The following is a 116,445-nucleotide window of genomic DNA, read 5'->3' as shown; positions in this document are numbered from 1 at the left end:
AAGAAACGCTTCCGAAGGCCATGTTTGTAATTATAATTATAATTAATGTGGAGGAGTATATGATGTTTCTAGTTGTTTACTAGAAGAAAGAAACAGATGCGGGGTGGAGCATGATTGAAAATACAAAGTTTGCGTGGATGGATTAGTGAAATACGTGTACGATTCTTGTCATCCTCAATCAGTGTGACCACGACTCCTCCTAAATATTTCAGGCTAGATTTTTTTTTATTTATTACCTTATCATGATATTATCCCTAAAATCATTATTCGTGTCTTTTTAGTTCACACTTTCTTTTATTATCTCAACATATTCTTCACACGTCACACAATTATCATTTATCATCTTCTTTATGACAATTTCTAACATCGTACAATTACCATATTCTCTATGACAGTTTCCAACCACCGCAGTCGTACCACATTCATGTCTCTCCAATAGTCAATGTTTCTCCTACAATCAAGCTTGACAGTTTCCATTACCACCGCATTCCTACCACATTCATGTCTCTCTAATAGTCAATTTTTCTCCTACAATCAAGCCTAACTGGCACCTCGTTTAGGCCTCTCTCTCTTTTACGTTATGATGTCTGCTTTCTTATCTTTTCTCTTCTTATTCTAGGAAGCAAGAATATCAACATTATTTTTTATGAATTGATTTTATAAATTGAGGGTTTTATTATATTTTCTTGAAGATCGTATTGGAATTGTTTATGATTCACATTATTTTACAATTAAATCAATTTTAAATCTATTCTCTTATTTAATTTTTATTCTTGATTGGGTCTAGAAAAAAATGTGTAAAAGAATTTTCTTGATTGTTATTATTATTTTTTTCTATTTTAAGATGCATGATTGGATAATATAATGAATAATAAAAAGATAAAGATAAGAAATTAAAAAGATAATTATGATAAAAAGTTAGTTATGTCATTATATATTTTGAACCATTATCTCTTTTTTCCCAAACTAGCTTTAAAATTGGAATCAAGAATGATACGATACAAATCACCACCGCTTATTAAAATTTAATAATTTTAATTAAATTTTAAACATTTAATTCGTCTATCCCATGTAAATCATTACTATTTATTAATAATTTTAATTAATAAATTTTCATTTAAAGGATTTATTTAAAGCAATGAGGAACAAAAATCCACAAGTTAATATTAAAAATAAGATGAGTCCACGAAACAAAAACTAATAATCTTATATTATTATTATAATATATTTTCCTATAATATATAATTATATTAATAATTAATATATTTCATTTATTTATTTATGAACAGTATTTATAGATAAGCATGTCACTCTATATATTATTTGAATTAATTTTAAATAATTGAAAATAAATAATTTATTATCGAACTACTCCTTTTAATGATAAGTTTATATATATATATATATATATATATATTAAAAAAGTCTCAAATAATTAATTTACAAAATATGTATTTAAAATAATAAAATTAAAAATTTATAAGCACTAATTACCTTTGAAAGAATTATCACTTCCAACTCAAAATGGCATATTAATTTAATTTCTCCAAGAATAATTATTAATAATAAATAAGGTGATAGTTTAAAATTCATATTAACACAAATAATTCCATTGAAAATACACTATTATGGAGCAATATCATATAAATCAATGTCAAATATTATAACTTAATAGTTAAAATTAATTTTGAAACATTAATCATTAATATTCAACTAATATTATTAATTTTGAAACATTATTGATCTCTAGAGTTATTATAATAAATTTTATTTTCAAGAATTTATTTGAAGTGGTTAAAAACTAATTTACAAACATTAATTATTAATATTTTATAAACAATGATTCCAAGTGTCATAATAATAAATACCGATTTAAAAGAATTTAATTTAAAGTAGAAAAGTTAAAGTCTAATTATAAAAGATAAATGAAGGTAATATTTATTTTTTTTACTTAATTCTAAATAGAACCTTAATACTTAATAATGTTAAATATTAAGTTATTTGTTTTTGTAATATTTTATTTCTATTAAGTATTAAAAAGTAAAAAAAAAATATTTTATTTTTTTCATTTAGAAAATACTACATATTTTGGTTTTTTTTTATTTAATAAAAAAATTATAATAAGTCATAAAAAATTAAAAAAAAACAAATAATCTAAATTTTGAAAACAAATTGTTTTCAACAAAAAACAAAAAAAATAAACATCATTTCAACTTTTATATCATGACAACATATTTATTATTTAGAAGTGAAAAAAATTATTTTTAAATATTCAATTAATGAGATCTTTAAAATTACTATAATAAATTTTGATATTATTTTTTTTAAATAATGATTAAGAAAACTAAAAGTTTATATGATTAATAATAAATTTTGATTTAAAAAAATTATTTCAAATAATGATATGCAAAAAACTAAAAGTATAGATGACTATAAAAAATAAATGCATGAGTTGTTTGAGCTTTATCCGATATGATAATAAATTTAAATAAACTTGTTTTTAAACATTAAAATATTGACATTCTCAAATATTTTAAGTTATGACAATAAATTTTATTTTATAAATTATTAAAAAATATAGAAGTCCATGATAATAAATTTCAATTTAAATGATTCATTTAAATTAATGATTAATAAAAAATTAAAATCCATGATTATAAAAAACAATTTCCTAATAATAAGATATTAAATTATGAAAGCAACATCACCCAAATACAACTCATCTCATGTACCCTCTTACTATTATTATTAGATAATGCTTTGTCATTATTTTAAAAAGAATAAATAAATAAATAAATAAAAAGAAAAATCTTTTCTTAATTCTCAAGTTTCAATAAAAACTTAACACTTGTCATTTTCCCGGTCAACTTCCATTGTTAGACATTTTATTTTTGTATAAACTCAATAGTTACATTCAACAACATAACTAGAATCTAAAATTAAAATAATAATAGAGAAATATAAAAATAAATAAAATAAGATAACAGGAATAAAATAAAAAATATGAATATAAATTAAAACAAAACTATTGGTTCCCACTCAAAAAATCCATCATTATTTTTGGGAACGTGGGTTTGAGGGGAAAAAATGAGAAAAAAGAAAAAGAAAAAGAATATAAATGACTAATATATTCTAAGCAAGTTAACATTTCTTCTTTTTTTTAAAAAAAAAATTAGTTTTTATTTTTGGTTTAAATATAATTTTATTTTAATTTAGTATTACTGTTGTTGTTATTATTAGTATTATTATTATTAATATTATGACTTATTATATATTATCAATATTATATTGCTCAAGATACTACTAGCCAAAAAAAAAAAAATTCAACAAATTTTACTTAAGTACTCTTATTATATTATTATTATTACAACTAATATTATTCTTATTAATGTTATGCCTATTACTAGGATTATTGGTTACATTGTCAATGGCATCTGTCACAAAGTAACCTTGATTCTTGAAAGACAACTTTTTTTCTTTTTTAAATTCATAAGATTTGTGGGATACATTATAAAGATTATTCATGATAGAAATTTCCCCAATGTTTAAAGTATATAAAGATGTGTTCCTTCTAAGCAAAGTTTTTTCAGATGTCAACATTGAAAAAGGATGATGCTTATAAAGTTTCAAGATTCCTCACTATAAGATTATCATATATCTTGATAGTAGTGAGATATACCCTAAGCATTAGCATTTTTTCCAGTAGTATTGAGTTTGAAAGGTTCCCTATTTGACAATATCATCGGATATATGCCTTTTTTTTCTTTAACTCTTCAAAGCATTTCATCTTATAGCACACTTTTCTCATCAACCATTTAGAGAGATATCGGAAACTCCTACACTCAGATTTAATTAAAAAAATGGCCCATCCAGTGAGTGGTAGGTCAATGCGGAAGAATGCCTCTTAAGGTTGTAAATGTTCATGGGAAAAGCTAAAACACTTGGAAGCACTCAACATTCAGATGCTAGCACATTTGGATAAAAAAATGACAGGATTCAGTGAGCTTGAGATTCCTGAAGCATGAAAAGTATACCTATGAAAGTAATGCCAGCACATTGATTCTCTGTATCCACTGGTAATCCCTATCATTTTCTCTAACTATAATGCATTCCAGCTCTCCGAGAAGTTAGGGAGAAAACCAGAGGGCAGTAATGGAAGACCATTCATAGACCATTTGGAGATCACCCTTGATGTGAATGATCCATTGGCAGAGGAGGAAATGGATGGATCAATGACCCCATCATGAGGCTAAGATGGAGCAGGGAGAAACCCCGATAGTTACCTTATCAAGTCAAACTATAAAGAGGATTAGGACCCCTTACCGGGGATCATTTTTAAAATCCATTGGTATAGAATCTTCTGGTTAAGGCTAAAGAAAGTATGGGAACAAAAGCTGGATTATGCTGTCCTTGTTCTTGGAAGTATTATATGTTTGGTCCACATGGTAAATGAATCACTATCTTACTCTTAGAAGGAGGAATCCGGATTTTTAAATCCTCCTCTGCACAATGTGGCCTATACAGTTACTACCAAGATTCCAATGAGTAGAGTAAGGGCCTTCCTCAATAGGCTTTATAATTTCCTACCAGCTCTACTCCCTTCCATGTAGATATTGGCATGTGTAAATATTGTCCTTTTTGAGCCTAATGAACTTTCATGGCTTTAAAAATCATCTACATAGTTAAAAGGAATCCATGTGTTCCCTCATACAAACATAACATCATGCCAAATAGACAAAATGCCTTGCGGTCCCAATGGATATAGACCCACATCGAGCTCAGGGATTGGCTCAATTATAATACCATTTGTAATGGCATACTCCCAACATATAGATATTATCCGTTTGAGGCTAACGGTCCTTCATGACTTTAAAAGATGTCTGCATATACATTGCCAGTACCTTATTATATTAGATATCACGTACATGCAACTTGGATATCACAAATGAGTCATAATCCTCAAGCTAGACCTTGGCATGGCTCATCGCACATTGAATTGGGCTTTCTTGAAAGCTAATTTATTGTTGTATCCTCCCCAATACTCGAATTCACCTTGTTATAAACTGTATAGCCCAGTTCTATCTCACCTATTTTGTGAAATGGTCTAATCCTCAAGGTCTTCAAAACCAGTAGGGCCTTAAACAAAGGACCATTCACTCTTAGTATATCTGCTACGGATACCCAGAAGTACATTAAAATTCAGAAAGATTGACATTGATATAATTACTAGAATGGATTGAGTGTGAACATGAGTTGCCCATAAAGAAACCTAGAACTCTCCATTTATAGCAAAGATAAATGAGAGTATACCAATGAGAGTCACAAACATATTGACAAACAAAGCTATATTTGAACCACTGCTTGTGTATGATTTTATTCCTCATTAGAAGTATAACAAACATAAGAGAATAAATTTTGTGGGTTCACATTCTATCTCCTACACTGACAGTAGGAGAGCTTTCACTTGCTCTCCCTACTAAATAGTTTGAATACACTAGCCAGACTGAATTCATAATTCAATAAGAAAGACAGAGGCCCAAAGAATCATACCTTGTCAAACCATAATTAGTGTCAGCAAGACAGCCAATTCTTATGAGCACTTATAAGTGCAGATAAAAGCCCAGCAGATGACATCAGAAGCGGCCCTGAAAGCCGCCCCTTTCCGTCCCGAATATCCGCCAACGCCATTAACCCGTCGGCCAAATCTTGAACAATTGACAACCTCTTCATCAACCTTTTCTCCTTCAATTTTTGAATCTTTTTCGCTTCCTCGTCGTACTTAAGTCCTCGGGAAATCGAAATCTCGATGGTCGACAGCAAGCGCGACTCGTCTTCATTGATCCGCTTCAAATCCCTAATTTTCAACGAGATACTCCCTATGTACCCAATGAACTCAGCCCAAGCACTGATCTTCTGCAAATTACGCGAGTGCTTGGCGTCGATCAAACCCGATTTAACTAACCACACGAACTGTTCGACAAACATGTACAAACCCTCGCCTCCGTAGGCAATGATGGAGAGGATCACATCTTCTTTCGAATCGAAACACGAGTTTCTTAATGCGTTCAAATCTTGAACGAATTTGCCTAGTCTGAAGGCTTTGCGACTCACACCGACGCTGGACTCAAAGCTCTTGAGTCGGCGATTTAGGGGCAAGGTTTCGGGGAGGAGCGAGGAAGCGAGGATGATCTTGGTGGCGTACCTGGAGATCTTTAGAAGCTTGTCGACTCCATCTCTCTTTGCGAGGTAAGCTTCCAGGTGGTTCAAGAAGTCTCTGTCATTGCTTACTGATTTTGTAATTGAGGATTTAGGGTTTTGCGAAGAAGCGAGATTGGACGGAGCTTTGGTTTCCATTGAGGTTGAGGTAAAGAAATTGGCAGGTGTGTACAGCGCCAAAATTTGCAAATGAAAAAACCCAACTTGTCAAGCAATCCATCGTACCAAACGACGTCGTGGCGGTAGGCATTCTATCCTTATTGGTCAAATCCACGTTTCCCAATATACGAAGTTTTAGGTTTTTAGTTTTTACACCAGTGCCCATGCATTAAGTTATGCAGATTGCAGACATGAAGGCGGTTGATATGCGTTCTGGAATACAAAATTTAAGGGTTAAGTTCATTTTCACCATTTCTAAAGATCAAAACATATAACAAAAAGATTGGAATGAACTCGGGAAGGGGGCCCGTGAGTGGGAGGCAAGAAAATCGACCTGTGATACGTTGGATGTGCTCGTAATGCGTGCGTGCCCCTGCCTTACCCATGACGCGGCCCACCAGCTGAATCTGAATTCTTTGTTTTGCTTCCTCCGTATCCTTTCACCATCTCACCCTCCAAAATTCTAAATCCCACCTCATCCTCTGGCTTTTTGCATGGATATTGTAATTTCTAAAAAGTAAAATTCATAAAAAATAATTTTACAAAGCGATTTTTTACTCGCTAATTTAAAAAAAGTATAGAAAGAACAACCTCAATTTTTATAAATCAATTATATCTTCATTCGTTTAAAAATATTTTAAAACATATATATATATATATATATTATAAATTAGATGTTTATTTCTTAAAATATCATTTTATTTTATAATATTAAATAAAACTATCAAAAAATTAATTTATTATTTTAATTTAATAAAATTATCTCACTAATAAATATATTATAATTTTTTTTTATTATGAAACATGAGATATAGATTATTTTACAAAAAAATTATCCAACATCCTCAATGATAAATAAATTTTTTTCATTCTCTAATTAATAATGATTTTATATCCTATATTATATAAATCTACTTTATCATTTAAAAAAAAATTAATAAAAATTTTGGTAGTTGAAATCAACAATAAAATAAAAAATTTTAAAAATTAAAAATACAATTGAAACAAATATATTTAAAAATTAAATACAATTAAAACGAAAAATTAAATACAATTAAAACCAAAATACTTTAAAATCAAAAAAGATAAAATATTGACTCCTATTGTATTTCCTATTTTTTCTCGAATTTACATTTTCTACTAATATGATTTAGTGAAGCGAAAGTTAATATTTTATTTTTATATTTTTAGTTATAAAGTTTTTTTTAGCTTTAATTATATTTTTAATTTTTAAAATTTCTTATTTTATTAATCTGAAATTTCTCATGATAAAAAATAATAATTTGTCAATTATGTTATTAACTTGACAGGTAAAATGTCGTTTGAGTAGATAATTGAAAAAAATCTATGTATTTAAAAATATTTTTAAATTGATAGAGATAAATTTTATTTATAAAAGTTGAAGTTATTTTATATATATTTTTTTAATTATTGGAAACCGCCCTTCCCTTTTAAAATTTACATGGAGTCTTCCATAAAAGTAAAGTCAAAAGAAAAGTTCAATTAAGATTAAAAAAAAAATGTGATAAAGTTTTAGTAGTGCCGTGTATTTCCTTGAGTTTCTTAAAGGAATATGATTTTGTAGGGTTTGTTGGGTTGTTATTCCATATATTTTAAGGTTATAGTTGCAAAGCACTTGGATTGGGAGAACTGATTTCTATTTTGTTTTCAAGAGTTCTATGTGTTTTGTGTCGGCTCCCAAATACTGCACAATAAGTTAAATTTAGGATTTTGAGTTTTGGTAAATATACAGAATCATACCAATTTTTCCTAATCCATGTGTGTTCCACGGTGTTTTGGGACTTCCAATTTGCATGGAGTTTTCAAGGTCTTGGAAAGGCCTTACGAGCCAAGCCCTAGGCCAAAATTGTGGTCTTACCAATCGGAATTTTAGTCATAAGCTTCTCTTTTTTAAAATTTTAGGTTCAGTTTGGTAACTGTTTTGGAAAACAGTTTTCTATTTTTTAAAATTAAAAATTAAAAAATGCATTGTACAGCTAGGAAACTATTTTCTATTTTATGTTCTCAATAATAAAAAAGCATGATGTTTTCAGATAACATTTTTAGTTATCTTCACGTATTTTTTTATAACTATTTTTAAAAATAATTATAATATGGTGATTAAAAATAAAACCCTAGATATAAAAATTATTTTTAAAAATATTAAAAACATGTTAAAAATGTTTCGGATTTCAAACAAACTTTTGTTTTACAAAACATCATACAATATTTTTCAAAAACTATTTTTTTGAACCGTTTTTAAAAACAGTTACCAAATAGGACCTTAGTATTTGTGAAAATCTTGATTATATGAAACTATCATAAATGATGATTTTAACCATGGTTAATAGATTCGCTTTAATTATTTGTTCTAATCCATATATATATATATATAGTTATTCTAAATTTTGCATGCATGAGAAGTTTGGTATTTCCCATTTGTAATACCTTATCTACTTATAAGTAGAATACTCTTAACTCAACAACCAACGATCATGAAGATAAGGATGAAGAATAAATACATAATTTCCTTTTATAATTGAAATTCAATTATGTGTGACCCTTCATTAAAGAGGAGAGCTTATTTAATACAAGGATTATCTTTCATTTGACAACCGAAAAAATTTTCTATAAATTTTGACAATTTCAGGCTTTACCACATCACATTTACTAGCATATATAGCGGGCATCTATGTATTTATGTTATGCTTTAAAGATCTTTTTAAGCTCATTATTCCCAAGGAAGAAGAAAAATAGAAAAGGAACTAATATATTAATCAAAGTTTTCATTCACCATTCTATTCAAAGTTATTATCCAATGTGTAAAGAATCCTTTCCAAGATTTATAATAAGAATATTGCTTAAGTTTTGAACTTTTATGTGTGATTTTGACATTAAGTTTATAGCATTATTTTAGTTGTATCTCATTGTGTGTTGTTGATTATTATTTATTCTACGATTCATTTTTCTCTATATGGTTTGTTATTATGTGTTTAATAGTAACTAATTCACTTATTTGTATATTATTATTACATGTTTTCTGTATTATTATGAAATTATGTCTTTTCTTTTTTAGTGGGCTATGTGATCTAAGTATGTAATCGTACAGATTGACTATTTGAAGTGATAATATGTTAAGATGTGTGAAACTTAATTATTCTCTTAACAATGTTCGCCTTGATGCGGATTAATCCTATGCAGAGACAAGATGTGAGTTGTATGTAAATTGATGAAATTTTTTAAAGGCATTTTAAGTTGGGGTACTTTTAAGGATTTTAAATATGTAATTTGGCTAGCATAATTTTGTTATGTTTAGGATAGCCGACTTTGAGTGATTGAGTGCAATTGAAATAAATGGAAAAAATGTAGAGAGAAAAACCTAGAGGGTGAGGCGTTTTTTTATTTTCTTGTAATTTTCATTTCATCATAGTGAAATCTACATCGATTGCAAGTGGACATAGTTCTCACATTGAAAGTAAACCACTATAAATCTTATGTGTTCTTGTATTTTAATTTTTCGTATTCATTTATTGTCCCTTTGAAAATAGGATTATGGTGTTTTAATCCTAACAACTAGTATCATAGTTTTTTTGTTGTAATTGAAAGCGATGGTTAGCAAAGATGGTTCAACACATGGAATGGAGAAGTTTGATAGTACAAATTTTACTTTTTAGAGGATGCAAATCAAAGATTATTTATACAGTAAGAAGCTTCATCTACCTTTTTTGGGGACCAAATCAGAAAAGATGTTAAACAGCTGATTAGAGCTAACATATGTGCTCCAATGGCACATATTCAATATGATTTGTGCACCAAATGACACAAAAATCACTCAACTTAACTTAAATCAATACTAAGGCCCTAACTATAAGTTTAACTTTTATTTCAAACATTTATCTCAAGTTTGAGGGAATAAAAGGGTACAAGTTGAAACCATTTTAGATTTTGAAATATCAAGAGGTTAAATGAGAAATTGAGTGAGTCAAGACTCATGGAATTTAAGGAAATGCAATGCGAGGATGTCATGAGTTTGGGAAATGAGGGTTGATCATTATGAAGTAAGAAAGAAGGCACACAAACATGGACAATGAGGCATGAAGCAAAATCATCAAGTTTGCATGGAAATTTAGAACTCAAAATCTGGTGGCAACATATACTCTGATCTAGAGGCAAAATTTGGAACAATTCCCAAAGTTTATTTGGGCAAGATATGTATATTGTTTCGAAGATCTAGAAGTCAAGAATCCAACACTTCAAATAGTGTGCAAATCAAAGTCGAAACGAGGAAGTTATGCGCAATTGAAGCAAATTGGATAGAAAAGAATGTTGAGTTTGAAATTCATTGTGCATTTTGAACTCAACCCCTCGATTTCGATTTTGACCTTCTTCTTCCACTTATGAGTTTGAAATTGACTTAGAACTCACCCAAATTTCGAACTTAGCCACTAGTGATCGAATTTGAGCCCTCAGACACATCGAAATGAGTTCCAAATACCTTTATCCAATTCAAAATGCTTTGTACTCATTTAGAACTCGTAGTTTTTGAAACTTTTTAGGTTGTTTATGACTTTTTCTTGTAATAAGTGATTGACTATAAATCTCTATTTTACCAAAATACATAAGCCTAATACGTAGTAATTCTAGCTAAGAAAAATAAAAGAAAAAACTACTACAACTTTTGTAGTATCCCATGTATCATTCTCAGGGACTAGCTTATGAGATTTGTCAATACTAGAGTAAATGAATTGCTTTTATTTGAATCTTGAAGTGGAAAACGATATGTGAATAAATTGAAACTAAGTAAAATAAATTAAATTAATAACAAAATAAATATTGATTTTAAATTTGATTTATTCAAGTTTGGGTTTTTCTACAATCCAACTTAGGGTATAGAAACTACAGAAAACAAGAGTATTTTAAGTAATATGATCTTAAGGTTTCGAGATCCTTGGCTGCTAGCGATCAACTTGAATTTTATAACTTAAAATTGCATTCGAAGCCTAATTTTTCATTTTTTAAAACAAATTCCTAATACCATCAAATGAATGAGATTGATTACTAGTTTAAAATTTAGCTTTTTAACTCTTCATACTCCTTATAACTTTGTTTTGGGGCAAATAATGATAGAGAAGATCACGATAAATAATGATCAATAGTTACCAAGAATCATTAGTATCGGGTAATAACCTAGTGTATCATTCCCTAAACTAACTCACAAAGATAAGATAAAAATTGATAAATTGTAATCCAACCAATAATCAATTTCATTGTTACAATAATTTACCTATTATTCTTATGAGTTTCTAGCCGTTAGGTTTTCATGTTTCAAGCCCCAAGTTGGCTTTTTAGCCTCTCATGAGGGTGATGTCACATTCTCAATCTATAATAGGGTAAAAATTCATAATTTGATCAAAGAAACTAAAACAATATATTTAATAAAGAAGAAAAAAAAAACAAATCAAAGTTCTCGTGTTCTTCCACCTTTAATGTCAAACTTCTTAAAAGATGATCTAAAATATTTAAATCCTAGAACTAAGAGAATTTATATAATATCATTAATTACCTGACATGTGGCACACTCTCATTGGCCGCTCATTACAAAATAATTACCTGAAAATGACTAAAAAAAATAGTAATAAAATGGTGATTTCTAGTCGTGTGAGACCCACTAAAGGCAGATGAAGTGCCCTATATGAAATTCTCAAGGTAGAGGAGGCGAAACATCAAAATGCTAGTGGGTGAATTCGAAATTGGAGTCATTTCGAATTGGATTTCAAATTCATAAGTTGAATTTCAAAATCATTTCGAAATGGTCCTTCATCTTTGCGTAGTTGTCTTCAAATGACCATAACTTTTTCATTTTTAGCTTTGATTTGTACATTGTTTAAATTGTTGGACTCCTGACTTCTTGAGCTTTAAAACGATATATGTTACCACCGGATTTTGAGTTCTAAATTTCCCTGCAAGTGAATCTTGTTTCATGTCTCATTTCCCATGTTTTCTTGCCTTTTTTCTTATTCCATAATGGTCATTTCTCATCTCTCAAACTTATGATATCCTCATTTTGCATTTCTTCATGGTCTATGAGTCTTGACTTGCTTATTTCCTTTTTTAACATTTTCTTGATCTTTCAAAATCTAAAGTGATTCAACTTACATTATTTGCTTCCCTTGAACTCGAGATAAATCTCTAAAATATAAGTTAAACTCATAGCTAAGACCTTAGCATCAATTTAGGTCAAGTTGGATGATTTGAGTGTCATAACAGCATTCACAAAAGATTAAAACAAGATAAATCTTATTATCAAAATTTTTTTTTCTAAGTAAAATTACACTTTTATTTTTATTTTCTATTTTATTTAAATATAAAAACATGTGTAAATATTATATAGAAAATATTTTTAATAAAAACATATCGAGAAGTTATGCATATAATTACTAATTTTTTTTCAATTATATTATATAACAGAAAGTTATATAAATCAAAGTTGTATAACAAAAAACTATATAATAAATATTTTATAGTCTAAAGTTGTATACAAACTTATATATTTTTGTTACAATAAAATATATAAAATAGAATGTATAGTTAGAAATTATATAAAAAAAAATTTCATAGTTAGAAGTTATGTAAGCCGTATTTTCTATGCTTGAGTTAGAAACTTGAAAATGTTGATATCCTAATTTTGTTTTACTAGAAGCTTTATAGAAAATTTTTCATTGGTAGAAACCATGAAAATTTTCTATTGATAATTATTTCATAGTAGGATCTCTGTAAACAATTTCTTAAATTTTATTGTTTAACTAAAAGTTATATAAAGTAACCTTGTTAATCAACAAGTCTATAACTAGAACTTATATAGAGAATTTCTAATTATGATATAACTAGAAGTTATACAAAACTAAATTATTAATCAACAATTACAAAATTTTATATTTAGAAGTTATATAGAAAATATTTCATAACTTAATGTTATGCAAAATTTTCATTTTACCGTGATAAAATTATTCATAGTCAAAACATATAAAAAATTTATTCTTTCATTCTTATTATTTATTTAATATTGTTTAATTATTATGTTACTTTCTTGAGTTTATAATAATTATTTTACTTTATGATAATTGATTGATTTTCTCTATTGTTCAAAATATTAAGCCTTTTTACATAGCAACTTTAATAATAATAACTAAAATGAACTTCAAAAAGTACTCTAAATTTGTCATCAAATTCAGAGTATATGTTACCATCAAATTTTGAGTTCTAAATTTCCCTACAAGTGAATCTTGTTTCATGTCTCATTTTCCATGTTTTCTTGCCTTCTTTCTTATTCCATAATGGTCATTTCTCATCTCCCAAACTTATGATATCCTCATCTTGCATTTTCTCATGGTTTATGAGTCTTGACTTGCTTATTTCCTCTTTTAACATTTTCTCAATCTTTCAAAATCTAAAGTGATTTAACTTACATTACTTTATTCCCTTGAACCCGAGATAAATCTCTAAAATACAAGTTAAACTCATAGTTAAGACCTTAGCATCAATTTAGGTCAAGTTGGGTGATTTGAGTGTCATTTGGTGCACAAATCATATCGAATATGTGTCATTATAGCACATATTTTGGCTCAAATCAGTGACCAATGAGAGTGTGCCACATATTAGGTCATTGATAAAATTATATAAACTTTCTTAATTATAGGGTTTAGGGATTTTCCCAGGAGTTTGGCATTTTTGTGGGGAAGAAGACAAAAACTTTGGTTTCTTTATTTTCTTCTTTATTGAATATATTGTTTTTAATTTCTTTTGATTTGAATTATGGATTTTTCCTCTATAAGAAGCTAAAAAGCCAACTTGGAGCTTGAAGCATGAAAACCTAAGGTTATAGAAATGATGGGTAAATTATTGGAATAATGAGATTAATTACTGGTTGGGTTACAATTTATCATCCTATCCTTATGAGTTAATTTATGGAACGAGATGGTAGGTTATTATCTAATATTAATGATTCTTGGTAACTATTGATTATTAGTTATCTTGGTTTTCCTTATCGTTATTTGTCTTAAAATAAAACAATATGGAGTAGAAAATGGTTAGAAAGTCAAACCTTAAACCGATAATCAATCTTATTCATTTGATAATTTTATTAATCCATTTTAGAAAAGAAAATTTTGGTTTCAGATACAATTCCGAGTTATAGAGTTCAAGTTGATCACAAGCGGTCAAGAATCTCAAAACCCAAAGATCACTTGACTTAAAAAACTTTTGTTCTCTCTGTTTTTATATCTTGAGTTGGATTGTGGAAAGCTCCATACTTGAATCAATTGAATTAAAAATAAATATTCATTTTGTTATTAATTTAGTTTCTTCTACTTAGTTTCACCTTATAAAAGTTAATTCACATGTTGTTTTTACTTTATAATTTAAATAAAATTGGTTCATTTATTCTAGTATCGACAAATTCCATAAATCAATCTCTTAGAATGATACCCGAAATATTATAAAAGTTGTAGTGACTCTTTCTCTGATTTTTATTATTATTATTATTATTAAAGTTGCCATGTTAAAAGGCTTAATATTTTGATCAATAGAGAAAATCGATCAATTATCATAAAGTAAAATAATTATTATAAACTCAAGAAAGTAACATAATAATTAAACAATATTAAATAAATAATAAGAATGAAAGAATAAATTTGTTATATGTTTTGACTATGAATAATTTTATCACTATGAAATGAAAATTTTGCATAACATTAAGTTATGAAATATTTTCTATATAACTTCTAAATATAAAATTTTGTAATTGTTGATTAATAATTTAATTTTGTATAACTTCTAGTTATATCATAATTAGAAATTCTCTATATAACTTCTAGATATAAAATTGTTGATTAACAAGGTTACTTTATATAACTTTTAGTTAAACAATAAAATTTTAAGAATTGTCTAAAGAGGCCCTACTATGAAATAATTATCAATAGAAAATTTTCATGGTTTCTACTAATGAAAAATTTTCTATAAAGCTTCTAGTAAAACAAAATTAGGATATCAACATTTTCAAGTTTCTAACTTAAGCGTAGAAAATACGGCTTACATAACTTCTAACTATGAAATTCTTTTTTATATACTTTCTAACTATACATTCTATTTTATATATTTTATTGTAACAAAAATATATAAGTTTGTATATAGCTTTAGACTATAAAATATTTATTGTATAGTTTTTTGTTATACAACTTTGATTTATATAACTTTCCGTTACATAATATAATTGAAAAAAATTAGTAATTATATGCCTAACTTCTCGATATGTTTTTATTAAAAATATTTTCTATATAATATTAACACATGTTTTTATATTTAAATAAAATAGAAAATAAAAATAAAAGTGTAATTTTACTTAGAAAAAAAAGATTTTTTGATAATAAGATTTATCTTGTTTTAATCTTTTGCGAATGCTGGTGTTTCAATCTTCCAAAAATATTTTTCTACGAGACTTATATTAGAATATAAAAGAAATAACAAAAAGAAGGAATAGAGGTACGAGAGGACTCTGAGCGTGATTTCTCTGCTATTTATAAAAGTCGGAAATATGACGTAACTTAGGAAAGGGCTAAATTAATGACAAGGGGTGTGGTGTTGGCAACGTGGTCAACAGAGAATACGTACCATCTGCAGTCTCAACTTTCAAGACTTCAACCCGCCCCCACCTGCTACTCGGAGCCAAGACCATGTGGTATTATTGGTGTGAGACGTGTGACGATTAATAAATAAAAAGAGACAGCGAACTAATGAGTGGTTGTCGGACTTGTCTCCATAGTACGATAATTTTAAAAAATTATTGTTATAGAAAAAATTATTATAAATTAATGATAATTTTTACCCGTGAACGAATAAATTTTTTTTTTAATCAAAATCGTCTTTTCAAAAGATGATTTTATTTTCATTTAAAAAAAAATTCAAAAAGAGACGATTTTCCATTAAAAAAAAAATTAATATTTTTTTTAATATTTATTACAAATTATATATATATAAAAAAAAAACCCCAAGGGAGACGAGTTCCCATGAAAAAAATAATAATATTTTATAAAAAAAATCTCAAATTAAAAAAAAATCCTCAAGGGAATTCCCATGAAAAAAATAATAATATTTTTTTTAAAAAAATCCCAAATTATATATAAAAAAAAAATTTCTCAAGGGAAGGGACGAGTTCCCATGAAATATATATATATATTTTAAAAAAATCCCAAATTAAAAAAAAAAAAAATTTCAAGGGAACTCGTCTCTTGAAGAGAGACGAGTTTCTATGAAAAAAATTAATATTTTTTTTTAAAAAATCCCAAATTATAAAATAATAATAATAATAATAATTTTTTTAAACGATTTATAATAAAATTATTATTAAATAATGTGAGTTATATTTTAAATTTAATTACAGATTATATGGGAGTCATATACTGATGATGTCATCTCTGTACTTCTAGATTACTGTACTATTGCCTCTGACTTGTGGTTGACTATTTCACCCTTTATCTGTTTCCACGTAGTGGAGTGACATAGTTTTTTTTATATTTGAGATTTTTTTTAAAAAAAATATTAATTTTTTTTCATGGTTCCCTTGAGGGTTTTTATTTTCTCTATATTTGGGATTTTTTTTTTAAAAAAAATTATTTTTTTTTTAAATATTATTTTTTATAAAAATATTATTTTTTTTTCATGGGAACGTTTCTTCAAGAGACAAATTCCCTTAAGGATATATATTTTTTTTAATTTAGGATTTTTTTTAAATATTAATTTTTTTTCATGGGAACTCGTCTCTTGAAGAAACGAGTTACCTTGAGGATTTTTTTTTTTTTTTAATTTGGGATTTTTTTTCATGGGAACTCGTCTCTTGAAGAGACCAGTTCCTCTTGAGGATTTTTTTTTTTTTTTTTAATTTGGATTTTTTTTATAAAAAAAATATTAAATTTTTTAATGGGAAATCGCCTCTTCTTGGGGATTTTTTTTTTAATTTGGGATTTTTTAAAAAGAATATTAAATTTTTTTAATGGAAATAAAATCATCTTTTCAAAAGACGATTTTGGTTTAAAAAAAAATTTATCCGTTCACCCTCTCTTCTAAGTAGCAAAAACTACCATATATTTTTAATAACTTCTTTTATTACAATAATTTAAGAATAATTTTTTTAAATTACCGTACTATTGAGAAAAGTGCGGTGGTTGTCCAGGTCTCAGCCACTTCAGAAAGGGACTCAAAAGATAGTCCACCTGGTTTCAGTGTGGCCAGGGCACTGCTTTGCAGCTCTCGTACCCTACGCCTCATCTCTTTCCCCTCTTCACCTTCCATCACCAACCTCACCACCCTCTCTATCTCCTCTCGTTCCAATACGTTTTTCCCTTCTCCCACCACTGGACGTGCTGCCACCCCCACCTCTTCCGTCAACATCGTGGCATTCATCCTTGGTTCCGCGTACAACGGCCACGCAATCATGGGAACACCGTGGCTTATGCTTTCCAAGGTCGAGTTCCACCCGCAATGTGAGAGGAATCCGTCGGTGAAGGGGTGGCGGAGCACCGCCACTTGTGGAGCCCAAGACAGGATCACCAGTCCAACTTCTTGAGTCCTTTCCATGAACCCTTGGGGCAGATATGCCTCCGCTTTCATTACATTATTCCCCACGTTGAAAAATGCACCAGATGCACTTCCATGTAGATATTGGCATGTTTTGAGCCTAATTGCCAATACTCCCATGGCTTTAAAAGTCGTCTACATAGGTAAAAGGAATCAATGTGTTCCCTGCAAACATAACATCATGTCAAATAGGCAAAATGCCTCGTGGTCCCAATAAACATAGACCCACATCGGATTGGCTCAATTATAATACCATTTGTAATGGCATACTCCCAACATCTAGATATTATCCATTTTAGACTAATAGTCCTTCATGCCTTTAAAAGATGTCATTGTCAGTTCCTTATTAAATTAGATATCATATACATCCAACTTGGATATCACAAATGAGTCATAAACCTCAAGCTTGACCTTGGCATGGCTCATCGCACATTGAATTGGACTTTCTTGAAAGCTAATTTATTGTTGTATCCTCCCCAATACTCGAATTCATCTTGTTATAAACTATATAGCCCAGTTCTATCTCACCTATTTTGTGAAATGGTCTAATCCTCAAGGTCTTCAAAACCAGTAGGGCCTTAAACAAAGGACCATTCACTCTTAGTATATCTGCTACGGACACCCAGAAGTACATTAAAATTCAGAAAGATTGACATTGATATAATTACTATAATGGATTGAGTGTGAACATGAGTTGCCCATAAAGAAACCTAGAACTCTCCATTTATAGCAAAGATAAATGAGAGTATACCAATGAGAGTCACAAACATATTGACAAACAAAGTTATATTTGAACCACTGCTTGTGTATGATTTTATTCCTCTTTAGAAGTATAACAAACGGAAGAGAATAAAATTTTGTGGGTTCACATTCTATCTCCTACACTGACAGTAGGAGAGCTCTCGCTTGCTCTCTCTACTAAATAGTTTGAATACACTAGCCAGACTGAATTTATAATTCAATAAGAAAGACACAGGGCGAAAGAATCATACCTTGTCAAACCATAATTAGTGTCAGCAAGACAGCCAATTCTTATGAGCACTAATAAGTGCAGATAAAAGCCCAGCAGATGACATCAGAAGCGGCCCTGAAAGCCGCCCCTTTCCGTCCCGAATATCCGCCAACGCCATTAACCCGTCGGCCAAATCTTGAACAATTGACAGCCTCTTCATCAACCTTTTCTCTTTCAATTTTTGAATATTTTTCGCTTCCTCGTCGTACTTAAGTCCTCGGGAAATCGAAATCTCGATGGTCGACAGCAAGCGCGACTCGTCTTCATTGATCCGCTTCAAATCCCTAATTTTCAACGAGATACTCCCTATGTGCCCAACGAACCCAGCCCAAGCACTGATCTTCTGCAAATTACGCGAGTGCTTGGCGTCGATCAAACCCGATTTAACAAACCACACGAACTGTTCGACAAACATGTACAAACCCTCGCCTCCGTAGGCAATGATGGAGAGGATCACATCTTCTTTCGAATCGAAACACGAGTTTCTTAATGCGTTCAAATCTTGAACGAATTTGCCTAGTCTGAAGGCTTTGCGACTCACACCGACGCTGGACTCAAAGCTCTTGAGTCGGCGATTTAGGGTCAAGGTTTCGGGGAGGAGCGAGGAAGCGAGGATGATCTTGGTGGCGTACCTGGAGATCTTTAGAAGCTTGTCGACTCCATCTCTCTTTGCGAGGTAAGCTTCCAGGTGGTTCAAGTAGTCTCTGTCATTGCTTACTGATTTTGTAGTTGAGGATTTAGGGTTTTGCGAAGAAGCGAGATTAGACGGAGCTTTGGTTTCCATTGAGGTTGAGGTACAGAAATTGGCAGGTGTGTAGAGCGCCGAAATTTGCAAATGGAAAAACCCAACTTGTCAAGCAATCCATCGTACCAAACGACGTCGTGGTGGTAGGCATTCTATCCTTATTGGTCAAACCCATGCATTAGGTTATGCAGATTGCAGACACGAAGGCGGCTGCTATGGGTTCTGGAAAACAAAATTTAAGGGATGAAGATTGGAATGGACTCGGGAAGGCGGCCCGTGAGTGGGAGACAAGAAAATCGACCTGTGATACGTTGGATGTGACCGTAATGCGTGCACTTGCCTTACCCATGACGCGGCCCGCCAACTGAATCTGAATTCTTTGTCTTGCTACCTCCGTATGCCCGCATCTCTCACCTCCAAAATTCTAAATCCCACCTCATCCTTGGCTTTTTGCATGGATATTGTAATTTAAAAAAAAATTAAATTCATAAAAAATAATTTTACAAAGCGATTTTTTACTGGCTAATTTTAAAAAAACAACCTCAATTTTTACAAATCAATTTTATTTTCAATCATTTAAAAATATTTTAAAATATATATATGTTTTTATAAATCATATGTTTATTTCTTAAAATGTCATTTTATTTGATAATATTAAATAAAATTATCAAAAAATTAATTTATTATTTTAATTTAATAAAATTATCTTACTAATAAATATATTATAATTTTTTTTATTATGACACATGAGATATAAATTATTTTACAAAAATTATCCAACATCCTTAAGTGATAAATAATTTTTTTTTCATTCTCTAATTAATAATGATTTTATATGTTATATTATATAAATCTATTCTATCGTTTTTTAAAAATAAAATTGAATAAAAATTTTGATAGTTGACATCAACAATAAAATAAGAAATTTTAAAAATTAAAAATACAATTGAAACTAATATATTTAAAAATTAAAAATTAAATACAATTAAAACCAAAAAACTTTAAAATTAAAAAAGATAAAATATTGACTTCTATTATATTTCCTACTTTTTCTCGAATCTACATTTTCTACTAATGTGATTTAGTGAAGCGAAAGTTAATATTTTATTTTTATATTTTTAGTTATAAAGTTTTTTTAGCTTTAATTATATTTTTAAAATTTCTTATTTTATTAATCTGAAATTTATCATGATAAAAAATAAATAAATTGTCAATTATGTTATTAACTTGACAAGTAAAATGTCGTTTTAGTAGATAATTAAAAAAATATATGTATTTTAAAATATTTTTAAATTGGTATAGATAAATCTTATTTATAAAAGTTGAAGTTATTTTATATATATATATTTTTAAATTATTGGAAACCGCCCTTCCCTTTTAAAATTTACATGGAGTCTTCCATAAAAGTAAACTCAAAAGAAAAGTTCAATTAAGATTTAAAAAAAATGTGATAAAGTTTTATTAGTGCCGTGTATTTCCTTGAGTTTCTTAAAGGAATATGATTTTGTAGGGTTTCTTGGGTTGTTATTCCATATATTTTAAGGTTATAGTTGCAAAGCACTTGGATTGGGAGAACTGATTTCTATTTTGTTTACAAGAGTTCTATGTGTCTTGTGTCGTCTCCCAAATATTGCACAATAAGTTAAATTTAGGATTTTGAGTTTTGGTAAATATACACAATCATACCAATATTTCCTAATCCATGTGTGTTCCACGGTGTTTTGGGACTTCCAATTTGGATGGAGTTTTCAAGGTCTTGGAAAGGCCTTACAAGGCAAGCCCTAGGCCAAAATTGTGGTCTTACCAATCGGAATTTTTGTCATAAGCTTCTCTTTTTAAAAATTTTAGGTTCAGTTTGGTAACTGTTTTGGAAAACGGTTTTCTATTTTTTAAAATTATTAAAATTAAAAATTAAAAAACACATTGGACAGCTAGGAAACTATTTTCTATTTTATGTTCTCAATAATAAAAAGCATGATGTTTTCAGATAATATTTTTAATTATTTTCACTTATTTTTTTATAACTATTTTAAAAAATAATTATAATATGGTGATTAAAAATAAAACCCTAGATATAAAAATTATTTTCAAAAATATTAAAAACATGTTAAAAACGTTTCAGATTTCAAACAAACTTTTGTTTTACAAAACATCGTACAATATTTTTCAAAAACTATTTTTTTGAACCGTTTTTAAAAACACTTACCAAATAGGACCTTAGTATTTGTGAAAATCTTGATTATATGAAACTATCATAAATGATGATTTTAACCATGGTTAATAGATTCACTTTAATTATTTGTTCTAATCCATATATATATATATAGTTCTTCTAAATTTTGCATGCATGAGAAGTTTGGTATTTTCCCATTTGTAATACCTTATCTACTTATAAGTAGAATACTCTTGACTCAACAACCAATGATCATGAAGATAAGGATGAAGAATAAATACATAATTTTCTTTTTTCAATTGAAATTCAATTATGTGTGACTCTTCATTAAAGAGGAGAGCTTGTTTAATACAAGGATTATCTTTTATTTGACAATCGAAAAAATTTTCTATAAATTTTGAAAATTTCAGGCTTTACCACATCACATTTACTTGCATATATAGCGGGCATCTATGTATTTATGTTATGCTTTAAAGATCTTTTTAAGCTCATTATTCCCTCTTGAAGGAAGAAAAAAAATAGAAAAGGAACTAATATATTAATCAAAGTTTTCATTCACCATCCTATTCAAAGTTATTATCCAATGTATAAAGAATCCTTTCCAAGATTTATAATAAGAATATTGCTTAAGTTTTGAACTTTTATGTGTGATTTTGACATTAAGTTTATAGCATTATTTTAGTTGTATCTCATTGTGTGTTGTTGATTATTATTTATTCTACAGTTATGGATTCATTTTTCTTTATATGGTTTGTTATTATGTGTTTAATAGTAACTAATTCACTTATTTGTATATTATTATTACATGTTTTTTGTATTATTATGAAATTATGTCTTTTTTTTTTAGTGGGCTATGTCATCTGAGTACGTAATCATACATATTGACTATTTGAAGTGATAATATGTTAAGATGTGTGAAACTTAATTATTCTCTTGACAATGTTCGCCTTGATGTAGATTAATCCTATGTAGAGACAAGATGTGGGTTGCATGTGAATTGACGAAATTTTTTATAAAGGCATTTTAAGTTAGGGTACTTCTAGGGATTTTAAATATGTAATTTGGCTACCATAATTTTGTTATGTTTAGGATAGCCGACTTTGAGTGATTGAGTGCAATTGAAAGAAATGGAAAAAATGTAGAGAGAAAACCTAGAGGGTGAGGCCTTTTTTATTTTCTTGTAATTTTCATTTCATCATAGTGAAATTCTACATCGATTGCAAGTGGACGTAGTTCTCACATTGAGAGTAAACCACTATAAATCTTATGTGTTCTTGTATTTTAATTTTTCGTATTCGTTTATTGTCCCTTTGAAAATAGGATTATGGTGTTTTAATCCTAACAACTAGTATCATAGTTTTTTCTTGTAATTGAGAGCGATGGTTAGCGAAGATGGTTCAACACATGGAATGGAGAAGTTTGATAGTACAAATTTTACTTTTTAGAGAATGTAAATCAAAGATTATCTATACAGTTAGAAGCTTCATCTACCTTTTTTGGGGACTAAATCAGAAAAGATGTTAAACGGTTGTTAGAGTCAACATATGTGCTCCAATGACACATATTCAATATGATCTATGCACCAAATGACATAAAAATCATCCAACTTAACTTAAATCAATGTTAAGGCCCTAGCTATAAGTTTAACTTTTATTTCAAACATTTATCTCAAGTTTGAGGGAATAAAAGGGTACAAGTTGAAACCATTTTAGATTTTGAAATATCAAGAGGTTAAATGAGAAATTGAGTGAGTCAAGACTCATGGAATTTAAGGAAATGCAATGCGAGGATGTCATGAGTTTAGGAAATGAGGATTGATCATTATGAAGTAAGAAAGAAGGCACACAAACATGGACAATGAGGCATGAAGCAAAATCATCAAGTTTGCATGGAAATTTGGAACTCAAAATCTGGTGGCAACATATACTCTGACCTAGAGGCAAATTTTGGAACAATTCCCAAAGTTCATTTCGGCAAGATATGTATATCATTTTGAAGATCTAGAAGTCAAGAATCTAAGACTTCAAATAGTGTGCAAATCAGAGTCGAAACGAGGAAGTTATGCGGATTTGAAGCAAACTTGATAGAAAAAAATGTTGAGTTTGAAATTCACTGTGCATTTTGAACTCAACCCCTCGATTTCAAATTTGACCTCCTTCTTCCACTTATGAGTTTGAAATTGACTTAGAACTCACCCAAATTTCAAACTTAGCCACTAGTGATCGAATTTTAGCCCTGAGACACGTCAAAATGAGTTCCAAATGCCTTTATCCAATTCAAAATGCTTTGTACTCATTTAGAACTCGTAATTTTTGAAACTTTTTAGGTTGTTTATGACTTTTCCTTGTAATAGTGATTGACTATAAATCTCTATTTTACCAAAATACTTAAGCCTAATACGTAGTAGTTCTAGCTAAGAAAAATAAAAGAAAAAACTACTACAACTTTTGTAGTATCCCATGTACCGTTCTCAGGGACTAGCTTATGAGATTTGTCAATACTAAAGTAAATGAATTGTTTTTGTTTGAATCTTGAAGTGGAAAACGATACGTGAATAAACTGAAACTAAGTAAAATAAATTAAATTAATAACAAAATAAATATTGATTTTAAATTTGATTTATTCAAGTTTGGGTTTTTCTACAATCCAACTTAGGGTATAAAAACTAAAGAAAACAAGAGTCTTTTAAGTAATATGATCTTAAGGTTTCGAGATCTTTGGCCGCTAGCGATCAACTTGAATTATATAACTCAAAATTGCATTTGAAACCTAATTTTTCCTTTTTAAAAACAAATTCCTAAAACCATCAAATAAATGAGATTGATTACTAGTTTAAAATTTAGTTTTTTAACTCTTCATACTCCTTATAACTTTGTTTTGGGGCAAATAATGATAGAGAAGACCATGATAAATAATGATCAATAGTTACCAAGAATTATTAGTATCGAGTAATAACCTAGCGTATCATTCCCTAAACTAACTCACAAGGATAAGATAAAAATTGATAAATTGTAATCCAGCCAATAATCAATTTCATTGTTACAATAATTTACCTATTACTCTTATAAGTTTCTAGCCATTATGTTTTCATGTTTCAAGCCCCAAGTTGGCTTTTTAGCCTCTCATGGGGGTGATGTCACATTCACAATCCATAATAGGGTAAAAATCCATAATTTGAATCAAAGAAACTAAAAACAATATATTTAATAAAGAATTAAAAAAAAAAAAAACAAATCAAAGTTCTCATGTTCTTCCATTTTCAATGTCAAACTCCTTGAGAGATGATCTAAGATATTTAAATCCTAGAACTAAGAGAGTTTATATAATATCATCAATTACCTAACATGTAGCACATTCTCATTGGACACTCATTACAAAATAATTACCTAAAAATGACTAAAAAAGTTAATAAAATGGTGATTTCTAGTCGTGTAAGACCCACTTAGGGTAGATGAAGTGCCCTATATGAAATTCTCGAGGTAAAGAAGGCGGAACATCAAAATGTTAGTGGGTGAATTCAAAATTGGAGTCATTTCAAATTGGATTTCAAATTCATATGTTGAATTTCAAAATCATTTCGAAATGATCCTTCAGCTTTGCATAGTTGTCTTCAAATGACCATAACTTTTTCATTTTTAGCTTTGATTTGTACATTGTTTAAATTGTTGGACTCCTGACTTCTTGAGCTTTGAAACGATATATAGTGTGACTAAAATGAACTTAAAAAAGTATTCCAAATTTGTACTCAAATTCAGAGTATATGTTACCACCAGATTTTGAGTTATAAATTTCCTTACAGCTAAATCTTGCTTCATGTCTCATTTCTCATGTTTTCTTGCCTTCTTTCTTACTCCTTAATGGTTATTTCTCATCTCCCAAACTTATGATATCATCATCTTGCCTTTCCTCATGGTCTATGAGTTTTGACTTGCTTATTTCCTCTTTTAATATTTTCTTGATCTTTCAAAATCTAAAGTGATTCAACTTACATAATTTTTTTCCCTTGAACCTAAGATAAATCTCTAAAATACAAGTTAAACTCATAGCTAAGACCTTAACATCAATTTAGGTCAATTTGGGTGATTTAAGTGTCATTTGGTGCACAAATCATGTTGAATATGTGCCATTAGTTCACATATTTTGGCTCGAATCAGTGGTCAATGAGAGTGTGCCACATCTTAGGCCATTGATAATATTATATAAACTTTCTTAATTATAGGGTTTAGGGATTTTCCTAGGAGTTGGCATTTTTGTGGGAATAAGACAAAAACTTTGGTTTCTTTATTTTCTTCTTTATTGAATATATTGTTTTTAGTTTCTTTTAATTCGAATTATGAATTTTTACTCTATAAGAAGCTAAAAGGCTAACTTGGGGCTTCAAACATGAAAACCTAAGGTTATAGAAATGATGGGTAAATTATTGGAATAATGAGATTAATTACTGGTTGGGTTACAATTTATCATTTTTTTATCCTCTCCTTATGAGTTAGTTTATGAAACGAGATGGTAGGTTATTATCTAATACTAATGATTCTTGGTAACTATTGATTATTAGTTATCTTGGTCTTCCTTATCGTTATTTGTCTTAAAATAAAACAATATGAAGTAGAAATTGTTAAAAAGTCAAACCTTAAACCGATAATCAGTCTTATTCATTTGATGATTTTATTAATCTATTTTAAAAAGAAAAAATTAGGTTTCGGATACAATTCCAAGTTATAGAGCTCAAGTTGATCACGAGCGGTCAAGAATCTCAAAACCCACAGATCACTTGACTTAAGAAACTTTTGTTTTCTCTATTTTTATATCTTAAGTTGGATTGTGGAAAGCTCCATACTTGAATCAATTGAATTAAAAATCAATATTCATTTTGTTATTAATTTAGTTTCTTCTACTTAGTTTCACTTTATAAAAGTTAATTCACATGTTGTTTTTACTTTATAATTTAAATAAAAGTGGTCCATTTATTCTAGTATTGACAAATTCCATAAATCAATCCCTTAAAATGATGTCTGAAATACTATAAAAGTTGTAGCGACTCTTTATCTGGTTTTTTTTTTTTACTAGAGTTGTTATGTAAAAAGGTTTAATATTTTGAACAATAGAGAAAATCGATCAATTATCATAAAGTAAAATAATTATTATAAAACTCAAGAAAGTAACATAATAATTAAACAATATTAAATAAATAATAAGAATGAAAGAATAAATTTGTTATATGTTTTGACTATGAATAATTTTATGACGATAAAATGAAAATTTTGCATAACATTAAGTTATGAAATATTTTCTATATAACTTCTAAATATAAAATTTTGTAATTGTTGATTAATAATTTAGATTTGTATAACTTCTAGTTATATCATAGTTAGAAATTCTCTATATAACTTTTAGTTATAGAATTGTTGATTAACAAGGTTAATTTTTATAACTTCTAGTTAAACAATAAAATTTTAGAAATTGTCTACAGAGGTCCTACTATGAAATAATTATCAACATAAAATTTTCATGGTTTCTACCAATGAAAAATTTTATGTAAAACTTTTAATAAAACAAAATTAGGATATCAACGTTTTCAAGTTTCTAACTTAAGCATAGAAAAAATACGGCTTACATAACTTCTAACTATGAATTTTTTTTTTATATAATTTCTAACTATACATTCTATTTTATATATTTTATTGTAACAAAAATATATAAGTTTGTATATAGCTTTAGACTATAAAATATTTATTATATAGTTTTTTGTTATACAACTTTGATTTATATAACTTTATGTTATATAATATAATTGAAAAAAATTAGTAATTATATGCATAACTTCTCCATATGTTTTTATTAGAAATATTTTCTATATAATATTTACACATGTTTTTGTATTTAAATAAAAATAAAAGTGTAATTTTACTTAGAAAAAAAAAGAAGATTTTTTTATAATAAGATTTATCTTGTTTTAATCTTTTGCGAATGCTGTTATGGTGTTTCAATCTTCCACAAATATTTTTCTACGAGACTTATATTAGAATATAAAAGAAATAACAAAAAGAAGGAATAGAGGTGCGAGAGGACTCTGAGCGTGATTTCTCTCCTATTTATAAAAGTCGGAAACATGACGTAACTTAGGAAAGGGCTAAATTAATGACAAGGGGTGTGGTGTTGGCAACGTGGTCAACAGATCTCAACTTTCAAGACTTCAACCCGCCCCCACCTGCTACTCAAGGCCAAGACCGTGTAGTATTATTGGTGCGACGATTAATAAATAAAAAGAGACAGCAAACAAATTAAATGCGGGACGTGTCGCAGCGAACTAATGAGCGGTGGTTGTCCAGGTCCCAGCCACTTCAGAAAGGGCCTCAAAAGATGGCCCACCTGGTTTCAGTGTGGCCAGGGCACTGCTTTGCAGCTCTCGCACCCTACGCCTCATCTCTTTCCCCTCTTCACCTTCCATCACCAACCTCACCACCCTCTCTATCTCCTCCCGTCCCACTATGTTTTTCCCTTCTCCCACCACTGGACGCGCTGCCACCCCCACCTCTTCCGTCAACACCGTGGCATTCATCCTTTGTTCCGCGTACAGCGGCCACACAATCATGGGAACGCCGTGGCTTATGCTTTCCAAGGTCGAGTTCCACCCGCAGTGTGAGAGGAATCCGCCGGTGGAGGGGTGGCGGAGCACCGCCACTTGTGGAGCCCAAGACGGGATCACCAGTCCAACTTCTTGAGTCCTTTCCATGAACCCTTGGGGCAGATATGCCTCCGCTTTCATTACATTATTCCCCACGTTGAAAAATTCACCAGACGCACTTGCATCGCTTGGCGTGCGTACCACCAAGATGAATCGTTGTTGGCTGAGTTCTAAGCCCCATGCCAACTCAGTGAGCTGTGTGGATGTCAGTGTGCCACCACTACCCAGTGATATGAATAGAACGGAGTCCGGTAGCTTCTTGTCTAGCCACGCAATGCAGTCATTGTCGAAGTCAGTCAGTGGTTCATCCTCTTTGATCAGCGGTCCGATTGGAAGAACCGGTGGAATTGGTATCTGCTGGAAGAAAGAGTTCTCCCTCAGACCTCGTAGCCACACCTGTTCAAGATCCTCCCAAGTGTTCACGAAAATACCAACCGCCATGGGCAGCCGGCTGACGCTTAACAAGTACCACTTGTACTCCTCAATCTTCCGGTTGCGGACCTGGTCTAGTAGGTCTTCAGTGCGAATAGCGTTGCATCCAGGGACCTGAACTGGCTTTGGAAGATCCACGTACTCGCCCTCAATCTCACGGTCCATGGTTGGAAGGTACAAAGACAAGGCAAGCAAAGCCGTAGAGGCAGTAAAGAAGGAGTAAGCGGGAATGGAAAGGTCTTTGGCAATCTGGAAAGCATCGGTGCAGAATATGTCCACTATGAGAGCTCGGGGTGGGTTCTCCCTGAGAACGGACCTGATATAAGGGAGGCTCTCCTGGACAATGAGACATAGCCGTTGCACGATCGTCATGTCGTCATGGAGAATGGTAGACATGTCAGCAGGAGGGAGTTCGACGACGTGAAGCCCGGAAGGAAGGTTGGGGGAACGGAGCAGCTGGGTCTGGGCAGCTGAAGCTTCGGTGGTGATGGTGATGAAGCTGACATGGAAGCCATGGTGGAGCGCCAAGCGTTTGGCCATCTCCAACAGGGGAATTATATGGCCCATGCCTGGGCTTGGAAGAAGTGCAACATGAGGCCTCCCGGATTCAGCAGCCACCATCTTAACGCAGATCCACAGTCGCCCCTGCCTCTTTATCAGCACCGGTAGAGAAGACAAATTGGTGGGCTTGGCTAATGAAAATGATGTCTGTCTTTGTATTCAAACAGACTGGATTTCGTCTATATTTATAGAACAAAATATTCACATACGGATGCATAGGTGTCTGTATCACTGTACTTGACTCGTTGGTGAAGCTCGCTCTCCAGTCAAAAGTACCAATTATCGTGCACCCTCCAGTCAAAATTAAAACATTTCGTCCACGTCAATACTCCACGAATCTCTTGACTCATCACCTTCATGTCAAAAGTACCTAACCTAGCCATGAACGATGTCATCCTAACCAACTGGCATCACCAAACTCTATCTCTTCATTGTCACTGAAAATTTTGATCATCTTCAGCAATAATAATAAAAATACACTTCCTATTGTCACCATCTATGGGAATTCTAAGCCTTGCTTGGTTATTCATGACAAACTAACCCTTTTTAGGGGTATTTTAATTTGACTGCACCACTATCTTAAAGTATGATAATTCTAAAATTATTTTTTATGGTAAAGTTTTCTCAAAAATATTTGAAAAACCTTGTACTACTATACAAAAAGCCTCTTCGCAAATGGTAAGAAATCTGGTACAAAGTATGCACTTGTCCGATCTATCTGTCAATTAATTTTGGACAGCTGTCTCAGATGGGTCACAGTGACACTAAGGCTTTATGCTAAAACTTCGCTTCATAAATGTTCTACACGACCTTAAACTGCACTTCCTGTACAATATAATTTGTGTATTGTTTATGGGTGCGCGTGTTTCATTTGGAAGGATCACATTTTAATAATTCATTTCAGTTTTCAATGCACGGCATCAAATCTTCTCGAGTTTGGATTCCGCATCGAAGGATGCTTTTTTGTTGATATATTGAGATGTAGCCATGGCATGGCGTATTCAACAAGTTCCTATTAGTTTATACGGTAGATTTTATTATTTCATATTTTATTAGTTATCGTATTATTGTGTATTTTGATCTCGTTTGTTTATGCTCGATTATTTACATTTTATCGCATGATCCAATTATTACGTGTCAAAATGCATTCTATAAAATAATTTATTAACAAAAAAACTCTACTTAATCGATTACTTACATCTAATTTTCGATTAGACGGATAAACAAGCACCCTTCTCATTTTAATCAGCCTTGTTTCAATTCGAATTTTATCAGTCAAGAAACAAGAAAACCGAATCAAGAAACTTAACCAAAATCGATCAGATTTATTCGATTTTCAACAATTATGAAGGTTGGTTGGATATGAGAACGGTACTATACAATTGTTAAGAAGGGGATTCCGAGCTTAATAAATGCAGTCCATAAGAGTCTTTGCTTGCATTTCAGATCTAGCTTCATCCATTACATGCTTCTTGAGCTCTTCTACTTGTGTGTCTTGAGTTTTGATAGGCCATCATGGCTTGCTTCTGGGTTTTTTCAGGCTCTTTTTCTGATAGGGTTTTAACAGGGACTTGTCTGTCAGCTATCTTTAACGCACTTGTGGTTTTAACAGGGGACTTGTCTTTTAGCTCTCTTTCTGATAGGGTTTTAGCAGGGACTCGTCTGTTAGCTATTTTTAGCACGCTTGTACTTTTAGGCTTGGTCCTGGGACAATGAATCATGAGCATGAGACAGGGTAAGCTTCCGTATTGAAATGAACCATCTTTTGAATACTGTACACAAGTTCCACAAAAGAGGCTATGAAACAAGATTTTAATTCATAAAGACACGCCAATTTTTCCAAGAACGGTTTGAATCGAGCTGAATTTTTAATTGTTACACCCTTTCCATTGTTCACTACCACTAGATTAATTGAATAAAATCATCATTTCCTCTCATACACCTTCAAGCTTGACTCTTCTGCCGTGGGCAAATTCCTCCAAGCATGGTCAAAGAATGATAAGGGCAAGGGCTGCTGGAAAACCACCGGCGTATTTTCTTCCTTTAAGGTTCTTTCAACCCTTGATCACTGCTAAACTAAAGGGCTGCTGTCAGTGGTGAATTCAAAATTTTGTTGTTAATTGAATGATGTTTATTTGATTGTACATTTATTTTAGAATTTCAAATTAAGCAATAAGAAATTTAAATATTAAATTAAAAATATTGTATAAAACGTAACCAATAAAAGAAAATAAAAATAATGGCAACAAACTTTGATTTCCCGCATGAAAAGCACGAATAATAATAATAATAATAATAATAATAATAATAATAATAATAATAATAATAATAATAATAATAATAATAATAAAGTCATGAAAAAAATAGTACTTTTCATTTATTAAAGATAAACCAATTTCCTCATGATAATTTAAAAAACTTATTGATGGTGGACTTTTTATTTTATATTGCTTTTTAAACAACTCAATTTTAATAAAGAAGATGTATTTTAACTTTATTAGTTCTACAAAAAATTCTAAGATATCAAATTAAAATTTATTGAACTCTTTGTTTCGATCACCGAATGTATGTGATGAAATTTAAGTTATTGAATAAGAGTAAAAATAGATGAAAGAAACTAATAAGATTAAAATAACAAATCATAAAACCTGAAGGGCAGCGGGCCTTGTATTGAATATGAGATTCATGTTCATAAACTCTAATACATGGAAGTTTCAATGGATTTTTCAATTTTAATTTGCCTAACTATCATTTTGTTTTGATAAACTCACTTATATATAATTCATTTAAATCACATAATTTTATCTTCTTTTTTTAAAAAAAAAAAGAATTATACTAATAATTTGGAATTAGTTGTATTATACCTATATAATAATTTAGTTTAAATAAATTAAATAATAATTTATGAGTACTTAAAAACACTTTGATCACTGAATTAATAATAGATTAAAGGTAAAGGTGTAATTTGTATGGCTTGAAGTAGCTTTACTTTTAATTCGAGTTCAATTCAAATTAATATACAATTAATTTGAATCTTAATTCAATGCAACCTCTAACCTAAAATCATTAACCCAAGATCAATTCATTCATATTTTTCAAATTTTTATTAATTTTGCATTTGACTCTTTTGAGTTGGTTTATGATGGTTGTTCAAATTGCACTAAGTTGGTTTATGTTGTACCCAACTCACATGACTTTTTTGAGTTTTAATTTTTAAGCATTTATAATAAAATTTGAATAATATATAACATATATATAGCATTTAAACAACAAGAAATTATTTACCTTTTTAGAAAAATAAAATAACGCATAATATAATTAAATTTGATATTTTTATTTTAAAATTAATTGAAGTATATAAACAAAATATTATATATATAATATAAATTATAAATATTATAAAATATTAAATTGAATTCGAATGAGTGAATACAAGGATTGGGCACAACATTAAATGTACATGCTTAAACTGCATGGCTACGTCTCCATAATTAGCTGGTGTCGTGGCTCAATCCCAAGGACTCCCGAGTCTTGACAGCCTTCCTAATAGTCCGAACTTGGTTTCATTATGAAACACTTCAAATCACCATGTGGAAATTTGATTGAACCGAATTTAGGCCCATGAGTGAATGAGGCCTGTAATCCAAGTTTGGGCCCATGGTTGAGGCGGCAGATGGATGAGAGGAGAGAAGAGATGATATAGCCGTTGAAGTGAGAGTGGGCAGTGGCCACCTTTGATTTGGTGAGTGGGGATTTGGATTCTTTTTCGTAACGTTAAGGAACTTCACAACCAAGCTATGGTCATTCCATTCACACCACCAACTGACTACGACCCTTAGCCTAAGCCCCTCTTTTCCTTATCCACCTGCCATTACGTCTATTACCTTTTATACCCTTTTTTCCTTTTCTTTTACCATTTCAATTTTCAAACCATATTCTGGGTAGCAAATTGGGAATTGAAGCCAAGGTTGCCATACCTTTCAAAACCAAAACGGTAAAAGTTGACCGACACGTCAACACTTTCAGCGGCTGAAATGGGTACAGTGCCGGTCACTAGTTTCCGTTTTAAACCTCCAAAAGCTCTGTCCGTTATTTTCGTCGTCTTCTCTGCTCTCTCCACGCCTCTACCATTCCTCTGTTCGTTTCGCTGCCCCCAAAAACCCTAACTTTCCTCGCTTTCTACCCCAATTTTGTTACCATTTTAGCCTCCATTTCTATGGTCATTTCCTTTTCTGTCACTTGTTCCAAGAATTGCTGAGACATAGGGATAAAGATTCATGTATGTTTAGTATATTCTGTGGGACTTGAGGACATTACAGTGTGAATGGCAATGTCTGTAGCAACGAAGCTCCAATCACCCGCGAAACCGCTTTCTGAAGGCCGGGTGGTTCTGGGTCCTGGCGGGAACAGATTTAGGGTTTCAGAAGAAGCTAAACGCAAAAAGGAGGGTTTGAAGAAGCCGCAGCAGCACAGGAAGCAGCCGTCGGAGGTTCCGGAAGCGGTTGTCCGGAATAATTTGTCTTTTGAGAGCTCGTGTTCTTCGGATTCTTCTTCAAGTGGTTCTTCTGTAAAAATGGTGAATTCTAGGGGGAGAGTGAAGCGCAATGGGTTGAAGCCTGTGAAGGTGGTTCCTCATGGCGTTGAGGTTCCGGCGAAGCGGTGTGATTGGATCACTCCAAACTCGGGTAAGTGGTTTTATCTTGGGTTTGGTTGCTAAGAAATTGATGGAAAAGGAGACGACTTGAATTTTGAACTCCTAAATTTGAAATTCTGTCTTCACCTTTTTGTCTTTAGTTATACATGCTATTTAGCACTGCCAAACGGCCTTCACCAACAAAAATTGTGCCGTTAACTATATAACGTAAACAAGATGGCGAAACCTATCAAAAAATAAAATAATAAAAATGTAAACAAGATGTCGAGTCAATTTGATAAAAGACTTCTTGTCATGGAGGAATGGTGTACACTGCTTGTTGTTGGGGAGTAGATTATAAAAAAAAACATTATTATAATTAAAATATTGAAAGGAATATAGGCACTTCCTTTGCTCGAAGTCCCTGAAACCACGATAAGAACGCATTTGGTAGTGATTTTAAGAAGCACTTTTAATATTTCTAATACTTAAAAATTTTTATCAGTATAAGAAATGCTAAAAATACTTTTTAGAATCATTCCCAAACATACTCTAAGAATACTTTTGGCAACGATTTTAGAAATCACTTCATGTACAAAAATCGTTTTCAAAGAATAATTAGGGGTTTGGTAAACTTTAGAAAACACTTTTAAAAAACCGCAAAATCACTTGTTATACTTCCTGGAGATAGATAATTCTCCCAAAAATACTTTCAAAAAATACACTTCGCTAACAATGCTGTCAAACACACTTTTAATCTACTTTGATTTAAATCTTCCATTAAAAACAGTTTTATGAAGAATCCTTTAATATCAAAATATTCATAAATAAAAAAAATAAAAAAAATTAACTTGTTACGTAACAAAAAGGTCATTTGAGGTGGGTTCACACTTGAGTAAGATTTTCTACGTCACACTTCAAAGTTTAGCTAAGCCTTGTTATCTTGTGTTGGTTGCTAAGAAATTGATGGAAAAGGAGAGGACTTGAATTTTGAACTCTTAAATTTGAAGTGATATGGCTAAAATTTTTAAGCATTTTTTTTTTGGAGCAACTTCATTTTGAAGTGGGTTAATGTGAGATGAGGAGTTACATTGAGCTTGTGCATCTGAAATGTTAATATATCCACTCACACATATTGTTGTGCTCAAAATCCTTGTTGTGTGTGAACACTTTTATAAATTATCACTATAACTAGCACAAGGGCTTCAGGTCATTGATCTGCTAAATTATGTCACACATTACATTTTTTCTTCTTAACGTGAAAGGTGGACTACTTGCTTCAGATAGGGTAGCTTCTGTTATGAATATATGACAAGATGATTGAACTGACAAGATACTGAGAGGGATAAGAATCAGTGGTTGTCATAGATTCTTTGACAGGAGGTCAAGTTGGTTGATATTTCTTAATTTTGATTCTATGACTTTTCTTCATAATCTTTCATGCAAACATGTAACATTAAGTAACTGGCAGAAATGGGCACTTGGTGCTAGATACAAGTTTATGGGAGAAAAAGTTTCATATATGTGAAACATATGTTGTTAACCTGGAGAGAGAAGCTATGCTTGCTTGCAATGATGTAAGAGAATGGTTAAAGGTGTTGACTGGATTTATGAACTAGCTACAGGGAACATATATATTACCAAAAATTTGACTAGAATTACCAGAGATCAACTGATAGTACAAATTGAAATACTGTTTTTTTTTTTTTTGTTTTTGATAAATAAAGAAGAGTATATATATTAAAAAGAAGTGCCAAAAGAGCAACCCAAGGTATACAACAAATTGAAATACTGTTTATACCATACTTTTGTTATATATGACTCATCAGTACGTTAGAATAGCGGAGCAGGATGTTTCGTTCTGGCCCCAAATAGCTGGGATTAGACAGGGTTGATCAGCTTTAATTTAATGATCTTGATTTGCTTCCATCTGAATACTTAAATATGCTCTCAGGGAGGACATAAGGCCCTTACCTTGGAACTGGGTGGAGAGAAAATGAGGCCCTTACCTTGGAAAAGACCTAGATAACAAATTCTGGTACAGTTTCTGCAATTTTTCAATAATATTTCTTTGGCTGAGTTATACCAAAAGTCTGAAAATTTGAAGTCTAATAAATAACCTCTGCCTTCGAAGGGATAAAATGAACAACTTTGCTGCCTAATTTCTCAACGTCTTACAGCTTTGTATTAGAGGATGTCTGTGCACCATTTGGAAATGAAATCAAGATTGAACAAAAAATGCGTCCATTTGCTCCCCTAACATAATGATTTTAGAAATGTAGAAAAGGACCACTTTTTAATGTGTGTGCGCCTGTCTGTTTTTCTTCATTTTTATGATTTTAGTGATGAATCAAATTTACATGGCAATCTTCTGTTTCCGATGCTATTAAAATCAAAATTGAATAATTTCATATTTGCGGTGCCAAGATGGTCCATCACTCACTTTGTCTTATTGGAAAACCAAGTTCACTAACTACTTGTAATTCACCCTTTTTTTTCTTACTTTTCTTTACCAGACCCACTTTATACTTCTTTCCATGATGAAGAATGGGGAGTTCCTGTTCATGATGATAAGAAACTATTTGAGCTACTAGTCTTATCACAAGCATTGGCAGAACTAAGCTGGCCCACAATACTTAACAAGAGAGACATATTCAGGTATGTTCATGTTCAGTTGCTTCATTAGTCTGAACTACTTCTGTAAAATATGTTTTCTTGCATGGTAATCGGTGTTTTCTGTGGATCCTTTGGCAGGAAGCTTTTTGACAATTTTGATCCATCATCTATTGCAAAGTTCACTGATAAGAAGTTGCTATCACTAAAAGCTAGTGGTGGCACATTGCTATCTGAACCAAAGCTTCGTGCCGTCATTGAAAATGCTAACCAGATGCTTAAGGTAATAAAATTTATAACCAGATGCTTATGGTAATAAAATTCATTTCATGGTATCAACAGTTTCAACCTTGATTTGTCATGGATTCAGAGTGCTTATCTCATGGCAAGTATGAGTACCACGGAATCTATACATATATTTTTTAAAAAGAAAAGGAAAAAAAAATGTGTTTAATTGTGAATATGACATTTAGTGGTCCCACGATTATCTTGTCAGATTTTCTGTACATGTAAAATCTGGAATCTACATATGCACTCACAAACTAATAGAAAAGTTGGAATTCTTGTCCTATCCTACTTGGGCTTTTGGCATCAATCAATCTGGTGACATTACACTTCGACCTCAAACAAATCTTGTGAATTTTGTATGGGGAGTTAGAAATATGAAAAAAGCAGTTTTGGATTTCACACTTTCGTCCGACTGGCTAAGTTTTCCTCTAGAGTATATGTTTTCGCTTGATTTTCTCTTTCTTTTGCAGGTTCAGCAGGAGTTTGGTTCCTTCAGCAACTACTGCTGGAGCTTCATTAATCATAAGCCAATGAAAAACGGATTCCGCTATGCACGTCAAGTACCGGTTAAGACGCCAAAATCAGAACTCATAAGCAAGGATTTGATGCAGAGAGGCTTTCGTTGTGTTGGCCCAACTGTCATTTATTCATTCATGCAAGTTGCAGGGCTTGTCAATGATCACCTTCTAACATGCTTCAGATTCCAGGAATGTAATTCAAATATCAAAAAGGATCTTCAAGCTAAGACAGAGGAAACAGAGGTTCTAACTAACGCTCTGGAGAACAATTGCTTATCTCACGATTGAATTGCCCGGGTCACACTTTATTCTGTCCAATCACACAAATCCAAGTAATCGAGAGGAAGATATAGTAAGAGACCTGACAAGCTAAGTTCTGAGTGTTAAGTTGGTGTTTGGATGTACTTTTAGCATGTTGTTTTTTCATCTGTTTGTCTATCTATTAACCTAACCAGAGTAATGGTTTTACTAAATATGAAGTTTTTTTAATAACTATTGACCGTCCATTCACAGAGTAGAGCTGCATGCATGCTTTTGATAATTCTCTGTTGTGTTAGAATAATCTTTGGTATTTTCATTGTAATAATTATTTCCTGCAATAAAAATTTCCATTGATCATCAAAACTCCCTCGCTTTTTTCCCCTTGTTTGTCTTCAATAATTTAGGCAATGATATGAAGCCGATAATATCAAACATGATGGATTGATGTGTGGGACATGACATCTGGTAGATATGTATAATGAAAACTTTGAGGAGGTCTCAGTATTAGGGAATCACAACATCAAAGGACAACATGATTGCAGAACCCACATGCTTTGATGACTCAAATGACATAAGATAAGATAAGAACAGATTCCTCCATACTTGCCAAAGATGAAGCCGTTTTAAGTTCATAAGCCTCTTATTGTTTCATATTTTCATTTTCATTTTTTTTTTCTTTGCAGTTATGTGTCTGTGCATGAATCTAGATTTTCTGTGGCTACCTGATGGACCATAGACTAAAAACAATGTGATCAGGTTGTCAGAAGGTGATCCTTTTGGGCACATGGGCAAATAATAGCCAAATTGATAGATTGACTTCACAATGCATTTGTTATTTTTTTCTCTTGACTGGGCTGAATATCTTATTAGATAGAAGTTGATTGCTGCTGCATGAAGATGATGTTGATTCAATTAACACTTCATTAACTCATCTTCCCATAGTCTACAAAGGAGACAACCCTCGATTGCAACAAGAAATGCCAAGCAATATCAATGTGTAATGCTTGTGATTACATTAAATTGAGAAAACAAAGTTATTTAAAAATAAAACCCCACATGAAAATCTAATCCCTTCTGCCACAAAGTTCATTTGTAGACCAGCATTTCTCAGTGGGTGAGTTTCTGGATGAAGACTGAACTGCACTTTCTACATGTAATGGAGCAAACCAGGAATCACCACCTTCTGTTCTAACATATTTACAGAGCAGGTTCGGGGTTAGCCTTTACTCCTACTCTTTCCACTTCCTAGTGTAAGCTCCAGATCATCCAAACCTACCTCATGAATCCTCTCCCCTTCCCAGGGCTTCACCTGTGCACTTCCAATTTCCAACTCGGGAGTTATCCCCTTCTCTTTGGTTGCTTCATCTGGTGAAATTTTCTGAGCCACAGGTTTCATAAGATTGAAGGTTGGGGGCAATGGAGCAAGATGGCGTGCAAACGTCTGGAAACTCACCCACTGGCCTGACTCAACAGTTGAGGTGTCAGACTCCTCATATTCAGGTATAGTGGCAGGAGCAATATACTGACAGCGAGAAGGGCTTGCTGGTGCAGAAGCAGCAAAGATTGGGTAATGGTGATGGATAGAGGCCATGGATTCTTTGGCAAGGGACTCCCAGTTGGGTTTAGGCATGGGAACTCTGGAGGTTGGGGACGAAATAGGTGGGGTTACAGGAGCACTGTTTGATATTCGGAGAGGAGGCAGAGATGAAGGGATAGACTTGTAGAGAAATGGAAGGATATTGAGAGAGGCATTGGCATCCATGAAAGACAGGTTTGAGGATGAGGGACTGGGTTGGTAGGAAGCGATTGCGCTTGGAAAGGAGGAAGATGGTGGGCTTGGTTTCTGGGAAGAGCAGGGAGTGTTGTTTGTGGAGGTTCCTGCAATCTCAGTTGAGGGGGGAGGCTTGCATCCCTGAAAGCAAACAAGTAAACGAATTCTTATCAAAAACACGCATTGATCTATCAGCTCTTTTAAGCATCAATCCACCCATTAGATTCCAATTCAAAGATTTGGGGATTGAATCCTCATAATACCCCAATCTTCCAAACAAAAATTGTACCCAAGAGCACAGCATTTTACATGCTACCAAGTACCATTCCCAGACAAAACCCAGAAACTTGAACCAAACAAGAAAATCAAATGAAAAAAGCAACCTATTTTCTCATAACAAATGTAAAGGGGGGTGGGGCGCGCTTATCTAATATAGATAAAGAAAGCAGTGGGCAGAAGTGGAACCTTGCGATAGGTGGTGCCGTCATCTTCAACGGTCCAACCAGCTTCGGAGCAGAGAGCCTTGAGGACCTCGTTGTTATCGCAGTGTTTCGGAAGACGATAGTTGCCCTGAGCCCTGAGGCCCGCATATATCTTTGCCGCTATGGCTCTCCTCCTCCTCTCTCTCCTCATGTTGTTCTCCCTCTCCTTCCACGACGCCTTCCTCCTCGTCGGCGTCCGCTCTGACGTCATTTTTCCGGCGCACTGAATATCTCTAGGTGGGGTGCGTCGCAGGGGATTTGACCCCCACGACCAAGGGCAAGGCAAGTGAAGACTGTGAAGTAGGTTACGAGGCCTGTGCTTTGGTTCGTTGTATGTGTAGCCTCGTATTGGCTATATAGCCCACTGCTTACTTTAAGAGATGCTACCATGAGGTGAGGTGTACAATAGATCTTATGCGTCTTGCTCTAAGATTCATCCTTTATGCATACTTTCTATTGACTAAAAAGAGTGAATGATTAAGGTGGACCTGTTCATCACGTGTTCATGCCTGAATGAAACATTGTCTATGTGTGTCACACACTGCCTTATTCTGTTGTAGGGTTTTCAACTTAAATTTCAAATATTTAATTTATAACGTCATCACTACCATCCAATGTTAATAATTAACTAACATGACAACCTAACAAACAAATAACTAATATAGAAAGTTGCAGAACATTCAGTGTGTCACATATTTCTCCGCATTCAATGATTTTATGACAATTCAAGAGCTAAAAAATAATAGCACTTGGATGGTATCAGATGATTATTGCCCTGGAATTTGGGCATTGTTACTGCTTAATGGCAAAATTGCATTTAAACTTATAGTGGGGTGTGGGTGTGTGAATACATAATTAAAAGGCTGGAAATTGTGAAGTGGGGAGGGAGGGTTTTGTCAGCTAAGACATCAAAGTCTTATAAACTTGTGGTCCTGGCCCTTTTGGAGAGTCATCACACATGGAGCTGTGGCTCTGCTGTAAACCAGAAACATCGTGTCTTTAATATTGAAGCATTCCCAACAGTAGCGCAATTATAGTTGGTACTAGAACCGACAATGGATGGCCTTGGCAGTCACTATTTTGGACTCCATGCTAAAATCCCACCCCTCCCCCACCTAAAACTATTGATTGTGCTTTCACATAATAGGATGATCCCCACCAAGCCCTTTTTACGAATTGAGTTATTTCAGCCACCTTCTGCGTCACCAACCCAGTTGTTATGTATATTCATCAACAAGAACATTTCAAGATTATAGGCCAATTAAACTACTAATCCTTTCCCCTTTGCAAGAGTCCAAGACCAGACCAGAAAAAAAAAAAAAAAAAAAAGGATGGGTAAAGGGAATCGACAAAGCATGTGATTGTTTTGGGCCTTTGGGCTTGCAAATATTGCCTAATCTGGTTGGTTTGATTTTGGCTCATCCTACTTGCTGACTCACATCACAGCACTCTAATGCGAAAATACTAGTTCAATGATTAGGCATGGCTCTTGTATGCGATTGCCCTGAAAGAATGACAGGAGCTGACAGAATTTTAGCACAAGTTAAAAAGGAAGGATACGGAATGCCCTTAACACTTGAATGGCAGAGATGGAAGTCCCATCAACTAATAGATCTACACATTTCTCAACCACCAAACGCAAAAAATCGAATTACAAGTATGTATAATGATTGTCCTCCTCCCAGCGTAATTCCAAAGCCCAGAGTCTGACCTGGTTCGTTCATCAAAATAAAAGGTGAGTAACCCATTTTCAAGCTTCCTGTAGGTCTCGTTTATATGAATTCTGAAAAATTAAGACCCCCATTGAACCGTTTTGCATGAAAGATCGTGTTGCAGAGACATGTTAGAGGATTGGACCATGACGGCAGTGGCTTTATTTGAGTCGTGACTGATGTTGGGATGCTGCCTTCATATGCTGCATGAATCGAGGGTGATATGTCTCTCCTCTATACCCATTAGTCATTACATGTCTCACAACAGCTTGAAATCCTTGTGAAGAAGCCCTCAACAGTGCAGCTGCATCAGGATTGAGAGGGTCTTCGTGACTGGGTTGCTGCACACATACAACACACACAATTAGAGACTTAATCAGCCAATTCCCTGGACTTGCCATCAAAAGAATAGGAACTACCGTGAATAGATGATACAGCCCATAGATGATAGTGTTTATGTTTAGGACAGGGTTCCAGTCCTCCCGAAGAATGTTAAGACAGACATTTCCTGCCAAGTCAATGTTAGGATGGTAGACCTGCAGGTAGGACACAATGTTAGCAATTACTTGCTGGATAAAATGATTCATAGTACAATTTAGTAAAGGAGAATGAACATTAACAAAAATGGACTACTGGGGTTTGCCCACCTTTGTCTTGCATTTGACCTTGGGTGCCTCATGAGGGTACATAAGGGGAACTTCAAAGGAGAACACAAAATCCCAACCTCTGTGATAAGCAGAAAAATGGCATTCAAAAAATGATTCACAATTTCAATTATACTAAGATCCAGACAATTGTATTTAAACGCCATTAGATTATCACACTAGCATAAAAGTTGTCTAACATTGAACAAATTCTCTAAGGTACTTGTAAATGATTACTTACCCATAAAATCCTTCATCAGGCCGAATAGTGATCTCAAAGTTCAAGAGATCATCCTTCCCATTGGGGAATGATATGCCACAAGATTCAGGTAGGTTCAACTCACTTATATCTACAAGATGAAAAAGATTATAATTACAACTGATCATAGAAATAACAAGGAAATACACTGGGCCGTCACTGAGAAAATGAAAATTCTATATTTTTAGCTGTTGATGCTCCAAATGAAAATTCTTCTGGCCCTCCCCTTGACTTAAATTTACAAGGGTCAACTCTAACCATAACACTCCTAGAATTACTCACCATTCTAGTTTTTGAACATCATCATCCCAAAAAAACCAAATTCATTCGTTTCCACTCCTAATACTAGCTATAATCGCCCTTTTGGAGAAAACACAAACTTAAAACTGCCTTGAATATCTTACTTTCCAATAAGATTCACTTCACACACATAAGATCTATTTGATCATAATGTTTCGACTCCCAGGATGATTCGATGAAATCCCAGCCATAAGTTAGACCACATTAAGGTTGTGTCAATCAAGACATTTAGACTTGACACAGGATGCAAAATTCCCATTGCTCCACTGCAGTCAATTTTCATTCCCATTTAACCACATAATAATAATAACAATGATCACACCAACCCAACTTGTTTATGCATAGATACACACATACATGTGCTTTCAACAATTTATGAAGCATAAATGAAATGTAAGCAAACATTCACTACAAGATCAACAGGGAATAATTGAAAAACTTTCATCACTAGTCATAAGACAAAAAACCTTTATGAAGCCGTAATTCTCCTGCACTTAGCTTCTTCACTGGAGCTCTTCCGTCTGAACTTTCAGCAATTTCCTTCAGTTTCTCCTTTTCTTTAAAGAGTCTAATCATTATTCCTATTAAAGAAGGAACAAAGTAGTCCATTAAGAACAAGTTTCATGTGTGACAATAATATCTCACACAATGGACCATTTGAAATACAAATGCAGTAGAACAGTCATCCAAAATAGTTGTTCATGGACTAACAAGATACAAACTTCAAGGACAAAGGTTCTGGATACTGTATGCCAACTATAACCAGTCACTAAAATTGCATGATTGATGTTTTGCCCACTCAGATAAGGAAATAAGAAAAAAGAACAAGTGTGGGACCTGAAAATCTAACTTATCTCATTGTACCTGATAAGTGAAAAGTGGCTCATTATACACTAATTCAATTTGAAACTCTGCTTAAAAATTAGACCTCCAATCTACATATTGACTTCTACGATCACGAGGTTTAGAATACAAGTGGCGGGATATAATTTTCATTTGCAAACCAAGGGTACAATGAAGTTGTATTGACTATTGAGGACTGCCTAAGAATATTTTTCATCAAGAAAGAGTGTCTCACAAATTCAACCAAGTGCTGATCATCAATCACCTAAATCTAGAGAACATTTTCCCTGGTATTTGCAAAATGGTAAGCAAAATATTAATGTTATGTTTGCTTTCCGGAAAATACTAAGAAAATAAAAACAATATATTAAGGAAAATGGTTTCTTCTTATTTGGTTTTACGATGAAAAATACAAAAGAAAATCAAATGTAATTAAAATTAATTAAAAATTTATACATTTTTAAATTATTCAATAAAAATTGAATGAAAATAAATGAAATGAGTACGAAGAATTACATAAAATAATTTACTAACTTTTTTTTTTCTTTCCTTTCACATTTCCTCTGCATTTTCTTTCCCTCCCATTTTCCTACAAATTCTCATAAAAGCAACCTAGATAATTAGTGGGTGCTCGCTTAACCGGAAGGATATTGCAGATGCAGAATAATTACCAAGCTCAGGGTATATTATAGAAATATTCCACGTAACTGTTTAGCCTCCCGCTAGTGTGAAAACTTAACAGCAAATGTTGAATGCTGATAATTTCTAAAAGAAGAAGAAATGAGCTACATAAAAGAACGAAGAATCAAGATTGTAAAAACAACTCCCACAGGGCCAATCAAATCCCTACAATCCATCAGAATCAAGAACGTAAACATCAACGCTCCGTTTGGTTGTCGAGAAAACTAAGAACATTAAAAGAAAAATGAAAACAAAACTATGAGTCTAATAGTGTTAGTTATTCGATTCCCAAAATATAAAATGAAAACCGGAGCCAGGTAAGCCAAATAGTTGCATCGGTTTCAACTGGAGAGAGTTTTTTTTTCCGTATCTCACCCAACGGAAGAAGACTCTTAACATTCAAAAGAATCAAAACCCTATTTCGTCCTTTTGCTCCCCATCTTTTCCCAGCAACCAAACACAACGTCCAAGAATCAAGAAACGGTAAATAATACATTATTAACACGAATGAAGAACGCTAAATTTAAGGGTTCCAGAGGAAACAAGCTATGCAGAATGCGAGAGAACCTTCTGGAAATACACGCTGAAAAGTAGAGTAAGGCAGCAGAGTGTTCTTTTTCCGAAAAGTTTTTCTTCTGATCTTTCCTCCTCCGTTTATATGTCCTCGCTCTCTTTTTCCTTTTTCTGTTCTGTTCTTTTCTTCCCTGGTCCTTGAGCGGGTCGGGCGGGATTCTTCCTTAGCCAATAGTCGCTTGCCACGATTCTTCTATGTCAAGGTTGCGTTTGGTTTGTTTTGCTCCGTGTCTCTTTTATTTGATTCGATCTTTTCTTTTCTTTTTTCTTTTTAATTAATTCACTAGTGACAGGTCAAATAAAAAAATATCAATCATTACATGCCATATGTAAACGTGGAAATTGAGTTTCAGATGGCTCAAAGTTAATGACTTAAGATTAAAGCTCTGTTTTATTTATCATTTTATTTATGTAATATTTTATTCGAATACTAATCATTTAAATAATTTTATATATGAAAAAAAAATCATTATTATATGAATGTATACATTTTGTGTCTAATGAAATAATCATTATGCAGAAAAATAAGACAACAAAATGGAAAGGTTCAAAGACGTGGCCATAATTTATATACACGTGGAAGTAAGTATGGAGGCAAGTTCACGTGATGGATTTTTTTTTTTTTTTTACCATGGCCCATTTTGGATTTTTGAGTAGAAGACTATATTTGGTTAGTTAAATGATATATCCGATAATTATGATTTAGGGTTAATTAAACCAAATAATATATTTATATATTTAACATAGTTGATGTCAAATATGAAAGATAAAACTACTCTGCGGTGAAAATAGAGAAAAATAAATATGCTTGTAGATCTAATTCTTTTCATTTTTTTTACTTTTACATATTTTTTTCTTTTTTTTCTTTATCCTCACTCTTTTAGTACCCCATTTGAACTCTAAATATCACATTTATTTCATCTTTTAATTTATTTATTAAAAATATTTTAATATTTTTCTATTTCTCTTTTCATTAAAAATAATTGAAAAAGAAAAGCACACATATTAAATAGACTTTTAGTTATAGCTTTTTGAATTTTGATTTTTCTAATTTAATTTAATTTTTATATTTTATAATTGAATAAGTCATATTTTAAGTAAAAATAAACATTTTCTATAATTTAAATTTTTTTTTAGTTTTATTTTTTATTTTTCTGTTTTATTTTATTATTAATAATATAACATTTTATTAACGTTGTTGAAAGTAATTAATAAAACTTTCATTAAAATTTAATTTTAGAAATAACATTTTTAAAATATAATTTTCATATATTTGAAAAAGAGCTTTTTTCAGATTTTTTTTTACATATATTTTAGAATTTTCATATTATATATATTATTATTATATAAAATAAAAAATCATGTGAAAATCATTTTATACTATTTTCTTATCCTTGGGATATTTTTGTTTTATTGATATCCTATGTCAAAAATTTTATCAATATTTTTTAATATAATCATCCATATTTTGATATGATATAAGATAAAACAAGTGGTATAATATATTATAAAATTTAGTTTTCACACACATATATATATATAATTTATTTTTTAAAATAAAAAATACACATTTTAAAAAAAATTTAAATTTATAATAAAAGAGAATTTTAGAAACATAAAATAATATTAATATAATATTTAATACACAAAAATAATTTTTATATATTGAAGATGTGATATAAAATTTTTGTACTCATAGATTGTAAACATTTTAATTATAAATATTATTAGAAAACAAATAAATAATTATTTTTAAAATTTTAAATTGTTGTAGGACCTTAGAAAAGTTAATTTTCAAAAGAAGACACTATATTCAAAACTATCGTAATTTCCAAGTAAAAAATCATAAGCAATAATATAATGGATTAATCAATCAAAATGATGAAAATATTTTAAATTTGTAAAACTAACCTCTTTTGTTTTTAACTTGAAGAGTAACTTTTTTTTTTACATAATACCCTTTAATTTTTTATTATTTATATGTGTGTTTTAACAAAAAAAAAATGTTATTTTTGTAAGAAAAATTAGAATATTCTTGACCAAAATGGGTATTTCTCAAATGAAAAAAAGTGCAGGGTTGATTCTATAAACTGGGGATGATTTGATTCTTTCGATGAAATAACCTAAAACCATTTCAATGTCTAATAAAATCATATTCCAAACATGCACTTTCATAAGTGATTTTTAACTTTTTATAAAATATTTACCAAGCATTTAAATTTTGTTTGGGAAATATTTTTTAAAATAGTTATAAAAAAATAGTTTTTTACAATAATTTTTAAATATTATTTTAAAATATTGTATAGAATAAAATTTTATTTTAAAAATTAAATAATTATAACACATTATTTATATTTTTAAACATATTTTCAAAATAATTTTTATATGCAGTAGTTTATTTTTAATATTCATATGATTATGTTTTGAAATAACCTTTAAAAAAATAAACGAAAATGATTAAAATCAATTAAAAATATATTTTTGAAAACATCATAATTTTTTTTTAAAAAAACATAAAATTATTTTTTAATTATCAAACATAATTTCCAATTTTTTTAAAGAAAAAAAATACTTTAAAAAATAATTAGCAAACATGGCCTAACCTTTTCTCTAATCCACTTGCTCTATTACCTTAACGTACATTCTTTAGCCTTTACCCACTCTCACTCTCCCTTCAACAAATACCTCTTTACCCACGCAGCCACGCTCGTATCTCTCCTCAGGTACTATCATTCTCTCCAGCCCCCTTCCTTCTCTCCGGAGAAGCTGTGTCTGCGGTACTTCAGCCTAACACCTTTCTCTATAGCATGAACACATTCAAGTAACTTTTTTCCCTTTTATTTTATTTTACTTTATTTTGTAGTAATTTTTATAAAAGATATAAGAATTCTTAGAGATTTATATTAAGAAAATAATTATTTTTAAAACTAAGATATAAAAAACCCTTTTGTTGAAAATTATTATTTTGAAAAATAAAAGGCTTGTAAATATATTAAAATCCATAAAAAAATGGAAATAAAACAATTTATTTGATAAGCGGATTCAACTTTATTATTTAAAAATGATTTTTTAAAATGTGGTTTTTATTTCATCTTATTTTAAAAATATTTTAATTAAAATATGAGGTAACCATGATTTCATTTTTTAAATATGTTAGAATATATTACAACTATAATTGATTGGTGAGATAAGATAGATATATATAAAATTATCATTTTTTTTTTATAAAAAATACATATCTTAGGATATAATTTATCATTTCTAATAAAATACGATATCATTGAATATAGTATTCAATCAACACGATTAATACTTTTCATAAAAAATACATAAAAAGAAAAATAGATAATATATTACATTGCACATCCTAACTTACATTTATTTAAATATAAAATATAATAATTTACAAATATTTTATTTTCAATTAAGAAAAAATATATCATTTCTATTTTATTTTATGTCATCCCATATTCAAGGAACCAATTAATAACAAAATATATATTATTCATCCTACATTCAACATGCCAAATATGACATATGCTCAACCTTGATAAAAACCAGGTTGGCAAGGCCAACCTCCTCGGGATCTTTAAATTTTAGGAAATTTTCTTTCAATGATAGAAATAATTTACGTATTAGGTAATCCATGACAATTCCATTAGACTAACTATCCAATTTTGATGCTTACGTAGCTGTCATATGGGGTCACTCAGTTATTAAAATTTTCCTTTTCTTGTAGTGAATCAATCTTTGGCGTTAATAAAAAAGCTTGTGCTACACGTTGCAGGCAATTTATCAATGGTTTTTTGGGAAGAGACAAATGACTTACGCCTCCTCCTTTGATAAAATTATGATTTCAAAAGAATAGATGGAATAATTTTATTGAGTGTGAAAAGAAAAGTACTTTAATTAAATTGTGATTCAATTTGAAAAAGAGGTTTTTATTTGAGATCAATAAAGAAAATTTAAGAGCGGCGTTACGCCCGTACGGAACACAAGCCTAGAAACGCACCGGCCCATCAGGAGAATTGGTGGCCATGTGGTTGGATGGCCCACTATTGGTCTTTGCAATAACTTCGATGTCATCATGTCTTGAATCAAATGGAGACGGAGACGCTTAACGAGGTCAATGACTCAATGCAACGAAGTGCTGCTGAGGCTGTGCCTACCACGGCCACATGAAGCGCGTGGGAGGATTGTTCGGCCAAGCACTGAGTACACTTGCCTTTAAATGGTTGGTGGGATTATAGTAATGGTGGGCTTGGCTTTCTAATCCAAAATCCTATCCTTAGGACGGGGGTCTTCGTGTTTTGGCAGGTGCCTGTCAATCCAATTGCTCACTTCCACCCGCTCCTTTACTCTCTGCCCCCTCAAGTGAAGAGGAAGTTTTAGGGGCGATTCCACCATTAGAGAGGGTCTGTGTGTAAGTGGTGGGTGTTGTCGGTTTTGTCCTCTGATAAAAGACGATAAGATGAGGTCGATGACTTTGGTGGATCGACCATGGGTTCGTGATTTCAATCAATCAAGCTTATTTGGGTCTGCGCTGGGAATGAGCTATGGCCCCATTGGGGCCGGACCTGGTTGCACATCATCTGTGAGAGTGGGAACAAAGACGCCACATTTGCATGGTGCGGTTTTTGCGATTATCACAAAGGAGGACTCTGTGAAGGAGGGGAAGGGCCCCACCCAGAAGGAAACGCCCTTCAGTTTCAAGGATTACATGATTCAGAAGGCCAGTTCGGTGCATAAAGCCTTGGACGAGGCTGTTTACGTGAAAAGCCCTATCAAAATCTATGAAGCAATGCGCTACTCTCTCCTCGCCGGCGGCAAGCGTGTCCGGCCGGCTCTCTGTTTAGCCGCTTGCGAGCTCGTGGGCGGGGATGAGTCCAACGCCATGCCGGCGGCTTGTGCGGTCGAAATGATTCACACTATGTCTCTGATTCACGACGACCTCCCCTGTATGGACAACGACGACCTCCGGCGAGGAAAGCCGACCAACCACAAAGTCTTCGGGGAAGACGTCGCCGTTCTGGCCGGTGATTCTCTTCTGGCATTCGCATTCGAGCACATTGCGACTGCCACAAGCGGGGTTCCGTCATCCAGAATTGTGGCAGCAGTGGGTGAATTGGCGAAATCCATTGGAGCAGAGGGGCTAGTTGCAGGGCAGGTGGTGGATATAAGCAGTACAGGACAGTCCGATGTGGGGCTAGACCAACTGGAGTTCATACACATACACAAGACCGCGGCATTGCTGGAGGCAGCGGTGGTTCTTGGGGCCTTACTGGGAGGTGGGAGCGATGAGGAGGTGGAGAAATTGAGAAAGTATGCGAGGCAGGTTGGGCTACTGTTTCAAGTGGTGGATGACATTCTTGATGTCACCAAATCATCTCAGGAACTGGGGAAGACGGCAGGCAAGGATTTGGTAACCGATAAGGCAACCTACCCCAAACTAATGGGGCTGGAGAAATCAAGAGAATTTGCAGAGAATCTCAACAAGGAAGCAAAGGAACAGCTTTCTGGATTTGATTTGGAGAAGGCAGCGCCTTTGATTGCGCTTGCTGATTATATCGCTTACCGGCAAAATTAACGGGCAGTCATTTGTTTACAAGACCCTTACACTTGAATATTTATATGGCGTAGCAATAGTGGGTGCTGGGCACCAAATCCATTGAAGCCTGAGACACAGGGCAGTCAATTCGTTTCTCGCTCTGTGCCAGGAGAATAGCAGGTGGGCCTCTTCTCTTTCCCTTTGCATTATATAGATAATAATAATAATAATATGTAATCTTTCATTGGCATAGGAACTGGGTGTACCAATTGCTTCATAGAAAGATGAAAAGTTCACAAAATAATAGCATGTCCTGTGATTTTGTTGAGTTCAATTCTGTCAACAAACAGTTACAGTATTGTTTAAACTCGATCATTTAGAGCCTCCGTTATGCTATGCCTTGCAATTTTATTGATCTCACATGATAATTTTACACTAATCTAACGCTTTTATTCAAACATCTTTATCTTCTTATCGATTTTCATTAGAACTGGAATAAAAACTCTCTTATTTGCCCTTAACAATAAAATAAAGGATGAAAATACAATTAAAACTAAAAAACTAAAAATTTTAAAATAAAATATTGACTCCTGTTAAAAAAAATCTATATTTGTTTATTTATTTTATTTTATATATATTTTTCTATATCTAATTCTTCGATTTGGCTTTTTCAAAGGTAAAGGCAAAGTGAATATGGATATAAATAAATGCTAAAACTTTATAAGCTCTGATATTTCACAAACAAAATATAAGTATAACAGAACATATGTCATTACATACACTACTTTAAGATATCATGTCAATTAAATATGATATTCTAATATATTCATATCTTATCCTATATTATCTTGTTAATTAAATCTAGTCTAATTATATCACACTTTATTTTTTGATTTTTGGTTTATTTGATGAATTTGAAAAACAAATATATATTTATTTATTTTCAAAATTTTATTTTATTTTTTATTTATGTAGAATGTTGGTTTTTATTCACAATTTATTTTATTTTAACGGTAGACCTTGACTTGTCCAATAATTCATTAGTTTTGATTTTGATAGCAAGAATTGAGGGCCTGATAAGATTGGCTCAAATGCGGCTAAGCTCATTTCAATTGGATTGAAAGGACGATGAACCACTTAGCACAACACGTGTACTTATTACTACATGTTTCAATAAGGAATCACGTGAATATACACATGACATATGTTATTATTTCATGTACATGTAACATGATATCATTAATTCATCTACAATATAGATTATCGGGTGTTTGACAACGATTTTAAGAAGTATTTTTAATATTTCTAATATTAAAAATTTTAATATTTCAAGTATTAAAAATGTAATAAACACTTCCTAAGATCATTATCAAATATATTCTAAATTGACTCTTATATGCAATTTTTCTACAACTATACCTCAAGGGCTTCATTTGAAAGTGTTGGAATGTTCTCAAGAGTTTACTATCATTTGAATACGTTGAACATATAGAATTTCCCCTAATTTATTTTTATTGTGTCGGAGAAAAGAATATTTTTTTTTATAAATAAAAATAAATACATTAAAAATTAAAAACGTCATAAGAACACTCCTAAGTAGAAGAAGACGTATATAAAAAGCACCTTAAAGCACAGAAAAAGAAAAAGAAAAGCCCCAACACGGCAACACCCACCCTTAATCCTCGGAGAAAGGAATAAATAAATATTTCATTAATTTATTTGTATTGTGTGAGACAAATAAAATAAAATGCGGAGGACAAATGATTGATCTTTACATTATAAAATAAAGTGATTGACATTCTCATGTCATTGACTATGTCCTTATTTTCATATTCCATGGAATTTCACCTTATTTTGAAAATTGTTTCCCATCCGCTTCCCATGTCACTAGACTCACTACAATGTCCCCCCCCCTTTTTTTTTTTTCTTTTTTATGAATTTTAATTTCTGATTATTTTTTCTATTTGTTTTCTTTTATTTTTTATGTTCTTTTATTTTTTTATTTTTTCTCTAATGAATTTTGTAAGTTTGGTCATTATGATTTCTGTAGCATGGTAAATTTGATTAATTACTTCTACCATATTTCCCAAAGTGATATTATTTTATTTTTTGTGACTTTGAAGTCTTGATATATATTTTTTTTAAATTTGGTTTTGACATTTATGATACAGTTTGATTATTTTTTCATAATATTTTCCTTCTATTTTGATGAAAGATTTATTTTTCCCTTCATTGATCCCTAACCTAGTAGTATTACTATGACTTTATCCAAGTTGTTAATAGATCATTATTGTGATGAATTAAATGCTCCTAAATTCACGAACCACATTAACAGCACATTAAATTCATTTGGTTAACATCTTGCATTTTTCTTTAAAGGCATCTTATGCATTTCCTCATGGATTTGCCATGCCTATTCCAATATGGGATACCAAGAAATCCAGTTCATGCATATATTTTCCAAGAATCAAACCTAATGGAAGCTTAGCTCATACCTACAGATTCCCCCAACCCACATCCAAAAAAGGGAAAAAATTTTCAAAACGATGAAATGGGAGGATCGGCATTTGAAATACCTTTATGGTTCAAGTCCCTGTCAAGCAGAGTTGCTGTATCACTACACTCCTCGAGTCCTTGGCATCAAGAGAACACTTTCATTAACCCTGAGTTGATTCCACTTCATCATGGTATTCTGATGGAACATCCTTGAAGTTTGCAGTTAGCACCAGTTGGACTGGTCCAAGCCATCCTAGCATCCCATGTTCAAAGATGAAGCTGCGTATGGCACCTTACTGATCTTACTGATCCATGGGATGGGATTTCAGCAGTGCCAGGAGTCATAACTTAGTTGAAGCAGGCACCTCAGATGGATGCCATGGTTTTGGGTCTCATATAGTTCCCAAAAAATGAGGCCTTTGTCCTGATGCATTATCCCTTTTCCCTAGTGCCTCTAAAATATCTCAACTCCTGAAAGTGGAGGGGTTCATTGCCCCAAGAAATCCATCCAGCCTGCATTTCTCTAGCAAATAGTTCAATACATCGAGCTGGCTTGAGCTCTGGTACATACTCCATAAGCAACTCTAAAAATTTCAAAGGAAAGAAGAATAAGAAGTCCTTATTTCTCAAAGGAAGCAACAAAATAATGAAATATAAAAAGTTCACTTCAAGATTAAAATCTGTTCTCCATTTATTAAGAATAAGTCCTTATTCCTCTAAGGGAGCTAACCAACCACAAGAGTGATGTAATCACGCAATTCAAAGAGATGAAGACAATGGCACATATTTAAATCTTAAAAATCAAATACCTCCTATTGGGGGCTTCCTCGAATAATCCCCTGGGATGCTAATAATGACTTGATTATCTTGTAGAGGTTTCAATCTTGATTGGTATTCTGAATCCATCCCCTGCAAAAAAATCCCAACAGCATTAACCAAAAACAAGCATCTTTAATCATTCCAAATGAAAGCTCCTTCAACAATCAAAGCTTAGGTACTGCCACTGCATAGACTTACCTCCCCATGACAGTAGCCAAGGAGGAGGCATTCATACGGTCTATGATGAAAGAGATCTAAGTCACTGATCAAAGAGCCATCTAATTTCACCTGCAAGACTTGTGTACAATCAGAACTCTGTGCATGATAACTTACAGTTTTGCACTGTCACATCAATTAAGAAGGAAGAAAAGCACCTTCAACCAGTAAAAGGTAGCTGCATAACTGACTCCCCATGCTGGGAATAGTTCTTTCTCAACAAAACCTCTCAATTTCTCCCTGTTGGTCACCCATAGTGCTATAAGTGCTCCTTCAGTGTGAGTAAGTTTCTTAATGGGAAGGGATAAGAAGTAACGGTTCGGCAAAGTTGAGTACCTACAATGATGAGGAACCGATATTGCAACATAAATAGTAGAATACAAATTTACAACTACTAAACATGAAACTTGTAAAAGGATATGCTTTCAAAGTACAATATAAAAAGACCAGTTGTGGATGACAAAAATTACAATTTGTAATATAACTTAGAGCAATTTTATGGCAGACAGAACTGTAATGTGTCTAAGCTTCTATTCAGTTTATTCAAGATGAAATACAAATTACAGAGTTCCATGATTTTTCCTGAAGTTGTCAGGTATGGAGACTGCTGACCATTCCATTAGATTAGACAGAGTGTACTCTCCAAGTTTTAAACTAAAATAGGAGATCTTTTCCTGAATGGGTGATCCAACAATTTTAGGGAACCTCTAGAAAATCATCATTCAATTAGTGTTCCTTCAAGGCAGTGTGGCAGACGTATATAATGTTTTCAATATGAACTCTAAAAATGGGGATCCATGGCGGTTCATATGAAGTACCCTTTAAAGTGGTTTCTACCCTTTTTTAAGGAACTTATTGACCTCTCGAAACTGTGTTTACAAAAAACTCAAAGAAGGGTTATCCAACCAAAGTGTATTTGTGAAGCTAGAAAAAACATCTGAATGGCTGAAGAATATGAATACGTACACCAATTTCTGACTGGCACTTTTGTTTTCCCAAGGTGGATCAATCACTATAAGACTGAAGCCACAATCGGATTCAGCTGCACAAAAGAATTAATGAACATTTGTAGAACTCAGCTTTGTTGCATTAACTAATACTTCATCTGGAAATTAATGGACTATTATGAAACTGCAAATTTTTCATGAAAAGAGACCACTGTACCAAAGCCACCAACATCGGACGACAATGGTGGGACTAGGGTAAAGCACATATGAGTGTCAATGGGTGAAGCGCATGATTAACAAATTGAGGATGTTTACAACAGACCAATGGATTCGGCATCATATATCTTGTGAAGCAGCCACTAGTACATGCAAAGTTACAATAAGCTACAACATAGGTGATAACATCATTTAACTGAATAACAAGAGTATCAAGAGGTGATGCAGCCAAGCTTCATCGGACACGCCTGTGGGTTCATTAAGAGGTCTAGAAACAGTATTACATGGTGTTATGTCCCCTTGAATAAGCACAAATGTTCATCAATAATTATTCCATTTGACTGCTCATAATTATATTTAAGGAGAACGTGAGATCTAAACACAGCTTACAAATTCAGTACCAGACTCAAAATATATACGAGTTGAATACGAGATACATACCAGGAATCAGGTTGTGAATCTGCCTTAAATCCGACTTCCATATTACAACAAAAAAACATTAGAAAACTTGTAAGAGACTCAATTAATCTAAATACTTAAGCATACAAAAGGAAATAAAATGAGACCCTAGACATCAGAATTAGGAAGAGAATCAATTAGCAAAAGTCTTTGACCCTTTGGGACTATAACTAGTGAAAAACTCAATATCAATCATACCATGTAGAAACAGCTCTCTCTGGGAATTACATATCGGCTGTTCAGAAATTCAGCCTCAACATTATCACTTGTCTCATTAACAACTAAGTTGTTAAATATTGGGATAACCCTTTCTTCTTTATACTGTATGAGAGGGGAACCTGAAAAAAGGTTAAAAGAGATTGGGATATGGGAAGCTGAATTTCAAAAGATTACATAATTGAAAATGACGGCAGTGATAGAATTAAAGAGTAAGGACATAGGACTTGAGCTACAAACTTGCATCGCCGGAAGGCTTGCAATGTTGATGAAAGTGAAGAATTATCTCGTACAAAGGGGCTTGCCAAACCCTTCCAAGCTCCACAAAAGACTGTTCAACTATCGGCAATGATTCTTCGCTCTCTGTTAAAGAACATACATCATTCCTTAAATTGCAGATAACCGATAAAAGATCAGTAGCTTCCAATAAAGATTCATGTGCCTTCAACAGCAAAGGCCTTGCTTCCTACAAGGGAATACAGTAATAATCACCTCATCTTAGATATGCTCAATAGTCGAAGAAGCCCTAAAACCTCCATTTGGTCGTTGAGAAGAATAGAATTCAAAATATTTATTTATCTTCCTTCTTACATTTTCAGGGAAACAAAAAACTGACCATAAATCGAAACTCACCTGGTGTCGTTCATCAGCTGATCGCTCTCTCTCGTTAAGAGCGTGAGGTTGTTTCTCCTTGCGTTTCCGCTTTCTTGAGTTCGAAGAAAACCTAGATTCCTGATCCTCGTGTTTGGAATCGAAGAAACGAGAATAATACATAGACGGAGACACCCTAAATCGGGAATATGAACGGTTTAGGACACGAACCGGATCTATGAACACGGCATTGCTGCTCTCCAGTCGGTATATGCCTGAGCTCAGGAACGCAGACAAGCGGTCGCTGGTTTCCGCGACCGCCATTTTCACAGCCCAGCGTCTCTTCCTCTGTGCCGACAAGTTTTCAAGGATCTGCTGGGCCGGTCCCATTCTTCTAGGCCCATTAATTGTTCCGGGCCGAGCCTGGATATCCGCATTAGGAAGTCCAGGTATGCCATGATAGGCCCAGGATGAACCATGAAGTATGAGGAGGTGAGACTGTGGAGTGCTGAAGAGGAGAAAAGAAAAGGTCGGTGTCAGCACACAGATTCATCAATCTTCCCTCTGGAATGTTTGCGTGCATATACACTCCATCGAGCCTCCACTTGTCATCCTTTGGTTGGCTTAGTTGGTAATTGTTCATGGCAGAAAATATTCCTTTGGATTTGCATGGACCGCGTTAACCTAACACGGCCATCCTGGGTTATCATCTAGACGGCTGGCTCGTGCAGGTACATTACTCGTGCTTCTAAAACCAGGGTTATTTCATTATCCTCACCACAGTCGGCACTTTTTAATTTTATTTTAAAATTTGAAAAGGAGAAAGTGAGAAACAGAAAAATAAAATAAAATGAAGCTTAAGTCAACCCGGGGCCCTCCCATTCATTACTTGTTGTCTTTTAGCCGTTCCTTGAGATTCAAGGAATCGCTTTATGGGGCCGATTCTCTGGATGGTTTTGCTTTATGGATCAAGAGCTTTGACACCAATTTGACTGGTCGACACTAGGCTGGCCGCCTCCTTTTCACTTGTGCACCATTTCGATACATGAGACGTGCATTGACTCATTGCCATTCATCTGTGATAAAATCTTGTATAATTTCTGTTTGGGTTAATTTCATGATAAAGTCATTTGACCGTCATATAGGAGGCTTAAACAACTAGTGCTTTTAGCTTATTCATGAACTATTTTTAAAAGTGACCCATTTGCGGCAATCCCGCTACGCTAATCAATGATGGACCTGCGCTAGATAAATCCTTCCAAGATCTTGATTGTGCACCTTGGCAGCGACCCCTTTGTTGGTGCACGACCAACGAAAGTAGAGTACTCCGAACTGTACACGGCGGTTCGATCTGTATAAAGAATGTCCAAATGGGATTTTCGAGTACACCCTTTCAAAACTATCAAGTGATAGAGTAATGACTTGAACAAGATAAGTGTTTTTAAAAAAATGACAGTAAAAAATGACTATTTATCTTTAATAAGATGTAACGTCTTCTCAGACATCTTGATGGTGTATTTGATTATACATTAACATCTTTAATATTAACAATTGGTGGGTCATAAGAGCTATTATGTCTTGATAAAATTTAAAAATTGATGTTTTGTCTCATAATAATTGCATAAATCAATATATTTAATGTCTGTTATAATTAATGTTTATCATCCAATGATATATAACATCCGATTAATTTGTGTTCATGGAGCCATACAGATAGGGCTATACGACTCTGATGCAAATTATGTCCTGCGCCAGAACAATACTTTGGAGACAACGGTGCCTCGCCCTTGACGACGGTGAGCGGCCCACACCTTCAATATGGATGGGCAATTATACGGAATCCACGTCAAGCCTCCTCTCTCTCTCTCCCTTTTTCTCTCTTTTTGGTTTATTGAATGCTGCTTCCCACCAACGTGGATGCAAGCTGATTATGTTTGGTCCGTTTCTTATATATATAAAAAAATGATACCCAAAGCTCAATTTAATAATTCTAGAAGCTGCGATTTTAGCAGTTAAATATGAAAGGCTTGGGTTGAAATTTTCAATTAAATTAAAATTATTTATGCTGTAAACCTCAGGATGGGGTCCAACAGAAGTTTCCGGTGGAAAATCATTGTTCCTCAAAACGGGTGAGAATTACATGATACGTCCATATTTGGGTACGTTACATAGTCAAGACCGAATTCATAAACAAACCCAGAATCGTCGTTGATTCTTTCCTAGCATGCCGCAAAAATGCTCATCTAATTTTCGCTCCTTGGTATTTGGTCCTAAATATTGTCAAAATATTCTATAGTACAAATTTCAGTGGATGCGCCTCCTAAAGTACAGCAGGTAGTAAGAGCACGTCACACGTTTTTTTTTCTTTAATCATTTTTCCTTCCAAGGAACAGGTCGTGGATGATCCCAATATTTTCTTTTTATTAAATTCATAAATGCACTAATTCAACTGTGTTCAAAAATAAATTTTTGTGGGGACCAAAGGATTCAATCACACAATTATACCATACATGTTGACGGTCTGTACCAAATCTGACGTAGTAGGGCCACAAATAAACAAACATTCCCAAAAATTAAGAGCTTTTCAAGAAAAAAAATTTATAATCCCAAATTACCGTTTGTGTCCCAAATAACTATTAAAAGTACGGAAATAATTCATGATTTTCCTTCTTGATCGAGCTTCAATGATGGGGTTGGTAGAATATGTTTCTTTCTACAAAATGCAAGTCATTGCCCAATCAAAATAAATCGTTACCTCAATTTTCATAGATTACTTAGCAAAGAAAGCAAAGAATGCATCGGCTCTTGAAGACATAAAGGGGCGGTGACTGACAAAAAAGTCCAAGCTACAGCTAACGCACGGATAAGGTCCAAAACATTTCTACTCGGACTTTTCCACGGCTCTAGTTATTAATCATTTTAAAGCCCTTTGCTCATTTTTCAATTACATAATTAACGGCCTTATCACAAGTCACGAATCTAAGATCCGAAGCCAAAATATTAGAAAAATTATATTCTAGAATGTTGTAAACTTTATTTTATTGTTTTAGTGCTACTTTTTCTGTTGACGATCAAAGGAGAGGGAAAAAAATCCTCTTGCCCGACTGTTGGCCGAGAAGCTACCACGAAAATGATGAGGAGCGAATGGGTTCCACCAGGAGTACGGCACTTGCATGAGCTCAACCAGTGACGAAATACCATATCGCGTATTGTTGAAAAATAAACTCAACCATGAGATAGGCAGGGTCTACACGTGGACGTTCCAGATTTAGTTGAACGAGGAGCACAGGAGAAACCGTTAATTGCGTTTTCTGAAAATTAAATTTTAAAAAATAAAAATAAAAAACCGCGTGGATTAAACTCTAACCACGGTTAAGTTTTCCCACCGCAACCTCGCCTATATAAATATAGCGGCACACACTTCATCCCAGTACTGATGCAGTGGTCAAGTGGGCGAAGTTTGGGGGAGAGTGAGAGAAGGGGGGTTTCGCAAGCTGCTGTTGTACAAGGTTTGAAATTGTGAATCAGTATTCTCGAGTTCATTGCGATCTGTGTTTCGATTTGAATTTTACCTTTCTTAGATGATTTTAAATCGCAAAATCAATTTTGTTCTAGTAATTTCTGAAACAATTCGAACAATCCTCTCTTGAATCGGAAATCGAGCTTTGAAAGATCTTTGCGTTGGCGTTGTTAGATTTTATTCGCATAATCATTCTGAATTTCTTGATGTCTAATCGCTTCTATTCATTTTTTGTTCTTGAATTTTCATTTCGTGGATATTTCTTAATATCAACAGTAACTATTTGAATGAGTTTCTTGATAGTAATATGTCCTCAGTTATTTCGGAGTTCTTGAATTTTCGTTGAGTGGACTTCTGTATATTTAACCGACTCTATTCATTCTGTCGTTCTTGATTATTAATTTGTGTGGATTTCTTGACCATGAACTCACTATATCCATTTGATTGTTGTTCATTTTTCTTAGATCTTGGGTCACCATGTGTCTTTCACCATCCGTCTCCCCGCCTAATGAAATTAGCTTATATTGGAGCGATGAGGAGCTCTTTACGTGTTTGCAGGGAATGATAAATGGATCTCCTCTCCCCGACAACGTTATCATAGAAGTGAATCCTTACCAGCATAACCCCTCATGTTTACCTGGTGAGATCGTGTTTTTCAATATAGAATCTGGATAACTTTAATTATTGAGCGTTATATTTTCTCTTTCTAGATTGTCTTATCTGTGATTGAATCCCTCAATCCCCTACTTCCTACTCCAGTTGACCTGATTGAATGAGGTTCTGAATACGTGTGATCAATAGGTTGAGGCTGTTTGGTTGTATGGAATTTGAATAAGGGGTTTCAATTCTAAATTTGATTAGACCAATGTTTTCAGAATTTATTTTAAATCCTAGACACCTTAAATTCACAAAAACAGTTCTACTTCCAGATTCCACAGAATTGGAATTTCAAATCAGATCGAATTTCACACAGCTAAGCATAGCCTGTGGCTCACTTTGATGTATGTTGTTTGCCTAAGAAATACTCTTAAACATTTCTACATCCACAACTCCATCACTTTGCAGCATTGAATGCTACCTTTTTACACGCCTCTTGTTGGTATGTTTGCCCAGCTTTTGTTTAAATTTCTATGGAACTCCTTGTGCAGAGCAAAATTTTAAAGGTGACAGGAGTGTGTTGAATTTCTTTGATGTCGTTACTGTCAAACTTAGTCATGTTTTATATGGACTGTCTGTTGTCTAGCAAACTATAAGATGCCAGGTTCACTTCAATAATAAGAAAGCTTATGGAGATACTTTGGATGTACAGATAGAGTTTGGTACTTAACAAGCTCTGAGGACACCAAATTTGCAGAGGGATTCTGGAAGCCCAAGGGTGAGCCCTATGAGATATTTTCGAACTCTTCTATCACTGGTTGGAGAACTACTTTTGAATTCTACGAAGGTACCACCCCACATGTCCTTAAAACCGACTGGGTGTTGCAACAGTACAAGATAACTCAGAAGGGACAGTCCAAAAACATCAAGCCAATGGTATTTAATGAACCCAATAGCTATATCTTTTTCTTTGCTGATATCTTTCTCCACCCAACCTGCCAGTCAACTGCCGGTTTGGTTGGATATGCAGGCCTCCAGTTCACTCTGTAGAGTCTTCCAAAGCAGGGGACAAAGTTCAAGCCATGAAATGCAGAAGGAATTGGGGGTTGCAAATGTTGCTGATAAAAACCACACTTGTTCCAAGCCTTCTGTGGTTTCAAATACTGACAATAGCACTGGGCAAGGTTCCAAAAGCGAGTCTCAGGTAGGCCATCCTCATATTTGGTGTCTTCGGTAGTATTTTCATCTTCTTGAGTCCATATTAACCTTTGATGTTCACAGTATTAATTAATTTCTCTGCTACTGGTTAAACTATAGTTGATTCTGCAGGTTGCTTTAATTGATCCCTTAAATAAAACTGCTTTTTGTCGTTGGCTTTTGTATGGAGTTCTTTTTTATGTTATTTGTTCGGGAGCAACTAGATGAAGGTAAGAACCACAGTGACATATTTTGGGCCACCTAAGTGGTTTGTTTTCCTTTTTAATTAATTTTAAGTCCCATGATGAAATTGTAACTTCTTTGCAAAAAGCAGTGTTTGTATCCTAGAAGGAAGCCACATCTTCGCCTCAGCAAAACATAATGGGAAGCTGAGTCTGTCATGCGGTTTCATCTTTTAACAAAGCATAGAGTTTGTATTTTAATGAAGAAAAATCATCTTTATCACGAGGTTTCATGTTTGTAAGAGACAGGATTTGTGTCCTAATAGAAACTACATTTTTTTTCCTGTGGTTTCATGTAAAATATGAAAGCTGCAGCTTCATCCTACTGTCCCTGACATTATTTAAAAAAAAAAAAAAAAAAAAAACTGGCTTATGTTGTGGCAGCTTGGCCTAATTCTGGACTATATTTTGAAAGACTCCTGTAACTCTATTTTTCCTGCTAAAGAGGCCATATTGACCTTCAACTATCAGTTTTCTTGCTGGAATATTTGAAACTGCTATCTGTTACGCTTTATATGTATTTTATTTCTGTTAATATATTTTTATAGCTTCCTGTAGGGAAAAAAAATTATATGTATTTGAGTTCAAAATGTTTCGTTTTGCGTGTAAAACCTGAAAAATTATGTGGTTGGGAGTATCATATGGATTAATGGGACTGTCAAATTATTGCATGATAGAGAGAATATTTTGATGTCACTAGTATGATACTTTGTGTCTAGAAAGTATTGGACGATAATGGCATCATGGATTCCTTTTACACGACACCAGTCCATGATCATATCTTTTGTTGGTTATTTTAGTTAGTCTTATTGTTGGGTCTCTTTCTGTATCTTTCTTTTATGACTTGCAGGTGCAACATGGCAATGGTGAGACTGGACTATTGGCTGCGCCAGAAAGATCTCTGAATCACCCTGTAGACAACCTGCCTGAAATTTATTTTTCTGATGGTGACTTTTTGGAGTTGGGGGATCTTGCTGACCCAGTATCACCTTCTTCCAGTTCAGACAATTCTAGTTGCCTAAGCCAGACATCAGATGAATGTTTTGATTCATTAGCCTTGTTGCGAGATTTAGAATGTGACAAGGATGTGGGTTGCAAGTTCAGTGTTGCTGCATCGGTCATGCCAGACAAGGTTGTTTTGCAGCCAGCCAGTTCAGGTATATTTGGTTTCCTTTCCTCTACACTTCTTATTGTTTAAGTTCATCTTGCCAGTATCAGCTATTGTTTTCTTATTCTTCTTATCCTTTCCCCTGAAATTCATACTGGCTCATCCAACCAATGAAGTGTAAAATATTTTGAGCTTTTGCTGATTGATCAAGTGGTTTTGTTCTATAATATTTTAGTCATTCTTCAACAGTATGGAGAAGAAATCGTTTCCAAAACTCTTAAAAGCATTATGTTTCATAAGGGCAATGTATTCCATGTTTAATTATCAAACATGGCACATTGAGTTTATACCAGCACCAAGTAGTCCTTATTATTGTGATCTTACTAAGTAAACCTTTAATCCTCTAGTGGGAAAAAAAAGGTTCACTATGTGGAGTGTTTATATGAAGAGGCATCAATAATCACTGCATATGATACTTGTTTACAGGCAGCATCTTATCTTGTAACTTTTATCTGCAGGATCTCTTACTTGTGATGACAGAAGGAAGTTACCGGCAGAAGGACCCCCCAAAACTGATAGTTCTTTACTTGGTTCAACAAAACTGTCTGAGAAGAAGGGTTTGAAGCGTGCAATTGCAACTCAGGAAGCAGACAATAAGGTGGAAGGTCCATCATCAAATCCTCATAATTTGGTGGCATCATCTGGCAGCAACAAAGCAGCATCCTCAGATGAAAAAGGGAAAGCTGCTGCTGACAGAAAGAAGAAGCTAAAGAAGTATTTGTGCTTCATGCCATTCTAGATCAGCCTTTGCTTATTATAAGTGTATATTTAAATGTTCTAGCAAATGTGACTGTAAGGCACTTTAAGGTTGTTGGTGTTGTTTCTTCTAGGGGTTTGTTTTTTCTTTCAGAGCTGAAAAGGAAAACCCTTTTTTTTTTCCTGAAAGTAAAAAAAAAAAAAACGTTTTCCTTTTCAGCCTATTACAAGGACTAGAAAAAAGTAGATTAGTTGGCTGATGATACCCAAGGAAATAAGGGTTAGTTATTGAAATTGAGTCATACCCAGCAGAAGTGTACACAAATGACTTATTTGTAACTGGGTTGTTGTAAAATTTACTTTAATGCTATATACCACTTCTTAAGTGGGATGTATATCTTTTTAATGGTGGAATATTGTTAATTTTGTGTGAAACTCTTTAGGTTATTGAGCTCAAATGAATGGAGTTTTAAGGGAAGCGCGTAGGGTTCCCAACCGAATAAGGTTTGCCAAGGAGGATTAACATCAGTTACGCAAATTGATAATTGGACTTCTTGTGTAGGCTTTTAGTCTTTGCAGATGGACAAATGAATCGTGTCTTGGCTTATTTGGATGATGAATGATGTTATTCCAGGCCAAATGCTTTCGACCTCGATAATTGTAGAAACAGAGAATTGTTCTTTCGATATGACAAAGTGAGAGCTGGGAGGTTAAAGGGATATACGTTCGATGTTTCAACAGGAATCTCCCTTCATGGGCTGGGCACCCTTCCAGTCATGTCATGAGGTCCAAGCTTTATCTAAACCCATTAACCCACATATACTACCCCGTGTAAGTTAGTTTGGATTTAAACAGGACGGCCCATGGAAATGTGGGCCCTGTAATTTTGTCCCGTATAAACATTGAGGGCATGAGTTTTGATAGGAGTGGTGACAGAAAATGGGAAAAGTTGGATGGCAGAAAGTTTTAGTCCAAGTATTACTGAACAAGAAGAAAAATGCCAAACTTGGATTAATGCACTTTACAAAGATCTAACAGTGAGACCTAATGTCTTGTTTGACCCAAATGGAATAACAAACGGCTCCCATTTTCGTACGGATGTTAATAATTGGCTCTTAGCCTCCAATCAAATTAATAATCAAATGTAGCTACTTGTTGCAGAGATCTTTGTCCTCCTGCCCATCCAAATATTAATAAACTCCAAAGACGCATGAAACTTTCTGTTCAACCACGTTCTCTGCACGTGCCTGCCCTCTTATTGGCACATCAATGCACAATTCACCTTCTTCGGGTCCTCCCTTGTATACCTATTATTTATCAAGCAAGTTGCCCCCAGTTGAATTCCAACTTGAAGATTCAAACTTTCCCTCATTAATCTACTCATCTTTCAAGGACCTTAAACTCTCTGGTCGCACACCAGCAACCATATATTTCCCAAGATAAAGCCAACCAGAATCACCTAACAAAATATACAAATTTTGGGAAACCGAAGTGACTTTTCACCAAATTTATACTAGTTCACATGTGGATACTTAATTTCGCTTTAGATTGGTTGAAGTCAAGCTCCCTGCCCAGGGGGCATCGAACCAGTTTAGAGGGGTGCACAAATTTAAATGTTACCCCACCCTTTTGAATACATTCTCTTTCAATCAATCCTAGTTTTTGAATGTTAGTGAAGCATTATAATCTTATTATTGTTTGTAATGGGCCTCGCAGGAGCAGGCCTCATCAATGGACTCCCAATTGGCGTTACAAAAAAAACCCATCATCCTTTGGTCCACATGGGTAGTGTAGGATATATCCCATTCCATTAATGTGCCCGACATATGATTTTTCCTTTTTCCCATGGCCTTGTCACGTAGCGGCTTGAAAAATGGACGTTTCCCCATTTTCCCATTTTATGCAAAATACAAAATAATAATAATAATAATAATAATAACAATAATTGTAGTCCGTGTCATTGGTTTTGTGGAATATAATTAGTGAGCTGTTTAACAATAAATTAGTGAGATGCTTGGGGAAGACACGTGTCCGAAATTGGGTTGAAGCAGCAGGGCTGATTCAACTCCCTTTCCATGTCACTGTTCCGTCCAACATTTAAAATCAAAGGCCCCAAAGGCTGTGGCTGTGAGTTTGGCAGATTGGCAGTATACATTGACTATTGAGCAACATTTAGTTAAATTAATAATTAATAATTCAAAGTGAAGGTTCTGTAACGAAAAAGCATCCAGCTTTGAACAGAAAACATGGTTTAAAAAAATTAAAAAATAAACAAGCTAAGAGCACCACCTACTGCTTAAAAAATGAAAGCAAACGAGGCGATCGGGCGGAGCGGCGGTGCATGGAGTGCGATGGGAGGGCATGGTCCAGATGATTGATCGAATGCAGGAGGGGAGGATTGAGGAATGAGGAGTAGGACAGTAGGAGGGAGACATGTGAGATGTCGATGGTGGGAGTCCGACCACATTGTTTTTTGTTTTTTTTTTGGGTTGTTATGGTTATGGGAATAGCTTTATTCCATGGGTGTGAAAAAGTGGTACTCTTTCAACTTTGTGATCATTACACATGTTACATGAACATGTCTCCCTTTTTCTGTTTTTCATCTCCCCATCCAACGGCTGGAATATGGTCATCCAAAATGGAGGGCTAGGATTAGCCTGGTGTGGCGGGAAAACCAGGAGATGGGGGACTGGGGGGAGAACGGAAGATATTTTTATATTGTATTAATCTTTTTTCTTTTTTCTTTTTTAATATTATTTGGATTTAGGGGAAGGAGGAGAGGGAGGGCAGGGCGAGGGTATCCCAGTCGGATAAGACAACACCGACGGCAGGTAGGTTGTCCACGTGGGGCCCTCACATGAATTCCCGGTTTCCGTTACGGTTCTTTACGTTACTTTTCTCTTCCCCTCCTGTCTTCCGTTTCAGTTTACTAATCTACCCTCACTCCCCCTCCTTTTTCTCCGATTTTTTTTTACCAAACAGCCCATTGGGAGCGGGATGTGTGTTTAGAGAGAAATAACTGGATTTGAAGTTGATGTGAAGGTTAAATTGGATGAAAGCTTTAAGAGATTAAGTTAATCGATAATCATAAACTAAAATAATGATGGTATTATCACCTCAATTATGAGAAGGGAGAAAGAGAAAAAGGGGGAGAAGGTGGGGATGATGTAGGGGCAGTATGGTAAATAGAGAGTGGCCAGTAACTGAGAGAGGGAGTCAAAAGGGTCAAACGGCCCATAACTCACAGAAACACAACCGCTAGTGGTATTGAATCAAAGCGGAAGCCGAGCAGCAGGCGCATGATTAACGAGGCTAAAAGGTGACGTGGCGAAATCCCATTGGAGAATTGGAGGTCGTCGGGATTCATAGCAGCATCAATAAAGAAAGAAAGAGAGAAGGAAAAACCAGTCACTCTCATCTGCTCTCTCTCTCTCTCCTCTCTCTCTCTAACCTGTGTTTTTTCTTTACCCAATTTTCCTTTTCTCTCCCCAATTTCTTACTCATTTTCCCTCGAAATTTTCGAATACGGCTTCTGCAATGCATGATCTTGCGATTAAATTCCGTTTTGAGCCCTGAAACCTGAGTTTTGTACGAGATTTTCTGATTCAGACAAGTCGCTGACTTGGATAGGAAATGCTTGAGGCAGTGGAGAGTTCCGTCAATGGCGGATTTTCACAGTTGCAGAGCTGTGGTGACAGCAGCGAAGAAGAGCTCTCCGTTCTTCCTCGTCACACCAAGGTAGTCGTCACCGGCAATAACCGTACCAAATCTGTGCTTGTGGGCCTCCAGGGCGTGGTCAAGAAGGCTGTCGGCCTTGGTGGTTGGCATTGGCTGGTAATTCTTTTGATAATCGTGCTTCTATTTGAGAAAAGGGTTTTTGGGTTTGTGTTTGTCTTGTGGTTAATTGGGATTATAATGTGGTTTCTTATTTTGAATTTGTGAGTTTCAAGCGTTTGACTGAAATTAATTTTAGCAATGTGGCTCAATTTGGTGGTGTTGGGTTTGGATTTCTATCAGTCTGCTGTTACATTCTTTATTATCTCATCATTTTGGAATTTCCTTTCCCCTTTTTTTTTTCCATTGTTATTTTTGGGTTTAATGCATTTGTTAAAAGATTACGGCATTCACCATAATTAGAAGTTTTTTTTTGGAAATTAATGCTTGTCATTTTTAATTATTCATGTTGTGTAGAATTTGCTCTGCGAATTCGAATTCTGATTGAGTTATGGATATTGATTTGTGGTTGCATGTTTGTATTAATGATTCGATCTGAGAATGTGGGGTTTTAGATTGTCATTTGAGGTGGTTGCATGTTTATTTGATGTGTTCTCGCTCTTATTTCAAGTTCTTCCTCTCACCATTTGGGGTTCAAGCATGTTTGAAGCCAATGGTTCTACTGTTGCACCAATTGAAGATGGTATTTTTCTAATTGTTTTAGGATTTGGCTGTTGAATCGGGGTTGCTTCATGATATTGCATCATTGGGTATCTCGGAAAATTTTGTTCAGTTTGACGTTGGATGTTTTATTATGGGCCTTATGTGCGTCTCCATTTTTCAGATATTGTGGCAATGTTGGGGGCTATATGTGGTTTTGTACGGGATTCAGATATTTCAATTCTTACCTATCTACTTTCATGGTTTGTTTTCATGTAGTATCTAATTTTTATGGATTATTGAAAACTAGTGACTTGCTCTGGAGAGGTCTACTGGTCTAATTCATTTGTTTTTTTCATGACTTTTGTTATTTAACAAATTCGATGTGTTTGTTGTTGATTGAGGTTCTGGCCTGAGGTCTGTGTAGCTATTTCCAACTTAATTTCATGGTCTGAATTGAGTCCATTTTGCATTGATATTACTTTGTCAGGTTCTGGATAAATTAGATGTGAAGTTTGCTAGTTGAATTATTATTGTTATTATTGTTCTGATTTCTGTTATTGTATAATTTTGAGGATTTGTTGATCCATCTCTTGGGATAGATTTGGATTATATTACTTGATTTTATTTGTATCTTTTAATTTTAGTGATTTTAAATTATTCAGACCCTACTTCATCCTTAAAGTTGAATGCAATTGATTGAAACAGCTGGGATATGTATTTCTCTCTTGCTTTCCGGTGAATTTTTTCTATGCTCTTAAGAACAGTCATCAGTTGCCTTATTTTACACTCTTCTTTTCTCCTTTTCCTGAAGCTTTACATCTATTGCCCTAAATCATGAAATTACAGGTTCTTACAAATGGCATAGAAGTAAAGTTGCAGAGGAATGCTCTTAGTGTGATTGAAGCTCCTACTGGTAATGAGGAAGATGATGATCTTGAATTTGAGAACATGCAGTGGAATGGCTCTGATATGGGTAAGTTTGGTTCATAGATTCTGTAAGGTTTCATTCTGTGATCTTGTGGATCAAATTTTAGTTACATGCATGAGGTGGAATAGCTGCTGTAGTTGTTTGGAACTGAGCAGGAATTTTTAGAAATTATAATGGGCTTCGCAATCCTCATTAAAGAAGATACAGAATTGACTGATGCTTTTGGCTAGAGGTGTGATGAATTAATTTGACTACTCATCTTGGTTCATGCTTATAGTGTTGGTGAGGGTGAAGGGTGAGGGTGAGGATGAGTATGATGAGATGCCTAGCTTCTTCTTCCTTTCATCTGTTTTAGAGATAGCGTCTGGACTACCATGGCTGTTTAGAAGGGGAAAGTGTTTGAGGTTGTTGCATAGGATCCATTGTGTCTTTACTTGACCTTTTACTTTTACTGTGCTTGGTTGTCTTGTTTCTTTATCTTTTTTTGGGGGGCCCAGTAAACTTTTTAATTGTGCTTGTGCCTGTGCTGATTTTGCAGCTTCTGATGACACTCAAAAGTCCCACAGATCCAGACATCGAACACACAAGTCTTCCGGGTCATCGCATAAGACCATGAGCAGGTCCCTTTCTTGTGACTCACAGTCTAAGGGATCTATTTCTACTCCAAGAGGGTCTACGGTATGGAACATATGTACTTGAGTTTTATTTCTGTGTTTGTATTTACTTGTTTCCCATTTAGCTTTCCCTAGAAAAGCTTCCGTATTTGGGTTGGTCTTTACTGTGTAATTTTTCTATTCAAAACATCTCCTGCACAGAAGGTTGACTTGAGCAAGCTAGAGATGGCTGCATTATGGAGATATTTGCGACACTTCAACCTTGTGAGTTTTTAATCCCTCAGCTTGTAATAGATTTATTTATTTATTTATTTTCTGTACTGCCAAAATTGCCTTCTTTCTGTGTTAATGTTTTTATTTATTCAGGTGGATGGCATCCCCAACCCATCTAAGGAGCAATTAATTGATGTTGTTCAGAGGCATTTCATGACGCAGGTAGTTGCTAAATACCATAATACCTGCCCACTCTCCCTATTGTTGTTTCCCTTTCATCTCCTTGAATAGTCTTCTGCATGTTATAGATATAACTGAAGGGTGTTGATGATGGTGAATTTGGATTATAGATGTTAGCCTATGATGATATTATTAAAGTTAATTTAATGGTTTTAAATTAATATACCTATATTTTGCTGTCTGGTTGCTGAAAATCTATGTAAAATGGTATGATGATAAGATTACCTGCATTTACATAATGTAGTAGATCAATATTTCATTAAAAATGAATCCTTTTAGCTGAAGCTTAGCTTTTCTTTTGTTTATTGCTTGATTTGCTATTGACCCTTCAAAAACAAATTCTTGTTTGGTGAAGCAAATGGACGAGTTGCAGGTCATCGTGGGGTTTGTGCAGGCTGCAAAGAGACTGAAGACTGTCTGCAAATGATGTTTGCATGATTTAGAGAGACCTTTGCATTTGGTCAGTGACGCTAACAAATACTGGTACCTAAATGTCCTCTTCCCTATGTAGTGATATCTGTAACATATGTATGGTGGTCTTTTCTTTGGGTTAGTAAGCTGGTATCTATGTTTTTCTGAGTTATTCAAGTTTTACTTCTTAGTAGTTTAGCTATGTAGATATTATATGTAAACTGGTGAGAAGACTTTTAAGAAGTTGCCGTGGCTTCCTAAGCTTGGTTGAATGTATTACTGACTGAGGGAAGTGGATTTTTCTTAAATGTATATGGTTTAGTTCTTCGCTGCAATCTTTACCAATAGTTTGATTGGTGGGTAATTGAACATTAATGGAATATTCTACTGAGGATTGAGGAGCAAGACTCATTGAGTCTGGTGCACGTCATAAGGCGAAATCCGATCCACAGGAAACACCACCACTGCCGATGTCTTAATCTGTATATTTTTTATCTGCCTGTTTGTATTGCTCTTTTTAACCACTGCCATTGTTCCTCCATGGGGCTGGAAGAACATACATGCCCTCGTGATCTATGCGAACACGGTTTTCTTTTATTACTACCATGTCCTCGAAATATGTTATACATCTTTCTTACAACATGTGTGCGTTGAAAGTCCACCCCTTTCCCATTTTGTCCAAACCCCTTTTTTCTTCAACTGCCCAAAAGAGTGTAACCAACCAGTGGTTGAAATTATCCTGTCAAGCCTAATGCATTGGTTGTGACAAGTTCATGATGTGACCCATCCATTTGCAGGGTATAGCCCAAAATTGGAGTGTGCATGTCGGTATTTATTTTTATTATAGTTGGATGGTAAATATTGTTAGGTTAAATGACTCATTTACGTAATAATTTAGATAATTCTCTGTTGTTGGGTTTTGGATATGAGCTTCAGTTGTCTATCTGTGTGGGAGGTGTGTTCACAGCTTCTGAAGTCTTTTTGTTGACCTTTCCTAAGAGGTCTCTTATGTTAAAGTTGTGAATGGCCAAAATTCCAGTGTTTTAAAGGGCGACAAAATTTTCAAAGTACACGGGAGTGGAAAGATTTATGTGGGAACAGAAGGGTCTAGTGTGGGTGCTATTAGCATGACTGACAGACTGCTAGAGTGGTGAGGATGGCTGGCGGACGTCTCTTGTCTAACTTGTGTGGTGAATTAATTGATGATGGGCAAATATATTAATTAAGTGGCACCAACTCATTTAACGGATCCAGTACATGGTTGTTACCACAATTCCATGCAGAAGCTAACTACCCAATCAAAGTTTTGAGAACCTTGTTTAAGTTTCAACGGACAGGCAACGATCCCTATCATCTATGAGTTGCAAATGTGTTGTACAGCTGTTATAAATCACTGCCACATAATTAACTTAATTAATTAGACTTTTATTTTGGACATTACCATAAACGCTGTACTACTTGTTGGATGCATTCCATGGGGGACCATCACCCTAATTCAGTAACTAATATCAACAATCTCCCTCCTCCCTCCTCAGAAAGAGGGAAAAAAAGAAAGGATAAAATGAAGAAAGAAAAAGTAGACAGTGGGAGCGGCGGGGTAGTTCAAACTTTGAAACTATTAGTCAGTGGTGGAGAAAGCGATAAAGGAATTATGACTTTTATCCAGAAAAGCTCTTCCTACCTAAAAGGATTACACCCTCGGGCATCAGGCATCAAGCCTCAGTCGAGGACAATGATATGTTCACAGGCCTTTTCCAGATCCAAATTTTAGGGAATCCAATGTCAGATTATGACAGAGGTGAGGAGTGAGTGAGGACTGAGGAGGTCCTCCAAAACCAAACCAAGTGGGTATTCTGTTCTCACGGACGAAAATGCTTTACGGTAGGGATATGCATGGCAATTATTCCCCTATTATATATGTACGATCTCTTTGTTCTTATCTACTCTTTTTGTATTTCAGGCCGGCTTCGCTTACAAAATAATTCTTCCGTACGGTTGCTAGGTTCAATTATTATAAGCCATAGAGTGAATATGGAGTTAGGTGTAGAAAAGCTACATTTAGTTTCCATAAGATTTTAGAGGATGGAAGTAGTGCGTTTGGTTGGTCTATACCTCAGAAAACAAGCAAGGATCACGTGACCCTCTCTCATGACTCATAAAGTCTTTACCTCATTTTCTCTCTCCAGATATTTTGATACGTCACCTTGGACGTTTGCGGCCCATGTTTAGTGTTGGTGTCGGCCCAAGCTCAACTACATCCATCCGCTGTTCCCGAATCCCAACCCAACTCAACCAAGCCAGTTTGGCTTCTCCTGGTGGCCCAGCCTACATTATAGGCAGGGAGGTTTGTAAAGATTCCTTGTGTATGAACATGTTCAGTTTTAAATCACTTTTGGAAACCCCAATATCCAAAGGTAAAACATACTTTGTACATAAGTTAACACTGTCAAGCAATTTAGTTGCAAGTTTAAGGCGTCGGAAAGTGTGGCGTGAGAAAGCCCACCTGTCTCCCCCAATTTCATGCATTCAACAGCAGGGAATTGCTCAATTAATATAGGCACTATTATTGCTCTCTCTCTCCATTTTCATTCATTCAATTGCCCTGTCTTCCAGTTGGCAAAAGTTTCCATGATTAGCCTCGTCTTCACCCACAACACAACAAAGATTCAACCTTCTTTGGTCAAAGATTCATCGCAGATCCCACAATGTGCTTCTTCTTTATGTTCAATCACTTTGAGCCACCCTTTCCACAGCTTTTCTTTTCCTTCTCCTCTTATGTTAATCGGCCACCATCAAACATCAAACATCAAACCTTAGTTTTGTCTATTACGAACAGATTTCTATTCTGGTCAAAGATTCACGTCCTCCACTCAATTTAATGTATCTTTCTATCCAATCAACACATCTTTTTGGCTGTGCCTTTTCCTCTGATCTTGGGTAATGGAGCATTAGAAATGACATTATAATATCAAAAGTGCATCGCCTCTTTGGTTCCAAAGGAGCATGTAATTGTCTGAAAGGAACTCAAACGGAGTGGCCATGAACGATGGAAAATAAAAGAAAGGCATGGGGTCTCAAGGATCCTCCTTTCCTCCCCAATCCAATCATATTGCCCTTTCAATGCCTCTTTCCACCATCTCTATAAACTAATCACCTAGGAACTGCCGTTACAACTGGAATCCAAAATTTAGCTTCATATTTTCCTTTAATCTTGGCAAGTGATTGCCTATGTTTCAAAATTTGAGAGGTTGGATTCCCATTAGCAAGAGCAATTCTCTAAAAGCACTTTATTAATAAGCATACTCTCCATTAACGCAAAAAAAAACAAAAAAAAAAAAAATCAAGTAAATATTAAAATAAAATAAAAATCAACATCTAAAGGTCCCATCCATGTGAAAGCAAGTTTGAGCAACGCTGTTAAAAAGTGTCGTTTATTTTGGGCTGGCTCCACCTCAATTTAATTTTTGTCAGACCTTGGGCCCGAGCCTGGCCCATTTCGGCCTCATGGCTTCCGCTTGTTCTGCTGCCCAAATCCCAAACGTCCCCTAAAATCCGGATGAGCCTCTGGGCACCACGTGGAAACGTCATCATGTTACTGAAAAGACAAAACACGGGCTGTTTGGTCATGTTGTTTTTAAATATTATTTTTTAAGTTAAAACTGAAGGAAAAAAAAAAAAAAAAAAAAAACTTGTTTAGATAAATAAATTTAGATTTTCAAAATAATTATTATTTTATTTTTTTAAAAAATATATTAATTTAATTCAATTCATGTCTGACCCAAATAAAAATGATATTTTAATTATGAATATTTATATTGATTTTTTATTAAAAATAAATAATACTTTTTATTAAAAATGAATTTAAAAACAAGTAAATTTCTTTTCCTTTTTTTTAAATAAAGAAGTATACATTTATTATTTGGATAGATTTAATTGTCTTTGCTACTACTTTAGTCAAATTTTTAATTCAAAATTATTTTTAAATACCTAGGAACTTATTAACAAATCTAAATCCTTAAATTTGTTTAATTAAACATTCATTTACCTGCTAAAAATTAAAAAAAAAAAAGTATAATAACTAAATAAGAAAAAGAAATAGTACTAAATAAAATTAAATAAATAACTAAATCTAGTAATATATACACAAAATAATTCAAAATCAGTTTAAATTTATAATTTTTTTAGTTTTCAAATTTGTATTTTGAGTTTCAAATTATTTTTTTAAAAAATAGCAAATTCTATGATTAAAGAAAATTTTAAAAAGTATGTTCGATTTAGAGACTAAATTTTAGGTATTGGGGAAGAGACAATAAAAAAATGAAATTCTATTTTTTTTATATATATATATTTCTTTCATTTTTAAAAATAGGCCAAAACAACTTATACTTATATATATATATAATATAGTTTTAAATTGAGTAATACTGAATTTTATTTCAATATTAGTTGAATACAAAAGGGGAATACAGGGAATGATTTTTTTTTTTCAGATATGGATCTTCTAGCTTCTCTCTACTATTATTTGTTGCCTTATTTTTATAGTCACTCTTCCCGTGAAGGAAGAACCTTTCTTTCCTTTTTTTTATGTTACTGCAACTTTATGTCATAAGCTGCCAAATGCTTCCTTTGAGCATCAAATAGGAAAGAAGGTTGACGTGGAAGGTCGTGTCTTGTGAGAGAAGAAACCTTACTCATAGATGAAGGGCTTCTTTTTAGCATCAAATAGGCAAGCATCAGGTAGAAAAAGAGGTTCATGATTAAGGTCGTCTCTTGTGAGATAAGAGACCTTACTCATAGATGAAGTGATTCTTCATATCTTAAAACTCTATCAGATAAATCTGGCAGCAACCCAAGGCAACAAGGGACAATTTTTAAAATTTGTGGCTTCCCCTTCTCCTACCACCTCCTCCATCAGAATAACGTATCTTTTAATCCATGCCTCTATCATCTATTATTAATGTGGCATCCGCCATAGAATTTGAGGTTTTTTATTCATTGTGGATAACGTGTCTCCTTGCCATTGTTCATGAAATGGAGTTAGGTAGAGATAAGTATGCAAAGAATGTCCTATTATCCCCCATAACAAGAAATGAATACATAAATAATGGGGAAGAACCCAAATCGTAGAATTCGAATTTGATCCTTATTCCTACGCAAGGAAGCTTCTCGTCCCAAATCCAAATCCAATGTCAGGCATCAAATTTGAGCAACCTTTGATCCCATTGATTCCCCTGCTTTTCCTCTTTGTCGAGCGGCGAATGTCAAATCACATGCTTCAAGATTTGCATCTCCCAGCATATTTGATTTGCTCGAAGAATCCGCGGATTATCCAAAACTTTTGGCACCCAAACCTCAGACTTTGGTGTGGGCTTTCCTAACGTAATGGAGTACTGATACTGAATTGAGTTAGGCCTCCTATATTATCCATATCTCTCCATACCGGTAGTGCCTTCCTCACTCCTGCCCATTTCCTGACAACCATGTACAATACGTCAGATTCGGACCACATCCCACGCTACAATATGGAATCGACCCCCACCCATGATGTGATGGAAGTCCGAGTAATGTGCCCTCTGGACCTAAAGATGCGGGGCTTTAAGAGCAATTACTTTCCATAAATCATTTTATTATAACCTCCAAGGAGTCCATTAAGTTGGTTTTTAAAGTACTAAACTTAACCCCCACTCATCTTCAGAGACATATATAAAATGATTTACTCGCACATGCCGCATCATCATTGCCTTCTCCAGAGCCTTGCGTTATGGTACATTCCAATGTGTTCCAAATATATTTCAACTGGGATATAAACTATTCTGGCAAGTTTTTTTAAAAGTAAATAGTTAACTAGATGACCATGACTTCAGCATGTAGAACTGTGGAAGGTGAACTAAGGTATATGGCCATCTCAGAGCAGACATGAGGGCAGCATCACCAATCCTGATTTCTGGGTTGTTATGGAAGCCTCACCTTTTTCACCAAGCTGATGCAACTACTTGTTTTGGTTTGGTTTTGCTACAAGGCTTGGTATAAGTTCGTGGGAGTTTGTAAATTCAAAAGATTTGCTTGCGTCATTCCGCACTTTTCCCCATTGATGCAGTACCCAATGGTTGGGTTAGGTCTCTCTAGTGCACACATAAACTGGGTTCATCAATCATCAATGAGTACATGTATGTCATCTTGGCTGGCCATATATGATGAATGCTTGATAAAATTGCTATAATGTACGTCCAAATGCGAGGCTACACACAATTAAAAAGCCTTGAATGATGTAATAAACAAAGGCCAAGCTATTAAAGTAGGATGGTGCAATTCACAGCTGGAGTTTGTGGAGGTGATTGGAGGGGCTTTACTCAGATTATTCTGCGTCATCATCCCAACATGCTAATATTTCAAAAATGAAATGCCCTAGTGGCTGAGTGGCCCTCGTTGGCAAAAGCTTGATTCTGTCACCAGAAACGCCTTCACGCAAAATTGAGTGGGCTTACGTAGAAACTATTGAGACGAATTTCTTAAGCTAAAGTCAAGATTATGTCATGGAAAATGATGTTCTAGACTCAAATCATAAGCACGAATAATTGTTGTGTGCAATAGAGGAAATGGTGCAGTTCTAAGAAGGATTCCCACTAAAGGAGACCCCTCAACTTTGGAAAGTTAATAATGGTGTGTGGTTGCTTGCACGCCAATGGCACCAACAATTCTAACAGGGGATTCTGTCCGTCTTGTTGTATGACACAAGGGCAACCCATTGTAACAAAGCTAGGTGGACCAGGTGTGATGGTAAGTGGTTCCCACCAATTTGAGAGGTCTGGGCAGATGGGCGTACTAGACTTCCCACTAGTGTCTCAGAATCTCTCTCTGCACACTAACTTAGCCCAACCCCCCAATTTGTTGGGATTCCTTCATTCCTTCATTCTTATTCACCGAATTAGCAAGGATTCTTTGTCATTTTGATTCATCCCTCATTCATCCTTTTCAACAAGGTCTCAACCTTTTCTCATTAGGCCAGGAATCTCCACCCCCACTTGCTTCCAGAATCCCAATATCCATTATGCCTCTGGAGTCAGGATTTGTACTCTTTATTTCTCTTTTATCTTTAATCTTGATGGCAAAACTCTACCGCGGCCGAATGATAGTTTCTTTTCAAAAAAATAAAAAGAAGGCAAGCATTTCCTAGATGTTAGTCTCTTCAACACGCCACCACCAGCTTCTATTTGCCCTTCTTGTGCTTAGGCTAAAAGGTTTAGTAAAGAATTCAAAGCAGAGAAAAAGCATTTCCCATATATCCACTATCATATGCGCTTGTAGTAGTTCTTACATACACGTACCAAAGAATTCCATGATCAACTCTCCTATAAAAAGTATCAATTCCCGTACCATGTGAAGTTCACTCTGCATCTTATAGGTGGATCTTTAAATATTCTAGAAATCAGGCATTAGTGGTAGAAAAAGACCTCATATGTAATGCAAAAGATGCTGGACATATATCTAACTTAATACTGATCTACAAATTTCAGTGACCAAGATGTTGACCCTATTTAAATTATTGCACTTACAAGTCTATACACCTATCATCTACTTCATTGTTTTCTGTTGTGTTTGTTGGATGATATCCAGATAGCCTTTTGAAATGCCTGTATAACATCAATGACCAATTTTTTTATAGATTTTCTACTTTACCTCCCATACAGGGTTTGTCTTTAATGGGATCATCGTCAAGTGATGCATCGCTTTCTACTGTGAGGTTATGCCATTCTCTTTTCCTAAGACAATTATATCTAGTTTTGAAGAAACATTTCATGGTCTTCGCTCATTAGGTCATTTTCGATCAATAATTACTATGAGTCTAGGTCTATAGCACATCTAATAATACGACGATATTTTTAGCTAATGAGAGTCATTTGGATGGATGGTTTGAAAATTTTGCCCAATCGGCATGCAATAGATGTGGCCATGACTCACTAGCAATACGCACCAAGCTCGTGTGGTGCTGTGACTTTGCAAAGCATCAAGCAACAAAATCTAAGCCTTTTTTGCTTCCTCTTGAGGTCCAGCCAGCTCGTGGGTGCCAAATCTGGGAAACTTTCCCTTATTTTTGTCTTTAAAAAAATATTTAATTATATTTAAAATTTCAATAATCAATTAACTTTTTTCAAGCCCAGAAACCATCTGTTGAAGTTGGGCAGGGGAGGTTGATGATTAACAATTTCAGTTGCGTACTTCGCTTGTAGCTGGATGCAATTAGCTTTGAGACTGACGGCTGCTTTTCGTGTGAGGAATGGATGATAAGCCAGACCTTTCCCCTGTAAATGGGATGCCAAGAGAGATGTCCATTACACGACTTTAATTTGGCCATGTCATTCTGAAAGAGTGCTTCACTTGACCAAGTAAGCAGACCAACAATGGAGTCGTGTAGGTAAATAATAAAATGAAAATGCTTTCTAAAAATAAGTCACTATTTATAAGTTCTCTCTTCACAAGTAACCTCGGAAGACCATATGTTGCGCGTTTGATTTGTAATTTTTCTCGTGTTGGGTAGCCGTTGGCACATTACATGAACCGGAATAAGCATGGACAAAACCCACATTTGGGATTCGAGGTCACGTTGAAAATTGGCGTGCTGCACTGGACGGTGATTCGGTGAAGCACCCGAGGAGACCCATTTTGAATTCCAGGTTCTGTAAAAGCATCCCCTTTCCTCGAAATAGCACTAAATTCAAAAGATTCGCCTAAGGGTGTGGAAAAATTGAACGGCTATCCTGGTCAGGGCATTAATTTGAGTGGTTAGCTCCGCATGGCATTACTAGATGCTGATTGATACGAGTGCCTTTTCTACTAGAACCCAAATATGTGGTCTATTTTCACTGAATATTCCAATGTAGCCGACTCTTACCCGGGGAATCCTCTGGATGACTTTTCTCCTGCGAGGGAACCTCGGTCATACGTAGCAAGTTGGGAAAATATGGCACGCACATGGTGGGTTCACACTTCACAGGCGGACGTTGCAACCTTGGAAGCATTCGCGTGAATCCCACGTGTCTCGGAAATCAATGTAAAACACTATAGCACCGCATTTTGCCGACTCTTTCTGTGATATTTAATTTTACAAAATTAGATTAAAAAAACTTTACTATGTCCTTCAAGTAAAAATTGGGAATTATATATTTTTTCTAAAAAAATAATAAAATTAATTAAAATCATATTTTTATTAATGTATTTAAATTTTTTATTTTTATTTTTTTTAAAAGTTAAAATGTGGATGTCATGGTGGTGAAGCAGAGAAAGAGCAAGAGTGTATTGAGGCATGAAAGGTGGGGGCAGTGACTAGCTGCTCACTAGTGAGCCACCTTGACTCGTCTATGAAATTCTGGACAATAATAATAATTTATTGCCACAGAAACACGGTAAGAATTTTGAAATGCATAATCTTCTCTGTTCGATATTTTAAATTTTCTCGTGAGTCAATGACATGGCGTGAGCCACGTGATTTCGGCGCCACAATCTTTATTCTCTACCACGCTCATTAGACTCGAAAAGACATTACTATCCCCATTCATTTTTAGTTGAAGTTGACAACAGTCGTTCTCTCGTACTTTACGATGAATTACTATTTTATTATTAGTGGCCGCATTGTTTAATGAAGAACTAATATAATTATGTCATTGCTCAACTTTTCTCTTTAATTTTAGAAAAATTTATTAGGTGAAAGTAATGTTCCTAAAATCAAGGAAATTAGATTTAGCCAATTGCTTTTTATTAAATAAAAATATTAAAATATATAATTTTTTATCAAATTAAAAATAATTTATTAATATTAACACCATCAACATAGTTATATTGATCAACATCTAAATAAAAAAATCAAATATTTTATTTTTTATTTAATAGAAAACAAACGTCCTTAAAATATTAAATTTATTTGTATCGTAATTTTTTCTTTTTTTCCTTTTGTTTTTCACATTTTGGCTAATTTCCAATATTATAAAGAGAATGCCTATACGATGGAAACACAGATCGACACATATTTACCATGGTTTTCTTTTAAGCCCGACACTCCTTGTTGCATAACTTGCATTGCCACATATTCTCCACCACCCGTTTAGTTTGTTGTTACATGTATGGCCACCAAAAGGTTTGATGACTTTCCTACGTCATATTTTGAATTTCCAAAACTTTACCATAAAAAATGAATAAGAAGTTGCGTTTTTTATCGGAACTAAGAGGGAAAAAGAAAAGAATAGTGGAGTATTTTCATTCTCCTCTTCCTTTTCCAATCATATCATAATTACAAAAGTTTGATTTTTTTTTTCCACCCAAGATTTAGGTATATGTTGCGGGCGTTGCATATATTTTAGGGATTTAGTTTTGAGGCCACGGATGAAAGAAATTGAGTAAAGTGGAAGCCTTTTTCTCCCATAGAGAAATACCTTTTGCCACTGAAATTAGGGGTGGCAATTAGTGGGATTTGGTATTGGTCATGCTCATTCCAACTCCAATTTATTTATTCAAAATAATTTTTATTATCTCATTAAAATTTTAAATTGGATGATGAATATATGAGCTTTCCATATTCATCCACCCCACCCGTTTAACTCTTTTTGTTAAAATATTTTTATTTTTTTAATTACATTAAAATAAATATATTTTATAAATAATTAAATGTTGAAATCATTCCCATATAAACCCTTAATTTCCTTTTAAATTTTAATATAATGAGGTGAAATCAATTTTGATATACTTCCTTATACCCACATTTTTCTATTTCTAGAATCCACAAACTAAAACTCCTCATAAATGTTCCGAAGGTGAGATATTATGTTGACATTCATTGATTGTAGGGATGGATATGTATGTCATTAATGCTATGGATGCATGGGCCAGCTGGGATGTCTCCCGGAATCTGGTCCGTGTTAGTGGGTCTATTGAAATGTTGGTCGGTTTCATTGCGTGGGCTGTTTTCTGTTTCATGATTAGCGAAAACAAAAGTTAGGATTGAAAAGATACAGGTTTGATTGTAATCATTATATAATTATTTAAAAAAAAAAAAATTTGTTAAAAGTATTTTTATGATTTTTTATTTCAAAAAATAAAAAATTATTTTCAAAACTGTTGTCAAACATGCTTTTGGTGCTTACAAAATGAAGGGAAAATTATTTTTTGAATTATTTTAGAAAATAAAAATTAGAAAACATTTTTCAAACCAAAAGCAATTGATTATAAATTTTTTTAAATGTCTTTAATTAAAAAAAATATGAAAATTACTCTTATAAAATTCGGATTTTTTTTATTTCAAATTTCTTTTAATATAAAAATGGTGAAAAAATATAATTAAAATTTTAATATATGTTATGATATGTATTATTGAAAGGGTATTATTATTTTTAGTATTTATTTTTAAATGATTTAATAAAATATTTTAGTATGCTTATAATTAATTAAATAAATTATTCTAATATAATGATATATTCATTATATATTATTATAAATATTTTATTTTATTTTTTAACTTATTGTAAACTAGTTTTCACTTTTTTAAAATATAAAATTAATTAATAAATCGTTTTTACTTCTCTCTTCTACAAACATGAAAATGAAATAAAAAAAGTTAGACTTATTTTTCAATAGAAAAAATAAATAATTTAAATATTTATCATTAATTTAATTAGTATTTATTTATTTATATTAATTTAAATTAAAATAGAATATAAAGATTCAGTTAAAATAGAAGTTTAGTATTAATTTGAATTAGAGTAGCAATAATACAATTCAATTTTATTGATATATAAATATTCAGATTATTCCTCCATGTTTTCTACCAAAGGAAAGCGTAAAACATTGACGTCAACTCTCAACCAAAGGATTCTATTTTCTGCAAATTTTCTCAATCGTTAAAAAGTCGTTCACTTGCGTCATCTGACCGACTGATTCAGTGGTGTAAAGACCACCGGACTCCATTGTGGAAAGGGCATTTTAGTCATTGTGTGCGAGAAACTGGGAAGTGAAAAATATTTTAAAGAGAACATCTGAGGAAAAATTGAGCAATAGGTGAATCTCGCCACTTTACTAGAATCCTAATCAGATTCTTTGATTATCTTCCTCCTAAATGGGACCCTATATATAGAGGAAGCCATTCATCCCCGCTTCCCATGCGATTTCAATAGTCATCTCCACTACTCGGTCCTCGTCCTCTCTCATTCTCTCGAATAAATGGCGCTTCGGAGAACGCTGGCGAAGCGCCTCCTTAACATAACCAGAACTCCATCGCCGGCCGGTACTCTAGAACACTCTCCCATCTCCTCTCCCTCATTCCAAAATCTAGTCCCTTCCAATGCAGTCAAAACGAATTTTCATGACGACTTTCTGGACTCCTCCGACAACGGGTTTTTCCGGCGTTTCCTTCAGCGCCGAGCGTTGAATCAGCTTGCTAGGCTCCCGGAACTTCTCTCCGTGCCTGTCGGAGACAAGCTGAGAGAGAAGCTGAGAGGCTTGAACGGTACAGGTGAACGTCTCCGGCTTGACGGACTGAGTCCACCGGCGCCGGCGATGAGAGATTCTCAGGACGGAATATCTGTTGAAGATGCTAGAAAGCTGCTGAAGGTGCCGCAGGTGGAGAAGCTGAAGCGGACGCTGAGACAGATCCCGAAGAACTCTATTCCGTATTCGGAGTTCATCCAGATCTGCGTTGAAGTTTGTTCGAACAAGGATGAAGGTGCAGAGTTTGCCAAGATGTTGGATGAGTCCTGGAGTGTCATCGTTCAAGGGAACATCGTGTTTCTGCGGCCGGAGCAGGTATCATCACTCTTTCCCGTTCACTTTAACCCCATTATCTCTGTTTATTTTTGTCTTTTTCAGCGTTTTAATTTAATTAATTTTAATTAATTTTGAGTCAAACGGACCAAAATATCAATATGATATGCACAACACTCGGCGGGACAAACCTCAAACAGTGGGGGTGTTTCAGTAAATTTCTCTCCACTGCCCAAGGATGACACATCCACACTTATTTAACGCCGTTGTGCCATGGGCAACGATCTTTGGATGTAACGCCCCTGACGAGGGAATCGTCACGTGCTATCTGAGCGGCGTGGATTCACGCTCTTGAATGCATTCTATGCATCTGGAGAGACTGAACGGCCTCTGCCACGATACAAATACGTGTCCAGTGTGTACATTAGCATGAAGGGACCTTTTCTTAGTATGGCTTGTGCCTGGTTTTGGGTTCCATTTACCCAATTTCATATGGAAGAAGTTTTTGGGTTAATCAATATCTGGGCTTATTTGTTTATTGGGCTGTTGCAGGTGGCCAAGTCCATCGAGACCGTCATCTCTCAATCAATAGCCACCCCGAATGACCCAAGAAGAGAAGAACTAGAGCAGATGGAGAAGCAGAAGAGCGTAATCGACCAAAAAGCCAAGACTCTGGTCCAAGGAGAACTCTACTGTGGGCTGGGCTTCCTGGTTCTCCAGACACTGGGCTTCATGAGGCTCACCTTCTGGGAACTGAGTTGGGATGTGATGGAACCCATCTGCTTCTTCGTGACCTCGCTCCACTTTGCCGGCGCCTATGCCTTTTTCCTCAGAACCTCCAAAGAACCGTCGTTCGAGGGGTACTTCCAGCGCCGATTCAAGGCCAAGCAAATGCAGTTGATGAAGACCCACAACTTTGACTTGGAAAAGTACAACAACCTCTGCAGAGCCTTCTATCCTAACTACTACTCACCCAACTCAGACCATTTTCCCCCCCTCTGATCGTGCAGAGGGAGCTTTTTTTGGTGCTCTGCACCGTTGAATAGGTCTCTAACTCATTCTCAAGAAATAAAGTTAATACAGCCAATACAAACCCTTTTTATGATTAATAAGACTGGCCATCAATTCAGCCTGTAATGAATCGAGTAATTTTCCATGGATTGAGCTCAACATGAGATCCAACCCATTGACGACTACTCCAAAGATCACTTTTTTAAGGTGGACGGAGCGTGATCCCTTGGCATTATAGCAGGTGAATTAGGCAAGTGCTGGTCTTCATTAAGATGACAAGTAATGGACTTAGAGCAGCAGTGGTGGATGATGGACAGGTTATCGCCCTCTAAAAGGCTTCCTGAAGAGTTGAATGTATATAAGTTTGTAAATATTAGTGGTAAGTGGTAACAGGCTTTTTAATGGCCTGGGCTCAGAGGAGATGTTTTTAGTCTTTTAGAAAACACAGTCCACATCCTGTATAGCAGTCCGCCTTTACCGGCTTCCTCGGGCTGTTTTGCCTCCCCTGGATGAATAAATTATTTTACCATTAAATACAAAATACGACGTATATAATCATCCAATATGTTTAAGGAAAACTTTTTTTATTTAGATTATTGAAAGAAAATATTTTTTTCCTATTTAATTTTATTATAAAAATAAAAAATTTAAATATAATTAAAATTATTAAAAATATATATATTTTTTTTAAAATTATTTAATATTTATATATAATAGTTAAATAAGTGAAAAAAATTTGAAATAAAATATAAAAATAATTTATTAACTTTAAATCTAATTTTTTTATTTTTTTCTTACTTTATCTCTTTATTTTCTTTTCCTCATATATTCCTTTAAATTTTTTGGATTCATGGAAAACTTTTAGTAAGGAAGATTAAGTTTCGAAAAATTACATTTTCTACAAACTTTCTAGATTTTTTTATTTTTAAGGAAAACGAGATGAGTAATATTTAAGTCTCTTGTTTACATTTACTATTTTTTTCATCACTTTTTTCTTATATTTGGATAATGTAAGGAATTCATTTTTTTTTCTTTAATATTTTGTAGGATCCAAACATAAGTAAAAATGGGAAAACATTAGGTCTGGATGCAAATCTTATTAATTTTGAAGAAATAAATTAAAAAAATCTAAATTTTTTAAGTTAGCCCCAAACATTGCTAATTTTATATCTAGAAATAAATATTTATTGTCTTGTGAAGATATGGTGAATCCAAAACATCCCAAAGAAATACAATAAAAGAAAAAAAAATAGAATAAAAGAATATAATTATCATAATAATAATAATAATGTAAAAAAAAAATATTTAATGCATATTTAATTACCTTTTTAAGATATTCTATCACCCTTTGTCAATAAAGAGGAGGTAAAATGGTGGAAATACTGAAATAGCATTACCACGCCAAACTTTCGTTAAACGAAGAGAGTAAATACAATTTTCATTGGGCAGGATTTGGTCCAGAGGAACCAAAGCACATAGGACTGCAAACAGAAACAGCCCAAGCCTTGATCATTATTTTGGGTCTGCTTGGCCAATCCATCTGACCAACTCAATGCCCAGCCCATTATTATTTTCCGAGGCTGAAGTTGATTCCAAAATGATGTTAAAATTTGGGCGAGTGTGATGACAAAACAAGAAGTGGTTGAAACTCCACTTAAAATGGGCACGGTAGTAACAAGTATGATTAGTTTTAGTTACATGAGCCCCATGTAGATAATGGGCCTTAGAATTAAAACAAAGGCCCCAAAAGTCCCCCTGAACCTAACTTTGGTTTGATCCATTTCGCTTTCATACGAGTCAATGGATGAGCCTCAGCAACATCATTTGGTACCATTTTCTAATCAGAAATTCACATGCCCAAACAATTTAAATCCGAATAAGCTTCCCTGTGCTTGTCTTGAAAGGAAAATGCCCTGAAATCCCAAGAAAATTGTGTTCCATCTTGTGGACATGTCATTTGAGTAAAAGAGAATCATTAAGGTTGGTTGGCCACCCATTTCATCCTAGGCCTCCTACAATCCCTACCCATATGGCCATATCCACAACAAACCATGAAGCATGACCCCACATTAAGTTCCAGACATTTACAAATATTGACCCTATATTCATGTTTACAAATTTCTCAATTGCCCATCATCCCCAAATCACTCAATCTGTAAAATCAAGTATAAACCAATTTACTCCTTCCACTAATGATTAGAGAAAAATCATAATCATATCGTTATTGTTGTTAAATCTATCATGATCCAGCACCCACCCACTCCCGGCTAACGTAGTCAGTGATTGCATGTGAAAGTTCTGAACTATAAACCAACCCAACCAAAAAAAAAAAAAAAAGGGTTGTCCAACTAATCACTCAACTACTTCCAAACCCAAGTAATTTCCAAATTTGGTGTCACCTTCACCAATCTCAACCGTCCATTAACGAGGGTCCCACTTAGACAACGAACCAAATCTCCCACCACACCTTCCCAAAAGAAAAAAAAAAAACTATTTTTTCTAATTTCAACCCCGTAGGAAGACCCGCATCTAAACATCCACATGCCTCTCCAGATTCATTACGTAGGACCCACTCATATTGAAGTTGAATAATGACCCTTATGCTGTACTTATCCGTGTCATTCAGCTATAAATAATGTAAAAAATGGAGACCCTGGACGTATTTTTACTTTTGTGCAATTATAAATTAGCCTGTGCGTTATTAAATTATTAAAATGTTTCTCCCCCGTATACGTACATTAATTATTGGAGCAGTTCCTGTGAAAAATGTATTGAGAGTCACACCAATTTTGTGAAACTGAAATGGTTCAAAGGTGGGTTCCCACCAACACTCATAGAGTGAAGTGTGCCCATTAAATGGACCCTATGTGCTACTTCAATTATCTCACAAGTTGGTACCTAACTTATCCCTTCCAATGCGCGGAAACTATATTAAACTCCCACCTGTAATGTTGTATACATGGATTGTGATAAATGATCGTGTCGGGGAACACATAGGCACCCTTTGGTTGTATTTTCCATGTGGGTAGGAGGAAAGCCGAGTTGTAAGTGAAGATGGTGCTTTCATCGTATTCATGTGCCTCATTTGGCATCGGTTTTATGAAGGGTCAATGCTTCGATTGAATTACATTTTGTGGTAAAAATGGGCAAATGGCATTGCAAATTTGCAAGGAGGTAATGTAAGGTAAGGTAAGGTAAGGTAAGGTAACTGCCACATGCCAGTGGCCCGGATATTTAGAGCATGGGTCACTTCAATTAGAGCCTTTTGAGTTGATACACTTCTGGCTTTGACATGACACCACTGGGCTCGGCTCCCTTTTTTTTACTAGATAAGAAAGAGTAGAACTCAAGTCTAGACCCAACCCATGAATCAAGAACGCCAAGGGTTCAATAATCAATACGATAGTTGTTGGGACACCCCACCAAAATGACTTTTAGTGGAAATGGGCCTTCCCTTGGAGGTCTCAGTTTGGCTTCTACTGCCTCCTGCACAACTTTATTCTTTCATTCATTCATTTATTTATTTATAGAAAACCAAAGGTGCCTCAATTTGATCATTTTATGGTTCATCTACTTTATTACTTTGTTGGTGGCAGGCAACCTAATAGTTAAATTGGGCACAGGATCTCAAACCTAAAAGTACGATGGCATAATGGGAAGACCAGTTACTTTAAACATGACCTAAAAGGTCCCAAGTTTTTTAAGCGGAAACTTTTTTGGCCTGAAGATATTTTTCCCTTTTGGAAGGTCCCGGTCCAACTCCCTGGCCTAACCATTTATGATGATGGTAACTTTAGAAAAAGTCCAATGGCTTCCATCCAAACTTCAAGCCGAGTCCAGCTCTAAAGCAATGGTAATGGACAAAATGGGTTGAGTTGGAGAGGTCGTGAAATTTTCATATCAATTGGGAAAAGGAGAAATGGCAGTCACAAAATTCCTAATTCTTCATCTGATCAACAACCGGGCTGCGAGTAACAGCAGAACAACATGTCATTAAACTCTGCTCCTTTTCGGAATATGCATCTTTTAATGCCCCAAAACAAGCTCGGGTCCACATCCTAAGACAATACCCACCTCGCTTTTCAAAAACATGTCTCTCTTTTTCAATGTTATTAAATTTGATAGAGATCGGAGGAGTAAGAAATAGAAGCCGAGTTGTGTAACAGACCGTTTCATCTTCTACTTAATTTTCAATAGTGGTATTCTTCTCCTGACCGACTTTTTGTTGGTAATATTTAAAGAAAAAGAAAAGGATTTTTCCTTTCCTTCTCCTTTCTTTTCTTTTTTTCTTTTTTTTTTTTTTGAATATTATTATTATATTACCTCACATAAAGCACCAAGGAGAGGCTTGTGTCATGTACATACTCACATGGAAGTGAATGGGGTTAAAAGTTGGATCCTTATGACCATTTCCGGTATGATTTTCTTGCAGCTGTTGAATATTGCACGTCAAAACTTCTATTCTGGTAAGATGATCATGTGATTTAGAGCAAACATAAAAAGACCCATATTGCAGAAAAAAATCACATTTCAAGTAATGTGAACTCTCAGGCTGCCATGCCCATCTCATTTTTCTGGTATCTGCATCCTTCCAAATTTCTAATCCCCCCTTTTTTTTCCCAATGATGCCAAAACCTAGTCTGATTGTTTGCAGTGAATCCTTATCCAAGCAAGGAAATATTCCCATAATTTGGCAGAATTTAAAGCTTGATAGACACTGAGATAGGTAGAGGATTCAGCAAGAAAAAGGTACAGCCCCACCACAAGACAATGGAAAGTCTATGTCTATTAAAAAAGACCAAATATTTCCATTTTTTTCAAAAATAAGCCACCACTCTACTCCATTGCTACATAGCCCATTAATTCTTACATGTACTTTGTCTGGTTGTGTTACCATTTTCAACTATACATCAACATAAATTAAATAAGTCATTGGGTATAATAATTTCATTTGTAACCTTAGGATCAATGATCCAAACATGGCTTTAGAGTAGACTTGTATGATGTGATTTCCAACTATAAAATATTTAATTTATCATTATTAAATATCAATTAACATGTAAATTTGGTGTTGAATACCATAAAAGATTTTATTGATCATGATTTCACACTGATTAGCTTTTAGAATAAGAATAGTGTCGAATGATATTTTTTTATAAGTATCGAAAATACATCATCGATCAGATTATATCACATATACATTTTTTTTTATATCATTAGACCTTAATACCAATTATTTATATTATTTTTGAATGATCTACATATTTTCATATGTATGTATATTTTCAACTATACATATTTAAATTATAATGGGAACAAATCCGATACCTTAGCATTTTACACGAGATTATACAATCAACCCTAATTCAAAGACAAGCTATTTCCTAGGCATCTAAGAGGGTTATGACGGTGCAAGCCATGATGGGGCCACTTTTGGGGTGATCCCCTTCTAAAATAATGAAAAGTTGAGGTTTATTAATTGAATTGAATGAGCTGTATCCTAACTACTATTGGTAAACGAGAACAGCTGAAGACAATGATACATCGATTTGTGATGGTATGCAAATAGACAATGATTTAAGATGGGGTAGACAAATGGGGAAGAAGGTGAGGGAGCGTAGCAAGAAAAATATAATGAAAGCTTAGGTTATAGGTCATCAAAATACCAAACCTAACCACCCTCCTCTCATCAAAGTCATATACCATAAAGAATTCCTAGTTCCGGTCGTTTGCTTCTCCATGCCTTTTCTCTATCCCTCATCTCCCTTCTATTGGAATTGTTCCTAACCAAATCTTTACTGCAAGTAATACCAATACCACCCGTGTTTCAATCTCTCTCGTCTCTTTTTTTTTCCCATTTTTTTAATTGCAAAATATATATATATATATATATATTATAAGGAGGGGTAATAGAGGAATAATGTAGAGGGGTAAGGTGGGAATTGTGTTTGGGGCAGATTTTGAATTGATAAAAAGTGAGAATGTGAAATGTTGAATTCAGCTGAGAATTGTGACCATTCATTTAAATACCACGACTAGTACGCGCATAAATGCTCTTCTGGATCCCACGCTCCAGAAACAATGAGGACAAGCTCTGGGAGCCGTGCATTGGACTTTCGCATTTGCTCCAATAATACCTCATGGTCATGGGTTCAGGCAAGGGCGAGTTGGGTACATCTTGCTGTTTCATTAAATAAGATTTTTTTTAATATATAAATTAAAAATGAATATCTATTAGAAACAATATTTTTCTATTGTTTACATTAAATCTATTTTTTAAAAGTAAAATTAAAAAAACAATACTTCTCATAAATCCCGTAAATTAGATATTCATGTCCTGTTTTACAACGGTAACAATTTTATGTTCTTCCAAAAAAAAAAAATGAAACTAGAAAAATAGACATTTTGGAATAATTTTTTTTATTATTTCGATTTATATTTTTAAAAAATAATTATTTAAATATGTGAAATTATTAAAAAATAAGTTAAAAATATTTTAAATTTCTAAATGTATAAAAAACATTTACTTTCACAATAATATAATAATCAGAGGCACCCCCAAATATAGAAAAGCCCGTGATATTAATTGTCGCGCCCATATTAATTTACCCTTTGCCATTCCCCTCATACAGAGTGTACCCGTACGCCGGTGGACCCCAACAGGATAAGGCAGGAACCCAGTGATCAATATTGTACGTCTGATCCATCATAATTCGGTGATCATACAATTAATCTCAATCACACACCACTCTGATTTTATTTATTTATTTATTAATTGAATTAACGGCGAGATCACCTACTCCCCAATTTATTGTGGCTGTCAGATCTGGTACCCGACTATTTGTTTTTTTATTTATCGACTTCTTCTGAGTTCCACCTTCACTTCAGTCCGCCCGCGCCCGGTCGTACCGACGGTTTGCTTTATGAATTTTTGTTTGGGACTGGTTCCTACGCTTTCATCACACGCCATTCATTATGATAAATAATCGAAAGCGGCTAATGGCGGATTAAGATTCATTGTCTTTTATTTTTTTCTGGGTGAAAGTTCCTGGAAGATGTGCCTCCTTTTGTTTCTTCTTTTTTATCATTAGATTTAATGAAAACTTTTTCCATAGCCGATGGGGTTTTGCTATATGGAAAAATAGCTCATGATATGGAAATGTTCAGTTCAACTTTTCTTATTAATTCATTCATTCATTCACTACAGTTTTGTGACGTGTTTTTATCTTTTTTTTTTTTTTTTACTCTAGCATACGTGGCATCCAAGTTATTTTATTATATATCTTATCCTAATCTTATTATTATTATTATTATTTTATCTCAATCTAATTATTTTGTATCCTTATCCCATATATTTATACTTCTATTTAATAACCATGAGAATCTGTATTAGGATTTAATAGATTATAATTTCTTATTTTGAAAAATATTTCCTTTCAATATGCTTAAACAAATTGTAAAAATAATAATCAACAAATTCATTATCATGCCTATTTGGCATATTAGTTAATTTCCTTTATTGATTACGTTTATTTTTAATCCATTTGAAAGCAACAATGACCCGGGATTGTTTATTTTTGGATTATTTAATTAAAAGAGCCTTTAAAAATCTAAATTTCAAAATTTAACCCTTCATAAGTTTTCTTTATCCTTTTTTAATAAAAATATTTTAGTTATTTTTATTTATTAAAATGACATTTTATTTGAAAACTTACATATATAAATATTTGGAATAGTAAAAGGTATTTATATAAAAAAAATAAATTATTTTTTAAATAAAAAGACGAAAAAAGTTAAATTTACGATTTGAAGATTATTTTATTATTTTTAATTAATTAATCCTTTATTTTTACACGTTAAAGGGAAAATGCCGTAGCCACCAAGGAATAATAAAACATTTAATACAAGAATAATTTTTTTATTGACCGTTATGTTCCCTGGTTCAAACCTTCACCACAATTTGAATCTCAAATTCATGTGACATTGTAATAATAAATTAATATAACGAGTACTGTTTTGGTAATTTAATTTACAGCAACGGGATTAATAATTGGATAAAAGACAAAGCTATATAATTAGTAATGAATCCATATCTGGTAATTTGACTATTAAGCTGTCAGCTGGTTATTTGGTAATTTGAAGGAAAAGTAGAAGTGTGTTGATGGAACAGATATTTTCTCAATATTTTATATCACCCACTAGCTTTTAATTAAATTAGAGAAAAGGAGGGGATATAAAAGAGAATTTTCATCCATGCCCGTAACCCATTACCCACAAACCCCCTTCCAAGGCTGAACTCAACCATTGAGGCATTGAAATGGTTGAGATTTGATAATTCGCCAAGTCTAGTGTTGTTTTTCAAAAGGGTTTGAAGACTCTGTAATAACCTACCTCAAAATTGAATCAGTCTACGGGTATATATATATACTTAACTGAGAAACCCAAGAACGAGAAGACCTTTCCTTTGTACCATTGTTTTTGCTTTTTGTCCGAATCAGGACGGCTCAGAGGTAGAGGGTTTGTTTTTGGGTCTTCTGGTTTTTGGGCTTTTTTTTGAATTTTTGGAATCGGCTTCTGTAAAAGAGTTGAAATGCAGAACAGCCTGCGATTTTTCTGGGTCTTGGAGCCGATTGGAAAATCGCCGGCGATTTGATGGAATTAGCGTCGTTTGTGTTCTCGTCAAGCACATTATTTCATGGAGGTGAAGTTTCAGTGTAGTTCATGTGCCGTTTCTTCGAGGACGAAGTTTTGGAGCAGGCTCCGATTCGCTGTTGTTTTCGAGGTAAGCTCTGGTTCAGTTACTTTTGCTGTTGGAAATGGAGATTTAGGGTTTTATTTTGTTTCCCGAGAATTCATGGAAGGATGGGAGGTTTGGAATTTTACAAATGCTACTCTGATTTTTGTCATTTATTTTTCTCCTGTTTTCTCGGCAACCAAACAGGGGTTTGGGTTTGTTTGTGGGAGAAATTTTGGACATTTTTTTTTTTTTTTTTTTGTGAAAGGAGCTTTCTTAGCAATGAAGAGTTTTACATGACTCTCAAGATCTCATGGTGCTTAGTTAATTCCTTTTCATGCTTTCTCTTTTCTTGTCTCCCCTTTTCGGCATTAGGTGTTTGAAGTGGTAAATTTTGGAGTTTCTATTTCTTTTCTATTTCTATTTTTTTTTCTTCTTTTGAGTAATTCCTAGCTGGGTTCAATGGATCTAGGGTTTGGGCTTTTAGCCAACATCAATGCTCAGATTTGTTGAAGTTCAAGGATTTCTGGGGTCACCCTTTAAGAATCGCTTGCTATTTGTGGTTTTTGTTGAGGTTAGCAAGTCTCTTGGAATTCAAGTATTTCAGCTCTGGCTTGATAGTGGCTAGTATGAGTTCAAGTATTTAGTAGATCTGCTAGCTTTTTAGCAAAATTATATCTGTCAAGGTGCGGTTTGTTTTGCCATAAAATAGTTCCAGGAAAAATTTCTTTGGTGAAAAAGCTGGCAGTTCTGTACATGACGATCTTCCCTTTTTTCTTTTTTTTTTGCACCTCATTTTAACCTTATGTTTTTGGGCATCTTGGTTATGCTTCAGCTTGTATTGATATTGGCATGGTTTGAAGCTGCTAATGCAAAATCCCAAGAACACCAACTGCAAGCGCAAGGTGTGGAAAAGGGAAGTAGAAATGTTGTGTCTCATTCCTGCATCCATGACCAGATACTGGAACAAAGGAGGCGGCCAGGTCGCAAAGTGTATTCTGTTACCCCGCAGGTTTATGAGGAATCTGGTATCTCAAAACCCCTTCATGGCAAAGGGAGGGCATTGCTTAGCGTTTCTAAATTTTCAGAGGAGCAAGAGGATGTGAAGGAACCGATTAGAATTTATCTTAATTATGACGCTGTTGGTCATTCTCCTGACAGAGACTGTCGGAATGTTGGTGACATTGTCAAGGTGGGTTGTTTTCAGTGAGCCAGTAGGCTCTGGACTGTAAACTTGCCATGGCATTATAACTAATTTTAGTATTGGTTTTTTCCATTTTTCTTTTAACCAGCTTGGCGAGCCTCCTGTAAGAAGTTCTGTGACTTTTGCTCCTGGCATCCCTTCTTGCAACCCTCATAGTGATCCTCCAATTTTTGGTGACTGCTGGTACAACTGCACTTTGGATGATATAGCTGGTGAAGACAAAAGGCACCGCCTTCGTAAGGTTATAATTCTTGCTGATGATTATACTACTTTATCACTTCATGCTTGGCTCATATTGTTTGGCAATTTGTCATTCTTACTAGTTATTGACATATCTAAAATCAACATGTCATCCAACCATCGTCTCCCCCTAACTTTATGAAAAGATCCAAAAAATAATAAGAATAATGATAAAGGTATGTTGTAATTGGATATGCATGCTAATTTGTAGATGATCATTTGAATTTTTATATTAATTGGTCGTGTCCTCTAGAAAGACCTTGTTCATATCATAGCGAAAATTTATGATCTCTGTGTCTTAAGACGTTAATTACACTATTATTGTCAGATAGGTTTTGCTCAAACAGATTAAATTTCTAAAAGTGACTCAATACAGGCTTTAGGGCAGACGGCAGATTGGTTTAAAAGAGCCTTGGCTGTTGAACCTGTAAAAGGGAATCTGCGGTTGAGTGGATATTCTGCATGTGGACAAGATGGAGGTGTGCAGCTTCCACGTGCATATGTAGAAGGTATCATTGTTGGTGCAACAACAGTTTGTATATTGCTTACCTATTTTTTCTTATATTCTTTAGAAATAACTGTTCTCTTTTGTATGTTTTCCAGAGGGTGTAGCCGATGCAGATTTGGTTCTTTTGGTAACTACCAGACCAACGACTGGGAACACTCTTGCATGGGCAGTGGCATGTGAACGTGATCAGTGGGGTCGTGCAATAGCTGGTAAGCTATTCATGAAGCATTATTTTTTGTGGGTGCAAAAAATGCACCCAATTTTGCCTCAGAAACCTGAATTAAGAACAACTAATGCTAATGTTCCCTTTTGCAGGGCATGTGAATGTTGCTCCTCGTCATTTGACTGCTGAAGCGGAGACCTTGCTTTCAGCTACTCTAATACATGAGGTCAGTTGATTTTAAGTTATTGAAATGTTTACCTATCAAAAAAAAAAAAAAAAAGGTTATTGAAATCATAGAAGTATAGAAGGTACTCCTGTTTTCATCAGCTAGTTTGGCCTTGGTCCAGGTTATGCATGTTCTCGGCTTTGATCCCCATGCCTTTGCACATTTTCGGGATGAGAGGAAAAGAAGACGTGCTCAGGTAAATACAATGACGTTATGATGAATGATCCACATTATAGACTGGGATGATATGCCGTTTATATAGGTTTTTAATCTGCAAAAAAATTGTGATTGTAAAATCAGCAATTGTTCACATTTGTCTAGATATGGTAGTATTTTCAACATTTAATTCCCAATGTACTGAAAGAGCTAGAGAAATTCCAAGGATACACCTTGGTTTTTGGAACTTGGATTGTTCTCCCTACATTTTTTTAAACATAGATCCTTGTCATTGTAAGTGATGCTGACAAATGCTTATCACTCTGTTCCTGTGACCGTTATAATTTTCTTGCAGTTTGTCATACAAATTGTTTTAGAAATTATAATATCTAACTAAAAGTGGTTCTATGGGTTGATTGGTTTATTTTCTTGACTGGAATGAAGCCCAGATTGCTTTATACTTTAGAGCCAATAGTTAATCTATTGTTGTTGAAATGTGAAATGTCAACCATGACACAGCTACTTTAGAAACCATGGCTGTTGTCTTGATAGTTCTTTTGAATGATTTTGATGTGAAATATGAAACAACATTCTTTTGTTTGCCCCATTGCATTATCTGTTTTATTGCTTTGTTATTAGGATGGACCTCCAGTCAAAAGGCCACCACTCCTTGATCCCAAAATAAATAATGTTTGTTTAATATAAACCATGATTTTAACAAATCCGTTTGGCTTATTACCTGTCATTTAATTATTCCTTCAAAAAATAATCTGCATCAAGTTTTTCTTAATTGGGACATTTATATATTGGAGAAACAGTATTTTGACTTGATAATTGGAATGGGAGCAAGTGGATGGATAATGAAAGATTTGGAAGTTAAAAATTGCTCATTTTGGATGAACTTTCTATTCCTTTATTTCTTGCTTTTGCCTGGGCATTAGATCAGTGGATCATATTATATCAATTTGTATTCACTTAGTTTATGCCTCCTTTTTTTCAGTGTGACAACCTTTCCAAATTTTTAAATGCAGTTTTCCTTCAATCGTATTGTCTATTTTCAGGTCATTGAACAAACTGTTGATGAAAAGCTTGGGCGAACAGTGACGCGTGTGGTGCTTCCTCGTGTTGTCATGCACTCACGGTACCATTATGGGGTATTGACAACTTATTATGCACAGCATCTTTTTTTTTTTTCCTTTAAACAGAAAATATGCAGTTTTAGTTTTTTTATTTTTTGTTTTTGGTGACATTCTGTGACTAAGATTTCCAATAACAAACCAACAAATCAACAAACCCTTGATAAGTGTCTTATTGGCAGGCATTCTCTGAAAATTTTACTGGTTTAGAATTAGAAGATGGAGGAGGACGCGGCACTTCAGGTTTTTTCCTTGTTTTCTTTTTAAACATTTTCTCTTTTGACTGTTGAAGGAAACTGGGTGATAATGTGATGTTAATATGTGGGATAGAAATATCTGGAGAAATAATGTTTGGAAAAGGATGTGAATGACCAAAATTTAAATGCTTACCTTTCCGAAAAAAAAAAAAATTGTGATAAAGACTGCACAGATTTGATGCTGTCTGGTACCTACCATATATTTTCCTATTAAATATTAACTCTGCCAGGATTTATCTGTCCTATAGTGACAAATATTTGAACTTGCCTGCAGGATCTCACTGGGAAAAGAGGCTTCTGATGAATGAGATTATGACGGGCTCAGTGGATACAAGATCTGTTGTTTCGAAAATGACACTAGCTTTATTAGAGGATAGTGGCTGGTATCATGCTAATTATAGTATGGCAGACCGCCTTGATTGGGGCCGCAACCAAGGAACTGAATTTGTTACCTCCCCTTGCAATCTCTGGAAGGGGGCATACCATTGCAACACAACGCAGTCATCGGGCTGCACATATAACAGGGAGGCAGAGGGCTACTGCCCAATTGTAAGTTATAGTGGAGACCTCCCTCAGTGGGCCCGTTATTTTCCACAGGCTAACAAAGGTGTGTGTTATGCCTTAGCTTTTGCATTTTCTCTTTTAGTGGTATACAAGTGGATAGTTACGTCTACAGAGTGTCGTTGAACTCATGGTCATCTCATTTGATAATTTGATGTGCTGTTACACCTTCAAAATTGAGATTTACTGTGAATGCATTTGTGCATTGTTGATCCCATAATCAAGCCCCTTACATAATGGTCTTTATTGCTAAAGAGTGGATCATTTAGGTGAACAATGGTATGTCTCAAAAGCCTTGTGACCATAGAGGTTCATATTGTATGCCGTAAACCACTTTCTCTTATACTCCACATGGATAGATGGATGATGCATGCTTTGTGAATGCATGGGTTCATATGTGGGTCCTAATATTCCAGTTTTAGATGGTAATTGCTGCCTCAGATAATAATATTGTGGATGCATACATCTTTTTCAATACATGTGCTGATGGACATAGAATTAGTCTAAATACATATCATGACCTCCTTTTTAATTTATTGATTTTGGCATTCATTTGGCTTACCATAACATGTATTATTGGCTATTGCAGGTGGGCAATCATCATTGGCCGATTATTGCACTTATTTTGTAGCTTACTCTGATGGATCATGTACAGATACTAACAGTGCTCGGGCACCTGACAGAATGTTGGGTGAAGTGCGAGGAAGTAACTCTAGGTGAGATTTGTACTTGAAACTTGTGAATGAATGATCAAAAGAAAATTGGTGCTTGAAACTTCACAGCCTCTGTAGCATGTCTCAGCCATGTGCTATCTGAATATAACTTGTACTAATGATATTTACTTAGAAACTTTAAGGTAGCTGATTTTAGTTACTTTAGAGGGGGGAGAGAATTTTGACTTGTAAACTAGGGTTGGCTATATGTGACTTTTATGTAACTGAAAGACAGTATATTTATAATGATTTCCCTCTTTTTTGATGTATAGATGTATGGCCTCATCACTTGTACGAACTGGGTTTGTACGGGGTTCTACAACTCAGGGAAATGGTTGCTATCAGCATAGGTGTATAAACAACACTCTGGAGGTATAATCTAGAGCCTTGATGTGTTCCTTTTTTGTGAGCTTTTTTTATATTCTTGTGGGCATGGGTTATTTTTATTTTTATTTTGTTATATCCTGGTTAAACACTAAATATGTGCTTCTGCAAGCACATGTACACTAAAGAGGGCAGATCTAAACATATCTAATTTTGTGCATAGAGTGCTAGGAAGAGGATGACCTCAATCAAGCAACATACTGCAGACATTTTGACTTAAAACCTTGAAGAAGTCTAGTCACTTGTGATGTAGATAAAAGCTGACTGCAGCATGTAAATTATTCCTGTCTATTTTTGGGGTTATGATGGAAATTTCCTTTTGCTTTTAAAATAAAGTTACTCTGGTAAATGTTCAACTCTTTTGATGGCAAAAGTTCTCTTTCGTGTGCAAGTGGGCTGTAACTTCTTTTATTAGGCAAATGAAGAGAGGTAAAAGCATATATTTAAACTTTGTTTTGTTCCTCTTTTTAGGTTGCTGTGGATGGTATTTGGAAAGTATGTCCTGAAGCCGGTGGACCAATTCAATTCCCAGGCTTCAATGGTGACTATGCTGTTTTATTTTGCTTATTTTTCATAGTCAAAATATCTGTTTTTTGGATTCTCTATACTAAGTTTCTCTTTGTTTTGTTTTTGCCTCTAGGTGAGCTAATTTGCCCAGTTTACCATGAACTCTGTGGCAGTGCCCCAGTTCCTGTAGTTGGGCACTGTCCCAATTCATGTGACTTCAATGGAGACTGTGTTGATGGAAGGTGTCATTGCTTTCTTGGGTTTCATGGTCATGATTGTAGTAAACGTGAGCTTTTTGTATCCCTTTCCCTCCATTCTATAGTCACTAATCTGTCTACTAGACAAAACTTAATATAAAGAATTCCAGAGTTTATTATTTATCTTTATTTACTCGATATTCACATTTGACATTCAAATGGAGATCTCTTTTCATTTTTCTCTTTGCAGGCTCTTGCCCTAGCAATTGTAATGGACATGGCAAGTGCCTTCCATCTGGGGTCTGTCAATGTGTTAATGGATACACTGGCATCGACTGCTCTACTGGTAAATGTGATAATTTTGGAAGGGTGTTTTCCTCTTTTTTTTTTTTCCTACGATTACTAGGCACTTTGCCTGATTTTGGTGAAAAGAGAAGTCCACTTAATTATTGGCAGTCACATGTTCTTTCATGGTAAATAAGTAGACATATTTTCCAAAACATTCATTGTGTTAACGAAACAAGAAATGTTTTTTCCTTAAAACACAAACTTCCGCAATTGTTAGATTACCTCAATGACTAGCTATACTTGAATGCTTTGACTTTTCAAATGACCCTAAGCTCTAATTGTGTGGTGAAGCTTGCCAAACAACTTTTCCCCAATCAAAAAATTAAGTTCCTTTCTTGCAGCATGCACTAGAGTCACTAGAATGTCTTCTGGTGGTTTGCTTCTCTTTATAACATATTGCTTGGAAATGATATGCAGCTGTTTGCGATGAACAATGCAGTCTTCATGGAGGGGTCTGTGATAATGGAGTTTGTGAGTTTCGATGTTCTGACTATGCGGGCTACACTTGCCAGAACAGCTCCCTGCTCCTCTCCAGTCTTTCAGATTGCAGAGAGGTGCTGGAGAGTGATGCCTCTGGGCAACATTGTGCGCCTAGTGAACCAAGTATTTTGCAGCAGCTAGAAGTGGTTGTTGTTATGCCCAACTATCGTCGGCTGTTCCCAAGTGTTGCTAGGAAGGTTTTTAATTTCTTTATCAGTGGGTACTGTGATGCAGCTGCTAAACGGCTAGCCTGCTGGGTAAGTTGTCCTTCTTGTCATGATAAAATAGTTCCTCTCTTATTTGGGCTTTTCCCATTGCTTTAAACCTAATGCATATCTAATTATGGGGGAAGCATCTTTCTGACCGAAAAACTTATGGTGGAAGTGTCCTAGGGTGAGATCGTCTCTAGCTATTATGTGTCAGTTACCTCATCATGTTCTTAAGCTTCCTAGTATGGTGCAACATCTAATTTTATGTGTCAGCCCTCTGCTTCTATTGATCAATCTAAATTGGGAAATCAAGCAAATTATCATTCACCCTTATATTGGCTTGTTGGGAGGGGGTTTATGAAATATTCATATAGGTTGCATGTTGATTAATGATTTCAGGAAACACCCATCCATACCCATGATTGTTTAATGTTCCATAACCATTATTACATTATAGTAAGATGCTTGGCTGATGACCTTTTGACTCAAAACTGATCAGATCTCGATCCAAAAGTGTGACAAGGATGGTGACAATAGGCTTCGGGTATGCCATTCAGCATGTCAGTCTTACAACTTGGCATGTGGAGCATCCCTTGACTGCTCTGATGAAACCCTCTTCAGCAGCCAGGATGAAGGGGAGGGTCAGTGCACAGGCTCTGGTGAGATGAAACTATCATGGTTGAATCGATTGCGGAGCAGGCTTACCTTTAGTTCCAGTTCCTTGTAAGAGATGTCTGTAAAATATAGGCCAGCTTTAGATTTTCATTTTTCTCCTTTCCTTCTCATTCCCGGGCTTGTAATTTTTCTAGGGTTTCCTTTTTTTAATTGTAGAAAAGTGGGGGGGCGCCTATTACACGTGCCCTAGATGTAGGGTTTTCCTTCCGCCCAGCCCAAATATCATTAACAAGGATTGGGTGGAATTGTTTACTAAGTTTTGGCTTTCAAAGATGAAAAGCCAAAATGTAGAGGAAATTGAAAATGTAATGTCTACCAAAAAAGGAAGAAAAAAAAGAAAAAAAAAAAGAAATGTGAAAACGGCTGTTGAGATCATTTGAATTGAGAGGTTGGCCGAAGGCCCAGCAAAAGAAAAAGCTCGTCTTATTTGTTTCTCTTTGTAATATCTTTAAGCCTTCTCTTCTTTGATTGGTGTATGGACTGTTCATCCGTGAATTATTTTCACCTAATCATTGTACAAAATCTGAAACCTGCGCCATCAACGGGCGTTGCATAAGAATCCAAAGCCACTCATGTCGTAAAGAAATATCTTAAAATGGGTACCATTCAAATTATGTATGTATTATTGGGTTTTAAACAGGACATTCATTGCAAGTAGGCAAATCAATTCAAAAGGTGAATTTTATGGGGCCAATTTTGTTCGCCTGCCCAGAAGTATGCACGACTGAAAAATGTGAACGCTCTGATGTTAAAGGAGGAAAAAAAAATTAATAATTGTAAGCTCCGAAGAGTGCAATCGTGAAAGAGACGTCCAATCCATTGCATTTCTTGCATCTAATCACTCCATTACAGGGCACAAAATTCCTTTCGCCTGTCACTACGTTGAAAAAGTAGAACACGAATGATAAAAATAATTCATGCCAAAAATCATTATTTTAGTTCGATTAATCCAATGTTTTCCATCTCCGAGTCCTAGACGATGAAATCACTGTTGTATTTTATATTTATTTGTTTTGATTTTTACAAAAATAGAGGAGGGGGAGGAGGAGTCCTTGTAGCCGACCTCAATTTTATTGCATTGAGCCGACCCATCACCCATGTTTCCAGTTTTTCACCTTAGTGCCACAAAAACAGGGACAGGTTCATAACACGATGACCCCGCACTTCATTGTACCCAACCACTCTCATTTTAGACTCAAAACTGATAAATCAAAATATTTCCTGATTTATTAAATTATATTTCCTACATGCAAATTCCCCAAAAAAAATAAAAATAAATTAAAAGCAAAGCAATGCTCTCTAAATTAATCAAGAATAAATCCAAGAACACGCACGCCAAAGTCACAGCTAAATTTGAAAAACAAACAGAAGAGTAATTTGATGAAGAAGATGATCAAAATGCGGTGGGGCAAAAGGTAATCAAGTAATTTGCCCCGGTGCAAGTACAGGTACTGGTTGGATCGTCATAAGCATAACTATACGCCGTCGGGCACGCTTTCTTGAATATCTCCGAGTACTGCGTCGGCGAACATGTCTGGGGGGTGCTGTGGTCGCCGGTGCAACAATACTGGGCCGTGTTAAAAGCTGCGCACGCACTCTTGCATGCAACCACCGAACCTAAATCAGTTATCTGCAACTCCGCCGGGCAGTTCGAGTTCAGATCAGCCACACAACCGGCCCTCTGGCAGTCTCCGGTTCCGCCCGAGCTTTCAATCGACATTCCCACATTGTAGCCGTCCACGAGGCTCACGTCGTAGAAATCTTTATCGGCGCTGTTGGCACCGATAGTGAATTCCGCAAGGCTCACCGGAGGAACGCCGCCACCGATGCAGTTCAGTCCGCCACAGTCTCCGGTGATGCATGTACCCTTGCCGGCGCTGTCGAAGTTGCATCCAGTTCGGGCCCAGAACCTTCCCGACCATCCAAATGGTGCCTGCAACTGGATCGATGCACCAGGTGGCAATACAAAACCGCCGTTCCCGAGGATAGCGGCGCCATTGCCGGACAAAGTTCCAGGCCATATTGTGTAGCTGCAATGATTCTCAAGGGTAAACACTGTGGCCGAAACTGTGCTCACTGCAATTTGTTCATAAACCACAATGGTGGAGGTCAGATCTTATAGAACTACTAAGATCAAGAAGTTAGAAGTCGAAATCATTATTTTGAAAATAGATCAGAGATACAAACAAATCAAAACTCAAAATGGGAAGAAACAATTGAAAGTAAAACATAATCACGACAGTGCATGATTATTTGGAACTAGTAGTGGCGCATACCTAGCAAACATAGGAGTGGAAGAAGACAAAGCTTTGGGGATATCGCCATTGGAGGACGAAGACGAGGCAGTTCAGATTTGAGAGAGGTTAGAGTCGTTGGAGTTTGGACCGTGGAGAGTTATTTTCATACCAGGATTTTATATATAGAATTAGTCCCTCCACACTTACTATTTCCAATCCAGCCAATTTAGTTTCTCAGAATCAAATATTACATCATCCCCATATTCCGTTTCTATAAATTGAACAAAAATATCTAATTTCTGATCCAAAATCAACACATTATTTCCATTCCAATATTACCCTTCAATAATTTTAATGCTCTTTTCAATTCAGTCGGCCCATTAAAAGAATAGAAACTAGGACTCTTCACAAGCATATAGAAACATGGTCACGTATCGAAAACCTTCCCAATTAACTACATGGTTATTTTTATTTTTATTTTTATTTTTCCTAAAAACACATAAACATAAAGTCACGTGAGAAGGTGACGACAGTAAGAAAGGGGAGAAAGTGGAGTGGTGAACAACCACCACGTGACACACATCAGCTTAACCTCCTCCCACGGCCACAGCCCACACCCACACCTCGTTACTCGCTTCTTTTTAACTTCACTTGGCGGTTGCCAAAGGGCCATTTTCAGAATTAATTTTCCCTTCCCCAATTTTCTCCCCTCACTTAAATCTCTACTCACTTGTTATAAATTTATATAATACATACTACCAACCATAGGAAGTGTAGTACGAAATTACCTAGATGTGCTCCCAAATTTATGGGTGTTATAATTGCTTGTTGGATATATAAGACTATTCAACGGTTTGTTCCATTTAAATCGTGTGGGCCGGGCCTCATGCGAGTCTTACAATTTTGTCATGGAAGGATTTCAACTGCTTTTTTTCCTAGGAATATTTTAGAATTATGTATTAGTGTTTTTTTTTTCTTTCTTTCGTTTGATAAATTGTCCACTTCATTTGTCAAAGCCTTCGCATTTATTGTTCATCCTGAAGTCGTGTATGATACCTTAATGTTATTGCCACATTATTGTATTTATAGTGTGTGACATTATAGTAATGAATTGTGTATATGTGAGCATGCGTGTAACCCCGATGTACACTAATCTAATTTGGTTCAAATAGAAATGAAGATAGTCAACAATTTGTATCATTTTTTTATTTTTTATATGACTTTCAAGTCATGAGTGAGATGGTCATAACGAGATATCCCCCGCTTTGTTATCATGATTATCATTATCGAAAATTGATATAAACCACTCGTTTAAAAATATAATTTTAATAGTTGTGTTATTGATTACACAAGTCTTTCGTTTAGACAAAATACATATAATTGTCATTTTCGCGTTAACACGATCATACAAGCTAGCTTAAGGGTCATATTTTCTGTTATAGATAATTGTTAATCAATCCAATCAGAAAACAACATATAAAAACTTATTACTAGAGAATATCTAAAAGAAAAATTAATTGAAAATTCAGTGTACCTACAATGAGTTGGGAAAATGATTTTTGAAAAGAACCATATTGAATACAAGGTACTTGGATTAAGTGAATCACTTAAAATGATAATTCCTAGAAAGCGACACTCTTTGCTTTATATTCTTTGAATTCTCAAATAGGTATTCTCTTTCTTTCTTTGTACAAATTTCTTTTATCTTATTATTTGCAATTTAATACAATTTGCTTCTACTACTATCTTTTTTTATTTTCTTGTGTATCTATTTGACTATTGCCCCTAAATAGGATTAAGTGTTTTCTTATTGGTTTGTGCACTCACTGTTTGTGGAAATTAGTAAGATTTTAATGAAAAGATGTTTCAATTCTACACGAATCCAAGCTTATGTGTATTGCCCTGGAAGATCTGTTGGAAATGTCCAGGTAGATTACTCAGCTTCGATAATTCTATTACCCGTCTAGGGCTTAGTTCACCATGTTGAACTCATGTGTCCACCATTTACTTCTTTCGTTTAGAGGTCTTAAAATGGCTCACACCAAAGTGGAGTTGTCTTCGGATGCAGACAAATACTGCTTGAAATGCAATGGTTGGACTTTCATCATACTCACAAGATTCCTAAGGATATAAGGATAAAACTTCCAAAAGATAGATACGAAACTCCATACACCATAAGCTTAGAACAACGTTAAAAACATACATCATGGGCTGCCTCATGGGAAAATTTTGGCAGATGAAGAGTTAATTTGGGGACAGCATGACCACTTAGGTGGTTAGTCGGTATTGTGAAATAAGACATAATTCAAGGTTAATAACCATAAACATAATTGATCTTTTTTTTGTTTACACTTTGAAGCCTAGAATCATGGGTTGTTCTTAGAAATTTGAAGACTTTGGCTTTTGATTTAAATTGACGGCGTGCAAAAGGCCGTTTTCCTATCACAAATGATTAGAAGCAGCAAGCAACACCTCTATTTGTCGACAATGCTCGATCTACTCAGCTTCGGTTTGAGTTCGGAGAACCTCGAGATGCTCCTCCGATGTTGGAAAGAGTTCAATTACTAGAAAACGATATGATGATACCATTTGCTTTCACATTCTCATTCCTTGGAATGACCATCAATTGATTGGTAGCGCTTCTTTTATTGGTGAATAGTAATCGCTCATGTACATAAAGGCACGGGTAATTTAAGCATACACAAATCCATTTTGGTATTAAAAAACATGATATACGTATTGAACTCAAATCCTACAAGTTCAAGTATTTGCGAAAATTAGTAGTTTAATGCGGTATCAAAATTTGGTTTGACGATAAACACAAACCACCTCTCTATAATTTGCATATTTGTTTTCCCGTTTACATATTTGTTAGTCTAAAAAGAGCCATCAATATCTCTATATGAAAAAGGATGTTACAAAAATATGATATACGTGTTGAATCCAAATCATATAAGTTTAAGTTTTTAGAAAACATATGTCATTGAGTTTGAAATAACAAAATCTAAATACATATTCTCTTCCATGTGAATGTTGACTTGAAAAGGAAAAATGACTATAATAAGTAAAACATAATATGAATGTTTCAATAGAAAATATTGTGTGTTTTTAATTAATATGCGGATATAACAGCAATACCCAAAAAAATATTGACATTTGCATATTTGAAAATAGGATATTTGATTAAAAGGATCAAAACACGAACTCGTGTTGCAAAAATAACTTTCAAAATTTTAAAATAAGAAGAATAATTCTTTTAGGATAAAAATACCCTCATTCAAACAAATTCATACCCATTTCAAATGAAAGCACCTTTTATACCATAGAAAAAGAGATATTTTGGTACATTTGAGGCTAAATTTCTAATTTGAAAACCTTAAGGTTATTTTTAAAAACTTTTAAGTTCCAGTGCCGCTTCACGAATGGGATTTGCCTCCATACTAGCAATTTGTTAGTAATGCAACAGGCAAAACTGATCTCAACTCTTGATTCTGCAGCAAGCTCAGCCCTAACAGAACACAAGCCAGAGCCTGGCTGACATCAATGAACTTGAGCAGAAATGGACCAGAATTAGGTGGACTACATCTAAATATTTATGAGAGTTAGTTGGAGAGATGAAAATATAACTCAACAAGCATGATGTTGTATGTTGTTGCTGGCACTTGAAGGGTATTTAGCAAGGCAGGGACACGCAAAGAAGGTCGACGTGGTTCTTTTGGCTCCCACAAACCATTTCCATCCCAACCTAACTTGATGACAACAATCGAACCACTTTCGGGTGATACTCAGAACAACCAACTCCTCCCTTTCTCTTTCTGTTTCTTTCTTGCTTAACAATAGTAAATAGGTTTGAGTACTCTGCACATGTAAGCCCTGTGATTTGGATACAGTCCAACTTCATTCGAGATAGACAAAAATAGAGGAAACTAAACACCAGTGATAATTTCCGCTTCATAGGTTTTCACTTTGTTGATTGCCCATTGGATACTCAGTTCAAGAATGATTCAACAACCATTTGATCAGGAAACTGTCTTGGATATCCTGCATCTCCAAATAACAAACAGAAACTACAGGGATAAAATCATGAAACTACAAAGCTTAGAAACATAAGATGGTCACTCTCCAATTTCGTGGAAGATGATTAGATGATACTGAAAATATCAGAATGAAAGAGATTTAAAACAGAGCTTAGCTTGAAACACGAAAACAGAGGCATAATCTGGCATGTAAAACAGAAACAATTGGAAGCTCCTTTTTGCCATATCTTCTAAACATGGCTAAAGAGCTTCCTAAGCAACTCAAATTTCCTGTTAATGAAGGCAATCAAAATGATGAATTAACAAAACCCGACCATTTCTTTTGAGATATCCAACCAGTGTCACAAGAATCATTTACACGTCCTGAGACACAAACATTCCACAATCAAGTTCACAACAAGAACTTGTTATTGGTCATGTACAAATCTTTCAGCATAACTATTCATTTCGTTTTCTTGAAGCTTTATTTAACAAACCTAGAAAAGATGAAGGTCTAATATCAAATAAAGTAGAAGCAATATATGCACAAACTAAACTCACGTGTATCTTAAACCAAATGGATGAGAAAAAGGTAAGAAATGTAAATATGCCTGTCAGAGCAATCACTACTGAAAAATTTGCCAAGCACTTCATGATAGAAACTTCTCCTTCTGTTCCTTGATTGGGGAAATGCCCATGATTATTAAAATCGGAGAGCAACTGATCCTTGATCTGGAATGTATGAATCAACCAAGCTGCAGCCTCACCTTCGGCCTCTGGGATCTCATTGACAGGTATACGTCGAACATGCATGTGAACTTCTGAAGGATCCACGCCAAAGAGCACATCCAAGAAATTAGGGCATTGATGTTTGTAAGCAATACTCACATCATAGACTGCATTGTTGAAAATAAGAACATAAGAAATATTTGGAGGGGCTAAAAGAGCTCAATAATTGATAAAGAATATGCCAAACCAAGAACTTCCCACATTTAGCGTCCATTTAAATGAGATAGCAGTTATGAATTAGCAGATATGTGAAATACATAATTTTTTGGTTAAGTGATTGCATTAAAATGAGAGGTAGGTTCTAAAAGCTATACAACCAGAAGTATTCTTTTTTATGAAGATTTAAGCTTCAGCATGAAGCCCATGAAGGTGTAAAACTATAGATCAGTCTGGAGTTAATTTTGACCTTGACTAATATGGCCCAAGGTGCAAGGAGAAATTGGTTTATTAAAAATTAGCTAATCCTCATGACTGATGCTCTGATTCATTTAGATCACACCGGTTTAACCACCTCCCACCCCAAAATAAAAGAGAAAAAATGAAGCAGATGAATCCAATTGTGAATTCACAACCACTGTTGTGTTAACTTTTACACAAAGCAATTAAGCAAAACAAGAGTCAGGTTATCCAACAGCCTATAAAGCATAAATCAGCAGATATGGAAGCTAGTCGTGACATATATAGAACAATGACACATGGGATATATGGATGAGTGATAATAAGACCAAATTCTGAAACAATAGAGTAGAACCCTCTTATAGAAATTAAAATCTATAGGAGCTGCCAAAGACAATTTATTCCTCTCTTGAGAAAAGTTCTAAACTAGTTATGGAATCTGGAGGCATGTGAAACCTCACATCTTAAAACAAAGCTTTTCACTTTAAGAATGTCATAATCACGATTCTATAATGAATAAATTCATTAATCATTTATGGATTAAAGAGAAAGGAAAAGAAAAGAAAGAGAGGAGTGAAATAGAGTTTACTTGCCTCCAAAAATCACAATATATATTACCAAAGTTTAATCTTACATGTCATCAATACCCTCAATCAGTAGTCATAAAGACAAATGTTCCCCAACTACAGCAAATGATCAAAATAATGCCCATAACAACAAATAACACATGCTAACTTCTCTGAATCACAGGAGTGATATTTTCTACATATAGAGAAAATGGTGACAACAGCATTGCAGAATATAAGGATATTGGAAGAATAAGATGGCAATATAAAATTTTAAGCACATCTATGAAGAAAGAACCTGCATCCAAGGATCCTCTTAGAACTTCCAAGCAAGCACAGAAACCCCTCGTTTTAGGAAGCAGCACATTGTTCAGTACAGGCAGTCCATTTTCAGCTGCAAATTTCTGACTCCTTTTGCACTTCTCTTCACTGTAGAAATTGCAAAATAAATTCTCAACTTATTAATTGGATGATGAAATACAATAATGGCACATACAACTTGCATACAAACTAGATATTGACAAATCCAAAACATGTCCAGGATCATCATTGGCTGTAGAAACTAGAAAGCATATCAGGAAAGATGATATCTACAAATATGCAGCCTATGAATTAGTCTCAAAATATTTCATGTCGAAAAGAAATGTCCTCTTTCTTGTCTAAAGAAAGCTGCATACACATGAATTTTAAGAAACATAAAGGAAAAGAGTATTACGTAAAATCAGTTCCTTCGGGGAAGACAGCAAGCCACAAGGGATCTGCAGGATTAATAAAAGTCGACAGTTTTTGGCGCAAAATTGGCTCATCAACTTCCCACTTCCTCTCCACGGATATGAACTCCAAAAGGTGAAATCCCCAACCAAGGACAGGTAATTTCATCAAACTGCTCTTTAGAATATATTTGATGTAGCCCAAGCAACCCTTCCGCATTGCAAGATTCCAGAAATACATCCAATCAACCTCTGTTCTGTGGTTGGCAATAAGCAAAACACGCTGGTCTTCAGGAACAGTTTCTCCAGAAAAAATGAATTTAGTCTTGTTTATCTTTTCAAATAGAAAGGGCCACAAGGCTAGCCAAAGACCAAAAATGAAAGAAGTTGCTCTCCTACTGTAGCGTATGCTAAACAGCCGCATCAGGCCAGCAGCCAGAGGTCCAAAATACACCAAAAACATAAATGCAGTTGAAAGAAAAAACACTAAACATATCAGTCCCCTTAAGATCCTGAGAAGACTCAAAGGGCGGTGTTTTAATCCATTGTTAGAACTGAGGGACCTCCAGAATTCCATCTCCAAAGAACTGCTCAAATTGCAGACCTCCTTCCACACTGCAACTGCAAATTCATTCAAGGAAACAAGTCACAAAATCATTTGAGATGTTCCATTAATGATGAAAAAAAATGACAACAGCAGCCATCAAAATGGACAAATCATAGGCTTCATGCTCCTTTCAAATGGATTCTCTAAATTTCTTTTCCTTTGGGCAATGATACACCATGCAATTATTATTATTATTGAAGATTTGGTGAAATAGTGAATCAAAGTCCATTCAGCAGCTATATATAGTGTTGCTTACTCTTGCAAAATCATGTACTAAAAACCAATTCTTTCCCATGTTAATAATGAACAAGTAGGCACCAACGCATAGAATGCCTTTATTAATGTCATGACTTCCCCAAATGATATCTCAAATAAAAAATAAAACACTCCATAAATATCTAAAAATTTACATGATATATGTTATCATGCCTACCTCAAAAATCATATGGAGAACTCATTCAGATAATCATTTTTCTTTCATTTCTACTGTAAGTTTGCCCTCCCATCATTTCAAATATTGAACTTCCTGGAAGTATGACATTAGAATCAACCCACAGAGAGTCATGTTAAGCATACTTTGTATTCTAAGAAGCCTCTAGTCCCCACCAGTCCCAACCTTAAAGGGAGAACAGAAATGGCAGTTTAGGCTATGTCTGGAACTGTTTTCAAGAATCTTTAACATGTTTGATAGTCAAGTATTTTCAAAATAAGTTTTTGAGAATTATTCTGAAAATACCATGTTTTATAAAAGCATATTTTAATTTTTTCGAGGTAAAAGTTATTTTTAAGAAACATTTGGAAACAGGAAAATAAATCGAAGACGTCCAAATTTCCAAACTTTTATTCTAAAATTGGGAGAACAGAAAAAATTATTTTTTGAGAATTGATTTCTTCCCAAACAGACCCATAAATTCTTGTTTACACTCAAAATCCAATCCACCCACTTCCTCCCCCTCCTCTTCTCACCCATAATACGAGTCCAAATCTTCCCTAAATCCAAGGCAAATTATACAGAAATGTTCATTGAGGTTTTACGATGCTATTCATTTTATAAGGCAACTACTGTTCTATTCATGGCATCGGTAAGGACACTTCGGATGGAACATAGAAACCTAACATACCCAATCAATCCACATGTCCAATCGATCCACCAAACATTCACATGCGTTCCACCAACCTTAAAAGGGATTTCTGGTAATGAATCAAAGATGAATAGATGTATAACCATGAAGCCACAATGAGCAGAAAAAGAGAAAATGGTGGCATACCATAGTCGATGGGTTAGGACGAGTGGTGGAGCCTCGCCTGGAGGTGGGAGTCATTTTTGGTTCCCTTGAATATGAAAAAATGGCAAGTGGCCAATGGGGCGTATTGCTTTTCGATTACAGCATAGACGGACCCACCCACCAATTCTTTGTGAGAGAAGCTGTCGGTTCCCAAACGCTGTCGGCGTCAGGGTTCATTCAGACGCTCTTTACTCTCTTCTTCCTTTGGGCCCCTCCCTCGTTTTCTTGAAGTAAGTAGACTTCTTCTATGCATTAAATTATATGGGTATTGTTGATTTGAAGGCATTAAGTGTTAATAATTGGATTTTTTATTAATCTTTTCATTCTCTACCAACCGTCTTGCTATAATGCTATTAGATGGTCATGGTACTGACAATCGTTGAATCGGAAGCCATTAAGGAATTCGATTCGGTTTGATCTTCATTCTCTACCAACCATCTTATCATACTAATTGTTGACGTGGAAGCCATTAATGATTGGATTTCGGATCAATCTTTATTTTCCACCGACTGCCCTAAATCATATCGGATTTGCTTTACCATTTCTTGTTTTGATTTCAATTATGTGATGTTATCATTGGTTTAATGCTAAATCATATTTGGATGTTGTATAACTTCAACTTTTAGCCATAAAAGTGGAATCACTATGATTAAAATTTATTAGTACCTTTTGAATATTTTCAATATGTTCTATACAAGTGGAACTAATTATCATTGGCATGAATAAATTTTGTTTTCAAAACTAGTACCTTTTAAATGTTCTTATTTAAGATATAGATAATTTTAAGATTTAGGTGGTATTTGTTTTTTTACTTAATTTTAAATAGAACCTTAATACTTAATAGTATTAAATATTAAGTTGTTTGTTTTTATAGTATTTTATTTCTATTAAGTATTAAAAAGTAAAAAAAAAAACCATTGTGTTATTTTTTCTATTTAGAAAAAGCCACATATTTTGGCTTTTTCTATTTAGTAAAAAGTTTATGATAAGTCATGAAAAAGTAAAAAAACAAACAACCTAAATTCTAAAACTAAATGGTTTTCAGCAAAAAGCCAAAAAAACAAACACCACCTTAGTATATTTTACTCGTCAACCTTCAACGTGTTTTATATTTTATTCATTCACATTCAAAATTTAATATTTTGTGACCTAATTTTATTGAATTACAACATTTAACCCCCGATTACAAAACCTCTCAAAAACATTATTTTTTTTTTTACTTGAATAGAAGGTTAAAGTTTAATTTAAATTTATAACTTTAAAGTGAAATTTCTCGTATATTTTTTAAATATAATGATTATTAGTTTTAACCCTTTTCTTAAAAAAAAAATAGCGATATGTATATATTTATTCATGATTTTTGCATGCAATTGAGAAGTGCAATTAGCTTTGAATTTGAGATAACATAAGTTTTTATTCACATTTTAGTATTGGTTTTTTTGGGATAAAGCCGTTAAGTTTTGAGGGGGAGGGCTAAAGTGTATAAACACATCAAAGAGTGAGAGGGTAAAATGCACGTACCCCATAATTTTAATATTTGTAAGAAATTTAATTAAATCTTGATTTGAATACAATTCTTATTTTTGTTTTTCAAATTTACAAAATAATACTAGTTTTTAATAAGATATCACAACTTTAGATATTTGTATTGAAAAATTAATGCTTTTAGAAAATTTTAAAAAGATTTAAAGGTATTAAAAAAATGTTACTAACTCAAAATTTAATTTTTTTTTAAAGTAATTTTTAAAAATAAGATAAATTATTTTCTCTCTCTCTTTTTTATTTTTTACATAAAATTTATTATCATGTTTTAATTTTAAAAATAAACAATAATAAAAATGCTTTTAGTATTGGAATTTTTTATGTATGGACTTACATAATCAATGTGATAATGTCATAAATCAATGTTATTTTATTTTTTTGCATTGTGGTTCATAATGGGGTTGAACACATATTGTTACTTGATTTTTTATGGGCTTACCCTAATTCACTTGACTGACCCATTAAGTCAAGTGATATATATATATATATATATATATATATATATAAGTGCAAATGAATACTTCTTCTTCTTGGGCTAAAAAAGGGCACGCACTGCACACTCATCTTGAGAGCACACATGGACTGAATCTTGGGTGTCGAAAGGGAAGAGCTTATTGAACCCGGATTTTCATACCATCACGGATTGAGCATATTCTTAGACACCAGTGGAGCACGAAAATGGTTTTCTATGACATTAATCAAGGTAAATATTCCATTTTATTGTCATTTAATGCATGCTTTAATGTCTACATGTGATCCTATGTCGTTTAAAATTTCATCAATTGGTATCAGAGCTATACATGGATGACATTTGGGCTGCATATTTGGATTATTTTAGGTTTCCCGTTTTCTGGTTTGGAAGCCATTTTTGGAGCTTTTTTTTTTCGTTTGGTGTTGATTCTCAGTTTTCAAGCCCGATTGATGTTGGAAACTTGTAGAAGATATTGTTTGGAGCAAAACCCTTTTTTTTTTTTTTATGGTTTTTGGAGCTTATTTGATGGGATTTTTAAAATTAGGGCTTATTTTGGTTCTTTTTTTTTTTTTTTATGTGTTTTTTGGGTTTAGATTGAAGGATTGATGTTTGAGGATGGAAACCTAAGTGTTTTTGTTGGAAAATGCACAGAATTTTGGCCGATAAAAAAAAAAATTCTCCAGAAGAACCAGTTCGTGTTCAGTCTGGTGGAGAAAATGAATAGTTCATGATAACGTCATCGTGACATCATAATTTTTTTTTGTCTTGGTATTTTTGGAATTATTATGCATTTATTAAATTTGGTTTTATTGGGACAATTATTATTATTATTGTTGTTCTTTATGGTATAATTTTTTATCTTATACCAATAATGTTCTCCTAAGCCATTTTTGTTAAATATTTAAATTTATTATGACAATAAAGAACATTTGTGTGATTGCCTATTGCAATTCCAAGTGTGTCAAGTTGTGCAAATTAAATATTTGAGTTTATTATGACAATAGTGAATATATATGTGGTTGTCTATCGTGATCCTATACGTGTCAAATTGTCTTTATTGAGATATTTTATCTCTCACTTTTGGTTGCTTTATTATTGTGATTACTAAGGTGGTATTGTAATTGTCCTATCGATGATTATAATACTTGGTAGGATGCTTAGATTGGTAAAGGAAATTAAATATATATTATGAACCGTACTAATTTTCTTTTGCCATTTCGGTAATAAAATTAATGCATCTTGGTTGTGATATTTAATTTGTTGTCCTTACCGCTGTGAAATTTCAAGATTCCAAGTTATTGTTAAATTGAGAATTTCTAGAAATTAGAAAATAACATGATATTATAGTAACATGCACATTGTTTAATTTTGCTATTTTTCAGCTACTAGCAATCATGGAATTACTCTGCAATTATCTGTCATCAAGCCTCTTACTGGAAATAACTTTGAGGAATGGTATGCGTCTTTTAATGTGCATATGACTTTGCACAATTTGGACTTGACTTTGAGAGTTGATGAGCCAAGTAAGCCCATTGATATCACCCAAAATGATTTTAAAGATAATACAGTTAACATATGCATATATTTGAGGGTTAGTGGGAGTAGTTACATATTTCTTGTTTTATATGTTGATGGTATACTACTCGCATCAAATGATTATGATTTGTTGATTGAAACAAAACACATGTTGTCAACCCATTTTGACATGAAGGATCTTGGTGAGACTTCTTATGTTTTGGGCATAAAGATTCTTCGTGATAGGGCTAATGGGGTGCTTAAATTGTCTCAAAGAACCTATATTGAGAAGATATTGAAGATGTTCAATATGCACAACTATAGTTCTACTAGAGCGCCAATTGTGAAGGGTGATAAGTTTTCAAAGGCTTAGTGTCCTCAAAATGATGATGAGAGAGAGGAAATGAGAATCATTCCTTATTCATCTTTGGTTGGCAGCCTTATGTATGCTCAAGTATGTATACACCCTGATATTGCTTTTGTTGTGGGCATGTTGGGAAGGTATTTGAGCAATCCTGGGAGTCAACATTGGAAAGCTACTAAGAAGGTCCTTAGGTATTTGCAAGGAACTAAGGACTTAATGTTGACATATCAACGCACCAACATACTTGATGTAGTTGGGTTTTGTGATGTTGATTTTGTTGGCTGCATAAATGATAAGAAATCCATTACGGACTATATTTTTGTGATGGCAGGAGGAGCTATATCATGGAAAAGTGTCAAACAGACACTTACAACATCCTCAACTATGGAGATAGAGTATGTGGCATGTTATGAGACTTGTTGTCATACTATATGGATGCGAAATTTTATTTCAACTTTGGGAGTTGTTGACTCCATTTCTAGACCGCCGAAATTATTTTGCGATAATTTCACAACTGTTGCTTTCTTTAAGAACACTAAGAGTATTTCTCGCTCTAAGCATATTGATGTAAAGTTCTATTTTGTTAAGGAGA

At 34.1% G+C, this 116,445-nt stretch overlaps 15 protein-coding genes across 23 annotated transcripts; 6 read left to right on the top strand and 9 right to left on the bottom strand.

Annotated features, from left to right (window-relative positions):
* Window positions 1-5,344: 5,344 nt before the first annotated feature.
* On the bottom strand, window positions 5,345-6,439 carry LOC117906190 (peroxisomal membrane protein 11A-like). Its single transcript, XM_034819155.1, has one exon. It carries the CDS (start codon window positions 6,352-6,354, stop codon window positions 5,572-5,574), a length of 783 nt encoding a protein of 260 aa, XP_034675046.1. The 5' UTR covers window positions 6,355-6,439; the 3' UTR covers window positions 5,345-5,571.
* Window positions 6,440-17,562: 11,123 nt separating this feature from the next.
* Window positions 17,563-18,123, bottom strand: LOC117905395 (anthocyanidin 3-O-glucosyltransferase 5-like). Its single transcript, XM_034818324.1, has one exon. It carries the CDS (start codon window positions 18,121-18,123, stop codon window positions 17,563-17,565), a length of 561 nt encoding a protein of 186 aa, XP_034674215.1.
* On the bottom strand, window positions 18,083-20,034 carry LOC117906108 (peroxisomal membrane protein 11A-like). The gene is made up of 2 exons (XM_034819058.1): window positions 18,996-20,034; window positions 18,083-18,168 (listed from the first exon to the last, which is right to left on the bottom strand). The coding sequence occupies exon 1, from the start codon at window positions 19,797-19,799 to the stop codon at window positions 19,017-19,019; it is 783 nt and encodes a 260-aa protein (XP_034674949.1). The 5' UTR covers window positions 19,800-20,034; the 3' UTR covers window positions 18,083-18,168; window positions 18,996-19,016.
* Window positions 20,035-27,909: 7,875 nt separating this feature from the next.
* LOC117906107 (anthocyanidin 3-O-glucosyltransferase 5-like) lies at window positions 27,910-29,723 on the bottom strand. The gene has a single exon (XM_034819057.1). The coding sequence runs from the start codon at window positions 29,669-29,671 to the stop codon at window positions 28,241-28,243; it is 1,431 nt and encodes a 476-aa protein (XP_034674948.1). The 5' UTR covers window positions 29,672-29,723; the 3' UTR covers window positions 27,910-28,240.
* Window positions 29,724-33,587: 3,864 nt separating this feature from the next.
* LOC117907034 (DNA-3-methyladenine glycosylase 1) lies at window positions 33,588-38,204 on the top strand. The gene is made up of 4 exons (XM_034820368.1): window positions 33,588-34,296; window positions 36,761-36,902; window positions 36,999-37,140; window positions 37,616-38,204. Exons 1-4 carry the CDS (start codon window positions 33,936-33,938, stop codon window positions 37,949-37,951), a joined length of 981 nt encoding a protein of 326 aa, XP_034676259.1. The 5' UTR covers window positions 33,588-33,935; the 3' UTR covers window positions 37,952-38,204.
* Window positions 38,205-38,827: 623 nt separating this feature from the next.
* LOC117907036 (protein BRASSINAZOLE-RESISTANT 1-like) lies at window positions 38,828-40,516 on the bottom strand. Its single transcript, XM_034820369.1, has 2 exons — window positions 40,161-40,516; window positions 38,828-39,836 (listed from the first exon to the last, which is right to left on the bottom strand). The coding sequence occupies exons 1-2, from the start codon at window positions 40,386-40,388 to the stop codon at window positions 39,141-39,143; spliced, it is 924 nt and encodes a 307-aa protein (XP_034676260.1). The 5' UTR covers window positions 40,389-40,516; the 3' UTR covers window positions 38,828-39,140.
* Window positions 40,517-41,570: 1,054 nt separating this feature from the next.
* LOC117907759 (NEDD8-conjugating enzyme Ubc12-like) lies at window positions 41,571-45,358 on the bottom strand. Its single transcript, XM_034821406.1, has 6 exons — window positions 45,184-45,358; window positions 43,560-43,673; window positions 42,775-42,883; window positions 42,537-42,615; window positions 42,309-42,425; window positions 41,571-42,230 (listed from the first exon to the last, which is right to left on the bottom strand). The coding sequence occupies exons 2-6, from the start codon at window positions 43,666-43,668 to the stop codon at window positions 42,051-42,053; spliced, it is 594 nt and encodes a 197-aa protein (XP_034677297.1). The 5' UTR covers window positions 43,669-43,673; window positions 45,184-45,358; the 3' UTR covers window positions 41,571-42,050.
* Window positions 45,359-49,467: 4,109 nt separating this feature from the next.
* LOC117907758 (geranylgeranyl pyrophosphate synthase, chloroplastic-like) lies at window positions 49,468-51,157 on the top strand. Its single transcript, XM_034821405.1, has one exon. The coding sequence runs from the start codon at window positions 49,661-49,663 to the stop codon at window positions 50,774-50,776; it is 1,116 nt and encodes a 371-aa protein (XP_034677296.1). The 5' UTR covers window positions 49,468-49,660; the 3' UTR covers window positions 50,777-51,157.
* Window positions 51,158-53,052: 1,895 nt separating this feature from the next.
* On the bottom strand, window positions 53,053-57,222 carry LOC117907450 (methyltransferase-like protein 2). 2 transcript variants are annotated; one of them, XM_034820994.1, is made up of 9 exons: window positions 56,740-57,215; window positions 56,347-56,572; window positions 56,089-56,228; window positions 55,873-55,906; window positions 55,235-55,310; window positions 54,427-54,604; window positions 54,251-54,340; window positions 54,043-54,142; window positions 53,053-53,817 (listed from the first exon to the last, which is right to left on the bottom strand). In XM_034820994.1, the coding sequence occupies exons 1-9, from the start codon at window positions 57,085-57,087 to the stop codon at window positions 53,666-53,668; spliced, it is 1,344 nt and encodes a 447-aa protein (XP_034676885.1). In that variant the 5' UTR covers window positions 57,088-57,215; the 3' UTR covers window positions 53,053-53,665. The 2 variants fall into 2 exon arrangements, with proteins under 2 accessions (XP_034676885.1, XP_034676886.1); XM_034820995.1 differs by lacking the exon at window positions 54,251-54,340 and having other exon boundaries at window positions 56,740-57,222.
* Window positions 57,223-60,120: 2,898 nt separating this feature from the next.
* On the top strand, window positions 60,121-64,552 carry LOC117906782 (NAC domain-containing protein 92-like). The gene is made up of 6 exons (XM_034819978.1): window positions 60,121-60,206; window positions 60,682-60,857; window positions 61,527-61,750; window positions 61,845-62,018; window positions 63,104-63,410; window positions 63,880-64,552. Exons 2-6 carry the CDS (start codon window positions 60,695-60,697, stop codon window positions 64,158-64,160), a joined length of 1,149 nt encoding a protein of 382 aa, XP_034675869.1. The 5' UTR covers window positions 60,121-60,206; window positions 60,682-60,694; the 3' UTR covers window positions 64,161-64,552.
* A 2,992-nt stretch (window positions 64,553-67,544) lies between these two features.
* LOC117905323 lies at window positions 67,545-71,235 on the top strand. 2 transcript variants are annotated; one of them, XM_034818233.1, is made up of 6 exons: window positions 67,545-67,951; window positions 69,341-69,467; window positions 69,961-70,100; window positions 70,241-70,300; window positions 70,403-70,471; window positions 70,845-71,235. In XM_034818233.1, exons 1-6 carry the CDS (start codon window positions 67,751-67,753, stop codon window positions 70,914-70,916), a joined length of 669 nt encoding a protein of 222 aa, XP_034674124.1. In that variant the 5' UTR covers window positions 67,545-67,750; the 3' UTR covers window positions 70,917-71,235. The 2 variants fall into 2 exon arrangements, with proteins under 2 accessions (XP_034674124.1, XP_034674123.1); XM_034818232.1 differs by having other exon boundaries at window positions 67,546-67,951; window positions 70,238-70,300.
* An 11,781-nt stretch (window positions 71,236-83,016) lies between these two features.
* On the top strand, window positions 83,017-85,196 carry LOC117906013 (calcium uniporter protein 4, mitochondrial). Its single transcript, XM_034818940.1, has 2 exons — window positions 83,017-83,686; window positions 84,197-85,196. Exons 1-2 carry the CDS (start codon window positions 83,105-83,107, stop codon window positions 84,644-84,646), a joined length of 1,032 nt encoding a protein of 343 aa, XP_034674831.1. The 5' UTR covers window positions 83,017-83,104; the 3' UTR covers window positions 84,647-85,196.
* Window positions 85,197-92,918: 7,722 nt separating this feature from the next.
* Window positions 92,919-101,796, top strand: LOC117906722. 2 transcript variants are annotated; one of them, XM_034819886.1, is made up of 17 exons: window positions 92,920-93,437; window positions 94,225-94,581; window positions 94,682-94,834; window positions 95,210-95,342; window positions 95,437-95,550; window positions 95,657-95,730; window positions 95,852-95,926; window positions 96,948-97,040; window positions 97,205-97,265; window positions 97,554-97,886; window positions 98,430-98,556; window positions 98,826-98,925; window positions 99,409-99,478; window positions 99,578-99,730; window positions 99,892-99,987; window positions 100,407-100,726; window positions 101,178-101,796. In XM_034819886.1, exons 1-17 carry the CDS (start codon window positions 93,351-93,353, stop codon window positions 101,403-101,405), a joined length of 2,574 nt encoding a protein of 857 aa, XP_034675777.1. In that variant the 5' UTR covers window positions 92,920-93,350; the 3' UTR covers window positions 101,406-101,796. The 2 variants fall into 2 exon arrangements, with proteins under 2 accessions (XP_034675778.1, XP_034675777.1); XM_034819887.1 differs by lacking the exon at window positions 99,892-99,987 and having other exon boundaries at window positions 92,919-93,437.
* Window positions 101,797-102,627: 831 nt separating this feature from the next.
* LOC117905943 (pathogenesis-related thaumatin-like protein 3.5) lies at window positions 102,628-103,801 on the bottom strand. The gene is made up of 2 exons (XM_034818835.1): window positions 103,630-103,801; window positions 102,628-103,429 (listed from the first exon to the last, which is right to left on the bottom strand). Exons 1-2 carry the CDS (start codon window positions 103,676-103,678, stop codon window positions 102,747-102,749), a joined length of 732 nt encoding a protein of 243 aa, XP_034674726.1. The 5' UTR covers window positions 103,679-103,801; the 3' UTR covers window positions 102,628-102,746.
* A 4,118-nt stretch (window positions 103,802-107,919) lies between these two features.
* On the bottom strand, window positions 107,920-112,151 carry LOC117905941 (probable 1-acyl-sn-glycerol-3-phosphate acyltransferase 4). 6 transcript variants are annotated; one of them, XM_034818829.1, is made up of 4 exons: window positions 111,943-112,151; window positions 110,073-110,688; window positions 109,656-109,786; window positions 107,920-108,502 (listed from the first exon to the last, which is right to left on the bottom strand). In XM_034818829.1, the coding sequence occupies exons 2-4, from the start codon at window positions 110,642-110,644 to the stop codon at window positions 108,066-108,068; spliced, it is 1,140 nt and encodes a 379-aa protein (XP_034674720.1). In that variant the 5' UTR covers window positions 110,645-110,688; window positions 111,943-112,151; the 3' UTR covers window positions 107,920-108,065. The 6 variants fall into 6 exon arrangements, with proteins under 6 accessions (XP_034674720.1, XP_034674723.1, XP_034674725.1 ...); XM_034818832.1 differs by lacking the exon at window positions 111,943-112,151 and adding an exon at window positions 111,796-111,877; XM_034818834.1 differs by lacking the exon at window positions 111,943-112,151 and adding an exon at window positions 111,852-111,866.
* Between the last annotated feature and the right edge of the window lie 4,294 nt (window positions 112,152-116,445).

This window comes from Vitis riparia, chromosome 18 (genome assembly GCF_004353265.1).
Source record: "Vitis riparia cultivar Riparia Gloire de Montpellier isolate 1030 chromosome 18, EGFV_Vit.rip_1.0, whole genome shotgun sequence".
NCBI lineage: Eukaryota > Viridiplantae > Streptophyta > Magnoliopsida > Vitales > Vitaceae > Vitis > Vitis riparia.
Note: the sequence above shows the minus strand (reverse complement) of the source record. Positions and strands in the feature narration are given on the sequence as shown.

What these genes read in the sequence shown, in the direction of transcription:
- LOC117907450 (XM_034820994.1), bottom strand. Translation starts at nt 57,087, where the DNA reads ATGGGACCGGCCCAGCAGATCCTTGAAAACTTGTCGGCACAGAGGAAG. An exon ending in GAGAGAGCTGTTTCTACATG is followed by an intron (nt 55,907 to 56,088) that starts GTATGATTGATA and finishes GTAATATGGAAG; the next exon opens with TCGGATTTAAGGCAGATTCA. An exon ending in GAGGAAGCCCCCAATAGGAG is followed by an intron (nt 53,818 to 54,042) that starts GTATTTGATTTT and finishes TGAAATTTTTAG; the next exon opens with AGTTGCTTATGGAGTATGTA.
- LOC117905323 (XM_034818232.1), top strand. Translation starts at nt 67,751, where the DNA reads ATGCTTGAGGCAGTGGAGAGTTCCGTCAATGGCGGATTTTCACAGTTG. An exon ending in TTGGTGGTTGGCATTGGCTG is followed by an intron (nt 67,952 to 69,340) that starts GTAATTCTTTTG and finishes ATGAAATTACAG; the next exon opens with GTTCTTACAAATGGCATAGA. An exon ending in CTACTCCAAGAGGGTCTACG is followed by an intron (nt 70,101 to 70,237) that starts GTATGGAACATA and finishes TCTCCTGCACAG; the next exon opens with AAGGTTGACTTGAGCAAGCT.
- LOC117907758 (XM_034821405.1), top strand. Translation starts at nt 49,661, where the DNA reads ATGAGGTCGATGACTTTGGTGGATCGACCATGGGTTCGTGATTTCAAT.
- LOC117905941 (XM_034818829.1), bottom strand. Translation starts at nt 110,644, where the DNA reads ATGGAATTCTGGAGGTCCCTCAGTTCTAACAATGGATTAAAACACCGC. An exon ending in CCCGAAGGAACTGATTTTAC is followed by an intron (nt 109,787 to 110,072) that starts GTAATACTCTTT and finishes CAATTTCTACAG; the next exon opens with TGAAGAGAAGTGCAAAAGGA. An exon ending in AAGAGGATCCTTGGATGCAG is followed by an intron (nt 108,503 to 109,655) that starts GTTCTTTCTTCA and finishes TCAACAATGCAG; the next exon opens with TCTATGATGTGAGTATTGCT.
- LOC117905943 (XM_034818835.1), bottom strand. Translation starts at nt 103,678, where the DNA reads ATGGCGATATCCCCAAAGCTTTGTCTTCTTCCACTCCTATGTTTGCTA. An exon ending in TCCACTCCTATGTTTGCTAG is followed by an intron (nt 103,430 to 103,629) that starts GTATGCGCCACT and finishes AACAAATTGCAG; the next exon opens with TGAGCACAGTTTCGGCCACA.
- LOC117907034 (XM_034820368.1), top strand. Translation starts at nt 33,936, where the DNA reads ATGGCAATGTCTGTAGCAACGAAGCTCCAATCACCCGCGAAACCGCTT. An exon ending in TTGGATCACTCCAAACTCGG is followed by an intron (nt 34,297 to 36,760) that starts GTAAGTGGTTTT and finishes TTTCTTTACCAG; the next exon opens with ACCCACTTTATACTTCTTTC. An exon ending in AACAAGAGAGACATATTCAG is followed by an intron (nt 36,903 to 36,998) that starts GTATGTTCATGT and finishes ATCCTTTGGCAG; the next exon opens with GAAGCTTTTTGACAATTTTG.
- LOC117906107 (XM_034819057.1), bottom strand. Translation starts at nt 29,671, where the DNA reads ATGGTGGCTGCTGAATCCGGGAGGCCTCATGTTGCACTTCTTCCAAGC.
- LOC117906013 (XM_034818940.1), top strand. Translation starts at nt 83,105, where the DNA reads ATGGCGCTTCGGAGAACGCTGGCGAAGCGCCTCCTTAACATAACCAGA. An exon ending in TGTTTCTGCGGCCGGAGCAG is followed by an intron (nt 83,687 to 84,196) that starts GTATCATCACTC and finishes GGGCTGTTGCAG; the next exon opens with GTGGCCAAGTCCATCGAGAC.
- LOC117906108 (XM_034819058.1), bottom strand. Translation starts at nt 19,799, where the DNA reads ATGGAAACCAAAGCTCCGTCTAATCTCGCTTCTTCGCAAAACCCTAAA.
- LOC117906782 (XM_034819978.1), top strand. Translation starts at nt 60,695, where the DNA reads ATGTGTCTTTCACCATCCGTCTCCCCGCCTAATGAAATTAGCTTATAT. An exon ending in TAACCCCTCATGTTTACCTG is followed by an intron (nt 60,858 to 61,526) that starts GTGAGATCGTGT and finishes TTGGATGTACAG; the next exon opens with ATAGAGTTTGGTACTTAACA. An exon ending in TTTGCAGCCAGCCAGTTCAG is followed by an intron (nt 63,411 to 63,879) that starts GTATATTTGGTT and finishes TTTTATCTGCAG; the next exon opens with GATCTCTTACTTGTGATGAC.
- LOC117907036 (XM_034820369.1), bottom strand. Translation starts at nt 40,388, where the DNA reads ATGACGTCAGAGCGGACGCCGACGAGGAGGAAGGCGTCGTGGAAGGAG. An exon ending in ACGGCACCACCTATCGCAAG is followed by an intron (nt 39,837 to 40,160) that starts GTTCCACTTCTG and finishes GTTTGCTTTCAG; the next exon opens with GGATGCAAGCCTCCCCCCTC.
- LOC117905395 (XM_034818324.1), bottom strand. Translation starts at nt 18,123, where the DNA reads ATGGGAGTATTGGCAATTAGGCTCAAAACATGCCAATATCTACATGGA.
- LOC117906722 (XM_034819886.1), top strand. Translation starts at nt 93,351, where the DNA reads ATGGAGGTGAAGTTTCAGTGTAGTTCATGTGCCGTTTCTTCGAGGACG. An exon ending in AGGAGGACGCGGCACTTCAG is followed by an intron (nt 97,266 to 97,553) that starts GTTTTTTCCTTG and finishes ACTTGCCTGCAG; the next exon opens with GATCTCACTGGGAAAAGAGG. An exon ending in TGGTCATGATTGTAGTAAAC is followed by an intron (nt 99,731 to 99,891) that starts GTGAGCTTTTTG and finishes TTCTCTTTGCAG; the next exon opens with GCTCTTGCCCTAGCAATTGT.
- LOC117906190 (XM_034819155.1), bottom strand. Translation starts at nt 6,354, where the DNA reads ATGGAAACCAAAGCTCCGTCCAATCTCGCTTCTTCGCAAAACCCTAAA.
- LOC117907759 (XM_034821406.1), bottom strand. Translation starts at nt 43,668, where the DNA reads ATGATTAGACTCTTTAAAGAAAAGGAGAAACTGAAGGAAATTGCTGAA. An exon ending in CCTGATGAAGGATTTTATGG is followed by an intron (nt 42,616 to 42,774) that starts GTAAGTAATCAT and finishes TGCTTATCACAG; the next exon opens with AGGTTGGGATTTTGTGTTCT. An exon ending in GGCTGTATCATCTATTCACG is followed by an intron (nt 42,231 to 42,308) that starts GTAGTTCCTATT and finishes GTATGTGTGCAG; the next exon opens with CAACCCAGTCACGAAGACCC.